Raw genomic sequence first — 144,179 nt, forward strand, 5'->3', positions numbered from 1 at the left:
CGGAAATTCCGTCGCTGTGAAATACGAGTACTATGTGTTCTAAGACATTTCCTTCTAAATCGAGTAACGTTTCTATGGAAACGACAGGATTTTCTTTTGGGATACGACAATCACATTTCCGATCCACTAATCCTTCTTTACTGCATCCCTCACTCCCAAACATTGAAGAATTCACACGGATATTGCGTCGCTGTGAAATACGAGTACTATGTGTTCTAAGACATTTCCTTCTAAATCGAGTAACGTTTCTATGGAAACGACAGGATTTTCTTTTGGGATACGACAATCTTATTTCCGATCCGCTAATCCTTCTTTACTGCATCCCTCACTCCCAAACATTGACGAATTCACACGGAAATTCCGTCGCTGTGAAATACGAGTACTACGTGATCTAAGACATTTCCTTCTAAATCGAGTAACGTTTCTATGGAAACAACAGGATTTTCTTTTGGGATACGACAATCACATTTCCGATCCACTAATCCTTCTTTACTGCATCCCTTACTCCCAAACATTGACGAATTCACACGGATATTCCGTCGCTGTGAAATACGAGTACTATGTGCTCTAAGACATTTCCTTCTAAATCGAGTAACGTTTCTATGGAAACAACAGGATTTTCTTTTGGGATACGGCAATCACATTTCCGATCCACTAATCCTTCTTTACTGCATCCCTCACTCCCACACATTGAAGAACTCACACGGAAATTGCGTCGCTGTGAAATACGAGTACTATGTGTTCTAAGACATTTCCTTCTAAATCGAGTAACGTTTCTATGGAAACGACAGGATTTTCTTTTGGGATACGACAATCACATTTCCGATCCACTAATCCTTCTCTACTGCATCCCTCACTCCCAAACATTGACGAATTCACACGGAAATTCCGTCGCTGTGAAATACGAGTACTATGTGTTCTAAGACATTTCCTTCTAAATCGAGTAACGTTTCTATGGAAACGACAGGATTTTCTTTTGGGATACGACAATCACATTTCCGATCCACTAATCCTTCTTTACTGCATCCCTCACTCCCACACATTGAAGAATTCACACGGAAATTGCGTCGCTGTGAAATACGAGTACTATGTGTTCTAAGACATTTCCTTCTAAATCGAGTAACGTTTCTATGGAAACGACAGGATTTTCTTTTGGGATACGACAATCACATTTCCGATCCACTAATCCTTCTTTACTGCATCCCTCACTCACAAACATTGACGAATTCACACGGAAATTCCGTCGCTGTGAAATACGAGTACTATGTGTTCTAAGACATTTCCTTCTAAATCGAGTAACGTCTCTATGGAAACGACAGGATTTTCTTTTGGGATACGACAATCACATTTCCGATCCACTAAACCTTCTATGCTGGATCCCTCACTCCCAAACATTGACGAATTCACACGGAAATTGCGTCGCTGTGAAATACGAGTACTATGTGTTCTAAGACATTTCCATCTAAATCGAGTAACGTTTCTATGGAAACGACAGGATTTTCTTTTGGGATACGACAATCTCATTTCCGATCCACTAATCCTTCTTTACTGCATCCCTCACTCACAAACATTGACGAATTCACACGGAAATTCCGTCGCTGTGAAATACGAGTACTATGTGTTCTAAGACATTTCCATCTAAATCGAGTAACGTTTCTATGGAAACGACAGGATTTTCTTTTGGGATACGACAATCTCATTTCCGATCCACTAATCCTTCTTTACTGCATCCCTCACTCCCACACATTGAAGAATTCACACGGAAATTGCGTCGCTGTGAAATACGAGTACTATGTGTTCTAAGACATTTCCTTCTAAATCGAGTAACGTTTCTATGGAAACGACAGGATTTTCTTTTGGGATACGACAATCTCATTTCCGATCCACTAATCCTTCTTTACTGCATCCCTCACTCACAAACATTGACGAATTCACACGGAAATTCCGTCGCTGTGAAATACGAGTACTATGTGTTCTAAGACATTTCCTTCTAAATCGAGTAACGTTTCTATGGAAACGACAGGATTTTCTTTTGGGATACGACAATCACATTTCTGATCCACTAATCCTGCTTTACTGCATCCCTCGCTGCCAAACATTGACGAATTCACACGGAAATTCCGTCGCTATGAAATACGAATACTATGTGTTCTAAGACATTTCCTTCTAAATCGAGTATCGTTTCTATGGAAATGACAGGATTTTCTTTTGGGATACGACAATCACATTTCCGATCCACTAATCCTTCTTTACTGCATCCCACACTCCCAAACATTGACGAATTCACACGGAAATTCCGTCGCTGTGAAATACGAGTACTATGTGTTCTAAGACATTTCCTTCTGAATCGAGTAACGTTTCAATGGAAACGACAGGATTTTCTTTTAGGATACGACAATCACATTTCCGATCCACTAATCCTTCTATACTGCATCCCTCACTCCCACACATTGAAGAATTCACACGGAAATTGCGTCGCTGTGAAATACGAGTACTATGTGTTCTAAGACATTTCCTTCTAAATCGAGTAACGTTTCTATGGAAACGACAGGATTTTCTTTTGGGATACGAATATCACATTTCCGATCCACTAATCCTTCTTTACTGCATCCCTCACTCCCAAACATTGACGAATTCACACGGAAATTCCCTCGCTGTGAAATACGAGTACTATGTGTTCTAAGACATTTCCTTCTAAATCGAGTAACGTTTCTATGGAAACGACAGGATTTTCTTTTGGGATACGACAATCACATTTCCGATCCACTAATCCTTCTTTACTGCATCCCTCACTCCCACACATTGAAGAATTCACACTGAAATTCCGTCGCTGTGATATACGAGTACTATGTGTTCTAAGACATTTCCTTCTAAATCGAGTAACGTTTCTATGGAAACGACAGGATTTTCTTTTGGGATACGACAATCTCATTTCCGATCCACTAATCCTTCTTTACTGCATCCCTCACTCACAAACATTGACGAATTCACACGGAAATTCCGTCGCTGTGAAATACGAGTACTATGTGTTCTAAGACATTTCCTTCTAAATCGAGTAACGTTTCTATGGAAACGACAGGATTTTCTTTTGGGATACGACAATCACATTTCCGATCCACTAATCCTTCTTTACTGCATCCCTCACTCCCAAACATTGAAGAATTCACACGGATATTGCGTCGCTGTGAAATACGAGTACTATGTGTTCTAAGACATTTCCTTCTAAATCGAGTAACGTTTCTATGGAAACGACAGGATTTTCTTTTGGGATACGACAATCTTATTTCCGATCCGCTAATCCTTCTTTACTGCATCCCTCACTCCCAAACATTGACGAATTCACACGGAAATTCCGTCGCTGTGAAATACGAGTACTACGTGATCTAAGACATTTCCTTCTAAATCGAGTAACGTTTCTATGGAAACAACAGGATTTTCTTTTGGGATACGACAATCACATTTCCGATCCACTAATCCTTCTTTACTGCATCCCTTACTCCCTAACATTGACGAATTCACACGGATATTCCGTCGCTGTGAAATACGAGTACTATGTGCTCTAAGACATTTCCTTCTAAATCGAGTAACGTTTCTATGGAAACAACAGGATTTTCTTTTGGGATACGGCAATCACATTTCCGATCCACTAATCCTTCTTTACTGCATCCCTCACTCCCACACATTGAAGAATTCACACGGAAATTGCGTCGCTGTGAAATACGAGTACTATGTGTTCTAAGACATTTCCTTCTAAATCGAGTAACGTTTCTATGGAAACGACAGGATTTTCTTTTGGGATACGACAATCACATTTCCGATCCACTAATCCTTCTTTACTGCATCCCTCACTCCCAAACATTGACGAATTCACACGGAAATTCCGTCGCTGTGAAATACGAGTACTATGTGTTCTAAGACATTTCCTTCTAAATCGAGTAACGTTTCTATGGAAACGACAGGATTTTCTTTTGGGATACGACAATCACATTTCCGATCCACTAATCCTTCTTTACTGCATCCCTCACTCCCACACATTGAAGAATTCACACGGAAATTGCGTCGCTGTGAAATACGAGTACTATGTGTTCTAAGACATTTCCTTCTAAATCGAGTAACGTTTCTATGGAAACGACAGGATTTTCTTTTGGGATACGACAATCACATTTCCGATCCACTAATCCTTCTTTACTGCATCCCTCACTCACAAACATTGACGAATTCACACGGAAATTCCGTCGCTGTGAAATACGAGTACTATGTGTTCTAAGACATTTCCTTCTAAATCGAGTAACGTTTCTATGGAAACGACAGGATTTTCTTTTGGGATACGACAATCACATTTCCGATCCACTAAACCTTCTTTGCTGGATCCCTCACTCCCAAACATTGACGAATTCACACGGAAATTGCGTCGCTGTGAAGTACGAGTACTATGTGTTCTAAGACATTTCCATCTAAATCGAGTAACGTTTCTATGGAAACGACAGGATTTTCTTTTGGGATACGACAATCTCATTTCCGATCCACTAATCCTTCTTTACTGCATCCCTCACTCACAAACATTGACGAATTCACACGGAAATTCCGTCGCTGTGAAATACGAGTACTATGTGTTCTAAGACATTTCCTTCTAAATCGAGTAACGTTTCTATGGAAACAACAGGATTTTCTTTTGGGATACGGCAATCACATTTCCGATCCACTAATCCTTCTTTACTGCATCAATCACTCACAAACATTGACGAATTCACACGGAAATTCCGTCGCTGTGAAATACGAGTACTATGTGTTCTAAGACATTTCCTTCTAAATCGAGTAACGTTTCTATGGAAACGACAGGATTTTCTTTTGGGATACGACAATCACATTTCCGATCCACTAAACCTTCTTTGCTGGATCCCTCACTCCCAAACATTGACGAATTCACACGGAAATTGCGTCGCTGTGAAATACGAGTACTATGTGTTCTAAGACATTTCCATCTAAATCGAGTAACGTTTCTATGGAAACGACAGGATTTTCTTTTGGGATACGACAATCTCATTTCCGATCCACTAATCCTTCTTTACTGCATCCCTCACTCACAAACATTGACGAATTCACACGGAAATTCCGTCGCTGTGAAATACGAGTACTATGTGTTCTAAGACATTTCCTTCTAAATCGAGTAACGTTTCTATGGAAACAACAGGATTTTCTTTTGGGATACGGCAATCACATTTCCGATCCACTAATCCTTCTTTACTGCATCCCTCACTCCCACACATTGAAGAATTCACACGGAAATTCCGTCGCTGTGAAATACGAGTACTATGTGTTCTAAGACATTTCCTTCTAAATCGAGTAACATTTCTATGGAAACGACAGGATTTTCTTTTGGGATACGACAATCACATTTCCGATCCACTAATCCTCCTTTACTGCATCCCTCACTCCCAAACATTGACGAATTCACACGGAAATTCCGTCGCTGTGAAATACGAGTACTATGTGTTCTAAGACATTTCCTTCTAAATCGAGTAACGTTTCTATGGAAACGACAGGATTTTCTTTTGGGATACGGCAATCTCATTTCCGATCCACTAATCCTTCTTTACTGCCTCCCTCACTCCCAAACATTGAACAATTCACACGGAAATTGCGTCGCTGTGAAATACGAGTACTATGTGTTCTAAGACATTTCCTTCTAAATCGAGTAACGTTTCTATGGAAACGACAGGATTTTCTTTTGGGATACGACAATCTCATTTCCGATCCACTAATCCTTCCGTACTGCATCCCTCACTCCCAAACACTGACGAATTCACACGGAAATTCCGTCGCTGTGAAATACGAGTACTATGTGTTCTAAGACATTTCCTTCTAAATCGAGTAACGTTTCTATGGAAACAACAGGATTTTCTTCTGGGATACGACAATCACATTTCCGATCCACTAATCCTTCTTTACTGCATCCCTCACTCCCAAACATTGACGAATTCACACGGAAATTCCGTCGCTATGAAATACGAGTACTATGTGTTCTAAGACATTTCCTTCTAAATCGAGTAACGTTTCTATGGAAACGACAGGATTTTCTTTTGGGATACGACAATCACATTTCCGATCCACTAATCCTTCTTTACTGCATCCCTCACTCCCACACATTGAAGAATTCACACGGAAATTGCGTCGCTGTGAAATACGAGTACTATGTGTTCTAAGACATTTCCTTCTAAATCGAGTAACGTTTCTATGGAAACGACAGGATTTTCTTTTGGGATACGATAATCACATTTCCGATCCACTAATCCTTCTTTACTGCATCCCTCACTCCCACACATTGAAGAATTCACACGGAAATTCCGTCGCTGTGAAATACGAGTACTATGTGTTCTAAGACATTTCCTTCTAAATCGAGTAACATTTCTATGGAAACGACAGGATTTTCTTTTGGGATACGACAATCACATTTCCGATCCACTAATCCTTCTATACTGCATCCCTCACTCCCAAACATTGACGAATTCACACGGACATTCCGTCGCTATGAAATACGAGTACTATGTGTTCTAAGACATTTCCTTCTAAATCGAGTAACGTTTCTATGGAAACGACAGTATTTTCTTTTGGGATACGACAATCACATTTCCGATCCACTAATCGTTCTTTACTGCATCCCTCACTCCCAAACATTGACGAATTCACACGGAAATTCCGTCACTGTGAAATACGAGTACTATGTGTTCTAAGACATTTCCTTCTAAATCGAGTAACGTTTCTATGGAAACGACAGGATTTTCTTTTGGGATACGACAATCTCATTTCCGATCCACTAATCCTTCTTTACTGCATCCCTCACTCCCAAACATTGACGAATTCACACGGAAATTCCGTCGCTATGAAATAGGAGTACTATGTGATCTGAGACATTTCCTTCTAAATCGAGTAACGTTTCTATGGAACCGACAGGATTTTCTTTTGGGATACGACAATCTCATTTCCGATCCACTAATCGTTCTTTACTGCATCCCTCACTCCCAAACATTGACGAATTCACACGGAAATTCCGTCGCTATGAAATACGAGTACTATGTGTTCTAAGACATTTCCTTCTATATCGAGTAACGTTTCTATGGAAACGACAGGATTTTCTTTTGGGATACGACAATGTCATTTCCGTTCCACTAATCCTTCTTTACTGCATCCCTCACTCCCAAACATTGACGAATTCACACGGAAATTCCGTCGCTGTGAAATACGAGTACTATCTGTTCTAAGACATTTCCTTCTAAATCGAGTAACGTTTCTATGGAAACGACAGGACTTTCTTTTGGGATACGACAATCTCATTTCCGATCCACTAATCCTTCTTTACTGCATCCCTCACTCCCAAACATTGACGAATTCACACTGAAATTCCGTCACTATGAAATACGAGTACTATGTGATCTAAGACATTTCCTTCTAAATCGAGTAACGTTTCTATGGACACGACAGGATTTTCTTTTGGGATACGACAATCTCATTTCCGATCCACTAATCCTTCTTTACTGCATCCCTCACTCCCAAACATTGACGAATTCACACGGAAATTGCGTCGCTGTGAAATACGAGTACTATGTGTTCTAAGACATTTCCTTCTAAATCGAGTAACGTTTCGATTAAAACGACAGGATTTTCTTTTCGGGATACGAGAATCTTATTTCCGATCCACTAATCCTTCTTTACTGCATCATTCAATCCCAAACATTGACGAATTCACACGGAAATTCCGTCGCTATGAAATACGAGTACTATGTGATCTAAGACATTTCCTTCTAAATAGAGTAACGTTTCTATGGAAACGACAGGATTTTCTTTTGGGATACGACAATCTCATTTCCGATCCACTAATCCTTCTTTACTGCATCCCTCACTCACAAACATTGACGAATTCACACGGAAATTCCATCGCTGTGAAATACGAGTACTATGTGTTCTAAGACATTTCCTTCTAAATCGAGTAACGTTTCTATGGAAACGACAGGATTTTCTTTTGGGATACGACAATCACATTTCCGATCCACTAATCCTTCTTTACTGCATCCCTCACTCCCAAACATTGAAGAATTCACACGGAAATTGCGTCGCTGTGAAATACGAGTACTATGTGTTCTAAGACATTTCCTTCTAAATCGAGTAACGTTGCTATGGAAACGACAGGATTTTCTTTTGGGATACGACAATCTCATTTCCGATCCACTAATCCTTCTTTACTGCATCCCTCACTCCTAAACACTGACGAATTCACACGGAAATTCCGTCGCTGTGAAATACGAATACTATGTGCTCTAAGACATTTCCTTCTAAATCGAGTAACGTTTCTATGGAAACAACAGGATTTTCTTTTGGGATACGACAATCACATTTCCGATCCACTAATCCTTCTTTACTGCATCGCTCACTCCAAAACATTGACGAATTCAAACGAAAATTCCGTCGCTATGAAATACGAGTACTATGTGTTCTAAGACATTTCCTTCTAAATCGAGTAACGTTTCTATGGAAACGACAGGATTTTCTTTTGGGATACGACAGTCACATTTCCGATCCACTAATCCTTCTTTACTGCATCCCTCACTCCCAAACATTGACGAATTCACACGGAAGTTCCGTCGCTGTGAAATACGATTACTATGTGTTCTAAGACATTTCCTTCTAAATCGAGTAACGTTTCTATGGAAACGACAGGATTTTCTTTTGGGATACGACAATCACATTTCCGATCCACTAATCGTTCTTTACTGCATCCCTCACTCCCAAACATTGACGAATTCACACGGAAATTCCGTCACTGTGAAATACGAGTACTATGTGTTCTAAGACATTTCCTTCTAAATCGAGTAACGTTTCTATGGAAACGACAGGATTTTCTTTTGGGATACGACAATCTCATTTCCGATCCACTAATCCTTCTTTACTGCATCCCTCACTCCCAAACATTGACGAATTCACACGGAAATTCCGTCGCTATGAAATAGGAGTACCATGTGATCTGAGACATTTCCTTCTAAATCGAGTAACGTTTCTATGGAAACGACAGGATTTTCTTTTGGGATACGATAATCTCATTTCCGATCCACTAATCGTTCTTTACTGCATCCCTCACTCCCAAACATTGACGAATTCACACGGAAATTCCGTCGCTATGAAATACGAGTACTATGTGTTCTAAGACATTTCCTTCTATATCGAGTAACGTTTCTATGGAAACGACAGGATTTTCTTTTGGGATACGACAATGTCATTTCCGATCCACTAATCCTTCTTTACTGCATCCCTCACTCCCAAACATTGACGAATTCACACAGAAAGTCCGTCCCTATGAAATACGAGTACTATGTGATCTAAGACATTTCCTTCTAAATCGAGTAACGTTTCTATGGACACGACAGGATTTTCTTTTGGGATACGACAATCTCATTTCCGATCCACTAATCCTTCTTTACTGCATCCCTCACTAACAAACATTGACGAATTCACACGGAAATTCCGTCGCTGTGAAATACGAGTACTATGTGTTCTAAGACATTTCCTTCTATATCGAGTAACGTTTCTATGGAAACGACAGGATTTTCTTTTGGGATACGACAATGTCATTTCCGATCCACTAATCCTTCTTTACTGCATCCCTCACTCCCAAACATTGACGAATTCACACGGAAATTCCGTCGCTCTGAAATCCGAGTACTATCTGTTCTAAGACATTTCCTTCTAAATCGAATAACGTTTCTATGGAAACGACAGGACTTTCTTTTGGGATACGACAATCTCATTTCCGATCCACTAATCCTTCTTTACTGCATCCCTCACTCCCAAACATTGACGAATTCACACAGAAATTCCGTCCCTATGAAATACGAGTACTATGTGATCTAAGACATTTCCTTCTAAATCGAGTAACGTTTCTATGGACACGACAGGATTTTCTTTTGGGATACGACAATCTCATTTCCGATCCACTAATCCTTCTTTACTGCATCCCTCACTCCCAAACATTGACGAATTCACACGGAAATTCCGTCGCTGTGAAATACGAGTACAATGTGTTCTAAGACATTTCCTTCTAAATCGAGTAACGTTTCTATGGAAACGACAGGATTTTCTTTTCGGGATACGAGAAACTCATTTCTGATTCACTAATCCTTCTTTACTGCAAATTCACTCCCAAACATTGACGAATTCCACGGAAATTCCGTCGCTATGAAATACGAGTACTATGTGATCTAAGACATTTCCTTCTAAATAGAGTAACGTTTCTATGGAAACGACAGGATTTTCTTTTGGGATACGACAATCTCATTTCCGATCCACTAATCCTTCTTTACTGCATCCCTCACTCACAAACATTGACGAATTCACACGGAAATTCCGTCGCTGTGAAATACGAGTACTATGTGTTCTAAGACATTTCCTTCTAAATCGAGTAACGTTTCTATGGAAACGACAGGATTTTCTTTTGGGATACGACAATCACATTTCCGATCCACTAATCCTTCTTTACTGCATCCCTCACTCCCAAACATTGAAGAATTCACACGGAAATTGCGCCGCTGTGAAATACGAGTACTATGTTTCTAAGACATTTCCTTCTAAATCGAGTAACGTTTCTATGGAAACGACAGGATTTTCTTTTGGGATACGACAATCTCATTTACGATCCACTAATCCTTCTTTACTGCATCCCTCACTCCCAAACATTGACGAATTCACACGGATATTCCGTCGCTATGAAATACGAGTACTATGTGATCTAAGACATTTCCTTCTAAATCGAGTAACGTTTCAATGGAAACGACAGGATTTTCTTTTGGGATACGACAATCACATTTCCGATCCACTAATACTTCTTTACTGCATCCCTCACTCCCCCACACATAGAAGAATTCACACGGAAATTGCGTCGCTGTGAAATACGAGTACCATGTGTTCTAAGACATTTCCTTCTAAATCGAGTAACGTTTCTATGGAAACGACAGGATTTTCTTTTGGGATACGACAATCTCATTTCCGATCCACTAATCCTTCTTTACTGCATCCCTCACTCCCAGACATTGTAGAATTCTCACGGAAATTGCGTCGCTGTGAAATACGAGTACTATGTGTTCTAAGACATTTCCTTCTAAATCGAGTAACGTTTCTATGGAAACGACAGGATTTTCTTTTGGGATGCGACAATCACATTTCCGATCCACTAATCCTTCTTTACTGCATCCCTCACTCCCACACATTGAAGAATTCACACGGAAATTGCGTCGCTGTGAAATACGAGTACTATGTGTTCTAAGACATTGCCTTCTAAATCGAGTAACGTTTCTATGGAAACGACAGGATTTTCTTTTGGGATACGACAATCACATTTCCGATCCACTAATCCAACTTTACTGCATCCCTCACTCCCAAACATTGACGAATTCACACGGAAATTGCGTCGCTGTGAAATACGAGTACTATGTGTTCTAAGACATTTTATTCTAAATCGAGTATCGTTTCTATGGAAACGACTGGATTTTCTTTATGATACGACAATCACATTTCCGATCCACTAATCCAACTTTACTGCATCCCTCACTCCCAAACATTGACGAATTCACACGGAAATTGCGTCGCTGTGAAATACGAGTACTATGTGTTCTAAGACATTTCCTTCTAAATCGAGTAACGTTTCTATGGAAACGACAGGATTTTCTTTTGGGATACGACCATCTCATTTCCGATCCACTAATCCTTCTTTACTGCATCCCTCACTCCCAAACATTGACGAATTCACACGGAAATTCCGTCGCTATGAAATACGAGTACTTTGTGTTCTAAGACATTTCCTTCTAAATCGAGTAACGTTTCTATGGAAACGACAGGATTTTCTTTTGGGATACGACAATCACATTTACGATCCACTAATCCTTCTTTATTGCGTCCCTCACTCCCACACACTGAAGAATTCACACGGAAATTGCGTCGCTGTGAAATACGAGTACTATGTGTTCTAAGACATTTCCTTCTAAATCGAGTAACGTTTCTATGGAAACGACAGGATTTTCTTTTGGGATACGACAATCACATTTCCGATCCACTAATCCTTCTTTACTGCATCCCTCACTCCCACACATTGAAGAATTCACACGGAAATTGCGTCGCTGTAAAATACGAGTACTATGTGTTCTAAGACATTTCCTTCTAAATGGAGTAACGTTTCTATGGAAACGACAGGATTTTCTTTTGGGATACGACAATCACATTTCCGATCCACTAATCCTTCTTTACTGCATCCCTCACTTCCAAACATTGACGAATTCACACGGAAATTCCGTCGCTATGAAATACGAGTACTATGTGTTCTAAGACATTTCCTTCTAAATCGAGTAAAGTTTCTATGTAAACGACAGGATTTTCTTTTGGGATACAACAATCACATTTCCGATCCACTAATCCTTCTTTACTGCATACCTCACTCCCAAACATTGACGAATTCACACGGAAATTCCGTCGCTATGAAATACGAGTACTATGTGTTCTAAGACATTTCCTTCCAAATCGAGTAACGTTTCTATGGAAACGACAGGTTTTCTTTTGGGATACGAAAATCACATTTCCGATCCACTAATCCTTCTTTACTGCATCCCTCACTCCCACACATTGAAGAATTCACACGGAAATTGCGTCGCTGTGAAATACGAGTACTATGTGTTCTAAGACATTTCCTTCTAAATCGAGTAACGTTTCTATGGAAACGACAGGATTTTCTTTTGGGATACGACAATCACATTACCGATCCACTAATCCTTCTTTACTGCATCCCTCACTCCCACACATTGAAGAATTCACACGGAAATTGCGTCGCTGTGAAATACGAGTACTATGTGTTCTAAGACATTTCCTTCTAAATCGAGTAACGTTTCTATGGAAACGACAGGATTTTCTTTTGGGATACGACAATCACATTTCCGATAAACTAATCCTTCTTTACTGCATCCCTCACTCACAAACATTGACGAATTCACACGGAAATTGCGTCGCTGTGAAATACGAGTACTATGTGTTCTAAGACATTTCCTTCTAAATCGAGTAACGTTTCTATGGAAACGACAGGATTTTCTTTTGGGATACGACAATCTCATTTCCGTTCCACTAATCCTTCTTTACTGCATCCCTCACTCCCAAACATTGACGAATTCACACGGAAACTCCGTCGCTGTGAAATACGAATACTATGTGTTCTAAGACATTTCCTTCTAAATCGAGTAACGTTTCTATGGAAACGACAGGATTTTCTTTTGGGATACGACAATCACATTTCCGATCCACTAATCCTTCTTTACTGCATCCCTCACTCCCACACATTGAAGAATTCACACGGAAATTGCGTCGCTGTGAAATACGAGTACTATGTGTTCTAAGACATTTCCTTCTAAATCGAGTAACGTTTCTATGGAAACGACAGGATTTTCTTTTGGGATACGACAATCACATTTCCGATCCACTAATCCTTCTTTACTGCATCCCTCACTTCCAAACATTGACGAATTCACACGGAAATTCCGTCGCTATGAAATACGAGTACTATGTGTTCTGAGACATTTCCTTCTAAATCGAGTAAAGTTTCTATGTAAACGACAGGATTTTCTTTTGGGATACGACAATCACATTTCCGATCCACTAATCCTTCTTTACTGCATACCTCACTCCCAAACATTGACGAATTCACACGGAAATTCCGTCGCTATGAAATACGAGTACTATGTGTTCTAAGACATTTCCTTCTAAATCGAGTATCGTTTCTATGGAAACGACAGGATTTTCTTTTGGGATACGACAATCACATTTCCGATCCACTAATCCTTCTTTACTGCATCCCTCACTCCCAAACATTGACGAATTCACACGGAAATTCCGTCGCTGTGAAATACGAGTACTATGTGTTCTAAGACATTTCCTTCTAAATCGAGTAACGTTTCTATGGAAACGACAGGATTTTCTTTTGGGATACGACAATCACATTTCCGATCCACTAATCCTTCTTTACTGCATCCCTCACTCCCAAACATTGACGAATTCACACGGATATTGCGTCGCTGTGAATTACGAGTACTATGTGTTCTAAGACATTTCCTTCTAAATCGAGTAACGTTTCTATGGAAACGACAGGATTTTCTTTTGGGATACGACAATGTCATTTCCGACCCACTAATCCTTCTTTACTGCATCCCTCACTCCCAAACATTGACGAATTCACACGGAAATTCCGTCGCTGTGACATACGAGTACTATGTGTTCTAAGACATTTCCTTCTAAATAGAGTAACGTTTCTATGGAAACAACAGGATTTTCTTATGGGATACGACAATCACATTTACGATCCACTAATCCTTCTTTACTGCATCCCTCACCCCCACACATTGAAGAATTCACACGGAAATTGCGTCGCTGTGAAATACGAGTACTATGTGTTCTAAGACATTTCCTTCTAAATCGAGTAACGTTCCTATGGATACGACAGGATTTTCTTTTGGGATACGACAATCACATTTCCGATCCACTAATCCTTCTTTACTGCATCCCTTACTCCTACACATTGAAGAATTCACACGGAAATTGCGTCGCTGTGAAATACGAGTACTATGTGTTCTAAGACATTTCCTTCTAAATCGAGTAACGTTTCTATGGAAACGACAGGATTTTCTTTTGGGATACGACAATCACATTTCCGATCCACTAATCCTTCTTTACTGCATCCCTCACATCCAAACATTGACGAATTCACACGGAAATTCCGTCGCTATGAAATACGAGTACTATGTGTTCTAAGACATTTCCTTCTAAATCGAGTAAAGTTTCTATGGAAACGACAGGATTTTCTTTTGGGATACGACAATCACATTTCCGATCCATTAATTCTTCTTTACTGCATACCTCACTCCCAAACATTGACGAATTCACACGGAAATTCCGTCGCTATGAAATACGAGTACTATGTGTTCTAAGACATTTCCTTCTAAATCGAGTAACGTTTCTATGGAAACGACAGGATTTTCTTTTGGGATACGACAATCACATTTCCGATCCACTAATCGTTCTTTACTGCATCCCTCACTCCCAAACATTGAAGAATTCACACGGATATTGCGTCGCTGTGAATTACGAGTACTATGTGTTCTAAGACATTTCCTGCTAAATCGAGTAACGTTTCTATGGAAACGACAGGATTTTCTTTTGGGATACGACAATGTCATTTCCGATCCACTAATCCTTCTTTACTGCATCCCTCACTCCCAAACATTGACGAATTCACACGGAAATTCCGTCGCTGTGAAATACGAGTACTATGTGTTCTAAGACATTTCCTTCTAAATCGAGTAACGTTTCTATGGAAACGACAGGATTTTCTTTTGGGATACGACAATCACATTTCCGATCCACTAATCCTTCTTTACTGCATACTTCACTCCCAAACATTGACGAATTCACACGGAAATTGCGTCGCTGTGAAATACGAGTACTATGTGTTCTAAGACATTTCCTTCTAAATCGAGTAACGTTTCTATGGAAACGACAGGATTTTCTTTTGGGATACGACAATCTCATTTCCGTTCCACTAATCCTTCTTTACTGCATCCCTCACTCCCAAACATTGACGAATTCACACGGAAATTCCGTCGCTGTGAAATACGAGTACTATGTGTTCTAAGACATTTCCTTCTAAATCGAGTAACGTTTCTATGGAAACGACAGGATTTTCTTTTGGGATACGACAATCACATTTCCGATCCACTAATCCTTCTTTACTGCATCCCTTACTCCTACACATTGAAGAATTCACACGGAAATTGCGTCGCTGTGAAATACGAGTACTATGTGTTCTAAGACATTTCCTTATAAATCGAGTAACGTTTCTATGGAAATGACAGGATTTTCTTTTGGGATACGACAATCACATTTCCGATCCACTAATCCTTCTTTACTGCATCCCTCACTTCCAAACATTGACGAATTCACACGGAAATTCCGTCGCTATGAAATACGAGTACTATGTGTTCTAAGACTTTTCCTTCTAAATCGAGTAAAGTTTCTATGGATACGACAGGATTTTCTTTTGGGATACGACAATCACATTTCCGATCCATTAATTCTTCTTTACTGCATACCTCACTCCCAAACATTGACGGTTTCACACGGAAATTCCGTCGCTATGAAATACGAGTACTATGTGTTCTAAGACATTTCCTTCAAAATCGAGTAACGTTTCTATGGAAACGACAGGATTTTCTTTTGGGATACGACAATCACATTTCCGATCCACTAATCGTTCTTTACTGCATCCCTCACTCCCAAACATTGAAGAATTCACACGGATATTGCGTCGCTGTGAATTACGAGTACTATGTGTTCTAAGACATTACCTTCTAAATCGAGTAACGTTTCTATGGAAACGACAGGATTTTCTTTTGGGATACGACAATGTCATTTCCGATCCACTAATCCTTCTTTACTGCATCCCTCACTCCCACACATTGAAGAATTCACACGGAAATTCCGTCGCTGTGAAATACGAGTACTATGTGTTCTAAGACATTTCCTTCTAAATCGAGGAACATTTCTATGGAAACGACAGGATTTTCTTTTGGGATACGACAATCTCATTTCCGATCCACTAATCCTTCTTTCCTGCATCCCTCACTCCCAAACATTGACGAATACACACGGAAATTCCGTCGCTGTGAAATACGAGTACTATGTGTTCTAAGACATTTCCTTCTAAATCGAGTAACGTTTCTATGGAAACGACAGGATTTTCTTTTGGGATACGACAATCATATTTACGATCCACTAATCCTTCTTTACTGCATCCCTCACTCCCACACATTGAAGAATTCACACGGAAATTGCGTCGCTGTGAAATACGAGTACTATGTGTTCTAAGACATTTCCTTCTAAATCGAGTAACGTTTCTATGGAGACGACAGGATTTTCTTTTGGGATACGACAATCACATTTCCGATCCACTAATCCTTCTTTACTGCATCCTTCACTCCCAAACATTGACTAATTCACACGGAAATTGCGTCGCTGTGAAATACGAGTACTATGTGTTCTAAGACATTTCCTTCTACATCGAGTAACGTTTCTATGGAAACGACAGGATTTTCTTTTGGGATATGACAATCTCATTTCCGTTCCACTAATCCTTCTTTACTGCATCCCTCACTCCCAAACATTGACGAATTCACACTGAAATTCAGTCGCTGTGAAATACGAGTACTATGTGCTCTAAGACATTTCCTTCTAAATCGAGTAACGTTTCAATGGAAACGACAGGATTTTCTTTTGGGATACGACAATCACATTTCCGATCCATTAATCTTTCTTTACTGCATCCCTCACTCCCACACATTGAAGAATTCACACGGAAATTGCGTCGCTGTGAAATACGAGTACTATGTGTTCTAAGACATTTCCTTCTAAATCGAGTAACGTTTCTATGGAAACGACAGGATTTTCTTTTGGGATACGACAATCACATTTCCGATCCACTAATCCTTCTTTACTGCATCCCTCACTCCCAAACATTGACGAATTCACACGGAAATTCCGTCGCTGTGAAATACGAGTACTATGTGTTCTAAGACATTTCCTTCTAAATCGAGTAACGTTTCTATGGAAACGACAGGATTTTCTTTTGGGATACGACAATCACATTTCCGATCCACTAATCCTTCTTTACTGCATCCCTCACTCCCACACATTGAAGAATTCACACGGAAATTGCGTCGCTGTGAAATACGAGTACTATGTGTTCTAAGACATTTCCTTCTAAATCGAGTAACGTTTCTATGGAAACGACTGGATTTTCTTTTCGGATACGACAATCTCATTTCCGATCCACTAATCCTTCTTTACTGCATCCCTCACTCCCACACATTGAAGAATTCACACGGAAATTGCGTCGCTGTGAAATACGAGTACTATGTGTTCTAAGACATTTCCTTCTAAATCGAGTAACGTTTCTATGGAAACGACAGGATTTTCTTTTGGGATACGACAATCACATTTCCGATCCACTAATCCTTCTTTACTGCATCCTTCACTCCCAAACATTGACTAATTCACACGGAAATTGCGTCGCTGTGAAATACGAGTACTATGTGTTCTAAGACATTTCCTTCTAAATCGAGTAACGTTTCTATGGAAACGACAGGATTTTCTTTTGGGATACGACAATCTCATTTCCGTTCCACTAATCCTTCTTTACTGCATCCCTCACTCCCAAACATTGACGAATTCACACGGAAATTCCGTCGCTGTGAAATACGAGTACTATGTGCTCTAAGACATTTCCTTCTAAATCGAGTAACGTTTCAATGGACACGACAGGATTTTCTTTTGGGATACGACAATCACATTTCCGATCCACTAATCCTTCTTTACTGCATCCCCATCTCCCACACATTGAAGAATTCACACGGAAATTGCGTCGCTGTGAAATACGAGTACTATGTGTTCTAAGACATTTCCTTCTAAATCGAGTAACGTTTCTATGGAAACGACAGGATTTTCTTTTGGGATACGATAATCACATTTCCGATCCACTAATCCTTCTTTACTGCATCCCTCACTCCCAAACATTGACGAATTCACACGGAAATTCCGTCGCTGTGAAATACGAGTACTATGTGTTCTAAGACATTTCCTTCTAAATCGAGTAACGTTTCTATGGAAACGACAGGATTTTCTTTTGGGATACGACAATCACATTTCCGATCCACTAATCCTTCTTTACTGCATCCCTCACTCCCACACATTGAAGAATTCACACGGAAATTGCGTCGCTGTGAAATACGAGTACTATGTGTTCTAAGACATTTCCTTCTAAATCGAGTAACGTTTCTATGGAAACGACTGGATTTTCTTTTGGGATACGACAATCTCATTTCCGATCCACTAATCCTTCTTTACTGCATCCCTCACTCACAAACATTGACGAATTCACACGGAAATTCCGTCGCTGTGAAATACGAGTACTATGTGTTCTAAGACATTTCCTTCTAAATCGAGTAACGTTTCTATGGAAACGACAGGATTTTCTTTTGGGATACGACAATCACATTTCCGATCCACTAAACCTTCTTTACTGCATCCCTCACTCCCAAACATTGACGAATTCACACGGAAATTGCGTCGTTGTGAAATACGAGTACTATGTGTTCTAAGACATTTCCTTCTAAATCGAGTAACGTTTCTATGGAAACGACAGGATTTTCTTTTGGGATACGACAATCTCATTTCCGATCCACTAATCCTTCTTTACTGCATCCCTCACTCCCAAACATTGACGAATTCACACGGAAATTCCGTCGCTGTGAAATACGAGTACTATGTGTTCAAAGACATTTCCTTCTAAATCGAGTAACGTTTCTATGGAAACAACAGGATTTTCTTTTGGGATACGACAATCACATTTCCGATCCGCTAATCCTTCTTTACTGCATCCCTCACTCCCACACATTGAAGAATTCACACGGAAATTCCGTCGCTGTGAAAGACGAGTACTATGTGTTCTAAGACATTTCCTTCTAAATCGAGTAACATTTCTATGGAAACGACAGGATTTTCTTTTGGGATACGACAATCACATTTCCGATCCACTAATCCATCTTTACTGCATCCCTCACTCCCAAACATTGACGAATTCACACGGAAATTCCGTCGCTATGAAATTCGAGTACTATGTGTTCTAAGACATTTCCATCTAAATCGAGTAACGTTTCTATGGAAACGACAGGATTTTCTTTTGGGATACGACAATCTCATTTCCGATACACTACTCCTTCTTTACTGCATCCCTCACACCCAAACATTGACGAATTCACACGGAAATTCCGTCGCTATGAAATACGAGTATTATGTGATCTATGACATTTCCTTCTAAATCGAGTAACGTTTCTATGGAAACGACAGGATTTTCTTTTGGGATACGACAATGTCATTTCCGATCCACTAATCCTTCTTTACTGCATCCCTCACTCCCGAACATTGACGAATTCACACGGAAATTCCGTCGCTGTGAAATACGAGTACTATGTGTTCTAAGACATTTCCTTCTAAATCGAGTAACGTTTCTATGGAAACGACAGGATTTTCTTTTGGGATACGACAATCTCATTTCTGTTCCACTAATCCTTCTTTACTGCATCCCTCACTCCCAAACATTGACGAATTCACACTGAAATTCCGTCGCTGTGAAATACGAGTACTATGTGCTCTAAGACATTTCCTTCTAAATCGAGTAACGTTTCAATGGAAACGACAGGATATTCTTTTGGGATACGACAATCACATTTCCGATCCACTAATCCTTCTTTACTGCATCCCTCACTCCCACACATTGAAGAATTCACACGGAAATTGCGTCGCTGTGAAATACGAGTACTATGTGTTCTAAGACATTTCCTTCTAAATCGAGTAACGTTTCTATGGAAACGACAGGATTTTCTTTTGGGATACGACAATCACATTTCCGATCCACTAATCCTTCTTTACTGCATCCCTCACTCCCAAACATTGACGAATTCACACGGAAATTCCGTCGCTGTGAAATACGAGTACTATGTGTTCTAAGACATTTCCTTCTAAATCGAGTAACGTTTCTATGGAAACGACAGGATTTTCTTTTGGGATACGACAATCACATTTCCGATCCACTAATCCTTCTTTACTGCATCCCTCACTCCCACACATTGAAGAATTCACACGGAAATTGCGTCGCTGTGAAATACGAGTACTATGTGTTCTAAGACATTTCCTTCTAAATCGAGTAACGTTTCTATGGAAACGACTGGATTTTCTTTTCGGATACGACAATCTCATTTCCGATCCACTAATCCTTCTTTACTGCATCCCTCACTCCCACACATTGAAGAATTCACACGGAAATTGCGTCGCTGTGAAATACGAGTACTATGTGTTCTAAGACATTTCCTTCTAAATCGAGTAACGTTTCTATGGAAACGACAGGATTTTCTTTTGGGATACGACAATCACATTTCCGATCCACTAATCCTTCTTTACTGCATCCTTCACTCCCAAACATTGACTAATTCACACGGAAATTGCGTCGCTGTGAAATACGAGTACTATGTGTTCTAAGACATTTCCTTCTAAATCGAGTAACGCTTCTATGGAAACGACAGGATTTTCTTTTGGGATACGACAATCTCATTTCCGTTCCACTAATCCTTCTTTACTGCATCCCTCACTCCCAAACATTGACGAATTCACACTGAAATTCCGTCGCTGTGAAATATGAGTACTATGTGCTCTAAGACATTTCCTTCTAAATCGAGTAACGTTTCAATGGAAACGACAGGATTTTCTTTTGGGATACGACAATCACATTTCCGATCCACTAATCCTTCTTTACTGCATCCCTATCTCCCACACATTGAAGAATTCACACGGAAATTGCGTCGCTGTGAAATACGAGTACTATGTGTTCTAAGACATTTCCTTCTAAATCGAGTAACGTTTCTATGGAAACGACAGGATTTTCTTTTGGGATACGATAATCACATTTCCGATCCACTAATCCTTCTTTACTGCATCCCTCACTCCCAAACATTGACGAATTCACACGCAAATTCCGTCGCTGTGAAATACGAGTACTATGTGTTCTAAGACATTTCCTTCTAAATCGAGTAACGTTTCTATGGAAACGACAGGATTTTCTTTTGGGATACGACAATCACATTTCCGATCCACTAATCCTTCTTTACTGCATCCCTCACTCCCACACATTGAAGAATTCACACGGAAATTGCGTCGCTGTGAAATACGAGTACTATGTGTTCTAAGACATTTCCTTCTAAATCGAGTAACGTTTCTATGGAAACGACTGGATTTTCTTTTGGGATACGACAATCTCATTTCCTATCCACTAATCCTTCTTTACTGCATCCCTCACTCACAAACATTGACGAATTCACACGGAAATTCCGTCGCTGTGAAATACGAGTACTATGTGTTCTAAGACATTTCCTTCTAAATCGAGTAACGTTTCTATGGAAACGACAGGATTTTCTTTTGGGATACGACAATCACATTTCCGATCCACTAAACCTTCTTTACTGCATCCCTCACTCCCAAACATTAACGAATTCACACGGAAATTGCGTCGTTGTGAAATACGAGTACTATGTGTTCTAAGACATTTCCTTCTAAATCGAGTAACGTTTCTATGGAAACGACAGGATTTTCTTTTGGGATACGACAATCTCATTTCCGATCCACTAATCCTTCTTTACTGCATCCCTCACTCCCAAACATTGACGAATTCACTCGGAAATTCCGTCGCTGTGAAATACGAGTACTATGTGTTCAAAGACATTTCCTTCTAAATCGAGTAACGTTTCTATGGAAACAACAGGATTTTCTTTTGGGATACGACAATCACATTTCCGATCCGCTAATCCTTCTTTACTGCATCCCTCACTCCCACACATTGAAGAATTCACACGGAAATTCCGTCGCTGTGAAAGACGAGTACTATGTGTTCTAAGACATTTCCTTCTAAATCGAGTAACATTTCTATGGAAACGACTGGATTTTCTTTTGGGATACGACAATCTCATTTCCGATCCACTAATCCTTCTTTACTGCATCCCTCACTCACAAACATTGACGAACTCACACGGAAATTCCGTCGCTGTGAAATACGAGTACTATGTGTTCTAAGACATTTCCTTCTAAATCGAGTAACGTTTCTATGGAAACGACAGGATTTTCTTTTGGGATACGACAATCACATTTCCGATCCACTAAACCTTCTTTACTGCATCCCTCACTCCCAAACATTGACGAATTCACACGGAAATTGCGTCGTTGTGAAATACGAGTACTATGTGTTCTAAGACATTTCCTTCTAAATCGAGTAACGTTTCTATGGAAACGACAGGATTTTCTTTTGGGATACGACAATCTCATTTCCGATCCACTAATCCTTCTTTACTGCATCCCTCACTCCCAAACATTGACGAATTCACACGGAAATTCCGTCGCTGTGAAATACGAGTACTATGTGTTCAAAGACATTTCCTTCTAAATCGAGTAACGTTTCTATGGAAACAACAGGATTTTCTTTTGGGATACGACAATCACATTTCCGATCCGCTAATCCTTCTTTACTGCATCCCTCACTCCCACACATTGAAGAATTCACACGGAAATTCCGTCGCTGTGAAAGACGAGTACTATGTGTTCTAAGACATTTCCTTCTAAATCGAGTAACATTTCTATGGAAACGACAGGATTTTCTTTTGGGATACGACAATCACATTTCCGATCCACTAATCCTTCTTTACTGCATCCCTCACTCCCAAACATTGACGAATTCACACGGAAATTCCGTCGCTATGAAATTCGAGTACTATGTGTTCTAAGACATTTCCATCTAAATCGAGTAACGTTTCTATGGAAACGACAGGATTTTCTTTTGGGATACGACAATCTCATTTCCGATACACTAATCCTTCTTTACTGCATCCCTCACACCCAAACATTGACGAATTCACACGGAAATTCCGTCGCTATGAAATACGAGTATTATGTGATCTATGACATTTCCTTCTAAATCGAGTAACGTTTCTATGGAAACGACAGGATTTTCTTTTGGGATACGACAATGTCATTTCCGATCCACTAATCCTTCTTTACTGCATCCCTCACTCCCGAACATTGACGAATTCACACGGAAATTGCGTCGCTGTGAAATACGAGTACTATGTGTTCTAAGACATTTCCTTCTAAATCGAGTAACGTTTCTATGGAAACGACAGGATTTTCTTTTGGGATACGACAATCTCATTTCTGTTCCACTAATCCTTCTTTACTGCATCCCTCACTCCCAAACATTGACGAATTCACACTGAAATTCAGTCGCTGTGAAATACGAGTACTATGTGCTCTAAGACATTTCCTTCTAAATCGAGTAACGTTTCAATGGAAACGACAGGATATTCTTTTGGGATACGACAATCACATTTCCGATCCACTAATCCTTCTTTACTGCATCCCTCACTCCCACACATTGAAGAATTCACACGGAAATTGCGTCGCTGTGAAATACGAGTACTATGTGTTCTAAGACATTTCCTTCTAAATCGAGTAACGTTTCTATGGAAACGACAGGATTTTCTTTTGGGATACGACAATCACATTTCCGATCCACTAATCCTTCTTTACTGCATCCCTCACTCCCAAACATTGACGAATTCACACGGAAATTCCGTCGCTGTGAAATACGAGTACTATGTGTTCTAAGACATTTCCTTCTAAATCGAGTAACGTTTCTATGGAAACGACAGGATTTTCTTTTGGGATACGACAATCACATTTCCGATCCACTAATCCTTCTTTACTGCATCCCTCACTCCCACACATTGAAGAATTCACACGGAAATTGCGTCGCTGTGAAATACGAGTACCATGTGTTCTAAGACATTTCCTTCTAAATCGAGTAACGTTTCTATGGAAACGACTGGATTTTCTTTTCGGATACGACAATCTCATTTCCGATCCACTAATCCTTCTTTACTGCATCCCTCACTCCCACACATTGAAGAATTCACACGGAAATTGCGTCGCTGTGAAATACGAGTACTATGTGTTCTAAGACATTTCCTTCTAAATCGAGTAACGTTTCTATGGAAACGACAGGATTTTCTTTTGGGATACGACAATCACATTTCCGATCCACTAATCCTTCTTTACTGCATCCTTCACTCCCAAACATTGACTAATTCACACGGAAATTGCGTCGCTGTGAAATACGAGTACTATGTGTTCTAAGACATTTCCTTCTAAATCGAGTAACGTTTCTATGGAAACGACAGGATTTTCTTTTGGGATACGACAATCTCATTTCCGTTCCACTAATCCTTCTTTACTGCATCCCTCACTCCCAAACATTGACGAATTCACACTGAAATTCCGTCGCTGTGAAATATGAGTACTATGTGCTCTAAGACATTTCCTTCTAAATCGAGTAACGTTTCAATGGAAACGACAGGATTTTCTTTTGGGATACGACAATCACATTTCCGATCCACTAATCCTTCTTTACTGCATCCCTATCTCCCACACATTGAAGAATTCACACGGAAATTGCGTCGCTGTGAAATACGAGTACTATGTGTTCTAAGACATTTCCTTCTAAATCGAGTAACGTTTCTATGGAAACGACAGGATTTTCTTTTGGGATACGATAATCACATTTCCGATCCACTAATCCTTCTTTACTGCATCCCTCACTCCCAAACATTGACGAATTCACACGCAAATTCCGTCGCTGTGAAATACGAGTACTATGTGTTCTAAGACATTTCCTTCTAAATCGAGTAACGTTTCTATGGAAACGACAGGATTTTCTTTTGGGATACGACAATCACATTTCCGATCCACTAATCCTTCTTTACTGCATCCCTCACTCCCACACATTGAAGAATTCACACGGAAACTGCGTCGCTGTGAAATACGAGTACTATGTGTTCTAAGACATTTCCTTCTAAATCGAGTAACGTTTCTATGGAAACGACTGGATTTTCTTTTGGGATACGACAATCTCATTTCCTATCCACTAATCCTTCTTTACTGCATCCCTCACTCACAAACATTGACGAATTCACACGGAAATTCCGTCGCTGTGAAATACGAGTACTATGTGTTCTAAGACATTTCCTTCTAAATCGAGTAACGTTTCTATGGAAACGACAGGATTTTCTTTTGGGATACGACAATCACATTTCCGATCCACTAAACCTTCTTTACTGCATCCCTCACTCCCAAACATTAACGAATTCACACGGAAATTGCGTCGTTGTGAAATACGAGTACTATGTGTTCTAAGACATTTCCTTCTAAATCGAGTAACGTTTCTATGGAAACGACAGGATTTTCTTTTGGGATACGACAATCTCATTTCCGATCCACTAATCCTTCTTTACTGCATCCCTCACTCCCAAACATTGACGAATTCACACGGAAATTCCGTCGCTGTGAAATACGAGTACTATGTGTTCAAAGACATTTCCTTCTAAATCGAGTAACGTTTCTATGGAAACAACAGGATTTTCTTTTGGGATACGACAATCACATTTCCGATCCGCTAATCCTTCTTTACTGCATCCCTCACTCCCACACATTGAAGAATTCACACGGAAATTCCGTCGCTGTGAAAGACGAGTACTATGTGTTCTAAGACATTTCCTTCTAAATCGAGTAACATTTCTATGGAAACGACAGGATTTTCTTTTGGGATACGACAATCACATTTCCGATCCACTAATCCTTCTTTACTGCATCCCTCACTCCCAAACATTGACGAATTCACACGGAAATTCCGTCGCTATGAAATACGAGTACTATGTGTTCTAAGACATTTCCTTCTAAATCGAGTAACGTTTCTATGGAAACGACAGGATTTTCTTTTGGGATACGACAATCTCATTTCCGATACACTAATCCTTCTTTACTGCATCCCTCACACCCAAACATTGACGAATTCACACGGAAATTCCGTCGCTATGAAATACGAGTATTATGTGATCTATGACATTTCCTTCTAAATCGAGTAACGTTTCTATGGAAACGACAGGATTTTCTTTTGGGATACGACAATCTCATTTCCGATCCACTAATCCTTCTTTACTGCATCCCTCACTCCCGAACATTGACGAATTCACACGGAAATTCCGTCGCTATGAAATACGAGTACTATGTGCTCTAAGACATTTCCTTCTAAATCGAGTAACGTTTCAATGGAAACGACAGGATTTTCTTTTGGGATACGACAATCACATTTCCGATCCTCTAATCCTTCTTTACTGCATCCCTCACTCCCACACATTGAAGAATTCACACGGAAATTGCGTCGCTGTGAAATACGAGTACTATGTGTTCTAAGACATTTCCTTCTAAATCGAGTAACGTTTCTATGGAAACGACAGGATTTTCTTTTGGGATACGACAATCACATTTCCGATCCACTAATCCTTCTTTACTGCATCCCTCACTCCCAAACATTGACGAATTCACACGGAAATTCCGTCGCTGTGAAATACGAGTACTATGTGTTCTAAGACATTTCCTTCTAAATCGAGTAACGTTTCTATGGAAACGACAGGATTTTCCTTTGGGATACGACAATCTCATTTCCGATCCACTAATCCTTCTTTACTGCATCCCGCACCCACGAACATTGACGAATTCACACGGAAATTCCGTCGCTGTGAAATACGAGTACTATGTGTTCTAAGACATTTCCTTTATAAATCGAGTAACGTTTCTATGGAAACGACAGGATTTTCTTTTGGGATACGACAATCACATTTCCGATCCACTAATCCTTCTTTACTGCATCCCTCACTCCCAAACATTGAAGAATTCACACGGAAATTGCGTCGCTGTAAAATACGAGTACTATGTGTTCTAAGACATTTACTTCTAAATCGAGTAACGTTTCTATGGAAACGACAGGATTTTCTTTTGGATTACGACAATCTCATTTCCGATCCACTAATCCTTCTTTACTGCATCCCTCACTCCCAAACATTGACGAATTCACACGGAAATTCCGTCGCTGTGAAATACGAGTACTATGTGTTCTAAGACATTTCCTTCTAAATCGAGTAACGTTTCTATGGAAACAACAGGATTTTCTTTTGGGATACGACAATCACCTTTCCGGTCCACTAATCCTTCTTTACTGCATCCCTCACTCCCACACATTGAAGAATTCACACGGAAATTCCGTCGCTGTGAAATACGAGTACTATGTGTTCTAAGACATTTCCTTCTAAATCGAGTAACATTTCTATGGAAACGACAGGATTTTCTTATGGGATACCACAATCACATTTCCGATCCACTAATCCTTCTTTACTGCATCCCTCACTCCCAAACATTGACGAATTCACACGGAAATTCCGTCGCTATGAAATACGAGTACTATGTGTTCTAAGACATTTCCTTCTAAATCGAGTAACGTTTCTATGGAAACGACAGGATTTTCTTTTGGGATACGACAATCACAATTCCGATCCACTAATCGTTCTTTACTGCATCCCACACTCCCAATCATTGACGAATTCACACGGAAATTCCGTCGCTGTGAAATACGAGTACTATGTGTTCTAAGACATTTCCTTCTAAATCGAGTAACGTTTCTGTGGAAACGACAGGATTTTCTTTTGGGATACGACAATCACATTTCCGATCCACTAATCCTTCTTTACTGCATCCCTCACTCCGAAACATTGAGGTATTCACACGGAAATTGCGTCGCTGTGAAATACGAGTACTATGTGTTCTAAGACATTTACTTCTAAATCGAGTAACGTTTCTATGGAAACGACAGGATTTTCTTTTGGGATACGACAATCTCATTTCCGATCCACTAATCCTTCTTTACTGCATCCCTCACTCCCAAACATTGACGAATTCACACGGAAATTCCGTCGCTGCGAAATACGAGTACTATGTGTTCTAAGACATTTCCTTCTAAATCGAGTAACGTTTCTATGGAAACAACAGGATTTTCTTTTGGGATACGACAATCACCTTTCCGATCCACTAATCCTTCTTTACTGCATCCCTCACTCCCACACATTGAAGAATTCACACGGAAATTCCGTCGCTGTGAAATACGAGTACCATGTGTTCTAAGACATTTCCTTCTAAATCGAGTAACATTTCTATGGAAACGACAGGATTTTCTTATGGGATACGACAATCACATTTCCGATCCACTCATCCTTCTTTACTGCATCCCTCACTCCCAAACATTGACGAATTCACACGGAAATTCCGTCGCTGTGAAATACGAGTACTATGTGTTCTAAGACATTTCCTTCTAAATCGAGTAACGTTTCTATGGAAACGACAGGATTTTCCTTTGGGATACGACAATCTCATTTCCGATCCACTAATCCTTCTTTACTGCATCCCGCACCCACAAACATTGACGAATTCACACGGAAATTCCGTCGCTGTGAAATACGAGTACTATGTGTTCTAAGACATTTCCTTTATAAATCGAGTAACGTTTCTATGGAAACGACAGGATTTTCTTTTGGGATACGACAATCACATTTCCGATCCACTAATCCTTCTTTACTGCATCCCTCACTCCCAAACATTGAAGAATTCACTCGGAAATTGCGTCGCTGTGAAATACGAGTACTATGTGTTCTAAGACATTTACTTCTAAATCGAGTAACGTTTCTATGGAAACGACAGGATTTTCTTTTGGGATACGACAATCTCATTTCCGATCCACTAATCCTTCTTTACTGCATCCCACACTCCCAAACATTGACGAATTCACACGGAAATTCCGTCGCTGTGAAATACGAGTACTATGTGTTCTAAGACATATCCTTCTAAATCGAGTAACGTTTCTATGGAAACAACAGGATTTTCTTTTGGGATACGACAATCACCTTTCCGATCCACTAATCCTTCTTTACTGCATCCCTCACTCCCACACATTGAAGAATTCACACGGATATTCCGTCGCTGTGAAATACGAGTACTATGTGTTCTAAGACATTTCCTTCTAAATCGAGTTACATTTCTATGGAAACGACAGGATTTTCTTATGGGATACGACAATCACATTTCCGATCCACTAATCCTTCTTTACTGCATCCCTCACTCCCAAACATTGACGAATTCACACGGAAATTCCGTCGCTATGAAATACGAGTACTATGTGTTCTAAGACATTTCCTTCTAAATCGAGTAACGTTTCTATGGAAACGACAGGATTTTCTTTTGGGATACGACAATCTCATTTCCGATCCACTAATCCTTCTTTACTGCATCCCTCACTCCCAAACATTGACGAATTCACACGGAAATTCCGTCGCTCTGAAATACGAGTACTATGTGCTCTAAGACATTTCCTTCTAAATCGAGTAACGTTTCAATGGAAACGACAGGATTTTCTTTTGGGATACGACAATCACATTTCCGATCCACTAATCCTTTTTTACTGCATCCCTCACTCCCACACATTGAAGAATTCACACGGAAATTGCGTCGCTGTGAAATACGAGTACTATGTGTTCTAAGACATTTCCTTCTAAATCGAGTAACGTTTCTATGGAAACAACAGGATTTTCTTTTGGGATACGACAATCACAATTCCGATCCACTAATCGTTCTTTACTGCATCCCTCACTCCCAATCATTGACGAATTCACACGGAAATTCCGTCGCTGTGAAATACGAGTACTATGTGTTCTAAGACATTTCCTTCTAAATCGAGTAACGTTTCTGTGGAAACGACAGGATTTTCTTTTGGGATACGACAATCACATTTCCGATCCACTAATCCTTCTTTACTGCATCCCTCACTCCGAAACATTGAAGAATTCACACGGAAATTGCGTCGCTGTGAAATACGAGTACTATGTGTTCTAAGACATTTACTTCTAAATCGAGTAACGTTTCTATGGAAACAACAGGATTTTCTTTTGGGATACGACAATCACCTTTCCGATCCACTAATCCTTCTTTACTGCATCCCTCACTCCCAAACATTGAAGAATTCACACGGAAATTGCGTCGCTGTAAAATACGAGTACTATGTGTTCTAAGACATTTACTTCTAAATCGAGTAACGTTTCTATGGAAACGACAGGATTTTCTTTTGGGATACGACAATCTCATTTCCGATCCACTAATCCTTCTTTACTGCATCCCTCACTCCCAAACATTGACGAATTCACACGGAAATTCCGTCGCTGTGAAATACGAGTACTATGTGTTCTAAGACATTTCCTTCTAAATCGAGTAACGTTTCTATGGAAACAACAGGATTTTCTTTTGGGATACGACAATCACCTTTCCGGTCCACTAATCCTTCTTTACTGCATCCCTCACTCCCACACATTGAAGAATTCACACGGAAATTCCGTCGCTGTGAAATACGAGTACTATGTGTTCTAAGACATTTCCTTCTAAATCGAGTAACATTTCTATGGAAACGACAGGATTTTCTTATGGGATACGACAATCACATTTCCGATCCACTAATCCTTCTTTACTGCATCCCTCACTCCCAAACATTGACGAATTCACACGGAAATTCCGTCGCTATGAAATACGAGTACTATGTGTTCTAAGACATTTCCTTCTAAATCGAGTAACGTTTCTATGGAAACGACAGGATTTTCTTTTGGGATACGACAATCACAATTCCGATCCACTAATCGTTCTTTACTGCATCCCTCACTCCCAATCATTGACGAATTCACACGGAAATTCCGTCGCTGTGAAATACGAGTACTATGTGTTCTAAGACATTTCCTTCTAAATCGAGTAACGTTTCTGTGGAAACGACAGGATTTTCTTTTGGGATACGACAATCACATTTCCGATCCACTAATCCTTCTTTACTGCATCCCTCACTCCGAAACATTGAAGAATTCACACGGAAATTGCGTCGCTGTGAAATACGAGTACTATGTGTTCTAAGACATTTACTTCTAAATCGAGTAACGTTTCTATGGAAACGACAGGATTTTCTTTTGGGATACGACAATCTCATTTCCGATCCACTAATCCTTCTTTACTGCATCCCTCACTCCCAAACATTGACGAATTCACACGGAAATTCCGTCGCTGCGAAATACGAGTACTATGTGTTCTAAGACATTTCCTTCTAAATCGAGTAACGTTTCTATGGAAACAACAGGATTTTCTTTTGGGATACGACAATCACCTTTCCGATCCACTAATCCTTCTTTACTGCATCCCTCACTCCCACACATTGAAGAATTCACACGGAAATTCCGTCGCTGTGAAATACGAGTACCATGTGTTCTAAGACATTTCCTTCTAAATCGAGTAACATTTCTGTGGAAACGACAGGATTTTCTTATGGGATACGACAATCACATTTCCGATCCACTCATCCTTCTTTACTGCATCCCTCACTCCCAAACATTGACGAATTCACACGGAAATTCCGTCGCTGTGAAATACGAGTACTATGTGTTCTAAGACATTTCCTTCTAAATCGAGTAACGTTTCTATGGAAACGACAGGATTTTCCTTTGGGATACGACAATCTCATTTCCGATCCACTAATCCTTCTTTACTGCATCCCGCACCCACAAACATTGACGAATTCACACGGATATTCCGTCGCTGTGAAATACGAGTACTATGTGTTCTAAGACATTTCCTTTATAAATCGAGTAACGTTTCTATGGAAACGACAGGATTTTCTTTTGGGATACGACAATCACATTTCCGATCCACTAATCCTTCTTTACTGCATCCCTCACTCCCAAACATTGAAGAATTCACTCGGAAATTGCGTCGCTGTGAAATACGAGTACTATGTGTTCTAAGACATTTACTTCTAAATCGAGTAACGTTTCTATGGAAACGACAGGATTTTCTTTTGGGATACGACAATCTCATTTCCGATCCACTAATCCTTCTTTACTGCATCCCACACTCCCAAACATTGACGAATTCACACGGAAATTCCGTCGCTGTGAAATACGAGTACTATGTGTTCTAAGACATATCCTTCTAAATCGAGTAACGTTTCTATGGAAACAACAGGATTTTCTTTTGGGATACGACAATCACCTTTCCGATCCACTAATCCTTCTTTACTGCATCCCTCACTCCCACACATTGAAGAATTCACACGGATATTCCGTCGCTGTGAAATACGAGTACTATGTGTTCTAAGACATTTCCTTCTAAATCGAGTTACATTTCTATGGAAACGACAGGATTTTCTTATGGGATACGACAATCACATTTCCGATCCACTAATCCTTCTTTACTGCATCCCTCACTCCCAAACATTGACGAATTCACACGGAAATTCCGTCGCTATGAAATACGAGTACTATGTGTTCTAAGACATTTCCTTCTAAATCGAGTAACGTTTCTATGGAAACGACAGGATTTTCTTTTGGGATACGACAATCTCATTTCCGATCCACTAATCCTTCTTTACTGCATCCCACACTCCCAAACATTGACGAATTCACACGGAAATTCCGTCGCTCTGAAATACGAGTACTATGTGCTCTAAGACATTTCCTTCTAAATCGAGTAACGTTTCAATGGAAACGACAGGATTTTCTTTTGGGATACGACAATCACATTTCCGATCCACTAATCCTTTTTTACTGCATCCCTCACTCCCACACATTGAAGAATTCACACGGAAATTGCGTCGCTGTGAAATACGAGTACTATGTGTTCTAAGACATTTCCTTCTAAATCGAGTAACGTTTCTATGAAAACGACAGGATTTTCTTTTGGGATACGACAATCTCATTTCCGATCCACTAATCCTTCTTTACTGCATCCCTCACTCCCAAACATTGACGAATTCACACGGAAATTGCGTCGCTGTGAAATACGAGTACCATGTGTTCTAAGACATTTCCTTCTAAATCGAGTAACGTTTCTATGGAAACGACAGGATTTTCTTTTGGGATACGACAATCACATTTCCGATCCACTAATCCTTCTTTACTGCATCCATCACTCCCACACATTGAAGAATTCACACGGAAATTGCGTCGCTGTGAAATACGAGTACTATGTGTTCTAAGACATTTCCTTCTAAATCGAGTAACGTTTCTATGGAAACGACAGGATTTTCCTTTGGGATACGACAATCTCATTTCCGATCCACTAATCCGTCTTTACTGCATCCCGCACCCACAAACATTGACGAATTCACACGGAAATTCCGTCGCTGTGAAATACGAGTACTATGTGTTCTAAGACATTTCGTTCTAAATCGAGTAACGTTTCTTTGGAAACAACAGGATTTTCTTTTGGGATACGACAATCACCTTTCCGGTCCACTAATCCTTCTTTACTGCATCCCTCACTCCCACACATTGAAGAATTCACACGGAAATTCCGTCGCTGTGAAATACGAGTACTATGTGTTCTAAGACATTTCCTTCTAAATCGAGTAACATTTCTATGGAAACGACAGGATTTTCTTATGGGATACGACAATCACATTTCCGATCCACTAATCCTTCTTTACTGCATCCCTCACTCCCAAACATTGACGAATTCACACGGAAATTCCGTCGCTATGAAATACGAGTACTATGTGTTCTAAGACATTTCCTTCTAAATCGAGTAACGTTTCTGTGGAAACGACAGGATTTTCTTTTGGGATACGACAATCACATTTCCGATCCACTAATCCTTCTTTACTGCATCCCTCACTCCCAAACATTGTAGAATTCACACGGAAATTGCGTCGCTGTGAAATACGAGTACTATGTGTTCTAAGACATTTACTTCTAAATCGAGTAACGTTTCTATGGAAACGACAGGATTTTCTTTTGGGATACGACAATCTCATTTCCGATCCACTAATCCTTCTTTACTGCATCCCTCACTCCCAAACATTGACGAATTCACACGGAAATTCCGTCGCTGCGAAATACGAGTACTATGTGTTCTAAGACATTTCCTTCTAAATCGAGTAACGTTTCTATGGAAACAACAGGATTTTCTTTTGGGATACGACAATCACCTTTCCGATCCACTAATCCTTCTTTACTGCATCCCTCACTCCCACACATTGAAGAATTCACACGGAAATTCCGTCGCTGTGAAATACGAGTACTATGTGTTCTAAGACATTTCCTTCTAAATCGAGTAACATTTCTATGGAAACGACAGGATTTTCTTATGGGATACGACAATCACATATCCTATCCACTAATCCTTCTTTACTGCATCCCTCACTCCCAAACATTGACGAATTCACACGGAAATTCCGTCGCTGTGAAATACGAGTACTATGTGTTCTAAGACATTTCCTTCTAAATCGAGTAACGTTTCTGTGGAAACAACAGGATTTTCTTTTGGGATACGACAATCTCATTTCCGATCCACTAATCCTTCTTTACTGCATCCCTCACTCCCAAACATTGACGAATTCACACGGAAATTCCGTCGCTATGAAATACGAGTACTATGTGATCTAAGACATTTCCTTCTAAATCGAGTAACGTTTCTATGGAAACGACAGGATTTTCTTTTGGGATACGACAATCTCATTTCCGATCCACTGATCGTTCTTTACTGCATCCTTCACTCCCAAACATTGACGAATTCACACGGAAATTCCGTCGCTATGAAATACGAGTACTATGTGTTCTAAGACATTTCCTTCTAAATCGAGTAACGTTTCTATGGAAACGACAGGATTTTCTTTTGGGATACGACAATGTCATTTCCGATCCACTAATCCTTCTTTACTGCATCCCTCACTCCCAAACATTGACGAATTCACACGGAAATTCCGTCGCTGTGAAATACGAGTACTATGTGTTCTAAGACATTTCCTTCTAAGTCGAATAACGTTTCTATGGAAACGACAGGATTTTCTTTTGGGATACGACAATCTCATTTCCGATCCACTAATCCTTCTTTACTGCATCCCTCACTCCCAAACATTGACGAATTCACACGGAAATTCCGTCGCTGTGAAATACGAGTACTATGTGTTCTAAGAGATTTCCTTCTAAATCGAGTAACGTTTCTATGGAAACAACAGGATTTTCTTTTGGGATACGACAATCACATTTCCGATCCACTAATCCTTCTTCACTGCATCCCTCACTCCCACACATTGAAGAATTCACACGGAAATTCCGTCGCTGTGAAATACGAGTACTATGTGTTCTAAGACATATCCTTCAAAATCGAGTAACATTTCTATGGAAACGACAGGATTTTCTTATGGGATACGACAATCACATTTCCGATCCACTAATCCTTCTTTACTGCATCCCTCACTCCCAAACATTGACGAATTCACACGGAAATTTCGTCGCTGTGAAATACGAGTACTATGTGTTCAAAGACATTTCCTTCTAAATCGAGTAACGTTTCTATGGAAACAACAGGATTTTCTCTTGGGATACGACAATCACATTTCCGATCCGCTAATCCTTCTTTACTGCATCCCTCACTCCCACACATTGGAGAATTCACACGGAAATTCCGTCGCTGTGAAATACGAGTACTATGTGTTCTAAGACATCTCCTTCTAAATCGAGTAACATTTCTATGGAAACGACAGGATTTTCTTTTGGGATACGACAATCACATTTCCGATCCACTAATCCTTCTTTACTGCATCCCTCACTCCCAAACATTGACGAATTCACACGGAAATTCCGTCGCTATGAAATACGAGTACTATGTGTTCTAAGACATTTCCTTCTAAATCGAGTAACGTTTCTATGGAAACGACAGGATTTTCTTTTGGGATACGACTATCACATTTCCGATCCACTAATCGTTCTTTACTGCATCCCTCACTCCCAAACATTGACGAATTGACACGGAAATTCCGTCGCTGTGAAATACGAGTACTATGTGTTCTAAGACATTCCCTTCTAAATCGAGTAACGTTTCTATGGAAACGACAGGATTTTCTTTTGGGATACGACAATCTCATTTCCGATACACTAATCCTTCTTTACTGCATCCCTCACTCCCAAACATTGACGAATTCACACGGAAATTCCGTCGCTATGAAATACGAGTATTATGTGATCTAAGACATTTCCTTCTAAATCGAGTAACGTTTCTATGGAAACGACAGGAATTTCTTTTGGGATACGACAATCTCATTTCCGATCCACTAATCCTTCTTTACTGCATCCCTCACTCCCAAACATTGACGAATTCACACGGAAATTCCGTCGCTCTGAAATACGAGTACTATGTGCTCTAAGACATTTCCTTCTAAATCGAGTAACGTTTCAATGGAAACGACAGGATTTTCTTTTGGGATACGACAATCACATTTCCGATCCACTAATCCTTCTTTACTGCATCCATCACTCCCACACATTGAAGAATTCACACGGAAATTGCGTCGCTGTGAAATACGAGTACTATGTGTTCTAAGACATTTCCTTCTAAATCGAGTAACGTTTCTATGGAAACGACAGGATTTTCCTTTGGGATACGACAATCTCATTTCCGATCCACTAATCCTTCTTTACTGCATCCCGCACCCACAAACATTGACGAATTCACACGGAAATTCCGTCGCTGTGAAATACGAGTACTATGTGTTCTAAGACATTTCCTTTATAAATCGAGTAACGTTTCTATGGAAACGACAGGATTTTCTTTTGGGATACGACAATCACATTTCCGATCCACTAATCCTTCTTTACTGCATCCCTCACTCCCAAACATTGAAGAATTCACACGGAAATTGCGTCGCTGTGAAATACGAGTACTATGTGTTCTAAGACATTTCCTTCTAAATCGAGTAACGTTTCTATGGAAACGACAGGATTTTCTTTTGGGATACGACAATCTCATTTCCGATCCACTAATCCTTCTTTACTGCATCCCTCACTCCCAAACATTGACGAATTCACACGGAAATTCCGTCGCTGTGAAATACGAGTACTATGTGTTCTAAGACATCTCCTTCTAAATCGAGTAACGTTTCTATGGAAACAACAGGATTTTCTTTTGTGATACGACAGTCACCTTTCCGATCCACTAATCCTTTTTTACTGCATCCCTCACTCCCACACATTGAAGAATTCACACGGAGATTCCGTCGCTGTGAAATACGAGTACTATGTGTTCTAACACATTTCCTTCTAAATCGAGTAACATTTCTATGGAAACGACAGGATTTTCTTATGGGATACGACAATCACATTTCCGATCCACTAATCCTTCTTTACTGCATCCCTCACTCCCAAACATTGACGAATTCACACGGAAATTCCGTCGCTATGAAATACGAGTACTATGTGTTCTAAGACATTTCCTTCTAAATCGAGTAACGTTTCTATGGAAACGACAGGATTTTCTTTTGGGATACGACAATCACAATTCCGATCCACTAATCGTTCTTTACTGCATCCCTCACTCCCAAACATTGACGAATTCACACGGAAATTCCGTCGCTGTGAAATACGAGTACTATGTGTTCTAAGACATTTCCTTCTAAATCGAGTAACGTTTCTGTGGAAACGACAGGATTTTCTTTTGGGATACGACAATCACATTTCCGATCCACTAATCCTTCTTTACTGCATCCCTCACTCCCAAACATTGAAGAATTCACACGGAAATTGCGTCGCTGTGAAAAACGAGTACTATGTGTTCTAAGACATTTACTTCTAAATCGAGTAACGTTTCTATGGAAACGACAGGATTTTCTTTTGGGATACGACAATCTCATTTCCGATCCACTAATCCTTCTTTACTGCATCCCTCACTCCCAAACATTGACAAACTCACAAGGAAATTCCGTCGCTGTGAAATACGAGTACTATGTGTTCTAAGACATTTCCTTCTAAATCGAGTAACGTTTCTTTGGAAACAACAGGATTTTCTTTTGGGATACGACAATCACCTTTCCGATCCACTAATCCTTCTTTACTGCATCCCTCACTCCCACACATTGAAGAATTCACACGGAAATTCCGTCGCTGTGAAATACGAGTACTATGTGTTCTAAGACATTTCCTTCTAAATCGAGTAACATTTCTATGGAAACGACAGGATTTTCTTATGGGATACGACAATCACATTTCCGATCCACTAATCCTTCTTTACTGCATCCCTCACTCCCAAACATTGACGAATTCACACGGAAATTCCTTCGCTGTGAAATACGAGTACTATGTGTTCTAAGACATTTCCTTCTAAATCGAGTAACGTTTCTGTGGAAACGACAGGATTTTCTTTTGGGATACGACAATCTCATTTCCGATCCACTAATCCTTCTTTACTGCATCCCTCACTCCCAAACATTGACGAATTCACACGGAAATTCCGTCGCTATGAAATACGAGTACTATGTGATCTAAGACATTTCCTTCTAAATCGAGTAACGTTTCTATGGAAACGACAGGATTTTCTTTTGGGATACGACAATCTCATTTCCGATCCACTAATCGTTCTTTACTGCATCCTTCACTCCCAAACATTGACGAATTCACACGGAAATTCTGTCGCTATGAAATACGAGTACTGTGTGTTCTAAGACATTTCCTTCTAAATCGAGTAACGTTTCTATGGAAACGACAGGATTTTCTTTTGGGATACGACAATGTCATTTCCGATCCACTAATCCTTCTTTACTGCATCCCTCACTCCCAAACATTGACGAATTCACACGGAAATTGCGTCGCTGTGAAATACGAGTACTATGTGTTCTAAGACATTTCCTTCTAAGTCGAGTAACGTTTCTATGGAAACGACAGGATTTTCTTTTGGGATACGACAATCTCATTTCCGATCCACTAATCCTTCTTTACTGCATCCCTCACTCCCAAACATTGACGAATTCACACGGAAATTCCGTCGCTGTGAAATACGAGTACTATGTGTTCTAAGACATTTCCTTCTAAATCGTGTAACGTTTCTATGGAAACAACACGATTTTCTTTTGGGATACGACAATCACATTTCCGATCCACTAATCCTTCTTTACTGCATCCCTCACTCCCACACATTGAAGAATTCACACGGAAATTCCGTCGCTGTGAAATACGAGTACTATGTGTTCTATGACATTTCCTTCTAAATCGAGTAACATTTCTATGGAAACGACAGGATTTTCTTATGGGATACGACAATCACATTTCCGATCCACTAATCCTTCTTTACTGCATCCCTCACTCCCAAACATTGACGAATTCACACGGAAATTCCGTCGCTATGAAATACGAGTACTATGTGTTCTAAGACATTTCCTTCTAAATCGAGTAACGTTTCTATGGAAACGACAGGATTTTCTTTTGGGATACAACAACCACAATTCCGATCCACTAATCGTTCTTTACTGCATCCCTCACTCCCAAACATTGACGAATTCACACGGAAATTCCGTCGCTGTGAAATACGAGTACTATGTGTTCTAAGACATTTCCTTCTAAATCGAGTAACGTTTCTATGGAAACGACAGGATTTTCTTTTGGGATACGACAATCTCATTTCCGATCCACTAATCCTTCTTTACTGCATCCCTCACTCCCAAACATTGAAGAATTCACACGGAAATTCCGTCGCTGTGAAATACGAGTACTATGTGTTCTAAGACATTTCCTTCTAAGTCGAGTAACGTTTCTATGGAAACGAAAGGATTTTCTTTTGGGATACGACAATCTCATTTCCGATCCACTAATCCTTCTTTACTGCATCCCTCACTCCCAAACATTGACGAATTCACACGGAAATTCCGTCGCTGTGAAATACGAGTACTATGTGTTCTAAGAGATTTCCTTCTAAATCGAGTAACGTTTCTATGGAAACAACAGGATTTTCTTTTGGGATACGACAATCGCATTTCCAATCCACTAATCCTTCTTTACTGCGTCCCTCACTCCCACACATTGAAGAATTCACACGGAAATTGCGTCGCTGTGAAATACGAGTACTATGTGTTCTAAGACATATCCTTCTAAATCGAGTAACATTTCTATGGAAACGACAGGATTTTCTTTTGGGATACGACAATCTCATTTCCGATACACAAATCCTCCTTTACTGCATCCCTCACTCCCAAACATTGACGAATTCACACGGAAATTCCGTCGCTATGAAATACGAGTATTATGTGATCTAAGACATTTCCTTCTAAATCGAGTAACGTTTCTATGGAAACGACAGGATTTTCTTTTGGGATACGACAATCTCGTTTCCGATCCACTAATCCTTCTTTACTGCATCCCTCACTCCCAAACATTGACGAATTCACACGGAAATTCCGTCGCTCTGAAATACGAGTACTATGTGCTCTAAGACATTTCCTTCTAAATCGAGTAATGTTTCAATGGAAACGACAGGATTTTCTTTTGGGATACGACAATCACATTTCCGATCCACTAATCCTTCTTTACTGCATCCCTCACTCCCACACATTGAAGAATTCACACGGAAATTGCGTCGCTGTGAAATACGAGTACTATGTGTTCTAAGACATTTCCTTCTAAATCGAGTAACGTTTCTATGGAAACGACAGGATTTTCTTTTGGGATACGACAATCACATTTCCGATCCACTAATCCTTCTTTACTGCATCCCTCACTCCCAAACATTGACGAATTCACACGGAAATTCCGTCGCTGTGAAATACGAGTACTATGTGTTCTAAGACATTTCCTTCTAAATCGAGTAACGTTTCTATGGAAACGACAGGATTTTCTTTTGGGATACGACAATCACATTTCCGATCCACTAATCCTTCTTTACTGCATCCATCACTCCCACACATTGAAGAATTCACACGGAAATTGCGTCGCTGTGAAATACGAGTACTATGTGTTCTAAGACATTTCCTTCTAAATCGAGTAACGTTTCTATGGAAACGACAGGATTTTCCTTTGGGATACGACAATCTCATTTCCGATCCACTAATCCTTCTTTACTGCATCCCGCACCCACAAACATTGACGAATTCACACGGAAATTCCGTCGCTGTGAAATACGAGTACTATGTGTTCTAAGACATTTCCTTCTAAATCGAGTAACATTTCTATGGAAACGACAGGATTTTCTTATGGGATACGACAATCACATTTCCGATCCACTAATCCTTCTTTACTGCATCCCTCACTCCCAAACATTGACGAATTCACACGGAAATTCCTTCGCTGTGAAATACGAGTACTATGTGTTCTAAGACATTTCCTTCTAAATCGAGTAACGTTTCTGTGGAAACGACAGGATTTTCTTTTGGGATACGACAATCTCATTTCCGATCCACTAATCCTTCTTTACTGCATCCCTCACTCCCAAACATTGACGAATTCACACGGAAATTCCGTCGCTATGAAATACGAGTACTATGTGATCTAAGACATTTCCTTCTAAATCGAGTAACGTTTCTATGGAAACGACAGGATTTTCTTTTGGGATACGACAATCTCATTTCCGATCCACTAATCGTTCTTTACTGCATCTTTCACTCCCAAACATTGACGAATTCACACGGAAATTCCGTCGCTATGAAATACGAGTACTATGTGTTCTAAGACATTTCCTTCTAAATCGAGTAACGTTTCTATGGAAACAACAGGATTTTCTTTTGGGATACGACAATGTCATTTCCGATCCACTAATCCTTCTTTACTGCATCCCTCACTCCCAAACATTGACGAATTCACACGGAAATTGCGTCGCTGTGAAACACGAGTACTATGTGTTCTAAGACATTTCCTTCTAAGTCGAGTAACGTTTCTATGGAAACGACAGGATTTTCTTTTGGGATACGACAATCTCATTTCCGATCCACTAATCCTTCTTTACTGCATCCCTCACTCCCAAACATTGACGAATTCACACGGAAATTCCGTCGCTGTGAAATACGAGTACTATGAGTTCTAAGACATTTCCTTCTAAATCGTGTAACGTTTCTATGGAAACAACAGGATTTTCTTTTGGGATACGACAATCACATTTCCGATCCACTAATCCTTCTTTACTGCATCCCTCACTCCCAAACATTGACGAATTCACACGGAAATTCCGTCGCTGTGAAATACGAGTACTATGTGTTCTAAGACATTTCCTTCTCAATCGAGTAACGTTTCTATGGAAACGACAGAATTTTCTTTTGGGATACGACAATCTCATTTCCGATCCACTAATCCTTCTTTACTGCATCCCTCACTCCCAAACATTGACGAATTCACACGGAAATTCCGTCGCTGTGAAATACGAGTACTATGTGTTCTAAGACATTTCCTTCTAAGTCGAGTAACGTTTCTATGGAAACGACAGGATTTTCTTTTGGGATACGACAATCTCATTTCCGATCCACTAATCCTTCTTTACTGCATCCCTCACTCCCAAACATTGACGAATTCACACGGAAATTCCGTCGCTGTGAAATACGAGTACTATGTGTTCTAAGAGATTTCCTTCTAAATCGAAAAACGTTTCTATGGAAACAACAGGATTTTCTTTTGGGATACGACAATCACATTTCCAATCCACTAATCCTTCTTTACTGCATCCCTCACTCCCACACATTGAAGAATTCACACGGGAATTCCGTCGCTGTGAAATACGAGTACTATGTGTTCTAAGACATATCCTTCTAAATCGAGTAACATTTCTATGGAAACGACAGGATTTTCTTATGGGATACGACAATCACATTTCCGATCCACTAATCCTTCTTTACTGCATCCCTCACTCCCAAACATTGACGAATTCACACGGAAATTTCGTCGCTGTGAAATACGAGTACTATGTGTTCAAAGACATTTCCTTCTAAATCGAGTAACGTTTCTGTGGAAACAACAGGATTTTCTTTTGGGATACGACAATCACATTTCCGATCCGCTAATCCTTCTTTACTGCATCCCTCACTCCCACACATTGAAGAATTCACACGGAAATTCCGTCGCTGTGAAATACGAGTACTATGTGTTCTAAGACATCTCCTTCTAAATCGAGTAACATTTCTATGGAAACGACAGGATTTTCTTTTGGGATACGACAATCACATTTCCGATCCACTAATCCTTCTTTACTGCATCCCTCACTCCCAAACATTGACGAATTCACACGGAAATTCCGTCGCTATGAAATACGAGTACTATGTGTTCTAAGACATTTCCTTCTAAATCGAGTAACGTTTCTATGGAAACGACAGGATTTTCTTTTGGGATACGACAATCACATTTCCGATCCACTCATCGTTCTTTACTGCATCCCTCACTCCCAAACATTGACGAATTGACACGGAAATTCCGTCGCTGTGAAATACGAGTACTATGTGTTCTAAGACATTCCCTTCTAAATCGAGTAACGTTTCTATGGAAACGACAGGATTTTCTTTTGGGATACGACAATCTCATTTCCGATACACTAATCCTTCTTTACTGCATCCCTCACTCCCAAACATTGACGAATTCACACGGAAATTCCGTCGCTATGAAATACGAGTATTATGTGATCTAAGACATTTCCTTCTAAATCGAGTAACGTTTCTATGGAAACGACAGGATTTTCTTTTGGGATACGACAATCTCATTTCCGATCCACTAATCCTTCTTTACTGCATCCCTCACTCCCAAACATTGACGAATTCACACGGAAATTCCGTCGCTCTGAAATACGAGTACTATGTGCTCTAAGACATTTCCTTCTAAATCGAGTAACGTTTCAATGGAAACGACAGGATTTTCTTTTGGGATACGACAATCACATTTCCGATCCACTAATCCTTCTTTACTGCATCCCTCACTCCCACACATTGAAGAATTCACACGGAAATTGCGTCGCTGTGAAATACGAGTACTATGTGTTCTAAGACATTTCCTTCTAAATCGAGTAACGTTTCTATGGAAACGACAGGATTTTCTTTTGGGATACGACAATGACATTTCCGATCCACTAATCCTTCTTTACTGCATCCCTCACTCCCAAACATTGACGAATTCACACGGAAATTCCGTCGCTGTGAAATACGAGTACTATGTGTTCTAAGACATTTCCTTCTCAATCGAGTAACGTTTCTATGGAAACGACAGGATTTCCTTTTGGGATACGACAATCTCATTTCCGATCCACTAATCCTTCTTTACTGCATCCATCACTCCCACACATTGAAGAATTCACACGGAAATTGCGTCGCTGTGAAATACGAGTACTATGTGTTCTAAGACATTTCCTTCTAAATCGAGTAACGTTTCTATGGAAACGACAGGATTTTCTTTTGGGATACGACAATCTCATTTCCGATCCACTAATCCTTCTTTACTGCATCCCTCACTCCCAAACATTGACGAATTCACACGGAAATTCCGTCGCTATGAAATACGAGTACTATGTGTTCTAAGACATTTCCTTCTAAATCGAGTAACGTTTCTATGGAAACGACAGGATTTTCTTTTGGGATACGACAATCACCTTTCCGATCCACTAATCCTTCTTTACTGCATCCCTCACTCCCACACATTGAAGAATTCACACGGAAATTCCGTCGCTGTGAAATACGAGTACTATGTGTTCTAAGACATTTCCTTCTAAATCGAGTAACATTTCTATGGAAACGACAGGATTTTCTTATGGGATATGACAATCACATTTCCGATCCACTAATCCTTCTTTACTGCATCCCTCACTCCCAAACATTGACGAATTCACACGGAAATTCCTTCGCTGTGAAATACGAGTACTATGTGTTCTAAGACATTTCCTTCTAAATCGAGTAACGTTTCTGTGGAAACGACAGGATTTTCTTTTGGGATACGACAATCTCATTTCCGATCCACTAATCCTTCTTTACTGCATCCCTCACTCCCAAACATTGACGAATTCACACGGAAATTCCGTCGCTATGAAATACGAGTACTATGTGATCTAAGACATTTCCTTCTAAATCGAGTAACGTTTCTATGGAAACGACAGGATTTTCTTTTGGGATACGACAATCTCATTTCCGATCCACTAATCGTTCTTTACTGCATCCTTCACTCCCAAACATTGACGAATTCACACGGAAATTCCGTCGCTATGAAATACGAGTACTATGTGTTCTAAGACATTTCCTTCTAAATCGAGTAACGTTTCTATGGAAACGACAGGATTTTCTTTTGGGATACGACAATGTCATTTCCGATCCACTAATCCTTCTTTACTGCATCCCTCACTCCCAAACATTGACGAATTCACACGGAAATTGCGTCGCTGTGAAATACGAGTACTATGTGTTCTAAGACATTTCCTTCTAAGTCGAGTAACGTTTCTATGGAAACGACAGGATTTTCTTTTGGGATACGACAATCTCATTTCCGATCCACTAATCCTTCTTTACTGCATCCCTCACTCCCAAACATTGACGAATTCACACGGGAATTCCGTCGCTGTGAAATACGAGTACTATGTGTTCTAAGACATTTCCTTCTAAATCGAGTAACGTTTCTATGGAAACAACAGGATTTTCTTTTGGGATACGACAATCACATTTCCGATCCACTAATCCTTCTTTACTGCATCCCTCACTCCCACACATTGAAGAATTCACACGGAAATTCCGTCGCTGTGAAATACGAGTACTATGTGTTCTAAGACATTTCCTTCTAAATCGAGTAACATTTCTATGGAAACGACAGGATTTTCTTATGGGATACGACAATCACATTTCCGATCCACTAATCCTTCTTTACTGCATCCCTCACTCCCAATCATTGACGAATTCACACGGAAATTCCGTCGCTATGAAATACGAGCACTATGTGTTCTAAGACATTTCCTTCTAAATCGAGTAACGTTTCTATGGAAACGACAGGATTTTCTTTTGGGATACAACAACCACAATTCCGATCCACTAATCGTTCTTTACTGCATCCCTCACTCCCAAACATTGACGAATTCACACGGAAATTCCGTCGCTGTGAAATACGAGTACTATGTGTTCTAAGACATTTCCTTCTAAATCGAGTAACGTTTCTATGGAAACGACAGGATTTTCTTTTGGGATACGACAATCTCATTTCCGATCCACTAATCCTTCTTTACTGCATCCCTCACTCCCAAACATTGACAATTCACACGGAAATTCCGTCGCTATGAAATACGAGTACTATGTGATCTAAGACATTTCCTTCTAAATCGAGTAACGTTTCTATGGAAACGACAGGATTTTCTTTTGGGATACGACAATCTCATTTCCGATCCACTAATCGTTCTTCACTGCATCCCTCACTCCCAAACATTGACGAATTCACACGGAAATTCCGTCGCTATGAAATACGAGTACTATGTGTTCTAAGACATTTCCTTCTAAATCGAGTAACGTTTCTATGGAAACGACAGGATTTTCTTTTGGGATACGACAATGTCATTTCCGATCCACTAATCCTTCTTTACTGCATCCCTCACTCCCAAACATTGACGAAATCACACGGAAATTCCGTCGCTGTGAAATACGAGTACTATGTGTTCTAAGACATTTACTTCTAAATCGAGTAACGTTTCTATGGAAACGACAGGATTTTCTTTTGGGATACGACGATCTCATTTCCGATCCACTAATCCTTCTTTACTGCATCCCTCACTCCCAAACATTGACGAATTCACACGGAAATTCCGTCGCTGTGAAAGACGAGTACTATGTGTTCTAAGACATTTCCTTCTAAATCGAGTAACGTTTCTATGGAAACAACAGGATTTTCTTTTGGGATACGACAATCACCTTTCCAATCCACTAATCCTTCTTATCTGCATCCCTCACTCCCACACATTGAAGAATTCACACGCAAATTCCGTCGCTGTGAAATACGAGTACTATGTATTCTTAGACATTTCCTTCTAAATCGAGTAACATTTCTATGGAAACGACAGGATTTTCTTATGGGATACGACAATCACATTTCCGATCCACTAATCCTTCTTTACTGCATCCCTCACTCCCAAACATTGACGAATTCACACGGAAATTCCGTCGCTATGAAATACGAGTACTATGTGTTCTAAGACATTTCCTTCTAAATCGAGTAACGTTTCTATGGAAACGACAGGATTTTCTTTTGGGATACGACAATCACAATTCCGATCCAATAATCGTTCTTTACTGCATCCCTCACTCCCAAACATTGACGAATTCACACGGAAATTCCGTCGCTGTGAAATACGAGTACTATGTGTTCTAAGACATTTCCTTCTAAATCGAGTAACGTTTCTGTGGAAACGACAGGATTTTCTTTTGGGATACGACAATCACATTTCCGATCCACTAATCCTTCTTTACTGCATCCCTCACTCCCAAACATTGAAGAATTCTCACGGAAATTGCGTCGCTGTGAAATACGAGTACTATGTGTTCTAAGACATTTACTTCTAAATCGAGTAACGTTTCTATGGAAACGACAGGATTTTCTTTTGGGATACGACAATCTCATTTCCGATCCACTAATCCTTCTTTACTGCATCCCTCACTCCCAAACATTGACGAATTCACAAGGAAATTCCGTCGCTGTGAAATACGAGTACTATGTGTTCTAAGACATTTCCTTCTAAATCGAGTAACGTTTCTATGGAAACAACAGGATTTTCTTTTGGGATACGACAATCACCTTTCCGATCCACTAATCCTTCTTTACTGCATCCCTCACTCCCACACATTGAAGAATTCACACGGAAATTCCGTCGCTGTGAAATACGAGTACTATGTGTTCTAAGACATTTCCTTCTAAATCGAGTAACATTTCTATGGAAACGACAGGATTTTCTTATGGGATACGACAATCACATTTCCGATCCACTAATCCTTCTTTACTGCATCCCTCACTCCCAAACATTGACGAATTCACAAGGAAATTCCGTCGCTGTGAAATACGAGTACTATGTGTTCTAAGACATTTCCTTCTAAATCGAGTAACGTTTCTGTGGAAACGACAGGATTTTGTTTTGGGATACGACAATCTCATTTCCGATCCACTAATCCTTCTTTACTGCATCCCTCACTCCCAAACATTGACGAATTCACACGGAAATTCCGTCGCTATGAAATACGAGTACTATGTGATCTAAGACATTTCCTTCTAAATCGAGTAACGTTTCTATGGAAACGACAGGATTTTCTTTTGGGATACGACAATCTCATTTCCGATCCACTAATCGTTCTTTACTGCATCCTTCACTCCCAAACATTGACGAATTCACACGGAAATTCCGTCGCTATGAAATACGAGTACTATGTGTTCTAAGACATTTCCTTCTAAATCGAGTAACGTTTCTATGGAAACGACAGGATTTTCTTTTGGGATACGACAATGTCATTTCCGATCCACTAATCCTTCTTTACTGCATCCCTCACTCCCAAACATTGACGAATTCACTCGGAAATTGCGTCGCTGTGAAATACGAGTACTATGTGTTCTAAGACATTTCCTTCTAAGTCGAGTAACGTTTCTATGGAAACGACAGGATTTTCTTTTGGGATACGACAATCTCATTTCCGATCCACTAATCCTTCTTTACTGCATCCCTCACTCCCAAACATTGACGAATTCACACGGAAATTCCGTCGCTATGAAATACGAGTACTATGTGTTCTAAGACATTTCCTTCTAAATCGAGTAACGTTTCTATGGAAACGACAGGATTTTCTTTTGGGATACAACAACCACAATTCCGATCCACTAATCGTTCTTTACTGCATCCCTCACTCCCAAACATTGACGAATTCACACGGAAATTCCGTCGCTGTGAAATACGAGTACTATGTGTTCTAAGACATTTCCTTCTAAATCGAGTAACGTTTCTATGGAAACGACAGGATTTTCTTTTGGGATACGACAATGTCATTTCCGATCCACTAATCCTTCTTTACTGCATCCCTCACTCCCAAACATTGACGAAATCACACGGAAATTCCGTCGCTGTGAAATACGAGTACTATTTGTTCTAAGACATTTACTTCTAAATCGAGTAACGTTTCTATGGAAACGACAGGATTTTCTTTTGGGATACGACAATCTCATTTCCGATCCACTAATCCTTCTTTACTGCATCCCTCACTCCCAAACATTGACGAATTCACACGGAAATTCCGTCGCTGTGAAATACGAGTACTATGTGTTCTAAGACATTTCCTTCTAAATCGAGTAACGTTTCTATGGAAACGACAGGATTTTCTTTTGGGATACAACAACCACAATTCCGATCCACTAATCGTTCTTTACTGCATCCCTCACTCCCAAACATTGTCGAATTCACACGGAAATTCCGTCGCTGTGAAATACGAGTACTATGTGTTCTAAGACATTTCCTTCTAAATCGAGTAACGTTTCTATGGAAACGACAGGATTTTCTTTTGGGATACGACAATCTCATTTCCGATCCACTAATCGTTCTTTACTGCATCCTTCACTCCCAAACATTGACGAATTCACACGGAAATTCCGTCGCTATGAAATACGAGTACTATGTGTTCTAAGACATTTCCTTCTAAATCGAGTAACGTTTCTATGGAAACGACAGGATTTTCTTTTGGGATACGACAATGTCATTTCCGATCCACTAATCCTTCTTTACTGCATCCCTCACTCCCAAACATTGACGAATTCACACGAAAATTGCGTCGCTGTGAAATACGAGTACTATGTGTTCTAAGACATTTCCTTCTAAGTCGAGTAACGTTTCTATGGAAACGACAGGATTTTCTTTTGGGATACGACAATCTCATTTCCGATCCACTAATCCTTCTTTACTGCATCCCTCACTCCCAAACATTGACGAATTCACACGGAAATTCCGTCGCTATGAAATACGAGTACTATGTGTTCTAAGACATTTCCTTCTAAATCGAGTAACGTTTCTATGGAAGCGACAGGATTTTCTTTTGGGATACAACAACCACAATTCCGATCCACTAATCGTTCTTTACTGCATCCCTCACTCCCAAACATTGACGAATTCACACGGAAATTCCGTCGCTGTGAAATACGAGTACTATGTGTTCTAAGACATTTCCTTCTAAATCGAGTAACGTTTCTATGGAAACGACAGGATTTTCTTTTGGGATACGACAATCTCATTTCTGATCCACTAATCCTTCTTTACTGCATCCCTCACTCCCAAACATTGACGAATTCACACGGAAATTCCGTCGCTATGAAATACGAGTACTATGTGATCTAAGACATTTCCTTCTAAATCGAGTAACGTTTCTATGGAAACGACAGGATTTTCTTTTGGGATACGACAATCTCATTTCTGATCCACTAATCGTTCTTCACTGCATCCCTCACTCCCAAACATTGACGAATTCACACGGAAATTCCGTCGCTATGAAATACGAGTACTATGTGTTCTAAGACATTTCCTTCTAAATCGAGTAACGTTTCTATGGAAACGACAGGATTTTCTTTTGGGATACGACAATGTCATTTCCGATCCACTAATCCTTCTTTACTGCATCCCTCACTCCCAAACATTGACGAAATCACACGGAAATTCCGTCGCTGTGAAATACGAGTACTATGTGTTCTAAGACATTTACTTCTAAATCGAGTAACGTTTCTATGGAAACGACAGGATTTTCTTTTGGGATACGACAATCTCATTTCCGATCCACTAATCCTTCTTTACTGCATCCCTCACTCCCAAACATTGACGAATTCGCACGGAAATTCCGTCGCTATGAAATACGAGTACTATGTGTTCTAAGACATTTCCTTCTAAATCGAGTAACGTTTCTATGGAAACGACAGTATTTTCTTTTGGGATACAACAACCACAATTCCGATCCACTAATCGTTCTTTACTGCATCCCTCACTCCCAAACATTGTCGAATTCACACGGAAATTCCGTCGCTGTGAAATACGAGTACTATGTGTTCTAAGACATTTCCTTCTAAATCGAGTAACGTTTCTATGGAAACGACAGGATTTTCTTTTGGGATACGACAATCTCATTTCCGATCCACTAATCCTTCTTTACTGCATCCCTCACTCCCAAACATTGACGAATTCACACGGAAATTCCGTCGCTATGAAATACGAGTACTATGTGATCTAAGACATTTCCTTCTAAATCGAGTAACGTTTCTATGGAAACGACAGGATTTTCTTTTGGGATACGACAATCTCATTTCCGATCCACTAATCGTTCTTCACTGCATCCCTCACTCCCAAACATTGACGAATTCACACGGAAATTCCGTCGCTATGAAATACGAGTACTATGTGTTCTAAGACATTTCCTTCTAAATCGAGTAACGTTTCTATGGAAACGACAGGATTTTCTTTTGGGATACGACAATGTCATTTCCGATCCACTAATCCTTCTTTACTGCATCCCTCACTCCCAAACATTGACGAAATCACACGGAAATTCCGTCGCTGTGAAATACGAGTACTATGTGTTCTAAGACATATACTTCTAAATCGAGTAACGTTTCTATGGAAACGACAGGATTTTCTTTTGGGATACGACAATCTCATTTCCGATCCACTAATCCTTCTTTACTGCATCCCTCACTCCCAAACATTGACGAATTCACACGGAAATTGCGTCGCTGTGAAATACGAGTACTATGTGTTCTAAGACATTTCCTTCTAAATCGAGTAACGTTTCTATGTAAACAACAGGATTTTCTTTTGGGATACGACAATCACCTTTCCGATCCACTAATCCTTCTTATCTGCATCCCTCACTCCCACACATTGATGAATTCACACGGAAATTCCGTCGCTGTGAAATACGAGTACTATGTGTTCTAAGACATTTCCTTCTAAATCGAGTAACATTTCTATGGAAACGACAGGATTTTCTTATGGGATACGACAATCACATTTCCGATCCACTAATCCTTCTTTACTGCATCCCTCACTCCCAAACATTGACGAATTCACACGGAAATTCCGTCGCTATGAAATACGAGTACTATGTGTTCTAAGACATTTCCTTCTAAATCGAGTAACGTTTCTATGGAAACGACAGGATTTTCTTTTGGGATACAACAACCACAATTCCGATCCACTAATCGTTCTTTACTGCATCCCTCACTCCCAAACATTGACGAATTCACACGGAAATTCCGTCGCTGTGAAATACGAGTACTATGTGTTCTAAGACATTTCCTTCTAAATCGAGTAACGTTTCTATGGAAACGACAGGATTTTCTTTTGGGATACGACAATCTCATTTCCGATCCACTAATCCTTCTTTACTGCATCCCTCACTCCCAAACATTGACGAATTCACACGGAAATTCCGTCGCTATGAAATACGAGTACTATGTGATCTAAGACATTTCCTTCTAAATCGAGTAACGTTTCTATGGAAACGACAGGATTTTCTTTTGGGATACGACAATCTCATTTCCGATCCACTAATCGTTCTTCACTGCATCCCTCACTCCCAAACATTGACGAATGCACACGGAAATTCCGTCGCTATGAAATACGAGTACTATGTGTTCTAAGACATTTCCTTCTAAATCGAGTAACGTTTCTATGGAAACGACAGGATTTTCTTTTGGGATACGACAATGTCATTTCCGATCCACTAATCCTTCTTTACTGCATCCCTCACTCCCAAACATTGACGAAATCACACGGAAATTCCGTCGCTGTGAAATACGAGTACTATGTGTTCTAAGACATTTACTTCTAAATCGAGTAACGTTTCTATGGAAACGACAGGATTTTCTTTTGGGATACGACAATCTCATTTCCGATCCACTAATCCTTCTTTACTGCATCCCTCACTCCCAAACATTGACGAATTCACACGGAAATTCCGTCGCTGTGAAATACGAGTACTATGTGTTCTAAGACATTTCCTTCTAAAACGAGTAACGTTTCTATGGAAACAACAGGATTTTCTTTTGGGATACGACAATCACCTTTCCGATCCACTAATCCTTCTTACCTGCATCCCTCACTCCCACACATTGAAGAATTCACACGGAAATTCCGTCGCTGTGAAATACGAGTACTATGTGTTCTAAGACATTTCCTTCTAAATCGAGTAACATTTCTATGGAAACGACAGGATTTTCTTATGGGATACGACAATCACATTTCCGATCCACTAATCCTTCTTTACTGCATCCCTCACTCCCAAACATTGACGAATTCACACGGAAATTCCGTCGCTATAAAATACGAGTACTATGTGTTCTAAGACATTTCCTTCTAAATCGAGTAACGTTTCTATGGAAACGACAGGATTTTCTTTTGGGATACGACAATCACAATTCCGATCCACTAATCGTTCTTTACTGCATCCCTCACTCCCAAACATTGACGAATTCACACGGAAATTCCGTCGCTGTGAAATACGAGTACTATGTGTTCTAAGACATTTCCTTCTAAATCGAGTAACGTTTCTGTGGAAACGACAGGATTTTCTTTTGGGATACGACAATCACATTTCCGATCCACTAATCCTTCTTTACTGCATCCCTCACTCCCAAACATTGAAGAATTCTCACGGAAATTGCGTCGCTGTGAAATACGAGTACTATGTGTTCTAAGACATTTGCTTCTAAATCGAGTAACGTTTCTATGGAAACGACAGGATTTTCTTTTGGGATACGACAATCTCATTTCCGATCCACTAATCCTTCTTTACTGCATCCCTCACTCCCAAACATTGACGAATTCACAAGGAAATTCCGTCGCTGTGAAATACGAGTACTATGTGTTCTAAGACATTTCCTTCTAAATCGAGTAACGTTTCTATGGAAACAACAGGATTTTCTTTTGGGATACGACAATCACCTTTCCGATCCACTAATCCTTCTATACTGCATCCCTCACTCCCACACATTGAAGAATTCACACGGAAATTCCGTCGCTGTGAAATACGAGTACTATGTGTTCTAAGACATTTCCTTCTAAATCGAGTAACATTTCTATGGAAACGACAGGATTTTCTTATGGGATACGACAATCACATTTCCGATCCACTAATCCTTCTTTACTGCATCCCTCACTCCCAAACATTGACGAATTCACAAGGAAATTCCGTCGCTGTGAAATACGAGTACTATGTGTTCTAAGACATTTCCTTCTAAATCGAGTAACGTTTCTGTGGAAACGACAGGATTTTCTTTTGGGATACGACAATCTCATTTCCGAACCACTAATCCTTCTTTACTGCATCCCTCACTCCCAAACATTGACGAATTCACACGGAAATTCCGTCGCTATGAAATACGAGTACTATGTGTTCTAAGACATTTCCTTCTAAATCGAGTAACGTTTCTATGGAAACGACAGGATTTTCTTTTGGGATACAACAACCACAATTCCGATCCACTAATCGTTCTTTACTGCATCCCTCACTCCCAAACATTGACGAATTCACACGGAAATTCCGTCGGTGTGAAATACGAGTACTATGTGTTCTAAGACATTTCCTTCTAAATCGAGTAACGTTTCTGTGGAAACGACAGGATTTTCTTTTGGGATACGACAATCTCATTTCCGATCCACTAATCCTTCTTTACTGCATCCCTCACTCCCAAACATTGACGAATTCACACGGAAATTCCGTCGCTATGAAATACGAGTACTATGTGTTCTAAGACATTTCCTTCTAAATCGAGTAACGTTTCTATGGAAACGACAGGATTTTCTTTTGGGATACGACAATGTCATTTCCGATCCACTAATCCTTCTTTACTGCATCCCTCACTCCCAAACATTGACGAATTCACACGGAAATTGCGTCGCTGTGAAATACGAGTACTATGTGTTCTAAGACATTTCCTTCTAAGTCGAGTAACGTTTCTATGGAAACGACAGGATTTTCTTTTGGGATACGACAATCTCATTTCCGATCCACTAATCCTTCTTTACTGCATCCCTCACTCCCAAACATTGACGAATTCACACGGAAATTCCGTCGCTATGAAATACGAGTACTATGTGTTCTTAGACATTTCTTTCTAAATCGAGTAACGTTTCAATGGAAACGACAGGATTTTCTTTTGGGATACAACAACCACAATTCCGATCCACTAATCGTTCTTTACTGCATCCCTCACTCCCAAACATTGACGAATTCACACGGAAATTCCGTCGCTGTGAAATACGAGTACTATGTGTTCTAAGACATTTCCTTCTAAATCGAGTAACGTTTCTATGGAAACGACAGGATTTTCTTTTGGGATACGACAATCTCATTTCCGATCCACTAATCCTTCTTTACTGCATCCCTCACTCCCAAACATTGACGAATTCACACGGAAATTGCGTCGCTGTGAAATACGAGTACTATGTGTTCTAAGACATTTCCTTCTAAGTCGAGTAACGTTTCTATGGAAACGACAGGATTTTCTTTTGGGATACGACAATCTCATTTCCGATCCACTAATCCTTCTTTACTGCATCCCTCACTCCCAAACATTGACGAATTCACACGGAAATTCCGTCGCTATGAAATACGAGTACTATGTGTTCTAAGACATTTCCTTCTAAATCGAGTAACGTTTCTATGGAAACGACAGGATTTTCTTTTGGGATACAACAACCACAATTCCGATCCACTAATCGTTCTTTACTGCATCCCTCACTCCCAAACATTGACGAATTCACACGGAAATTCCGTCGGTGTGAAATACGAGTACTATGTGTTCTAAGACATTTCCTTCTAAATCGAGTAACGTTTCTATGGAAACGACAGGATTTTCTTTTGGGATACGACAATCTCATTTCCGATCCACTAATCCTTCTTTACTGCATCCCTCACTCCCAAACATTGACGAATTCACACGGAAATTCCGTCGCTATGAAATACGAGTACTATGTGATCTAAGACATTTCCTTCTAAATCGAGTAACGTTTCTATGGAAACGACAGGATTTTCTTTTGGGATACGACAATCTCATTTCCGATCCACTAATCGTTCTTCACTGCATCCCTCACTCCCAAACATTGACGAATTCACACGGAAATTCCGTCGCTATGAAATACGAGTACTATGTGTTCTAAGACATTTCCTTCTAAATCGAGTAACGTTTCTATGGAAACGACAGGATTTTCTTTTGGGATACGACAATGTCATTTCCGATCCACTAATCCTTCTTTACTGCATCCTTCACTCCCAAACATTGACGAAATCACACGGAAATTCCGTCGCTGTGAAATACGAGTACTATGTGTTCTAAGACATTTACTTCTAAATCGAGTAACGTTTCTATGGAAACGACAGGATTTTCTTTTGGGATACGACAATCTCATTTCCGATCCACTAATCCTTCTTTACTGCATCCCTCACTCCCAAACATTGACGAATTCACACGGAAATTCCGTCGCTGTGAAATACGAGTACTATGTGTTCTAAGACATTTCCTTCTAAATCGAGTAACGTTTCTATGGAAACAACAGGATTTTCTTTTGGGATACGACAATCACCTTTCCGATCCACTAATCCTTCTTATCTGCATCCCTCACTCCCACACATTGATGACTTCACACGGAAATTCCGTCGCTGTGAAATACGAGTACTATGTGTTCTAAGACATTTCCTTCTAAATCGAGTAACATTTCTATGGAAACGACAGGATTTTCTTATGGGATACGACAATCACATTTATGATCCACTAATCCTTCTTTACTGCATCCCTCACTCCCAAACATTGACGAATTCACACGGAAATTCCGTCGCTATGAAATACGAGTACTATGTGTTCTAAGACATTTCCTTCTAAATCGAGTAACGTTTCTATGGAAACGACAGGATTTTCTTTTGGGATACGACAATCACAATTCCGATCCACTAATCGTTCTTTACTGCATCCCTCACTCCCAAACATTGACGAATTTACACGGAAATTCCGTCGCTGTGAAATACGAGTACTATGTGTTCTAAGACATTTCCTTCTAAATCGAGTAACGTTTCTATGGAAACGACAGGATTTTCTTTTGGGATACGACAATGTCATTTCCGATCCACTAATCCTTCTTTACTGCATCCCTCACTCCCAAACATTGACGAATTCACACGGAAATTGCGTCGCTGTGAAATACGAGTACTATGTGTTCTAAGACATTTCCTTCTAAGTCGAGTAACGTTTCTATGGAAACGACAGGATTTTCTTTTGGGATACGACAATCTCATTTCCGATCCACTAATCCTTCTTTACTGCATCCCTCACTCCCAAACATTGACGAATTCACACGGAAATTCCGTCGCTGTGAAATACGAGTACTATGTGTTCTAAGACATTTCCTTCTAAAACGAGTAACGTTTCTATGGAAACAACAGGATTTTCTTTTGGGATACGACAATCACCTTTCCGATCCACTAATCCTTCTTATCTGCATCCCTCACTCCCACACATTGAAGAATTCACACGGAAATTCCGTCGCTGTGAAATACGAGTACTATGTGTTCTAAGACATTTCCTTCTAAATCGAGTAACATTTCTATGGAAACGACAGGATTTTCTTATGGGATACGACAATCACATTTCCGATCCACTAATCCTTCTTTACTGCATCCCTCACTCCCAAACATTGACGAATTTACACGGAAATTCCGTCGCTGTGAAATACGAGTACTATGTGTTCTAAGACATTTCCTTCTAAATCGAGTAACGTTTCTATGGAAACGACAGGATTTTCTTTTGGAATACGACAATGTCATTTCCGATCCACTAATCCTTCTTTACTGCATCCCTCACTCCCAAACATTGACGAATTCACACGGAAATTGCGTCGCTGTGAAATACGAGTACTATGTGTTCTAAGACATTTCCTTCTAAGTCGAGTAACGTTTCTATGGAAACGACAGGATTTTCTTTTGGGATACGACAATCTCATTTCCGATCCACTAATCCTTCTTTACTGCATCCCTCACTCCCAAACATTGACGAATTCACACGGAAATTCCGTCGCTATGAAATACGAGTACTATGTGTTCTAAGACATTTCCTTCTAAATCGAGTAACGTTTCTATGGAAACGACAGGATTTTCTTTTGGGATACAACAACCACAATTCCGATCCACTAATCGTTCTTTACTGCATCCCTCACTCCCAAACATTGACGAATTCACACGGAAATTCCGTCGCTGTGAAATACGAGTACTATGTGTTCTAAGACATTTCCTTCTAAATCGAGTAACGTTTCTATGGAAACGACAGGATTTTCTTTTGGGATACGACAATCTCATTTCCGATCCACTAATCCTTCTTTACTGCATCCCTCACTCCCAAACATTGACGAATTCACACGGAAATTCCGTCGCTATGAAATACGAGTACTATGTGATCTAAGACATTTCCTTCTAAATCGAGTAACGTTTCTATGGAAACGACAGGATTTTCTTTTGGGATACGACAATCTCATTTCCGATCCACTAATCGTTCTTCACTGCATCCCTCACTCCCAAACATTGACGAATTCACACGGAAATTCCGTCGCTATGAAATACGAGTACTATGTGTTCTAAGACATTTCCTTCTAAATCGAGTAACGTTTCTATGGAAACGACAGGATTTTCTTTTGGGATACGACAATGTCATTTCCGATCCACTAATCGTTCTTCACTGCATCCCTCACTCCCAAACATTGACGAATTTACACGGAAATTCCGTCGCTGTGAAATACGAGTACTATGTGATCTAAGACATTTCCTTCTAAATCGAGTAACGTTTCTATGGCAACGACAGGATTTTCTTTTGGGATACGACAATGTCATTTCCGATCCACTAATCCTTCTTTACTGCATCCCTCACTCCCAAACATTGACGAATTCACACGGAAATTGCGTCGCTGTGAAATACAAGTACTATGTGTTCTAAGACATTTCCTTCTAAGTCGAGTAACGTTTCTATGGAAACGACAGGATTTTCTTTTGGGATACGACAATCTCATTTCCGATCCACTAATCCTTCTTTACTGCATCCCTCACTCCCAAACATTGACGAATTCACACGGAAATTCCGTCGCTATGAAATACGAGTACTATGTGTTCTAAGACATTTCCTTCTAAATCGAGTAACGTTTCTATGGAAACGACAGGATTTTCTTTTGGGATACAACAACCACAATTCCGATCCACTAATCGTTCTTTACTGCATCCCTCACTCCCAAACATTGACGAATTCACACGGAAATTCCGTCGCTGTGAAATACGAGTACTATGTGTTCTAAGACATTTCCTTCTAAATCGAGTAACGTTTCTATGGAAACGACAGGATTTTCTTTTGGGATACGACAATCTCATTTCCGATCCACTAATCCTTCTTTACTGCATCCCTCACTCCCAAACATTGACGAATTCACACGGAAATTCCGTCGCTATGAAATACGAGTACTATGTGATCTAAGACATTTCCTTCTAAATCGAGTAACGTTTCTATGGAAACGACAGGATTTTCTTTTCGGATACGACAATCTCATTTCCGATCCACTAATCGTTCTTCACTGCATCCCTCACTCCCAAACATTGACGAATTCACACGGAAATTCCGTCGCTATGAAATACGAGTACTATGTGTTCTAAGACATTTCCTTCTAAATCGAGTAACGTTTCTATGGAAACGACAGGATTTTCTTTTGGGATACGACAATGTCATTTCCGATCCACTAATCCTTCTTTACTGCATCCCTCACTCCCAAACATTGACGAATTCACACGGAAATTCCGTCGCTATGAAATACGAGTACTATGTGTTCTAAGACATTTCCTTCTAAATCGAGTAACGTTTCTATGGAAACGACAGGATTTTCTTTTGGGATACAACAACCACAATTCCGATCCACTAATCGTTCTTTACTGCATCCCTCACTCCCAAACATTGACGAATTCACACGGAAATTCCGTCGGTGTGAAATACGAGTACTATGTGTTCTAAGACATTTCCTTTAAATCGAGTAACGTTTCTATGGAAACGACAGGATTTTCTTTTGGGATACGACAATCTCATTTCCGATCCACTAATCCTTCTTTACTGCATCCCTCACTCCCAAACATTGACGAATTCACACGGAAATTCCGTCGCTATGAAATACGAGTACTATGTGATCTAAGACATTTCCTTCTAAATCGAGTAACGTTTCTATGGAAACGACAGGATTTTCTTTTGGGATACGACAATCTCATTTCCGATCCACTAATCGTTCTTCACTGCATCCCTCACTCCCAAACATTGACGAATTCACACGGAAATTCCGTCGCTATGAAATACGAGTACTATGTGTTCTAAGACATTTCCTTCTAAATCGAGTAACGTTTCTATGGAAACGACAGGATTTTCTTTTGGGATACGACAATGTCATTTCCGATCCACTAATCCTTCTTTACTGCATCCTTCACTTCCAAACATTGACGAAATCACACGGAAATTCCGTCGCTGTGAAATACGAGTACTATGTGTTCTAAGACATTTACTTCTAAATCGAGTAACGTTTCTATGGAAACGGCAGGATTTTCTTTTGGGATACGACAATCTCATTTCCGATCCACTAATCCTTCTTTACTGCATCCCTCACTCCCAAACATTGACGAATTCACACGGAAATTCCGTCGCTGTGAAATACGAGTACTATGTGTTCTAAGACATTTCCTTCTAAATCGAGTAACGTTTCTATGGAAACAACAGGATTTTCTTTTGGGATACGACAATCACCTTTCCGATCCACTAATCCTTCTTATCTGCATCCCTCACTCCCACACATTGATGAATTCACACGGAAATTCCGTCGCTGTGAAATACGAGTACTATGTGTTCTAAGACATTTCCTTCTAAATCGAGTAACATTTCTATGGAAACGACAGGATTTTCTTATGGGATACGACAATCACATTTCCGATCCACTAATCTTTCTTTACTGCATCCCTCACTCCCAAACATTGACGAATTCACACGGAAATTCCGTCGCTATGAAATACGAGTACTATGTGTTCTAAGACATTTCCTTCTAAATCGAGTAACGTTTCTATGGAAACGACAGGATTTTCTTTTGGGATACGACAATCACAATTCCGATCCACTAATCGTTCTTTACTGCATCCCTCACTCCCAAACATTGACGAATTTACACGGAAATTCCGTCGCTGTGAAATACGAGTACTATGTGTTCTAAGACATTTCCTTCTAAATCGAGTAACGTTTCTATGGAAACGACAGGATTTTCTTTTGGGATACGACAATGTCATTTCCGATCCACTAATCCTTCTTTACTGCATCCCTCACTCCCAAACATTGACGAAGTCACACGGAAATTGCGTCGCTGTGAAATACGAGTACTATGTTTTCTAAGACATTTCCTTCTAAGTCGAGTAACGTTTCTATGGAAACGACAGGATTTTCTTTTGGGATACGACAATCTCATTTCCGATCCACTAATCCTTCTTTACTGCATCCCTCACTCCCAAACATTGACGAATTCACACGGAAATTCCGTCGCTATGAAATACGAGTACTATGTGTTCTAAGACATTTCCTTCTAAATCGAGTAACGTTTCTATGGAAACGACAGGATTTTCTTTTGGGATACAACAACCACAATTCCGATCCACTAATCGTTCTTTACTGCATCCCTCACTCCCAAACATTGACGAATTCACACGGAAATTCCGTCGCTGTGAAATACGAGTACTATGTGTTCTAAGACATTTCCTTCTAAATCGAGTAACGTTTCTATGGAAACGACAGGATTTTCTTTTGGGATACGACAATCTCATTTCCGATCCACTAATCCTTCTTTACTGCATCCCTCACTCCCAAACATTGACGAATTCACACGGAAATTCCGTCGCTATGAAATACGAGTACTATGTGATCTAAGACATTTCCTTCTAAATCGAGTAACGTTTCTATGGAAACGACAGGATTTTCTTTTGGGATACGACAATCTCATTTCCGATCCACTAATCGTTCTTCACTGCATCCCTCACTCCCAAACATTGACGAATTCACACGGAAATTCCGTCGCTATGAAATACGAGTACTATGTGTTCTAAGACATTTCCTTCTAAATCGAGTAACGTTTCTATGGGAACGACAGGATTTTCTTTTGGGATACGACAATGTCATTTCCGATCCACTAATCCTTCTTTACTGCATCCCTCACTCCCAAACATTGACGAAATCACACGGAAATTTCGTCGCTGTGAAATACGAGTACTATGTGTTCTAAGACATTTACTTCTAAATCGAGTAACGTTTCTATGGAAACGACAGGATTTTCTTTTGGGATACGACAATCTCATTTCCGATCCACTAATCCTTCTTTACTGCATCCCTCACTCCCAAACATTGACGAATTCACACGGAAATTCCGTCACTGTGAAATACGAGTACTATGTGTTCTAAGACATTTCCTTCTAAATCGAGTAACGTTTCAATGGAAACAACAGGATTTTCTTTTGGGATACGACAATCACCTTTCCGATCCACTAATCCTTCTTATCTGCATCCCTCACTCCCACACATTGATGAATTCACACGGAAATTCCGTCGCTGTGAAATACGAGTACTATGTGTTCTAAGACATTTCCTTCTAAATCGAGTAACATTTCTATGGAAACGACAGGATTTTCTTATGGGATACGACAATCACATTTCCGATCCACTAATCCTTCTTTACTGCATCCCTCACTCCCAAACATTGACGAATTCACACGGAAATTCCGTCGCTATGAAATACGAGTACTATGTGTTCTAAGACATTTCCTTCTAAATCGAGTAACGTTTCTATGGAAACGACAGGATTTTCTTTTGGGATACGACAATCACAATTCCGATCCACTAATCGTTCTTTACTGCATCCCTCACTCCCAAACATTGACGAATTTACACGGAAATTCCGTCGCTGTGAAATACGAGTACTATGTGTTCTAGGACATTTCCTTCTAAATCGAGTAACGTTTCTGTGGAAACGACAGGATTTTCTTTTGGGATACGACAATCACATTTCCGATCCACTAATCCTTCTTTACTGCATCCCTCACTCCCAAACATTGAAGAATTCTCACGGAAATTGCGTCGCTGTGAAATACGAGTACTATGTGTTCTAAGACATTTACTTCTAAATCGAGTAACGTTTCTATGGAAACGACAGGATTTTCTTTTGGGATACGACAATCTCATTTCCGATCCACTAGTCCTTCTTTACTGCATCCCTCACTCCCAAACATTGACGAATTCACAAGGAAATTCCGTCGCTGTGAAATACGAGTACTATGTGTTCTAAGACATTTCCTTCTAAATCGAGTAACGTTTCTATGGAAACAACAGGATTTTCTTTTGGGATACGACAATCACCTTTCCGATCCACTACTCCTTCTTTACTGCATCCCTCACTCCCACACATTGAAGAATTCACACGGAAATTCCGTCGCTGTGAAATACGAGTACTATGTGATCTAAGACATTTCCTTCTAAATCGAGTAACATTTCTATGGAAACGACAGGATTTTCTTATGGGATACGACAATCACATTTCCGATCCACTAATCCTTCTTTACTGCATCCCTCACTCCCAAACATTGTCGAATTCACACGGAAATTCCGTCGCTGTGAAATACGAGTACTATGTGTTCTAAGACATTTCCTTCTAAATCGAGTAACGTTTCTGTGGAAACGACAGGATTTTCTTTTGGGATACGACAATCTCATTTCCGATCCACTAATCCTTCTTTACTGCATCCCTCACTCCCAAACATTGACGAATTCACACGGAAATTCCGTCGCTATGAAATACGAGTACTATGTGATCTAAGACATTTCCTTCTAAATCGAGTAACGTTTCTATGGAAACGACAGGATTTTCTTTTGGGATACGACAATCTCATTTCCGATCCACTAATCGTTCTTTACTGCATCCTTCACTCCCAAACATTGACCAATTCACACGGAAATTCCGTCGCTATGAAATACGAGTACTATGTGTTCTAAGACATTTCCTTCTAAATCGAGTAACGTTTCTATGGAAACGACAGGATTTTCTTTTGGGATACGACAACGTCATTTCCGATCCACTAATCCTTCTTTACTGCATCCCTCACTCCAAACATTGACGAATTCACACGGATATTGCGTCGCTGTGAAATACGAGTACTATGTGTTCTACGACATTTCCTTCTAAGTCGAGTAACGTTTCTATGGAAACGACAGGATTTTCTTTTGGGATACGACAATCTCATTTCCGATCCACTAATCCCTCTTTACTGCATCCCTCACTCCCAAACATTGACGAATTCACACGGAAATTCCGTCGCTGTGAAATACGAGTACTATGTGTTCTAAGACATTTCCTTCTAAATCGAGTAACGTTTCTATGGAAACAACAGGATTTTCTTTTGGGATACGACAATCACATTTCCGATCCACTAATCCTTCTTTACTGCATCCCTCACTCCCACACATTGAAGAATTCACACGGAAATTCCGTCGCTGTGAAATACGAGTACTATGTGTTCTAAGACATTTCCTTCTAAATCGAGTAACATTTCTATGGAAACGACAGGATTTTCTTATGGGATACGACAATCACATTTCCGATCCACTAATTCTTCTTTACTGCATCCCTCACTCCCAAACATTGACGAATTCACACGGAAATTCCGTCGCTATGAAATACGAGTACTATGTGTTCTAAGACATTTCCTTCTAAATCGAGTAACGTTTCTATGGAAACGACAGGATTTTCTTTTGGGATACAACAACCACAATTCCGATCCACTAATCGTTCTTTACTGCATCCCTCACTCCCAAACATTGACGAATTCACACGGAAATTCCGTCGCTGTGAAATACGAGTACTATGTGTTCTAAGACATTTCCTTCTAAATCGAGTAACGTTTCTATGGAAACGACAGGATTTTCTTTTGGGATACGACAATCTCATTTCCGATCCACCTATCCTTCTTTACTGCATCCCTCACTCCCAAACATTGACGAATTCACACGGAAATTCCGTCGCTATGAAATACGAGTACTATGTGATCTAAGACATTTCCTTCTAAATCGAGTAACGTTTCTATGGAAACGACAGGATTTTCTTTTGGGATACGACAATCTCATTTCCGATCCACTAATCCTTCTTTACTGCATCCCTCACTCCCAAACATTGACGAATTCACACGGAAATTCCGTCGCTATGAAATACGAGTACTATGTGATCTAAGACATTTCCTTCTAAATCGAGTAACGTTTCTATGGAAACGAACGGATTTTCTTTTGGGATACGACAATCTCATTTCCGATCCACTAATCCTTCTTTACTGCATCCCTCACTCCCAAACTTTGACGAATTCACACGGAAATTCCGTCGCTGTGAAATACGAGTACTATGTGTTCTAAGACATTTCCTTCTAAATCGAGTAACGTTTCTATGGAAACGACAGGATTTTCTTTTGGGATACGACAATCTCATTTCCGATCAACTAATCCTTCTTTACTTCATCCCTCACTCCCAAACATTGACGAATTCACACGGAAATTCCGTCGCTATGAAATACGAGTACTATGTGATCTAAGACATTTCCTTCTAAATCGAGTAACGTTTCTATGGAAACGACAGGATTTTCTTTTGGGATACGACAATCTCATTTCCGATCCACTAATCGTTCTTTACTGCATCCCTCACTCCGAAACATTGACGAATTCACACGGAAATTCCGTCGCTGTGAAATACGAGTACTATGTGTTCTAAGACATTTCCTTCTAAATCGAGTAACGTTTCTATGGAAACGACAGGATTTTCTTTTGGGATACGACAATCACATTTCCGATCCACTAATCCTTCTTTACTGCATCCCTCACTCCCAAACATTGAAGAATTCACACGGAAATTGCGTCGCTGTGAAATACGAGTACTATGTGTTCTAAGACATTTCCTTCTAAATCGAGTAACGTTTCTATGGGAACGACAGGATTTTCTTTTGGGATACGACAATCTCACTTCCGATCCACTAACCCTTCTTTACTGCATCCCTCACTCCCAAACATTGACGAATTCACACGGAAATTGCGTCGCTATGAAATACGAGTACTATGTGTTCTAAGACATTTCCTTCTAAATCGAGTAACGTTTCTATGGAAACGACAGGATTTTCTTTTGGGATACGACATTCACATTTCCGATCCACTAATCCTTCTTTACTGCATCCCTCACTCCCAAACATTGACGAATTCACACGGAAATTCCGTCGCTATGAAATACGAGTACTATGTGTTCTAAGACATTTCCTTCTAAATCGAGTAACGTTTCTATGGAAACGACAGGATTTTCTTTTGGGATACGACAATTACAATTCCGATCCACTAATCGTTCTTTACTGCATCCCTCACTCCCAAACATTGACGAATTTACACGGAAATTCCGTCGCTGTGAAATACGAGTACTATGTGTTCTAAGACATTTCCTTCTAAATCGAGTAACGTTTCTATGGAAACGACAGGATTTTCTTTTGGGATACGACAATGTCATTTCCGATCCACTAATCCTTCTTTACTGCATCCCTCACTCCCAAACATTGACGAATTCACACGGAAATTGCGTCGCTGTGAAATACGAGTACTATGTGTTCTAAGACATTTCCTTCTAAGTCGAGTAACGTATCTATGGAAACGACAGGATTTTCTTTTGGGATACGACAATCTCATTTCCGATCCACTAATCCTTCTTTACTGCATCCCTCACTCCCAAACATTGACGAATTCACACGGAAATTCCGTCGCTATGAAATACGAGTACTATGTGTTCTAAGACATTTCCTTCTAAATCGAGTAACGTTTCTATGGAAACGACAGGATTTTCTTTTGGGATACAACAACCACAATTCCGATCCACTAATCGTTCTTTACTGCATCCCTCACTCCCAAACATTGACGAATTCACACGGAAATTCCGTCGCTGTGAAATACGAGTACTATGTGTTCTAAGACATTTCCTTCTAAATCGAGTAACGTTTCTATGGAAACGACAGGATTTTCTTTTGGGGTACGACAATCTCATTTCCGATCCACTAATCCTTCTTTACTGCATCCCTCACTCCCAAACATTGACGAATTCACACGGAAATTCCGTCGCTATGAAATACGAGTACTATGTGATCTAAGACATTTCCTTCTAAATCGAGTAACGTTTCTATGGAAACGACAGGATTTTCTTTTGGGATACGACAATCTCATTTCCGATCCACTAATCGTTCTTCACTGCATCCCTCACTCCCAAACATTGACGAATTCACACGGAAATTCCGTCGCTATGAAATACGAGTACTATGTGTTCTAAGACATTTCCTTCTAAATCGAGTAACGTTTCTATGGAAACGACAGGATTTTCTTTTGGGATACGACAATGTCATTTCCGATCCACTAATCCTTCTTTACTGCATCCCTCACTCCCAAACATTGACGAAATCACACGGAAATTCCGTCGCTGTGAAATACGAGTACTATGTGTTCTAAGACATTTACTTCTAAATCGAGTAACGTTTCTATGGAAACGACAGGATTTTCTTTTGGGATACGACAATCTCATTTCCGATCCACTAATCCTTCTTTACTGCATCCCTCACTCCCAAACTTTGACGAATTCACACGGAAATTCCGTCACTGTGAAATACGAGTACTATGTGTTCTAAGACATTTCCTTCTAAATCGAGTAACGTTTCTATGGAAACAACAGGATTTTCTTTTGGGATACGACAATCACCTTTCCGATCCACTAATCCTTCTTATCTGCATCCCTCACTCCCACACATTGATGAATTCACACGGAAATTCCGTCGCTGTGAAATACGAGTACTATGTGTTCTAAGACATTTCCTTCTAAATCGAGTAACATTTCTATGGAAACGACAGGATTTTCTTATGGGATACGACAATCACATTTCCGATCCACTAATCCTTCTTTACTGCATCCCTCACTCCCAAACATTGACGAATTCACACGGAAATTCCGTCGCTATGAAATACGAGTACTATGTGTTCTAAGACATTTCCTTCTAAATCGAGTAACGTTTCTATGGAAACGACAGGATTTTCTTTTGGGATACGACAATCACAATTCCGATCCACTAATCGTTCTTTACTGCATCCCTCACTCCCAAACATTGACGAATTTACACGGAAATTCCGTCGCTGTGAAATACGAGTACTATGTGTTCTAGGACATTTCCTTCTAAATCGAGTAACGTTTCTGTGGAAACGACAGGATTTTCTTTTGGGATACGACAATCACATTTCCGATCCACTAATCCTTCTTTACTGCATCCCTCACTCCCAAACATTGAAGAATTCTCACGGAAATTGCGTCGCTGTGAAATACGAGTACTATGTGTTCTAAGACATTTACTTCTAAATCGAGTAACGTTTCTATGGAAACGACAGGATTTTCTTTTGGGATACGACAATCTCATTTCCGATCCACTAATCCTTCTTTACTGCATCCCTCACTCCCAAACATTGACGAATTCACAAGGAAATTCCGTCGCTGTGAAATACGAGTACTATGTGTTCTAAGACATTTCCTTCTAAATCGAGTAACGTTTCTATGGAAACAACAGGATTTTCTTTTGGGATACGACAATCACCTTTCCGATCCACTACTCCTTCTTTACTGCATCCCTCACTCCCACACATTGAAGAATTCACACGGAAATTCCGTCGCTGTGAAATACGAGTACTATGTGTTCTAAGACATTTCCATCTAAATCGAGTAACATTTCTATGGAAACGACAGGATTTTCTTATCGGATACGACAATCACATTTCCGATCCACTAATCCTTCTTTACTGCATCCCTCACTCCCAAACATTGTCGAATTCACACGGAAATTCCGTCGCTGTGAAATACGAGTACTATGTGTTCTAAGACATTTCCTTCTAAATCGAGTAACGTTTCTGTGGAAACGACAGGATTTTCTTTTGGGATACGACAATCTCATTTCCGATCCACTAATCCCTCTTTACTGCATCCCTCACTCCCAAACATTGACGAATTCACACGGAAATTCCGTCGCTATGAAATACGAGTACTATGTGATCTAAGACATTTCCTTCTAAATCGAGTAACGTTTCTATGGAAACGACAGGATTTTCTTTTGGGATACGACAATCTCATTTCCGATCCACTAATCGTTCTTTACTGCATCCTTCACTCCCAAACATTGACCAATTCACACGGAAATTCCGTCGCTATGAAATACGAGTACTATGTGTTCTAAGACATTTCCTTCTAAATCGAGTAACGTTTCTATGGAAACGACAGGATTTTCTTTTGGGATACGACAATGTCATTTCCGATCCACTAATCCTTCTTTACTGCATCCCTCACTCCCAAACATTGACGAATTCACACGGATATTGCGTCGCTGTGAAATACGAGTACTATGTGTTCTAAGACATTTCCTTCTAAGTCGAGTAACGTTTCTATGGAAACGACAGGATTTTCTTTTGGGATACGACAATCTCATTTCCGATCCACTAATCCTTCTTTACTGCATCCCTCACTCCCAAACATTGACGAATTCACACGGAAATTCCGTCGCTGTGAAATACGAGTACTATGTGTTCTAAGACATTTCCTTCTAAATCGAGTAACGTTTCTATGGAAACAACAGGATTTTCTTTTGGGATACGACAATCACATTTCCGATCCACTAATCCTTCTTTACTGCATCCCTCACTCCCACACATTGAAGAATTCACACGGAAATTCCGTCGCTGTGAAATACGAGTACTATGTGTTCTAAGACACTTCCTTCTAAATCGAGTAACATTTCTATGGAAACGACAGGATTTTCTTATGGGATACGACAATCACATTTCCGATCCACTAATTCTTCTTTACTGCATCCCTCACTCCCAAACATTGACGAATTCACACGGAAATTCCGTCGCTATGAAATACGAGTACTATGTGTTCTAAGACATTTCCTTCTAAATCGAGTAACGTTTCTATGGAAACGACAGGATTTTCTTTTGGGATACAACAACCACAATTCCGATCCACTAATCGTTCTTTACTGCATCCCTCACTCCCAAACATTGACGAATTCACACGGAAATTCCGTCGCTGTGAAATACGAGTACTATGTGTTCTAAGACATTTCCTTCTAAATCGAGTAACGTTTCTATGGAAACGACAGGATTTTCTTTTGGGATACGACAATCTCATTTCCGATCCACCTATCCTTCTTTACTGCATCCCTCACTCCCAAACATTGACGAATTCACACGGAAATTCCGTCGCTATGAAATACGAGTACTATGTGATCTAAGACATTTCCTTCTAAATCGAGTAACGTTTCTATGGAAACGACAGGATTTTCTTTTGGGATACGACAATCTCATTTCCGATCCACTAATCCTTCTTTACTGCATCCCTCACTCCCAAACATTGACGAATTCACACGGAAATTCCGTCGCTATGAAATACGAGTACTATGTGATCTAAGACATTTCCTTCTAAATCGAGTAACGTTTCTATGGAAACGACCGGATTTTCTTTTGGGATACGACAATCTCATTTCCGATCCACTAATCCTTCTTTACTGCATCCCTCACTCCCAAACATTGACGAATTTACACGGAAATTCCGTCGCTGTGAAATACGAGTACTATGTGTTCTAGGACATTTCCTTCTAAATCGAGTAACGTTTCTGTGGAAACGACAGGATTTTCTTTTGGGATACGACAATCACATTTCCGATCCACTAATCCTTCTTTACTGCATCCCTCACTCCCAAACATTGAAGAATTCTCACGGAAATTGCGTCGCTGTGAAATACGAGTACTATGTGTTCTAAGACATTTACTTCTAAATCGAGTAACGTTTCTATGGAAACGACAGGATTTTCTTTTGGGATACGACAATCTCATTTCCGATCCACTAATCCTTCTTTACTGCATCCCTCACTCCCAAACATTGACGAATTCACAAGGAAATTCCGTCGCTGTGAAATACGAGTACTATGTGTTCTAAGACATTTCCTTCTAAATCGAGTAACGTTTCTATGGAAACAACAGGATTTTCTTTTGGGATACGACAATCACCTTTCCGATCCACTACTCCTTCTTTACTGCATCCCTCACTCCCACACATTGAAGAATTCACACGGAAATTCCGTCGCTGTGAAATACGAGTACTATGTGTTCTAAGACATTTCCATCTAAATCGAGTAACATTTCTATGGAAACGACAGGATTTTCTTATGGGATACGACAATCACATTTCCGATCCACTAATCCTTCTTTACTGCATCCCTCACTCCCAAACATTGTCGAATTCACACGGAAATTCCGTCGCTGTGAAATACGAGTACTATGTGTTCTAAGACATTTCCTTCTAAATCGAGTAACGTTTCTGTGGAAACGACAGGATTTTCTTTTGGGATACGACAATCTCATTTCCGATCCACTAATCCCTCTTTACTGCATCCCTCACTCCCAAACATTGACGAATTCACACGGAAATTCCGTCGCTATGAAATACGAGTACTATGTGATCTAAGACATTTCCTTCTAAATCGAGTAACGTTTCTATGGAAACGACAGGATTTTCTTTTGGGATACGACAATCTCATTTCCGATCCACTAATCGTTCTTTACTGAATCCTTCACTCCCAAACATTGACCAATTCACACGGAAATTCCGTCGCTATGAAATACGAGTACTATGTGTTCTAAGACATTTCCTTCTAAATCGAGTAACGTTTCTATGGAAACGACAGGATTTTCTTTTGGGATACGACAATGTCATTTCCGATCCACTAATCCTTCTTTACTGCATCCCTCACTCCCAAACATTGACGAATTCACACGGATATTGCGTCGCTGTGAAATACGAGTACTATGTGTTCTAAGACATTTCCTTCTAAGTCGAGTAACGTTTCTATGGAAACGACAGGATTTTCTTTTGGGATACGACAATCTCATTTCCGATCCACTAATCCTTCTTTACTGCATCCCTCACTCCCAAACATTGACGAATTCACACGGAAATTCCGTCGCTGTGAAATACGAGTACTATGTGTTCTAAGACATTTCCTTCTAAATCGAGTAACGTTTCTATGGAAACAACAGGATTTTCTTTTGGGATACGACAATCACATTTCCGATCCACTAATCCTTCTTTACTGCATCCCTCACTCCCACACATTGAAGAATTCACACGGAAATTCCGTCGCTGTGAAATACGAGTACTATGTGTTCTAAGACACTTCCTTCTAAATCGAGTAACATTTCTATGGAAACGACAGGATTTTCTTATGGGATACGACAATCACATTTCCGATCCACTAATTCTTCTTTACTGCATCCCTCACTCCCAAACATTGACGAATTCACACGGAAATTCCGTCGCTATGAAATACGAGTACTATGTGTTCTAAGACATTTACTTCTAAATCGAGTAACGTTTCTATGGAAACGACAGGATTTTCTTTTGGGATACAACAACCACAATTCCGATCCACTAATCGTTCTTTACTGCATCCCTCACTCCCAAACATTGACGAATTCACACGGAAATTCCGTCGCTGTGAAATACGAGTACTATGTGTTCTAAGACATTTCCTTCTAAATCGAGTAACGTTTCTATGGAAACGACAGGATTTTCTTTTGGGATACGACAATCTCATTTCCGATCCACCTATCCTTCTTTACTGCATCCCTCACTCCCAAACATTGACGAATTCACACGGAAATTCCGTCGCTATGAAATACGAGTACTATGTGATCTAAGACATTTCCTTCTAAATCGAGTAACGTTTCTATGGAAACGACAGGATTTTCTTTTGGGATACGACAATCTCATTTCCGATCCACTAATCCTTCTTTACTGCATCCCTCACTCCCAAACATTGACGAATTCACACGGAAATTCCGTCGCTATGAAATACGAGTACTATGTGATCTAAGACATTTCCTTCTAAATCGAGTAACGTTTCTATGGAAACGACCGGATTTTCTTTTGGGATACGACAATCTCATTTCCGATCCACTAATCCTTCTTTACTGCATCCCTCACTCCCAAACATTGACGAATTTACACGGAAATTCCGTCGCTGTGAAATACGAGTACTATGTGTTCTAGGACATTTCCTTCTAAATCGAGTAACGTTTCTGTGGAAACGACAGGATTTTCTTTTGGGATACGACAATCACATTTCCGATCCACTAATCCTTCTTTACTGCATCCCTCACTCCCAAACATTGAAGAATTCTCACGGAAATTGCGTCGCTGTGAAATACGAGTACTATGTGTTCTAAGACATTTACTTCTAAATCGAGTAACGTTTCTATGGAAACGACAGGATTTTCTTTTGGGATACGACAATCTCATTTCCGATCCACTAATCCTTCTTTACTGCATCCCTCACTCCCAAACATTGACGAATTCACAAGGAAATTCCGTCGCTGTGAAATACGAGTACTATGTGTTCTAAGACATTTCCTTCTAAATCGAGTAACGTTTCTATGGAAACAACAGGATTTTCTTTTGGGATACGACAATCACCTTTCCGATCCACTACTCCTTCTTTACTGCATCCCTCACTCCCACACATTGAAGAATTCACACGGAAATTCCGTCGCTGTGAAATACGAGTACTATGTGTTCTAAGACATTTCCATCTAAATCGAGTAACATTTCTATGGAAACGACAGGATTTTCTTATGGGATACGACAATCACATTTCCGATCCACTAATCCTTCTTTACTGCATCCCTCACTCCCAAACATTGTCGAATTCACACGGAAATTCCGTCGCTGTGAAATACGAGTACTATGTGTTCTAAGACATTTCCTTCTAAATCGAGTAACGTTTCTGTGGAAACGACAGGATTTTCTTTTGGGATACGACAATCTCATTTCCGATCCACTAATCCCTCTTTACTGCATCCCTCACTCCCAAACATTGACGAATTCACACGGAAATTCCGTCGCTATGAAATACGAGTACTATGTGATCTAAGACATTTCCTTCTAAATCGAGTAACGTTTCTATGGAAACGACAGGATTTTCTTTTGGGATACGACAATCTCATTTCCGATCCACTAATCGTTCTTTACTGCATCCTTCACTCCCAAACATTGACCAATTCACACGGAAATTCCGTCGCTATGAAATACGAGTACTATGTGTTCTAAGACATTTCCTTCTAAATCGAGTAACGTTTCTATGGAAACGACAGGATTTTCTTTTGGGATACGACAATGTCATTTCCGATCCACTAATCCTTCTTTACTGCATCCCTCACTCCCAAACATTGACGAATTCACACGGATATTGCGTCGCTGTGAAATACGAGTACTATGTGTTCTAAGACATTTCCTTCTAAGTCGAGTAACGTTTCTATGGAAACGACAGGATTTTCTTTTGGGATACGACAATCTCATTTCCGATCCACTAATCCTTCTTTACTGCATCCCTCACTCCCAAACATTGACGAATTCACACGGAAATTCCGTCGCTGTGAAATACGAGTACTATGTGTTCTAAGACATTTCCTTCTAAATCGAGTAACGTTTCTATGGAAACAACAGGATTTTCTTTTGGGATACGACAATCACATTTCCGATCCACTAATCCTTCTTTACTGCATCCCTCACTCCCACACATTGAAGAATTCACACGGAAATTCCGTCGCTGTGAAATACGAGTACTATGTGTTCTAAGACACTTCCTTCTAAATCGAGTAACATTTCTATGGAAACGACAGGATTTTCTTATGGGATACGACAATCACATTTCCGATCCACTAATTCTTCTTTACTGCATCCCTCACTCCCAAACATTGACGAATTCACACGGAAATTCCGTCGCTATGAAATACGAGTACTATGTGTTCTAAGACATTTCCTTCTAAATCGAGTAACGTTTCTATGGAAACGACAGGATTTTCTTTTGGGATACAACAACCACAATTCCGATCCACTAATCGTTCTTTACTGCATCCCTCACTCCCAAACATTGACGAATTCACACGGAAATTCCGTCGCTGTGAAATACGAGTACTATGTGTTCTAAGACATTTCCTTCTAAATCGAGTAACGTTTCTATGGAAACGACAGGATTTTCTTTTGGGATACGACAATCTCATTTCCGATCCACCTATCCTTCTTTACTGCATCCCTCACTCCCAAACATTGACGAATTCACACGGAAATTCCGTCGCTATGAAATACGAGTACTATGTGATCTAAGACATTTCCTTCTAAATCGAGTAACGTTTCTATGGAAACGACAGGATTTTCTTTTGGGATACGACAATCTCATTTCCGATCCACTAATCCTTCTTTACTGCATCCCTCACTCCCAAACATTGACGAATTCACACGGAAATTCCGTCGCTATGAAATACGAGTACTATGTGATCTAAGACATTTCCTTCTAAATTGAGTAACGTTTCTATGGAAACGACCGGATTTTCTTTTGGGATACGACAATCTCATTTCCGATCCACTAATCCTTCTTTACTGCATCCCTCACTCCCAAACATTGACGAATTCACACGGAAATTCCGTCGCTGTGAAATACGAGTACTATGTGTTCTAAGACATTTCCTTCTAAATCGAGTAACGTTTCTATGGAAACGATAGGATTTTCTTTTGGGATACGACAATCTCATTTCCGATCCACTAATCCTTCTTTACTTCATCCCTCACTCCCAAACATTGACGAATTCACACGGAAATTCCGTCGCTATGAAATACGAGTACTATGTGATCTAAGATATTTCCTTCTAAATCGAGTAACGTTTCTATGGAAACGACAGGATTTTCTTTTGGGATACGACAATCTCATTTCCGATCCACTAATCGTTCTTTACTGCATCCCTCACTCCGAAACATTGACGAATTCACACGGAAATTCCGTCGCTGTGAAATACGAGTACTATGTGTTCTAAGACATTTCCTTCTAAATCGAGAACGTTTCTATGGAAACGACAGGATTTTCTTTTGGGATACGACAATCACATTTCCGATCCACTAATCCTTCTTTACTGCATCCCTCACTCCCAAACATTGAAGAATTCACACGGAAATTGCGTCGCTGTGAAATACGAGTACTATGTGTTCTAAGACATTTCCTTCTAAATCGAGTAACGTTTCTATGGGAACGACAGGATTTTCTTTTGGGATACGACAATCTCATTTCCGATCCACTAATCCTTCTTTACTGCATCCCTCACTCCCAAACACTGACGTATTCACACGGAAATTCCGTCGCTGTGAAATACGAGTACTATGTGTTCTAAGACATTTCCTTCTAATTCGAGTAACGTTTCTATGAAAACAACAGGATTTTCTTTTGGGATACGACAATCACATTTCCGATCCACTAATCCTTCTTTACTGCATCCCCCACTCCCAAACATTGACGAATTCACACGGAAATTCCGTCGCTATGAATTACGAGTACTATGTGTTCTAAGACATTTCCTTCTAAATCGAGTATCGTTTCTATGGAAATGACAGGATTTTCTTTTGGGATACGACAATCACATTTCCGATCCACTAATCCTTCTTTACTGCATCCCTCACTCCCAAATATTGACGAATTCACACGGAAATTCCGTCGCTGTGAAATACGAGTACCATGTGCTCTAAGACATTTCCTTCTAAATCGAGTAACGTTTCAATGGAAACGACAGGATTTTCTTTTGGGATACGACAATCACATTTCCGATCCACTAATCCTTCTTTACTGCATCCCTCACTCCCACACTTTGAAGAATTCACACGGAAATTGCGTCGCTGTGAAATACGAGTACTATGTGTTCTAAGACATTTCCTTCTAAATCGAGTAACGTTTCTATGGAAACGACAAGATTTTCTTTTGGGATACGGCAATCACATTTCCGATCCACTAATCCTTCTCTACTGCATCCCTCACTCCCAAACATTGACGAATTCACACGGAAATTCCGTCGCTGTGAAATACGAGTACTATGTGTTCTAAGACATTTCCTTCTAAATCGAGTAACGTTTCTATGGAAACGACAGGATTTTCTTTTGGGATACGACAATCACATTTCCGATCCACTAATCCTTCTTTACTGCATCCCTTACTCCCACACATTGAAGAATTCACACGGAAATTGCGTCGCTGTGAAATACGAGTACTATGTGTTCTAAGACATTTCCTTCTAAATCGAGTAACGTTTCTATGAAAACGACAGGATTTTCTTTTGGGATACGACAATCTCATTTCCGATCCACTAATCCTTCTTTACTGCATCCCTCACTCACAAACATTGACGATTTCACACGGAAATTCCGTCGCTGTGAAATACGAGTACTATGTGTTCTAAGACATTTCCTTCTAAATCGAGTAACGTTTCTATGGAAACGACAGGATTTTCTTTTGGGATACGACAATCACATTTCCCATCCACTAATCCTTCTTTACTGCATCCCTCACTCCCAAACATTGAAGAATTCACACGGAAATTGCGTCGCTGTGAAATACGAGTACTATGTGTTCTAAGACATTTCCTTCTAAATCGAGTAACGTTTCTATGGAAACGACAGGATTTTCTTTTGGGATACGACAATCTCATTTCCGATCCACTAATCGTTCTTTACTGCATCCCTCACTCCCAAACATTGACGAATTCACACGGAAAATCCGTCGCTATGAAATACGAGTACTATGTGTTCTAAGACATTTCCTTCTAAATCGAGTAACGTTACTATGGAAACGACAGGATTTTCATTTGGGAGACGACAATGTCATTTCTGATCCACTAATCCTTCTTTACTGCATCCCTCACTCCCAAACATTGACGAATTCACACGGAAATTCCGTCGCTGTGAAATACGAGTACTATGTGTTCTAAGACATTTCCATCTAAATCGAGTAACGTTTCTATGGAAACGACAGGATTTTCTTTTGGGATACGACAATCTCATTTCCGATCCACTAATCCTTCTTTACTGCATACCTCACTCCCAAACATTGACGAATTCACACGGAAATTCCGTCGCTGTGAAATACGAGTACTATCTGTTCTAAGACATTTCCTTCTAAATCGAGTAACGTTTCTATGGAAACGACAGGATTTTCGTTTGGGATACGACAATCTCATTTCCGATCCACTAATCCTTCTTTACTGCATCCCTCACTCCCAAACATTGACGAATTCACACAGAAATTCCGTCGCTATGAAATACGAGTACTATGTGATCTAAGACATTTCCTTCTAAATCGAGTAACGTTTCTATGGAAACGACAGGATTTTCTTTTGGGATACGACAATCTCATTTCCGATCCACTAATCCTTCTTTACTGCATCCCTCACTCCCAAACATTGACGAATTCACACGGAAATTCCGTCGCTGTGAAATACGAGTACTAAGTGTTCTAAGACATTTCCTTCTAAATCGAGTAACGTTTCTATGGAAACGACAGGATTTTCTTTTGGGATACGACAATCTCATTTCCGATCCACTAATCCTTCTTTACTGCATCCCTCACTCCCAAACATTGACGAATTCACACGGAAATTCCGTCGCTGTGAAATACGAGTACTATGTGTTCTAAGACATTTCCTTCTAAATCGACTAACGTTTCTATGGAAACGACAGGATTTTCTTTTGGGATACGACAATCTCATTTCCGATCCACTAATCGTTCTTTACTGCATCCCTCACTCCCAAACATTGACGAATTCACACGGAAAATCCGTCGCTATGAAATACGAGTACTATGTGTTCTAAGACATTTCCTTCTAAATCGAGTAACGTTACTATGGAAACGACAGGATTTTCATTTGGGAGACGACAATGTCATTTCTGATCCACTAATCCTTCTTTACTGCATCCCTCACTCCCAAACATTGACGAATTCACACGGAAATTCCGTCGCTGTGAAATACGAGTACTATGTGTTCTAAGACATTTCCATCTAAATCGAGTAACGTTTCTATGGAAACGACAGGATTTTCTTTTGGGATACGACAATCTCATTTCCGATCCACTAATCCTTCTTTACTGCATACCTCACTCCCAAACATTGACGAATTCACACGGAAATTCCGTCGCTGTGAAATACGAGTACTATCTGTTCTAAGACATTTCCTTCTAAATCGAGTAACGTTTCTATGGAAACGACAGGATTTTCGTTTGGGATACGACAATCTCATTTCCGATCCACTAATCCTTCTTTACTGCATCCCTCACTCCCAAACATTGACGAATTCACACAGAAATTCCGTCGCTATGAAATACGAGTACTATGTGATCTAAGACATTTCCTTCTAAATCGAGTAACGTTTCTATGGAAACGACAGGATTTTCTTTTGGGATACGACAATCTCATTTCCGATCCACTAATCCTTCTTTACTGCATCCCTCACTCCCAAACATTGACGAATTCACACGGAAATTCCGTCGCTGTGAAATACGAGTACTAAGTGTTCTAAGACATTTCCTTCTAAATCGAGTAACGTTTCTATGGAAACGACAGGATTTTCTTTTGGGATACGACAATCTCATTTCCGATCCACTAATCCTTCTTTACTGCATCCCTCACTCCCAAACATTGACGAATTCACACGGAAATTCCGTCGCTGTGAAATACGAGTACTATGTGTTCTAAGACATTTCCTTCTAAATCGACTAACGTTTCTATGGAAACGACAGGATTTTCTTTTGGGATACGACAATCTCATTACGATCCACTAATCCTTCTTTACTGCATCCCTCACTCCCAAACATTGACGAATTCACACGGAAATTCCGTCGCTATGAAATACGAGTACTATGTTATCTAAGACATTTCCTTCTAAATCGAGTAACGATTCTATGGAAACGACAGGATTTTCTTTTGGGATACGACAATCTCATTTCCGATCCACTAATCGTTCTTTACTGCATCCCTCACTCCCAAACATTGACGAATTCACACGGAAATTCCGTCGCTATGAAATACGAGTACTATGTGTTCTAAGACATTTCCTTCTAAATCGAGTAACGTTTCTATGGAAACGACAGGATTTTCATTTGGGAGGCGACAATCACATTTCCGATCCACTAATCCTTCTTTACTGCATCCCTCACTCCCAAATTTTGACGAATTCACACGGAAATTCCGTCGCTGTGAAATACGAGTACCATGTGCTCTAAGACATTTCCTTCTAAATCGAGTAACGTTTCAATGGAAACGACAGGATTTTCTTTTGGGATACGACAATCACATTTCCGATCCACTAATCCTTCTTTACTGCATCCCTCACTCCCACACATTGAAGAATTCACACGGAAATTGCGTCGCTGTGAAATACGAGTACTATGTGTTCTAAGACATTTCCTTCTAAATCGAGTAACGTTTCTATGGAAACGACAAGATTTTCTTTTGGGATACGGCAATCACATTTCCGATCCACTAATCCTTCTCTACTGCATCCCTCACTCCCAAACATTGACGAATTCACACGGAAATTCCGTCGCTGTGAAATACGAGTACTATGTGTTCTAAGACATTTCCTTCTAAATCGAGTAACGTTTCTATGGAAACGACAGGATTTTCTTTTGGGATACGACAATCACATTTCCGATCCACTAATCCTTCTTTACTGCATCCCTTACTCCCACACATTGAAGAATTCACACGGAAATTGCGTCGCTGTGAAATACGAGTACTATGTGTTCTAAGACATTTCCTTCTAAATCGAGTAACGTTTCTATGAAAACGACAGGATTTTCTTTTGGGATACGACAATCTCATTTCCGATCCACTAATCCTTCTTTACTGCATCCCTCACTCACAAACATTGACGATTTCACACGGAAATTCCGTCGCTGTGAAATACGAGTACTGTGTGTTCTAAGACATTTCCTTCTAAATCGAGTAACGTTTCTATGGAAACGACAGGATTTTCTTTTGGGATACGACAATCACATTTCCCATCCACTAATCCTTCTTTACTGCATCCCTCACTCCCAAACATTGAAGAATTCACACGGAAATTGCGTCGCTGTGAAATACGAGTACTATGTGTTCTAAGACATTTCCTTCTAAATCGAGTAACGTTTCTATGGAAACGACAGGATTTTCTTTTGGGATACGACAATCTCATTTCCGATCCACTAATCGTTCTTTACTGCATCCCTCACTCCCAAACATTGACGAATTCACACGGAAATTCCGTCGCTATGAAATACGAGTACTATGTGTTCTAAGACATTTCCTTCTAAATCGAGTAACGTTACTATGGAAACGACAGGATTTTCATTTGGGAGACGACAATGTCATTTCTGATCCACTAATCCTTCTTTACTGCATCCCTCACTCCCAAACATTGACGAATTCACACGGAAATTCCGTCGCTGTGAAATACGAGTACTATGTGTTCTAAGACATTTCCATCTAAATCGAGTAACGTTTCTATGGAAACGACAGGATTTTCTTTTGGGATACGACAATCACATTTCCGATCCACTAATCCTTCTTTACTGCATCCCTCACTCCCAAACATTGACGAATTCACACGGAAATTCCGTCGCTGTGAAATACGAGTACTATCTGTTCTAAGACATTTCCTTCTAAATCGAGTAACGTTTCTATGGAAACGACAGGATTTTCTTTTGGGATAAGACAATCTCATTTCCGATCCACTACCCTTCTTTACTGCATCCCTCACTCCCAAACATTGACGAATTCACACAGAAATTCCGTCGCTATGAAATACGAGTACTATGTGATCAAAGACATTTCCTTCTAAATCGAGTAACGTTTCTATGGAAACGACAGGATTTTCTTTTGGGATACGACAATCTCATTTCCGATCCACTAATCCTTCTTTACTGCATCCCTCACTCCCAAACATTGACGAATTCACACGGAAATTCCGTCGCTGTGAAATACGAGTACTATGTGTTCTAAGACATTTCCTTCGAAATCGAGTAACGTTTCTATGGAAACGACAGGATTTTCTTTTGGGATACGACAATCTCATTTCCGATCCACTAATCCTTCTTTACTGCATCCCTCACTCCCAAACATTGACGAATTCACACGGAAATTCCGTCGCTGTGAAATACGAGTACTATGTGTCCTAAGACATTTCCTTCTAAATCGAGTAACGTTTCTATGGAAACGACAGGATTTTCTTTTGGGATACGACAATCTCATTTCCGATCCACTAATCCTTCTTTACTGCATCCCTCACTCCCAAACATTGACGAATTCACACGGAAATTCCGTCGCTATGAAATACGAGTACTATGTGATCTAAGACATTTCCTTCTAAATCGAGTAACGTTTCTATGGAAACGACAGGATTTTCTTTTGGGATACGACAATCTCATTTCCGATCCACTAATCGTTCTTTACTGCATCCCTCACTCCCAAACATTGACGAATTCACACGGAAATTCCGTCGCTATGAAATACGAGTACTATGTGTTCTGAGACATTTCCTTCTAAATCGAGTAACGTTTCTATGGAAACGACAGGATTTTCATTTGGGAGACGACAATGTCATTTCTGATCCACTAATCCTTCTTTACTGCATCCCTCACTCCCAAACATTGACGAATTCACACGGAAATTCCGTCGCTGTGAAATACGAGTACTATGTGTTCTAAGACATTTCCATCTAAATCGAGTAACGTTTCTATGGAAACGACAGGATTTTCTTTTGGGATACGACAATCTCATTTCCGATCCACTAATCCTTCTTTACTGCATCCCTCACTCACAAACATTGACGAATTCACACGGAAATTCCGTCGCTGTGAAATACGAGTACTATGTGTTCCAAGACATTTCCTTCTAAATCGAGTAACGTTTCTATGGAAACGACAGGATATTCTTTTGGGATACGACAATCACATTTCCGATCCACTAATCCTTCTTTACTGCATCCCTCACTCCCACACCTTGAAGAATTCACACGGAAATTGCGTCGCTGTGAAATACGAGTACTATGTGTTCTAAGACATTTCCTTCTAAATCGAGTAACGTTACTATGGAAACGACAGGACTTTCTTTTGGGATACGACAATCTCATTTCCGAACCACTAATCCTTCTTTACTGCATCCCTCACTCCCAAACATTGAAGAATTCACACGGAAATTGCGTCGCTGTGAAATACGAGTACTATGTGTTCTAAGACATTTCCTTCTAAATCGAGTAACGTTTCTATGGAAACGACAGGATTTTCTTTTGGGATACGACAATCACATTTCCGATCCACTAATCCTTCTTTACTGCATCCCTTACTCCCACACATTGAAGAATTCACACGGAAATTCCGTCGCTGTGAAATACGAGTACTATGTGTTCTAAGACATTTCCTTCTAAATCGAGTAACATTTCTATGGAAACGACAGGATTTTTTTTATGATACGACAATCACATTTTCAATCCACTAATCCTTCTTTACTGCATCCCTCACTCCCAAACATTGACGAATTCACACGGAAATTCCGTCGCTCAGAAATACGAGTACTATGTGTTCTAAGACATTTCCTTCTAAATCGAGTAACGTTTCTATGGAAACGACAGGATTTTCTTTTGGGATACGACAATCTCATTTCCGATCCACTAATCCTTCTTTACTGCATCCCTCACTCCCAAACATTGACGAATTCACACGGATATTCCGTCGCTATGAACTACGAGTACTATGTGATCTAAGACATTTCCTTCTAAATCGAGTAACGTTTCAATGGAAACGACAGGATTTTCTTTTGGGATACGACAATCACATTTCCGATCCACTATTCCTTCTTTACTGCATCCCTCACTCCCACACAATGAAGAATTCACACGGAAATTGCGTCGCTGTGAAATACGAGTACTATGTGTTCTAAGACATTTCCTTCTAAATCGAGTAACGTTTCTATGGAAACGACAGGATTTTCTTTTGGGATACGACAATCTCATTTCCGATCCACTAATCCTTCTTTACTGCATCCCTCACTCCCAGACATTGTAGAATTCACACGGAAATTGCGTCGCTGTGAAATACGAGTACTATGTGTTCTAAGTCATTTCCTTCTAAATCGAGTAACGTTTCTATGGAAACGACAGGATTTTCTTTTGGGATACGACAATCACATTTCCGATCCACTAATCCTTCTTTACTGCATCCCTCACTCCCAAACATTGAAGAATTCACACGGAAATTGCGTCGTTGTGAAATAGGAGTACTATGTGTTCTAAGACATTGCCTTCTAAATCGAGTAACGTTTCTATGGAAATGACAATATTTTCTTTTGGGATACGACAATCACATTTCCGATCCACTAATCCTTCTTTACTGCATCCCTCACTCCCACACATTGAAGAATTCACACGGAAATTGCGTCGCTGTGAAATACGAGTACTATGTGTTCAAAGACATTTCCTTCTAAATTGAGTAACGTTTCTATGGAAACGACAGGATTTTCTTTTGGGATACGACAATCACATTTCCGATCCACTAATCCTTCTTTACTGCATCCCTCACTCCCAAACATTGACGAATTCACACAGAAACTCCGTCGCTATGAAATACGAGTACTATGTGATCTAAGACATTTCCTTCTAAATCGAGTAACGTTTCTATGCAAACGACAGGATTTTCTTTTGGGATACGACAATCTCATTTCCGATCCACTAATCCTTCTTTACTGCATCCCTCACTCCCAAACATTGATGAATTCACACGGAAATTCCGTCGCTGTGAAATATGAGTACTATGTGTTCTAAGACATTTCCTTCTAAATCGAGTAACGTTTCTGTGGAAACGACAGGATTTCCTTTTGGGATACGACAATCTCATTTCCGATCCACTAATCCTTCTTTACTGCATCCCTCACACACAAACATTGACGAATTCACACGGAAATTCCGTCGCTGTGAAATACGAGTACTATGTGTTCCAAGACATTTCCTTCTAAATCGAGTAACGTTTCTATGGAAACGACAGGATATTCTTTTGGGATACGACAATCACATTTCCGATCCACTAATCCTTCTTTACTGCATCCCTCACTCCCAAACATTGAAGAATTCACACGGAAATTGCGTCGCTGTGAAATACGAGTACTATGTGTTCTAAGACATTTCCTTCTAAATCGAGTAACGTTTCTATGGAAACGACAGGACTTTCTTTTGGGATACGACAATCTCATTTCCGAACCACTAATCCTTCTTTACTGCATCCCTCACTCCCAAACATTGAAGAATTCACACGGAAATTCCGTCGCTGTGAAATACGAGTACTATGTGTTCTAAGACATTTCCTTCTAAATCGAGTAACGTTTCTATGGAAACGACAGGATTTTCTTTTGGGATACGACAATCTCATTTCCGATCCACTAATCCTTCTTTACTGCATCCCTCACTCCCAAACATTGACGAATTCACACGGATATTCCTTCGCTATGAACTACGAGTACTATGTGATCTAAGACATTTCCTTCTAAATCGAGTAACGTTTCAATGGAAACGACAGGATTTTCTTTTGGGATACGACAATCACATTTCCGATCCACTAATCCTTCTTTACTGCATCCCTTACTCCCACACATTGAAGAATTCACACGGAAATTCCGTCGCTGTGAAATACGAGTACTATGTATCCTAAGACATTTCCTTCTAAATCGAGTAACATTTCTATGGAAACGACAGGATTTTTTTTTGGGATACGACAATCACATTTCCAATCCACTAATCCTTCTTTACTGCATCCCTCACTCCCAAACATTGACGAATTCACACGGAAATTCCGTCGCTCTGAAATACGAGTACTATGTGTTCTAAGACATTTCCTTCTAAATCGAGTAACGTTTCAATGGAAACGACAGGATTTTCTTTTGGGATACGACAATCTCATTTCCGATCCACTAATCCTTCTTTACTGCATCCCTCACTCCCAAACATTGACGAATTCACACGGATATTCCGTCGCTATGAACTACGAGTACTATGTGATCTAAGACATTTCCTTCTAAATCGAGTAACGTTTCAATGGAAACGACAGGATTTTCTTTTGGGATACGACAATCACATTTCCGATCCACTAATCCTTCTTTACTGCATCCCTCACTCCCACACATTGAAGAATTCACACGGAAATTGCGTCGCTGTGAAATACGAGTACTATGTGTTCTAAGACATTTCCTTCTAAATCGAGTAACGTTTCTATGGAAACGACAGGATTTTCTTTTGGGATACGACAATCTCATTTCCGATCCACTAATCCTTCTTTACTGCATCCCTCACTCCCAGACATTGTAGAATTCACACGGAAATTGCGTCGCTGTGAAATACGAGTGCTATGTGTTCTAAGTCATTTCCTTCTAAATCGAGTAACGTTTCTATGGAAACGACAGGATTTTCTTTTGGGATACGACAATCACATTTCCGATCCACTAATCCTTCTTTACTGCATCCCTCACTCCTAAACATTGAAGAATTCACACGGAAATTGCGTCGTTGTGAAATACGAGTACTATGTGTTCTAAGACATTGCCTTCTAAATCGAGTAACGTTTCTATGGAAATGACAATATTTTCTTTTGGGATACGACAATCACATTTCCGATCCACTAATCCTTCTTTACTGCATCCCTCACTCCCAAACATTGACGAATTCACGCGGAAATTGCGTCGCTGTGAAATAAGAGTACTATGTGCTCTAAGACATTTCCTTCTAAATCGAGTAACGTTTCTATGGAAACGACAGGATTTTCTTTTGGGATACGACAATCACATTTCCGATCCACTAATCCTTCTTTACTGCATCCCTCACTCCCACACATTGAAGAATTCACACGGAAATTGCGTCGCTGTGAAATACGAGTACTATGTGTTCTAAGACATTTCCTTCTAAATCGAGTAACGTTTCTATGGAAACGACAGGATTTTCTTTTGGGATACGACAATCACATTTCCGATCCACTAATCCTTCTTTACTGCATCCCTCACTCCCACACATTGAAGAATTCACACGGAAATTGCGTCGCTGTGAAATACGAGTACTATGTGTTCTAAGACATTTCCTTCTAAATCGAGTAACGTTTCTATGGAAACGACAGGATTTTCTTTTGGGATACGAAAATCACATTTCCGATCCACTAATCCTTCTTTACTGCATCCCTCACTCCCACACATTGAAGAATTCACACGGAAATTGCGTCGCTGTGAAATACGAGTACTATGTGTTCTAAGACATTTCCTTCTAAATCGAGTAACGTTTCTATGGAAACGACAGGATTTTCTTTTGGGATACGACAATCACATTTCCGATCCACTAATCCTTCCTTACTGCATCCCTCACTCCCAAACATTGACGAATTCACACGGAAATTGCGTCGCTGTGATATACGAGTACTATGTGTTCTAAGACATTTCCTTCTAAATCGAGTAACATTTCTATGGAAACAACAGGATTTTCTTTTGGGATACGACAATCTCATTTCCGTTCCACTAATCCTTCTTTACTGCATCCCTCACTCCCAAACATTGACGAATTCACACGGAAATTCCGTCGCTGTAAAATACGAGTACTATGTGTTCTAAGACATTTCCTTCTAAATCGAGTAACGTTTCTATGGAAACGACAGGATTTTCTTTTGGGATACGACAATCACATTTCCGATCCACTAATCCTTCTTTACTGCATCCCTCACTCCCACACATTGAAGAATTCACACGGAAATTGCGTCGCTGTGAAATACGAGTACTATGTGTTCAAAGACATTTCCTTCTAAATTGAGTAACGTTTCTATGGAAACGACAGGATTTTCTTTTGGGATACGACAATCACATTTCCGATCCACTAATCCTTCTTTACTGCATCCCTCACTCCCAAACATTGACGAATTCACACAGAAATTCCGTCGCTATGAAATACGAGTACTATGTGATCTAAGACATTTCCTTCTAAATCGAGTAACGTTTCTATGCAAACGACAGGATTTTCTTTTGGGATACGACAATCTCATTTCCGATCCACTAATCCTTCTTTACTGCATCCCTCACTCCCAAACATTGATGAATTCACACGGAAATTCCGTCGCTGTGAAATATGAGTACTATGTGTTCTAAGACATTTCCTTCTAAATCGAGTAACGTTTCTGTGGAAACGACAGGATTTCCTTTTGGGATACGACAATCTCATTTCCGATCCACTAATCCTTCTTTACTGCATCCCTCACACACAAACATTGACGAATTCACACGGAAATTCCGTCGCTGTGAAATACGAGTACTATGTGTTCCAAGACATTTCCTTCTAAATCGAGTAACGTTTCTATGGAAACGACAGGATATTCTTTTGGGATACGACAATCACATTTCCGATCCACTAATCCTTCTTTACTGCATCCCTCACTCCCAAACATTGAAGAATTCACACGGAAATTGCGTCGCTGTGAAATACGAGTACTATGTGTTCTAAGACATTTCCTTCTAAATCGAGTAACGTTTCTATGGAAACGACAGGACTTTCTTTTGGGATACGACAGTCTCATTTCCGAACCACTAATCCTTCTTTACTGCATCCCTCACTCCCAAACATTGAAGAATTCACACGGAAATTCCGTCGCTGTGAAATATGAGTACTATGTGTTCTAAGACATTTCCTTCTAAATCGAGTAACGTTTCTGTGGAAACGACAGGATTTCCTTTTGGGATACGACAATCTCATTTCCGATCCACTAATCCTTCTTTACTGCATCCCTCACACACAAACATTGACGAATTCACACGGAAATTCCGTCGCTGTGAAATACGAGTACTATGTGTTCCAAGACATTTCCTTCTAAATCGAGTAACGTTTCTATGGAAACGACAGGATATTCTTTTGGGATACGACAATCTCATTTCCGATCCACTAATCCTTCTTTACTGCATCCCTCTTTCCCAAACATTGACGAATTCACACGGATATTCCTTCGCTATGAACTACGAGTACTATGTGATCTAAGACATTTCCTTCTAAATCGAGTAACGTTTCAATGGAAACGACAGGATTTTCTTTTGGGATACAACAATCACATTTCCGATCCACTAATCCTTCTTTACTGCATCCCTTGCTCCCACACATTGAAGAATTCACACGGAAATTCCGTCGCTGTGAAATACGAGTACTATGTATCCTAAGACATTTCCTTCTAAATCGAGTAACATTTCTATGGAAACGACAGGATTTTTTTTTGGGATACGACAATCACATTTCCAATCCACTAATCCTTCTTTACTGCATCCCTCACTCCCAAACATTGACGAATTCACACGGAAATTCCGTCGCTCTGAAATACGAGTACTATGTGTTCTAAGACATTTCCTTCTAAATCGAGTAACGTTTCAATGGAAACGACAGGATTTTCTTTTGGGATACGACAATCTCATTTCCGATCCACTAATCCTTCTTTACTGCATCCCTCACTCCCAAACATTGACGAATTCACACGGATATTCCGTCGCTATGAACTACGAGTACTATGTGATCTAAGACATTTCCTTCTAAATCGAGTAACGTTTCAATGGAAACGACAGGATTTTCTTTTGGGATACGACAATCACATTTCCGATCCACTAATCCTTCTTTACTGCATCCCTCACTCCCACACATTGAAGAATTCACACGGAAATTGCGTCGCTGTGAAATACGAGTACTATGTGTTCTAAGACATTTCCTTCTAAATCGAGTAACGTTTCTATGGAAACGACAGGATTTTCTTTTGGGATACGACAATCTCATTTCCGATCCACTAATCCTTCTTTACTGCATCCCTCACTCCCAGACATTGTAGAATTCACACGGAAATTGCGTCGCTGTGAAATACGAGTGCTATGTGTTCTAAGTCATTTCCTTCTAAATCGAGTAACGTTTCTATGGAAACGACAGGATTTTCTTTTGGGATACGACAATCACATTTCCGATCCACTAATCCTTCTTTACTGCATCCCTCACTCCTAAACATTGAAGAATTCACACGGAAATTGCGTCGTTGTGAAATACGAGTACTATGTGTTCTAAGACATTGCCTTCTAAATCGAGTAACGTTTCTATGGAAATGACAATATTTTCTTTTGGGATACGACAATCACATTTCCGATCCACTAATCCTTCTTTACTGCATCCCTCACTCCCAAACATTGACGAATTCACGCGGAAATTGCGTCGCTGTGAAATAAGAGTACTATGTGCTCTAAGACATTTCCTTCTAAATCGAGTAACGTTTCTATGGAAACGAAAGGATTTTCTTTTGGGATACGACAATCACATTTCCGATCCACTAATCCTTCTTTACTGCATCCCTCACTCCCACACATTGAAGAATTCACACGGAAATTGCGTCGCTGTGAAATACGAGTACTATGTGTTCTAAGACATTTCCTTCTAAATCGAGTAACGTTTCTATGGAAACGACAGGATTTTCTTTTGGGATACGACAATCACATTTCCGATCCACTAATCCTTCTTTACTGCATCCCTCACTCCCACACATTGAAGAATTCACACGGAAATTGCGTCGCTGTGAAATACGAGTACTATGTGTTCTAAGACATTTCCTTCTAAATCGAGTAACGTTTCTATGGAAACGACAGGATTTTCTTTTGGGATACGAAAATCACATTTCCGATCCACTAATCCTTCTTTACTGCATCCCTCACTCCCACACATTGAAGAATTCACACGGAAATTGCGTCGCTGTGAAATACGAGTACTATGTGTTCTAAGACATTTCCTTCTAAATCGAGTAACGTTTCTATGGAAACGACAGGATTTTCTTTTGGGATACGACAATCACATTTCCGATCCACTAATCCTTCCTTACTGCATCCCTCACTCCCAAACATTGACGAATTCACACGGAAATTGCGTCGCTGTGATATACGAGTACTATGTGTTCTAAGACATTTCCTTCTAAATCGAGTAACATTTCTATGGAAACAACAGGATTTTCTTTTGGGATACGACAATCTCATTTCCGTTCCACTAATCCTTCTTTACTGCATCCCTCACTCCCAAACATTGACGAATTCACACGGAAATTCCGTCGCTGTAAAATACGAGTACTATGTGTTCTAAGACATTTCCTTCTAAATCGAGTAACGTTTCTATGGAAACGACAGGATTTTCTTTTGGGATACGACAATCACATTTCCGATCCACTAATCCTTCTTTACTGCATCCCTCACTCCCACACATTGAAGAATTCACACGGAAATTGCGTCGCTGTGAAATACGAGTACTATGTGTTCTAAGACATTTCCTTCTAAATCGAGTAACGTTTCTATGGAAACGACAGGATTTTCTTTTGGGATACGACAATCACATTTCCGATCCACTAATCCTTCTTTACTGCATCCCTCACTTCCAAACATTGACGAATTCACACGGAAATTCCGTCGCTATGAAATACGAGTACTATGTGTTCTAAGACATTTCCTTCTAAATCGAGTAAAGTTTCTATGGAAACGACAGGATTTTCTTTTTGGATACGACAATCACATTTCCGATCCACTAATCCTTCTTTACTGCATACCTCACTCCCAAACATTGACGAATTCACACGGAAATTCCGTCGCTATGAAATACGAGTACTATGTGTTCTAAGACATTTCCTTCTAAATCGAGTAACGTTTCTATGGAAACGACTGGAATATTCTTTTGGGATACGACAATCACATTTCCGATCCACTAATCCTTCTTTACTGCATCCCTCACTCCCACACATTGAAGAATTCACACGGAAATTGCGTCGCTGTGAAATACGAGTACTATGTGTTCTAAGACATTTCCTTCTAAATCGAGTAACGTTTCTATGGAAACGACAGGATTTTCTTTTGGGATACGACAATCACATTCCCGATCCACTAATCCTTCTTTACTGCATCCCTCACTCCCACACATTGAAGAATTCACACGGAAATTGCGTCGCTGTGAAATACGAGTACTATGTGTTCTAAGACATTTCCTTCTAAATCGAGTAACGTTTCTATGGAAACGACAGGATTTTCTTTTGGGATACGAAAATCACATTTCCGATCCACTAATCCTTCTTTACTGCATCCCTCACTCCCACACATTAAAGAATTCTCACGGAAATTGCGTCGCTGTGAAATACGAGTACTATGTGTTCTAAGACATTTCCTTCTAAATCGAGTAACGTTTCTATTGAAACGACAGGATTTTCTTTTGGGATACGACAATCACATTTCCGATCCACTAATCGTTCTTTACTGCATCCCTCACTCCCAAACATTGACGAATTCACACGGAAATTGCGTCGCTGTGATATACGAGTACTATGTGTTCTAAGACATTTCCTTCTAAATCGAGTAACATTTCTATGGAAACGACAGGATTTTCTTTTGGGATACGACAATCTCATTTCCGTTCCACTAATCCTTCTTTACTGCATCCCTCACTCCCAAACATTGACGAATTCACACGGAAATTCCGTCGCTGTGAAATACGAGTACTATGTGTTCTAAGACATTTCCTTCTAAATCGAGTAACGTTTCTATGGAAACGACAGGATTTTCTTTTGGGATACGACAATCACATTTCCGATCCACTAATCCTTCTTTACTGCATCCCTCACTCCCACACATTGAAGAATTCACACGGAAATTGCGTCGCCGTGAAATACGAGTACTATGTGTTCTAAGACATTTCCTTCTAAATCGAGTAACGTTTCTATGGAAACGACAGGATTTTCTTTTGGGATACGACAATCACGTTTCCGATCCACTAATCCTTCTTTACTGCATCCCTCACTTCCAAACATTGACGAATTCACACGGAAATTCCGTCGCTATGAAATACGAGTACTATGTGTTCTAAGACATTTCCTTCTAAATCGAGTAACGTTTCTATGGAAACGACAGGATTTTCTTTTGGGATACGACAATCACATTTCCGATCCACTAATCCTTCTTTACTGCATCCCTCACTCCCAAACATTGACGAATTCACACGGAAATTCCGTCGCTGTGAAATACGAGTACTATGTGTTCTAAGACATTTCCTTCTAAATCGAGTAACGTTTCTATGGAAACGACAGGATTTTCTTTTGGGATACGACAATCTCATTTCCGATCCACTAATCCTTCTTTACTGCATCCCTCACTCACAAACATTGACGAATTCACACGGAAATTCCGTCGCTGTGAAATACGAGTACTATGTGTTCCAAGACATTTCCTTCTAAATCGAGTAACGTTTCTATGGAAACGACAGGATATTCTTTTGGGATACGACAATCACATTTCCGATCCACTAATCCTTCTTTACTGCATCCCTCACTCCCAAACATTGAAGAATTCACACGGAAATTGCGTCGCTGTGAAATACGAGTACTATGTGTTCTAAGACATTTCCTTCTAAATCGAGTAACGTTTCTATGGAAACGACAGGACTTTCTTTTGGGATACGACAATCTCATTTCCGAACCACTAATCCTTCTTTACTGCATCCCTCACTCCCAAACATTGAAGAATTCACACGGAAATTCCGTCGCTGTGAAATACGAGTACTATGTGTTCTAAGACATTTCCTTCTAAATCGAGTAACGTTTCTATGGAAACGACAGGATTTTCTTTTAGGATACGACAATCTCATTTCCGATCCACTAATCCTTCTTTACTGCAACCCTCACTCCCAAACATTGACGAATTCACACGGATATTCCGTCGCTATGAACTACGAGTACTATGTGATCTAAGACATTTCCTTCTAAATCGAGTAACGTTTCAATGGAAACGACAGGATTTTCTTTTGGGATACGACAATCACATTTCCGATCCACTAATCCTTCTTTACTGCATCCCTTACTCCCACACATTGAAGAATTCACACGGAAATTCCGTCGCTGTGAAATACGAGTACTATGTATTCCAAGACATTTCCTTCTAAATCGAGTAACATTTCTATGGAAACGACAGGATTTTTTTTTGGGATACGACAATCACATTTCCAATCCACTAATCCTTCTTTACTGCATCCCTCACTACCAAACATTGACGAATTCACACGGAAATTCCGTCGCTCTGAAATACGAGTACTATGTGTTCTAAGACATTTCCTTCTAAATCGAGTAACGTTTCTATGGAAACGACAGGATTTTCTTTTGGGATACGACAATCTCATTTCCGATCCACTAATCCTTCTTTACTGCATCCCTCACTCCCAAACATTGACGAATTCACACGGATATTCCGTCGCTATGAACTACGAGTACTATGTGATCTAAGACATTTCCTTCTAAATCGAGTAACGTTTCAATGGAAACGACAGGATTTTCTTTTGGGATACGACAATCACATTTCCGATCCACTAATCCTTCTTTACTGCATCCCTCACTCCCACACATTGAAGAATTCACACGGAAATTGCGTCGCTGTGAAATACGAGTACTATGTGTTCTAAGACATTTCCTTCTAAATCGAGTAACGTTTCTATGGAAACGACAGGATTTTCTTTTGGGATACGACAATCTCATTTCCGATCCACTAATCCTTCTTTACTGCATCCCTCACTCCCAGACATTGTAGAATTCACACGGAAATTGCGTCGCTGTGAAATACGAGTACTATGTGTTCTAAGTCATTTCCTTCTAAATCGAGTAACGTTTCTATGGAAACGACAGGATTTTCTTTTGGGATACGACAATCACATTTCCGATCCACTAATCCTTCTTTACTGCATCCCTCACTCCCAAACATTGAAGAATTCACACGGAAATTGCGTCGTTGTGAAATACGAGTACTATGTGTTCTAAGACATTGCCTTCTAAATCGAGTAACGTTTCTATGGAAATGACAATATTTTCTTTTGGGATACAACAATCACATTTCCGATCCACTAATCCTTCTTTACTGCATCCCTCACTCCCAAACATTGACGAATTCACGCGGAAATTGCGTCGCTGTGAAATAAGAGTACTATGTGTTCTAAGACATTTCCTTCTAAATCGAGTAACGTTTCTATGGAAACGACAGGATTTTCTTTTGGGATACGACAATCACATTTCCGATCCACTAATCCTTCTTTACTGCATCCCTCACTCCCACACATTGAAGAATTCACACGGAAATTGCGTCGCTGTGAAATACGAGTACTATGTGTTCTAAGACATTTCCTTCTAAATCGAGTAACGTTTCTATGGAAACGACAGGATTTTCTTTTGGGATACGACAATCACATTTCCGATCCACTAATCCTTCTTTACTGCATCCCTCACTCCCACACATTGAAGAATTCACACGGAAATTGCGTCGCTGTGAAATACGAGTACTATGTGTTCTAAGACATTTCCTTCTAAATCGAGTAACGTTTCTATGGAAACGACAGGATTTTCTTTTGGGATACGAAAATCACATTTCCGATCCACTAATCCTTCTTTACTGCATCCCTCACTCCCACACATTGAAGAATTCACACGGAAATTGCGTCGCTGTGAAATACGAGTACTATGTGTTCTAAGACATTTCCTTCTAAATCGAGTAACGTTTCTATGGAAACGACAGGATTTTCTTTTGGGATACGACAATCACATTTCCGATCCACTAATCCTTCCTTACTGCATCCCTCACTCCCAAACATTGACGAATTCACACGGAAATTGCGTCGCTGTGATATACGAGTACTATGTGTTCTAAGACATTTCCTTCTAAATCGAGTAACGTTTCTATGGAAACGACAGGATTTTCTTTTGGGATACGACAATCACATTTCCGATCCACTAATCCTTCTTTACTGCATCCCTCACTCCCACACATTGAAGAATTCACACGGAAATTGCGTCGCTGTGAAATACGAGTACTATGTGTTCTAAGACATTTCCTTCTAAATCGAGTAACGTTTCTATGGAAACGACAGGATTTTCTTTTGGGATACGAAAATCACATTTCCGATCCACTAATCCTTCTTTACTGCATCCCTCACTCCCACACATTGAAGAATTCACACGGAAATTGCGTCGCTGTGAAATACGAGTACTATGTGTTCTAAGACATTTCCTTCTAAATCGAGTAACGTTTCTATGGAAACGACAGGATTTTCTTTTGGGATACGACAATCACATTTCCGATCCACTAATCCTTCCTTACTGCATCCCTCACTCCCAAACATTGACGAATTCACACGGAAATTGCGTCGCTGTGATATACGAGTACTATGTGTTCTAAGACATTTCCTTCTAAATCGAGTAACATTTCTATGGAAACAACAGGATTTTCTTTTGGGATACGACAATCTCATTTCCGTTCCACTAATCCTTCTTTACTGCATCCCTCACTCCCAAACATTGACGAATTCACACGGAAATTCCGTCGCTGTAAAATACGAGTACTATGTGTTCTAAGACATTTCCTTCTAAATCGAGTAACGTTTCTATGGAAACGACAGGATTTTCTTTTGGGATACGACAATCACATTTCCGATCCACTAATCCTTCTTTACTGCATCCCTCACTCCCACACATTGAAGAATTCACACGGAAATTGCGTCGCTGTGAAATACGAGTACTATGTGTTCTAAGACATTTCCTTCTAAATCGAGTAACGTTTCTATGGAAACGACAGGATTTTCTTTTGGGATACGACAATCACATTTCCGATCCACTAATCCTTCTTTACTGCATCCCTCACTTCCAAACATTGACGAATTCACACGGAAATTCCGTCGCTATGAAATACGAGTACTATGTGTTCTAAGACATTTCCTTCTAAATCGAGTAAAGTTTCTATGGAAACGACAGGATTTTCTTTTTGGATACGACAATCACATTTCCGATCCACTAATCCTTCTTTACTGCATACCTCACTCCCAAACATTGACGAATTCACACGGAAATTCCGTCGCTATGAAATACGAGTACTATGTGTTCTAAGACATTTCCTTCTAAATCGAGTAACGTTTCTATGGAAACGACTGGAATATTCTTTTGGGATACGACAATCACATTTCCGATCCACTAATCCTTCTTTACTGCATCCCTCACTCCCACACATTGAAGAATTCACACGGAAATTGCGTCGCTGTGAAATACGAGTACTATGTGTTCTAAGACATTTCCTTCTAAATCGAGTAACGTTTCTATGGAAACGACAGGATTTTCTTTTGGGATACGACAATCACATTCCCGATCCACTAATCCTTCTTTACTGCATCCCTCACTCCCACACATTGAAGAATTCACACGGAAATTGCGTCGCTGTGAAATACGAGTACTATGTGTTCTAAGACATTTCCTTCTAAATCGAGTAACGTTTCTATGGAAACGACAGGATTTTCTTTTGGGATACGAAAATCACATTTCCGATCCACTAATCCTTCTTTACTGCATCCCTCACTCCCACACATTAAAGAATTCTCACGGAAATTGCGTCGCTGTGAAATACGAGTACTATGTGTTCTAAGACATTTCCTTCTAAATCGAGTAACGTTTCTATTGAAACGACAGGATTTTCTTTTGGGATACGACAATCACATTTCCGATCCACTAATCGTTCTTTACTGCATCCCTCACTCCCAAACATTGACGAATTCACACGGAAATTGCGTCGCTGTGATATACGAGTACTATGTGTTCTAAGACATTTCCTTCTAAATCGAGTAACATTTCTATGGAAACGACAGGATTTTCTTTTGGGATACGACAATCTCATTTCCGTTCCACTAATCCTTCTTTACTGCATCCCTCACTCCCAAACATTGACGAATTCACACGGAAATTCCGTCGCTGTGAAATACGAGTACTATGTGTTCTAAGACATTTCCTTCTAAATCGAGTAACGTTTCTATGGAAACGACAGGATTTTCTTTTGGGATACGACAATCACATTTCCGATCCACTAATCCTTCTTTACTGCATCCCTCACTCCCACACATTGAAGAATTCACACGGAAATTGCGTCGCCGTGAAATACGAGTACTATGTGTTCTAAGACATTTCCTTCTAAATCGAGTAACGTTTCTATGGAAACGACAGGATTTTCTTTTGGGATACGACAATCACGTTTCCGATCCACTAATCCTTCTTTACTGCATCCCTCACTTCCAAACATTGACGAATTCACACGGAAATTCCGTCGCTATGAAATACGAGTACTATGTGTTCTAAGACATTTCCTTCTAAATCGAGTAACGTTTCTATGGAAACGACAGGATTTTCTTTTGGGATACGACAATCACATTTCCGATCCACTAATCCTTCTTTACTGCATCCCTCACTCCCAAACATTGACGAATTCACACGGAAATTCCGTCGCTGTGAAATACGAGTACTATGTGTTCTAAGACATTTCCTTCTAAATCGAGTAACGTTTCTATGGAAACGACAGGATTTTCTTTTGGGATACGACAATCTCATTTCCGATCCACTCATCCTTCTTTACTGCATCCCTCACTCACAAACATTGACGAATTCACACGGAAATTCCGTCGCTGTGAAATACGAGTACTATGTGTTCCAAGACATTTCCTTCTAAATCGAGTAACGTTTCTATGGAAACGACAGGATATTCTTTTGGGATACGACAATCACATTTCCGATCCACTAATCCTTCTTTACTGCATCCCTCACTCCCAAACATTGAAGAATTCACACGGAAATTGCGTCGCTGTGAAATACGAGTACTATGTGTTCTAAGACATTTCCTTCTAAATCGAGTAACGTTTCTATGGAAACGACAGGACTTTCTTTTGGGATACGACAATCTCATTTCCGAACCACTAATCCTTCTTTACTGCATCCCTCACTCCCAAACATTGAAGAATTCACACGGAAATTCCGTCGCTGTGAAATACGAGTACTATGTGTTCTAAGACATTTCCTTCTAAATCGAGTAACGTTTCTATGGAAACGACAGGATTTTCTTTTAGGATACGACAATCTCATTTCCGATCCACTAATCCTTCTTTACTGCAACCCTCACTCCCAAACATTGACGAATTCACACGGATATTCCGTCGCTATGAACTACGAGTACTATGTGATCTAAGACATTTCCTTCTAAATCGAGTAACGTTTCAATGGAAACGACAGGATTTTCTTTTGGGATACGACAATCACATTTCCGATCCACTAATCCTTCTTTACTGCATCCCTTACTCCCACACATTGAAGAATTCACACGGAAATTCCGTCGCTGTGAAATACGAGTACTATGTATTCCAAGACATTTCCTTCTAAATCGAGTAACATTTCTATGGAAACGACAGGATTTTTTTTTGGGATACGACAATCACATTTCCAATCCACTAATCCTTCTTTACTGCATCCCTCACTACCAAACATTGACGAATTCACACGGAAATTCCGTCGCTCTGAAATACGAGTACTATGTGTTCTAAGACATTTCCTTCTAAATCGAGTAACGTTTCTATGGAAACGACAGGATTTTCTTTTGGGATACGACAATCTCATTTCCGATCCACTAATCCTTCTTTACTGCATCCCTCACTCCCAAACATTGACGAATTCACACGGATATTCCGTCGCTATGAACTACGAGTACTATGTGATCTAAGACATTTCCTTCTAAATCGAGTAACGTTTCAATGGAAACGACAGGATTTTCTTTTGGGATACGACAATCACATTTCCGATCCACTAATCCTTCTTTACTGCATCCCTCACTCCCACACATTGAAGAATTCACACGGAAATTGCGTCGCTGTGAAATACGAGTACTATGTGTTCTAAGACATTTCCTTCTAAATCGAGTAACGTTTCTATGGAAACGACAGGATTTTCTTTTGGGATACGACAATCTCATTTCCGATCCACTAATCCTTCTTTACTGCATCCCTCACTCCCAGACATTGTAGAATTCACACGGAAATTGCGTCGCTGTGAAATACGAGTACTATGTGTTCTAAGTCATTTCCTTCTAAATCGAGTAACGTTTCTATGGAAACGACAGGATTTTCTTTTGGGATACGACAATCACATTTCCGATCCACTAATCCTTCTTTACTGCATCCCTCACTCCCAAACATTGAAGAATTCACACGGAAATTGCGTCGTTGTGAAATACGAGTACTATGTGTTCTAAGACATTGCCTTCTAAATCGAGTAACGTTTCTATGGAAATGACAATATTTTCTTTTGGGATACAACAATCACATTTCCGATCCACTAATCCTTCTTTACTGCATCCCTCACTCCCAAACATTGACGAATTCACGCGGAAATTGCGTCGCTGTGAAATAAGAGTACTATGTGTTCTAAGACATTTCCTTCTAAATCGAGTAACGTTTCTATGGAAACGACAGGATTTTCTTTTGGGATACGACAATCACATTTCCGATCCACTAATCCTTCTTTACTGCATCCCTCACTCCCACACATTGAAGAATTCACACGGAAATTGCGTCGCTGTGAAATACGAGTACTATGTGTTCTAAGACATTTCCTTCTAAATCGAGTAACGTTTCTATGGAAACGACAGGATTTTCTTTTGGGATACGACAATCACATTTCCGATCCACTAATCCTTCTTTACTGCATCCCTCACTCCCACACATTGAAGAATTCACACGGAAATTGCGTCGCTGTGAAATACGAGTACTATGTGTTCTAAGGCATTTCCTTCTAAATCGAGTAACGTTTCTATGGAAACGACAGGATTTTCTTTTGGGATACGAAAATCACATTTCCGATCCACTAATCCTTCTTTACTGCATCCCTCACTCCCACACATTGAAGAATTCACACGGAAATTGCGTCGCTGTGAAATACGAGTACTATGTGTTCTAAGACATTTCCTTCTAAATCGAGTAACGTTTCTATGGAAACGACAGGATTTTCTTTTGGGATACGACAATCACATTTCCGATCCACTAATCCTTCCTTACTGCATCCCTCACTCCCAAACATTGACGAATTCACACGGAAATTGCGTCGCTGTGATATACGAGTACTATGTGTTCTAAGACATTTCCTTCTAAATCGAGTAACATTTCTATGGAAACGACAGGATTTTCTTTTGGGATACGACAATCTCATTTCCGTTCCACTAATCCTTCTTTACTGCATCCCTCACTCCCAAACATTGACGAATTCACACGGAAATTCCGTCGCTGTGAAATACGAGTACTATGTGTTCTAAGACATTTCCTTCTAAATCGAGTAACGTTTCTATGGAAACGACAGGATTTTCTTTTGGGATACGACAATCACATTTCCGATCCACTAATCCTTCTTTACTGCATCCCTCACTCCCACACATTGAAGAATTCACACGGAAATTGCGTCGCTGTGAAATACGAGTACTATGTGTTCTAAGACATTTCCTTCTAAATCGAGTAACGTTTCTATGGAAACGACAGGATTTTCTTTTGGGATACGACAATCACATTTCCGATCCACTAATCCTTCTTTACTGCATACCTCACTCCCAAACATTGACGAATTCACACGGAAATTCCGTCGCTATGAAATACGAGTACTATGTGTTCTAAGACATTTCCTTCTAAATCGAGTAACGTTTCTATGGAAACGACTGGATTTTCTTTTGGGATACGACAATCACATTTCCGATCCACTAATCCTTCTTTACTGCATCCCTCACACCCACACATTGAAGAATTCACACGGAAATTGCGTCGCTGTGAAATACGAGTACTATGTGTTCTAAGACATTTCCTTCTAAATCGAGTAACGTTTCTATGGAAACGACAGGATTTTCTTTTGCGATACGACAATCACATTTCCGATCCACTAATCCTTCTTTACTGCATCCCTCACTCCCACACATTGAAGAATTCACACGGAAATTGCGTCGCTGTGAAATACGAGTACTATGTGTTCTAAGACATTTCCTTCTAAATCGAGTAACGTTTCTATGGAAACGACAGGATTTTCTTTTGGGATACGAAAATCACATTTCCGATCCACTAATCCTTCTTTACTGCATCCCTCACTCCCACACATTGAAGAATTCACACGGAAATTGCGTCGCTGTGAAATACGAGTACTATGTGTTCTAAGACATTTCCTTCTAAATCGAGTAACGTTTCTATTGAAACGACAGGATTTTCTTTTGGGATACGACAATCACATTTCCGATCCACTAATCCTTCTTTACTGCATCCCTCACTCCCAAACATTGACGAATTCACACGGAAATTGCGTCGCTGTGATATACGAGTACTATGTGATCTAAGACATTTCCTTCTAAATCGAGTAACATTTCTATGGAAACGACAGGATTTTCTTTTGGGTTACGACAATCTCATTTCCGTTCCACTAATCCTTCTTTACTGCATCCCTCACTCCCAAACATTGACGAATTCACACGGAAATTCCGTCGCTGTGAAATACGAGTACTATGTGTTCTAAGACATTTCCTTCTAAATCGAGTAACGTTTCTATGGAAACGACAGGATTTTCTTTTGGGATACGACAATCACATTTCCGATCCACTAATCCTTCTTTACTGCATCCCTCACTCCCACACATTGAAGAATTCACACGGAAATTGCGTCGCCGTGAAATACGAGTACTATGTGTTCTAAGACATTTCCTTCTAAATCGAGTAACGTTTCTATGGAAACGACAGGATTTTCTTTTGGGATACGACAATCACGTTTCCGATCCACTAATCCTTCTTTACTGCATCCCTCACTTCCAAACATTGACGAATTCACACGGAAATTCCGTCGCTATGAAATACGAGTACTATGTGTTCTAAGACATTTCCTTCTAAATCGAGTAAAGTTTCTATGGAAACGACAGGATTTTCTTTTGGGATACGACAATCACATTTCCGATCCACTAATCCTTCTTTACTGCATACCTCACTCCCAAACATTGACGAATTCACACGGAAATTCCGTCGCTATGAAATACGAGTACTGTGTGTTCTAAGACATTTCCTTCTGAATCGAGTATCGTTTCTATGGAAACGACAGGATTTTCTTTTGGGATACGACAATCACATTTCCGATCCACTAATCCTTCTTTACTGCATCCCTTACTCCCAAACATTGACGAATTCACACGGAAATTCCGTCGCTGCGAAATACGAGTACTATGTGTTCTAAGACATTTCCTTCTAAATCGAGTAACGTTTCTATGGAAACGACAGGATTTTCTTTTGGGATACGACAATCACATTTCCGATCCACTAATCCTTCTTTAATGCATCCCTCACTCCCAAACATTGAAGAATTCACACGGATATTGCGTCGCTGTGAATTACGAGTACTATGTGTTCTAAGACATTCCTTCTAAATCGAGTAACGTTTCTATGGAAACGACAGGACTTTCTTTTGGGATACGACAATGTCATTTCCGATCCACTAATCCTTCTTTACTGCATCCCTCACTCCCAAACATTGACGAATTCACACGGAAATTCCGTCGCTGTGAAATACGAGTACTATGTGTTCTAAGACATTTCCTTCTAAATCGAGTAACGTTTCTATGGAAACGACAGGATTTTCTTTTGGGATACGACAATCACATTTCCGATCCACTAATCATTCTTTGCTGCATCCCGCACTCCCAAACATTGACGAATTCACACGGAAATTGCGTCGCTGTGAAATACGAGTACTATGTGTTCTAAGACATTTCCTTCTAAATGGAGTAACGTTTCTATGGAAACCACAGGATTTTCTTTTGGGATACGACAATCACATTTCCGATCCACTAATCCTTCTTTACTGCATCCCTCACTAACACACATTGAAGAATTCACACGGAAATTGCGTCGCTGTGAAATACGAGTACTATGTGTTCTAAGACATTTCCTTCTAAATCGAGTAACTTTTCTATGGAAACGACAGGATTTTCTTTTGGGATACGAAAATCACATTTCCGATCCACTAATCCTTCTTTACTGCATCCCTCACTCCCACACATTGAAGAATTCACACGGAAATTGCGTCGCTGTGAAATACGAGTACTATGTGTTCTAAGACATTTCCTTCTAAATCGAGTAACGTTTCTATGGAAACAACAGGATTTTCTTTTGGGATACGACAATCACATTTCCGATCCACTAATCCTTCTTTACTGCATCCCTCACTCCCAAACATTGACGAATTCACATGGAAATTGCGTCGCTGTGATATACGAGTACTATGTGTTCTAAGACATTTCCTTATAAATCGAGTAACATTTCTATGGAAACGACAGGATTTTCTTTTGGGATACGAAAATCTCATTTCCGTTCCACTAATCCTTCTTTACTGCATCCCTCACTCCCAAACATTGACGAATTCACACGGAAATTCCGTCGCTGTGAAATACGAGTACTATGTGTTCTAAGACATTTCCTTCTAAATCGAGTAACGTTTCTATGGAAACGACAGGATTTTCTTTTGGGATACGACAATCACATTTCCGATCCACTAATCCTTCTTTACTGCATCCCTCACTCCCACACATTGAAGAATACACACGGAAATTGCGTCGCTGTGAAATACGAGTACTATGTGTTCTAAGACATTTCCTTCTAAATCGAGTAACGTTTCTATGGAAACGACAGGATTTTCTTTCGGGATACGACAATCACATTTCCGATCCACTAATCCTTCTTTACTGCATCCCTCACTTCCAAACATTGACGAATTCACACGGAAATTCCGTCGCTATGAAATACGAGTACTATGTGTTCTAAGACATTTCCTTCTAAATCGAGTAAAGTTTCTATGGAAACGACAGGATATTCTTTTGGGATACGACAATCACATTTCCGATCCACTAATCCTTCTTTACTGCATACCTCACTCCCAAACATTGACGAATTCACACGGAAATTCCGTCGCTATGAAATACGAGTACTATGTGTTCTAAGACATTTCCTTCTCAATCGAGTATCGTTTCTATGGAAAAGACAGGATTTTCTTTTGGGATACGACAATCACATTTCCGATCCACTAATCCTTCTTTACTGCATCCCTCACTCCCAAACATTGACGAATTCACACGGAAATTCCGTCGCTGTGAAATACGAGTACTATGTGTTCTAAGACATTTCCTTCTAAATCGAGTAACGTTTCTATGGAAACGACAGGATTTTCTTTTGGGATACGACAATCACATTTACGATCCACTAATCCTTCTTTATTGCATCCCTCACTCCCACACATTGAAGAATTCACACGGAAATTGCGTCGCTGTGAAATACGAGTACTATGGTTTCTAAGACATTTCATTCTAAATCGAGTAACGTTTCTATGGAAACGACAGGATTTTCTTTTGGGATACGACAATCACATTTCCGATCCACTAATCCTTCTTTACTGCATCCCTCACTCCCAAACATTGAAGAATTCACACGGATATTGCGTCGCTGTGAATTACGAGTACTATGTGTTCTAAGACATTCCTTCTAAATCGAGTAACGTTTCTATGGAAACGACAGGATTTTCTTTTGGGATACGACAATGTCATTTCCGATCCACTAATCCTTCTTTACTGCATCCCTCACTCCCAAACATTGACGAAATCACACGGAAATTCCGTCGCTGTGAAATACGAGTACTATGTGTTCTAAGACATTTCCTTCTAAATCGAGTAACGTTTCTATGGAAACGACAGGATTTTCTTTTGGGATACGACAATCACATTTCCGATCCACTAATCTTTCTTTGCTGCATCCCGCACTCCCAAACATTGACGAATTCACACGGAAATTGCGTCGCTGTGAAATACGAGTACTATGTGTTCTAAGACATTTCCTTCTAAATCGAGTAACGTTTCTATGGAAACGACAGGATTTTCTTTTGGGATACGACAATCTCATTTCCGATCCACTAATCCTTCTTTACTGCATCCCTCACTCCCAAACATTGACGAATTCACACGGAAATTCCGTCACTATGAAATACGAGTACTATGTGTTCTAAGACATTTCCTTCTAAATCGAGTAACGTTTCTATGGAAACGACAGGATTTTCTTTTGGGATACGACAATCACATTTACGATCCACTAATCCTTCCTTATTGCATCCCTCACTCCCACACATTGAAGAATTCACACGGAAATTGCGTCGCTGTGAAATACGAGTACTATGTGTTCTAAGACATTTCCTACTAAATCGAGTAACGTTTCTATGGAAACGACAGGATTTTCTTTTGGGATACGACAATCACATTTCCGATCCACTAATCCTTCTTTACTGCATCCCTCACTCCCACACATTGAAGAATTCACACTGAAATTGCGTCGCTGTGAAATACGAGTACTATGTGTTCTAAGACATTTCCTTCTAAATGGAGTAACGTTTCTATGGAAACGACAGGATTTTCTTTTGGGATACGACAATCACATTTCCGATCCACTAATCCTTCTTTACTGCATCCCTCACTCCCACACATTGAAGAATTCACACGGAAATTGCGTCGCTGTGAAATACGAGTACTATGTGTTCTAAGACAATGCCTTCTAAATCGAGTAACGTTTCTATGGAAACGACACGATTTTCTTTTGGGATACGACAATCACATTTCCGATCCACTAATCCTTCTTTACTGCATCCCTCACTCCCACACATTGAAGAATTCACACGGAAATTGCGTCGCTGTGAAATACGAGTACTATGTGTTCTAAGACATTTCCTTCTAAATCGAGTAACGTTTCTATGGAAACGACAGGATTTTCTTTTGGGATACGAAAATCACATTTCCGATCCACTAATCCTTCTTTACTGCATCCCTCACTCCCCCACATTGAAGAATTCACACGGAAATTGCGTCGCTGTGAAATACGAGTACTATGTGTTCTAAGACATTTCCTTCTAAATCGAGTAACGTTTCTATGGAAACGACAGGATTTTCTTTTGGGATACGACAATCACATTTCCGATCCACTAATCCTTCTTTACTGCATCCCTCACTCCCAAACATTGACGAATTCACACGGAAATTGCGTCGCTGTGATATACGAGTACTATGTGTTCTAAGACATTTCCTTCTAAATCGAGTAACATTTCTATGGAAACGACAGGATTTTCTTTTGGGATACGTAAATCTCATTTCCGTTCCACTAATCCCTCTTTACTGCATCCCTCAATCCCAAACATTGACGAATTCACACGGAAATTCCGTCGCTGTGAAATACGAGTACTATGTGTTCTAAGACATTTCCTTCTAAATCGAGTAACGTTTCTATGGAAACGACAAGATTTTCTTTTGGGATACGACAATCACATTTCCGATCCACTAATCCTTCTTTACTGCATCCCTCACTCCCAAACATTGAAGAATTCACACGGATATTGCGTCGCTGTGAATTACGAGTACTATGTGTTCTAAGACATTTCCTTCTAAATGGAGTAACGTTTCTATGGAGACGACAGGATTTTCTTTTGGGATACGACAATGTCATTTCCGATCCACTAATCCTTCTTTACTGCATCCCTCACTCCCAAACATTGACGAATTCACACGGAAATTCCGTCGTTGTGAAATACGAGTACAATGTGTTCTAAGACATTTCCTTCTAAATCGAGTAACGTTTCTATGGAAACGACAGGATTTTCTTTTGGGATACGACGATCTCATTTCCGATCCACTAATCCTTCATTACTGCATCCCTCACTCCCAAACATTGACGAATTCACACGGAAATTCCGTCGCTATGAAATACGAGTACTATGTGTTCTAAGACATTTCCTTCTAAATCGAGTAACGTTTCTATGGAAACGACAGGATTTTCTTTTGGGATACGACAATCACATTTACGATCCACTAATCCTTCTTTATTGCATCCCTCACTCCCACACATTGAAGAATTCACACGGAAATTGCGTCGCTGTGAAATACGAGTACTATGTGTTCTAAGACATTTCATTCTAAATCGAGTAACGTTTCTATGGAAACGACAGGATTTTCTTTTGGGATACGACAATCACATTTCCGATCCACTAATCCTTCTTTACTGCATCCCTCACTCCCACACATTGAAGAATTCACACGGAAATTGCGTCGCTGTGAAATACGAGTACTATGTGTTCTAAGACATTTCATTCTAAATCGAGTAACGTTTCTTTGGAAACGACAGGATTTTCTTTTGGGATACGACAATCACATTTCCGATCCACTAATCCTTCTTAACTGCATCCCTCACTCCCACACATTGAAGAATTCACACGGAAATTGCGTCGCTGTGAAATACGAGTACTATGTGTTCTAAGACATTTCCTTCTAAATGGAGTAACGTTTCTATGGAAACGACAGGATTTTCTTTTGGGATACGACAATCACATTTCCGATCCACTTATCCTTCTTTACTGCATCCCTCACTCCCACACATTGAAGAATTCACACGGAAATTGCGTCGCTGTGAAATACGAGTACTATGTGTTCTAAGACATTTCCTTCTAAATCGAGTAACGTTTCTATGGAAACGACAGGATTTTCTTTTGGGATACGACAATCACATTTCCGATCCACTAATCCTTCTTTACTGCATCCCTCACTCCCACACATTGAAGAATTCACACGGAAATTGCGTCGCTGTGAAATACGAGTACTATGTGTTCTAAGACATTTCCTTCTAAATCGAGTAACGTTTCTATGGAAACGACAGGATTTTCTTTTGGGATACGAAAATCACATTTCCGATCCACTAATCCTTCTTTACTGCATCCCTCACTCCCACACATTGAAGAATTCACACGGAAATTGCGTCGCTGTGAAATACGAGTACTATGTGTTCTAAGACATTTCCTCCTAAATCGAGTAACGTTTCTATGGAAACGACAGGATTTTCTTTTGGGATACAACAATCACATTTCCGATCCACTAATTCTTCTTTACTGCATCCCTCACTCCCACACATTGAAGAATTCACACGGAAATTGCGTCACTGTGAAATACGAGTACTATGTGTTCTAAGACATTTCCTTCTAAATCGAGTAACGTTTCTATGGAAACGACATAATTTTCTTTTGGGACACGATAATCACATTTCCGATCCACTAATCCTTCTTTACTGCATCCCTCACTTGCAAACATTGATGAATTCACACGGAAATTCCGTCGCTATGAAATACGAGTACTATGTGTTCTAAGACATTTCCTTCTAAATCGAGTAAAGTTTCTATGGAAACGACAGGATTTTCTTTTGGGATACGACAATCACATTTCCGATCCACTAATCCTTCTTTACTGCATACCTCACTCCCAAACATCGACGAATTCACACGGAAATTCCGTCGCTATGAAATACGAGTACTATGTGTTCTAAGACATTTCCTTCTAAATCGAGTATCGTTTCTATGAAAACGACAGGATTTTCTTTTGGGATACGACAATCACATTTCCGATCCACTAATCCTTTACTGCATCCCTCACTCCCAAACATTGACGAATTCGCACGGAAATTCCGTCGCTGTGAAATACGAGTACTATGTGTTCGAAGACATTTCCTTCTAAATCGAGTTACGTTTCTATGGAAACGACAAAATTTTCTTTTGGGATACGACAATCACATTTCCGATCCACTAATCCTTCTTTACTGCATCCCTCACTCCCAAACATTGAAGAATTCACACGGATTTTGCGTCGCTGTGAAATATGAGTACTATGTGTTCTAAGACATTTCCTTCTAAATCGAGTAACGTTTCTATGGAAACGACAGGATTTTCTTTTGGGATACGACAATCTCATTTCCGATCCACTAATCCTTCTTTACTGCATCCCTCACTCCCAAACATTGAAGAATTCACACGGATATTGCGTCGCTGTGAATTACGAGTACTATGTGTTCTAAGACATTTCCTTCTAAATGGAGTAACGTTTCTATGGAAACGACAGGATTTTCTTTTGGGATACGACAATGTCATTTCCGATCCACTAATCCTTCTTTACTGCATCCCTCACTCCCAAACATTGACGAATTCACACGGAAATTCCGTCGTTGTGAAATACGAGTACTATGTGTTCTAAGACATTTCCTTCTAAATCGAGTAACGTTTCTATGGAAACGACAGGATTTTCTTTTGGGATACGACAATCTCATTTCCGATCCACTAATCCTTCTTTACTGCATCCCTCACTCCAAAACATTGACGAATTCACACGGAAATTCCGTCGCTATGACATACGAGTACTATGTGTTCTAAGACATTTCCTTCTAAATCGAGTAACGTTTCTATGGAAACGACAGGATTTTCTTTTGGGATACGACAATCACATTTACGATCCACTAATCCTTCTTTATTGCATCCCTCACTCCCACACATTGAAGAATTCACACGGAAATTGCGTCGCTGTGAAATACGAGTACTATGTGTTCTAAGACATTTCATTCTAAATCGAGTAACGTTTCTATGGAAACGACAGGATTTTCTTTTGGGATACGACAATCACATTTCCGATCCACTAATCCTTCTTTACTGCATCCCTCACTCCCACACATTGAAGAATTCACACGGAAATTGCGTCGCTGTGAAATACGAGTACTATGTGTTCTAAGACATTTCATTCTAAATCGAGTAACGTTTCTATGGAAAAGACAGGATTTTCTTTTGGGATACGACAATCACATTTCCGATCCACTAATCCTTCTTTACTGCATCCCTCACTCCCACACATTGAAGAATTCACACGGAAATTGCGTCGCTGTGAAATACGAGTACTATGTGTTCTAAGACATTTCCTTCTAAATCGAGTAACGTTTCTACGGAAACGACAGGATTTTCTTTTGGGATACGAAAATCACATTTCCGATCCACTAATCCTTCTTTACTGCATCCCTCACTCCCACACATTGAAGAATTCACACGGAAATTGCGTCGCTGTGAAATACGAGTACTATGTGTTCTAAGACATTTCCTTCTAAATCGAGTAACGTTTCTATGGAAACGACAGGATTTTCTTTTGGGATACGACAATCACATTTCCGATCCACTAATTCTTCTTTAGTGCATCCCTCACTCCCACACATTGAAGAATTCACACGGAAATTGCGTCGCTGTGAAATACGAGTACTATGTGTTCTAAGACATTTCCTTCTAAATCGAGTAACGTTTCTATGGAAACGACAGGATTTTCTTTTGGGATACGACAATCACATTTCCGATCCACTAATCCTTCTTTACTGCATCCCTCACTTCCAAACATTGACGAATTCACACGGAAATTCCGTCGCTATGAAATACGAGTACTATGTGTTCTAAGACATTTCCTTCTAAATCGAGTAAAGTTTCTATGGAAACGACAGGATTTTCTTTTGGGATACGACAATCACATTTCCGATCCACTAATCCTTATTTACTGCATACCTCACTCCCAAACATTGACGAATTCACACAGAAATTCCGTCGCTATGAAATACGAGTACTATGTGTTCTAAGACATTTCCTTCTAAATCGAGTATCGTTTCTATGAAAACGACAGGATTTTCTTTTGGGATACGACAATCACATTTCCGATCCACTAATCCTTCTTTACTGCATCCCTCACTCCCAAACATTGACGAATTCACACGGAAATTCCGTCGCTGTGAAATACGAGTACTATGTGTTCGAAGACATTTCCTTCTAAATCGAGTAACGTTTCTTTGGAAACGACAGCATTTTCTTTTGGGATACGACAATCACATTTCCGATCCACTAATCCTTCTTTACTGCATCCCTCACTCCCACACATTGAAGAATTCACACGGAAATTCCGTCGCTGTGAAATACGAGTACTATGTGTTCTAAGACATTTCCTTCTAAATCGAGTAACGTTTCTATGGAAACAACAGGATTTTCTTTTGGGATACGACAATCACATTTCCGATCCACTAATCCTTCTTTACTGCATCCCTCACTCCCACACATTGAAGAATTCACACGGAAATTCCGTCGCTGTGAAATACGAGTACTATGTGTTCTAAGACATTTCCTTCTAAATCGAGTAACGTTTCTATGGAAACGACAGGATTTTCTTTTGGGATACGACAATCTCATTTCCGAACCACTAATCCTTCTTTACTGCATCCCTCACTCCCAAACATTGAAGAATTCACACGGAAATTCCGTCGCTATGAAATACGAGTACTATGTGATCTAAGACATTTCCTTGTAAATCGAGTAACGTTTCTATGGAAACGACAGGATTTTCTTTTGGGATACGACAATCTCATTTCCGATCCACTAATCGTTCTCTACTGCATCCCTCACTCCCAAACATTGACGAATTCACACGGAAATTCCGTCACTGTGAAATACGAGTACTATGTGTTCTAAGACATTTCCTTCTAAATCGAGTAACGTTTCTATGGAAACGACAGGATTTTCTTTTGGGATACGACAATCACATTTCCGATCCACTAATCCTTCTTTACTGCATCCCTCACTCCCAAACATTGACGAATTCACACGGAAATTCCGTCGCTATGAAATACGAGTACTATGTGTTCTAAGACATTTCCTTCTAAATCGAGTAACGTTTCTATGGAAACGACAGGATTTTCTTTTGGGATACGACAATCACATTTCCGATCCACTAATCCTTCTTTACTGCATCCATCACTCCCAAACATTGACGAATTCACACGGAAATTCCGTCGCTGTGAAATACGAGTACTATGTGTTCTAAGACATTTCCTTCTAAATCGAGTAACGTTTCTATGGAAACGACAGGATTTTCTTTTGGGATACGACAATGTCATTTCCGATCCACTAATCCTTCTTTACTGAATCCCTCACTCCCAAACATTGACGAATTCACACGGAAATTCCGTCGCTGTGAAATACGAGTACTATGTGTTCTAAGACATTTCCATCTAAATCGAGTAACGTTTCTATGGAAACGACAGGATTTTCTTTTGGGATACGACAATCTCATTTCCGATCCACTAATCCTTCTTTACTGCATCCCACACACCCAAACATTGACGAATTCACACGGAAATTCCGTCGCTGTGAAATACGAGTACTATCTGTTCTAAGACATTTCCTTCTAAATCGAGTAACGTTTCTATGGAAACGACAGGATTTTCTTTTGGGATACGACAATCTCATTTCCGATCCACTAATCCTTCTTCACTGCATCCCTCACTCCCAAACATTGACGAATTCACACGGAAATTCCGTCGCTATGAAATACGAGTACTATGTGATCTAAGACATTTCCTTCTAAATCGAGTAACGTTTCTATGGAAACGACAGGATTTTCTTTTGGGATACGACAATCTCATTTCCGATCCACTAATCGTTCTTTACTGCATCCCTCACTCCCAAACATTGACGAATTCACACGGAAATTCCGTCGCTGTGAAATACGAGTACTATGTGTTCTAAGACATTTCCTTCTAAATCGAGTAACGTTTCTATGGAAACGACAGGATTTTCTTTTGGGATACGACAATCTCATTTCCGTTCCACTAATCCTTCTTTACTGCATCCCTCACTCCCAAACATTGACGAATTCACACGGAAATTCCGTCGCTGTGAAATACGAGTACTATGTGTTCTAAGACATTTCCTTCTAAATCGAGTAACGTTTCTATGGAAACGACAGGATTTTCTTTTCGGATACGAAAATCACATTTCCGATCCACTAATCTTTCTTTACTGCATCCCTCACTCCCACACATTGAAGAATTCACACGGAAATTGCGTCGCTGTGAAATACGAGTACTATGTGTTCTAAGACATTTCCTTCTAAATCGAGTAACGTTTCTATGGAAACGACAGGATTTTCTTTTGGGATACGACAATCAAATATCCGATCCACTAATCCTTCTTTACAGCATCCCTCACTTCCAAACATTGACGAATTCACACGGAAATTGCGTCGCTGTGATATACGAGTACTATGTGTTCTAAGACATTTCCTTCTAAATCGAGTAACATTTCTATGGAAACGACAGGATTTTCTTTTGGGATACGACAATCTCATTTCCGTTCCACTAATCCTTCTTTACTGCATCCCTCACTCCCAAACATTGACTAATTCACACGGAAATTCCGTCGCTGTGAAATACGAGTACTATGTGTTCTAAGACATTTCCTTCTAAATCGAGTAACGTTTCTATGGAAACGACAGGATTTTCTTTTGGGATACGACAATCACATTTCCGATCCACTAATCCTTCTTTACTGCATACCTCACTCCCAAACATTGACGAATTCACACGGAAATTCCGTCGCTATGAAATACGAGTACTATGTGTTCTAAGACATTTCCTTCTAAATCGAGTAACGTTTCTATGGAAACGACAGGATTTTCTTTTGGGATACGACAATCACATTTCCGATCCACTAATCCTTCTTTACTGCATCCCTCACTCCCACACATTGAAGAATTCACACGGAAATTGCGTCGCTGTGAAATACGAGTACTATGTGTTCTAAGACATTTCCTTCTAAATCGAGTAACGTTTCTATTGAAACGACAGGATTTTCTTTTGGGATACGACAATCACATTTCCGATCCACTAATCCTTCTTTACTGCATCCCTCACTCCCAAACATTGACGAATTCACACGGAAATTGCGTCGCTGTGATATACGAGTACTATGTGTTCTAAGACATTTCCTTCTAAATCGAGTAACATTTCTATGGAAACGACAGGATTTTCTTTTGGGATACGACAATCTCATTTCCGTTCCACTAATCCTTCTTTACTGCATCCCTCACTCGCAAACATTGACGAATTAACACGGAAATTCCGTCGCTGTGAAATACGAGTACTATGTGTTCTAAGACATTTCCTTCTAAATCGAGTAACGTTTCTATGGAAACGACAGGATTTTCTTTTCGGATACGACAATCACATTTCCGATCCACTAATCGTTCTTTACTGCATCCCTCACTCCCACACATTGAAGAATTCACACGGAAATTGCGTCGCCGTGAAATACGAGTACTATGTGTTCTAAGACATTTCCTTCTAAATCGAGTAACGTTTCTATGGAAACGACAGGATTTTCTTTTGGGATACGACAATCACGTTTCCGATCCACTAATCCTTCTTTACTGCATCCCTCACTTCCAAACATTGACGAATTCACACGGAAATTCCGTCGCTATGAAATACGAGTACTATGTGTTCTAAGACATTTCCTTCTAAATCGAGTAAAGTTTCTATGGAAACGACAGGATTTTCTTTTGGGATACGACAATCACATTTCCGATCCACTAATCCTTCTTTACTGCATACCTCACTCCCAAACATTGACGAATTCACACGGAAATTCCGTCGCTATGAAATACGAGTACTATGTGTTCTAAGACATTTCCTTCTAAATCGAGTATCGTTTCTATGAAAACGACAGGATTTTCTTTTGGGATACGACAATCACATTTCCGATCCACTAATCCTTCTTTACTGCATCCCTCACTCCCAAACATTGACGAATTCACACGGAAATTCCGTCGCTGTGAAATACGAGTACTATGTGTTCGAAGACATTTCCTTCTAAATCGAGTAACGTTTCTATGGAAACGACAGCATTTTCTTTTGGGATACGACAATCACATTTCCGATCCACTAATCCTTCTTTACTGCATCCCTCACTCCCACACATGGAAGAATTCACACGGAAATTCCGTCGCTGTGAAATACGAGTACTATGTGTTCTAAGACATTTCCTTCTAAATCAGGTAACGTTTCTATGGAAACAACAGGATTTTCTTTTGGGATACGACAATCACATTTCCGATCCACTAATCCTTCTTTACTGCATCCCTCACTCCCACACATTGAAGAATTCACACGGAAATTCCGTCGCTGTGAAATACGAGTACTATGTGTTCTAAGACATTTCCTTCTAAATCGAGTAACGTTTCTATGGAAACGACAGGATTTTCTTTTGGGATACGACAATCTCATTTCCGAACCACTAATCCTTCTTTACTGCATCCCTCACTCCCAAACATTGAAGAATTCACACGGAAATTCCGTCGCTATGAAATACGAGTACTATGTGATCTAAGACATTTCCTTGTAAATCGAGTAACGTTTCTATGGAAACGACAGGATTTTCTTTTGGGATACGACAATCTCATTTCCGATCCACTAATCGTTCTCTACTGCATCCCTCACTCCCAAACATTGACGAATTCACACGGAAATTCCGTCACTATGAAATACGAGTACTATGTGTTCTAAGACATTTCCTTCTAAATCGAGTAACGTTTCTATGGAAACGACAGGATTTTCTTTTGGGATACGACAATCACATTTCCGATCCACTAATCCTTCTTTACTGCATCCCTCACTCCCAAACATTGACGAATTCACACGGAAATTCCGTCGCTATGAAATACGAGTACTATGTGTTCTAAGACATTTCCTTCTAAATCGAGTAACGTTTCTATGGAAACGACAGGATTTTCTTTTGGGATACGACAATCACATTTCCGATCCACTAATCCTTCTTTACTGCATCCATCACTCCCAAACATTGACGAATTCACACGGAAATTCCGTCGCTGTGAAATACGAGTACTATGTGTTCTAAGACATTTCCTTCTAAATCGAGTAACGTTTCTATGGAAACGACAGGATTTTCTTTTGGGATACCACAATCTCATTTCCGATCCACTAATCCTTCTTTACTGCATCCCTCACTCCCAAACATTGGCGAATTCACACGGAAATTCCGTCGCTATGAAATACGAGTACTATGTGATCTAAGACATTTCCTTCTAAATCGAGTAACGTTTCTATGGAAACAACAGGATTTTCTTTTGGGATACGACAATCTCATTTCCGATCCACTAATCCTTCTTTACTGCATCCCTCACTCCCAAACATTGACGAATTCACACGGAAATTCCGTCGCTATGAAATACGAGTACTATGTGTTCTAAGACATTTCCTTCTAAATCGAGTAACGTTTCTATGGAAACGACAGGATTTTCTTTTGGGATACGACAATGTCATTTCCGATCCACTAATCCCTCTTTACTGAATCCCTCACTTACAAACATTGACGAATTCACACGGAAATTCCGTCGCTGTGAAATACGAGTACTATGTGTTCTAAGACATTTCCATCTAAATCGAGTAACGTTTCTATGGAAACGACAGGATTTTCTTTTGGGATACGACAATCTCATTTCCGATCCACTAATCCTTCTTTACTGCATCCCTCACACCCAAACATTGACGAATTCACACGGAAATTCCGTCGCTGTGAAATACGAGTACTATCTGTTCTAAGACATTTCCTTCTAAATCGAGTAACGTTTCTATGGAAACGACAGGATTTTCTTTTGGGATACGACAATCTCATTTCCGATCCACTAATCCTTCTTCACTGCATCCCTCACTCCCAAACATTGACGAATTCACACGGAAATTCCGTCGCTATGAAATACGAGTACTATGTGATCTAAGACATTTCCTTCTAAATCGAGTAACGTTTCTATGGAAACGACAGGATTTTCTTTTGGGATACGACAATCTCATTTCCGATCCACTAAACCTTCTTTACTGCATCCCTCACTCCCAAACATTGACGAATTCACACGGAAATTCCGTCGCTGTGAAATACGAGTACTATGTGTTCTAAGACATTTCCTTCTAAATCGAGTAACGTTTCTATGGAAACGACAGGATTTTCTTTTGGGATACGACAATCTCATTTCCGTTCCACTAATCCTTCTTTACTGCATCCCTCACTCCCAAACATTGACGAATTCACACGGAAATTCCGTCGCTGTGAAATACGAGTACTATGTGTTCTAAGACATTTCCTTCTAAATCGAGTAACGTTTCTATGGAAACGACAGGATTTTCTTTTCGGATACGAAAATCACATTTCCGATCCACTAATCTTTCTTTACTGCATCCCTCACTCCCACACATTGAAGAATTCACACGGAAATTGCGTCGCTGTGAAATACGAGCACTATGTGTTCTAAGACATTTCCTTCTAAATCGAGTAACGTTTCTATGGAAACGACAGGATTTTCTTTTGGGATACGACAATCAAATATCCGATCCACTAATCCTTCTTTACAGCATCCCTCACTCCCAAACATTGACGAATTCACACGGAAATTGCGTCGCTGTGATATACGAGTACTATGTGTTCTAAGACATTTCCTTCTAAATCGAGTAACATTTCTATGGAAACGACAGGATTTTCTTTTGGGATACGACAATCTCATTTCCGTTCCACTAATCCTTCTTTACTGCATCCCTCACTCCCAAACATTGACGAATTCACACGGAAATTCCGTCGCTGTGAAATACGAGTACTATGTGTTCTAAGACATTTCCTTCTAAATCGAGTAACGTTTCTATGGAAACGACAGGATTTTCTTTTGGGATACGACAATCACATTTCCGATCCACTAATCCTTCTTTACTGCATCCCTCACTCCCACACATTGAAGAATTCACACGGAAATTGCGTCGCTGTGAAATACGAGTACTATGTGTTCTAAGACATTTCCTTCTAAATCGAGTAACGTTTCTATGGAAACGACAGGATTTTCTTTTGGGATACGACAATCACATTACCGATCCACTAATCCTTCTTTACTGCATCCCTCACTTCCAAACATTGACGAATTCACACGGAAATTCCGTCGCTATGAAATACGAGTACTATGTGTTCTAAGACATTTCCTTCTAAATCGAGTAAAGTTTCTATGGAAACGACAGGATTTTCTTTTGGGATACGACAATCTCATTTCCGTTCCACTAATCCTTCTTTACTGCATCCCTCACTCCCAAACATTGACGAATTCACACGGAAATTCCGTCGCTGTGAAATACGAGTACTATGTGTTCTAAGACATTTCCTTCTAAATCGAGTAACGTTTCTATGGAAACGACAGGATTTTCTTTTCGGATACGACAATCACATTTCCGATCCACTAATCGTTCTTTACTGCATCCCTCACTCCCACACATTGAAGAATTCACACGGAAATTGCGTCGCCGTGAAATACGAGTACTATGTGTTCTAAGACATTTCCTTCTAAATCGAGTAACGTTTCTATGGAAACGACAGGATTTTCTTTTGGGATACGACAATCACGTTTCCGATCCACTAATCCTTCTTTACTGCATCCCTCACTTCCAAACATTGACGAATTCACACGGAAATTCCGTCGCTATGAAATACGAGTACTATGTGTTCTAAGACATTTCCTTCTAAATCGAGTAAAGTTTCTATGGAAACGACAGGATTTTCTTTTGGGATACGACAATCACATTTCCGATCCACTAATCCTTCTTTACTGCATACCTCACTCCCAAACATTGACGAATTCACACGGAAATTCCGTCGCTATGAAATACGAGTACTATGTGTTCTAAGACATTTCCTTCTAACTCGAGTATCGTTTCTATGGAAACGACAGGATTTTCTTTTGGGATACGACAATCACATTTCCGATCCACTAATCCTTCTTTACTGCATCCCTTACTCCCAAACATTGACGAATTTACACGGAAATTCCGTCGCTGTGAAATACGAGTACTATGTGTTCTAAGACATTTCCTTCTAAATCGAGTAACGTTTCTATGGAAACGACAGGATTTTCTTTTGGGATACGACAATCACATTTCCGATCCACTAATCCTTCTTTACTGCATCCCTCACTCCCAAACATTGACGAATTCACACGGAAATTCCGTCGCTATGAAATACGAGTACTATGTGTTCTAAGACATTTCCTTCTAAATCGAGTAACGTTTCTATGGAAACGACAGGATTTACTTTTTGGATACGACAATCACATTTCCGATCCACTAATCCTTCTTTACTGCATCCCTCACTCCCACACATTGAAGAATTCACACGGAAATTCCGTCGCTGTGAAATACGAGTACTATGTGTTCTAAGACATTTCCTTCTAAATCGAGTAATGTTTCTATGGAAACGACAGGATTTTCTTTTGGGATACGACAATCTCATTTCCGAACCACTAATCCTTCTTTACTGCATCCCTCACTCCCAAACATTGAAGAATTCACACGGAAATTCCGTCGCTATGAAATACGAGTACTATGTGATCTAAGACATTTCCTTGTAAATCGAGTAACGTTTCTATGGAAACGACAGGAATTTCTTTTGGGATACGACAATCTCATTTCCGATCCACTAATCGTTCTCTACTGCATCCCTCACTCCCAAACATTGACGAATTTACACGGAAATTCCGTCACTATGAAATACGAGTACTATGCGTTCTAAGACATTTCCTTCTAAATCGAGTAACGTTTCTATGGAAACGACAGGATTTTCTTTTGGGATACGACAATCACATTTCCGATCCACTAATCCTTCTTTACTGCATCCCTCACTCCCAAACATTGACGAATTCACACGGAAATTCCGTCGCTATGAAATACGAGTACTATGTGTTCTAAGACATTTCCATCTAAATCGAGTAACGTTTCTATGGAAACGACAGGATTTTCTTTTGGGATACGACAATCACATTTCCGATCCACTAATCCTTCTTTACTGCATCCATCACTCCCAAACATTGACGAATTCACACGGAAATTCCGTCGCTGTGAAATACGAGTACTATGTGTTCTAAGACATTTCCTTATAAATCGAGTAACGTTTCTATGGAAACGACAGGATTTTCTTTTGGGATACGAATATCTCAATTCCGATCCACTAATCCTTCTTTACTGCATCCCTCACTCCCAAACATTGGCGAATTCACACGGAAATTCCGTCGCTATGAAATACGAGTACTATGTGATCTAAGACATTTCCTTCTAAATCGAGTAACGTTTCTATGGAAACAACAGGATTTTCTTTTGGGATACGACAATCTCATTTCCGATCCACTAATCCTTCTTTACTGCATCCCTCACTCCCAAACATTGACGAATTCACACGGAAATTCCGTCGCTATGAAATACGAGTACTATGTGTTCTAAGACATTTCCTTCTAAATCGAGTAACGTTTCTATGGAAACGACAGGATTTTCTTTTGGGATACGACAATGTCATTTCCGATCCACTAATCCTTCTTTACTGAATCCCTCACTCCCAAACATTGACGAATTCACACGGAAATTCCGTCGCTGTGAAATACGAGTACTATGTGTTCTAAGACATTTCCATCTAAATCGAGTAACGTTTCTATGGAAACGACAGGATTTTCTTTTGGGATACGACAATCTCATTTCCGATCCACTAATCCTTCTTTACTGCATCCCTCACACCCAAACATTGACGAATTCACACGGAAATTGCGTCGCTGTGAAATACGAGTACTATCTGTTCTAAGACATTTCCTTCTAAATCGAGTAACGTTTCTATGGAAACGACAGGATTTTCTTTTGGGATACGACAATCTCATTTCCGATCCACTAATCCTTCTTTACTGCATCCCTCACTCCCAAACATTGACGAATTCACACGGAAATTCCGTCGCTATGAAATACGAGTACTATGTGATCTAAGACATTTCCTTCTAAATCGAGTAACGTTTCTATGGAAACGACAGGATTTTCTTTTGGGATACGACAATCTCATTTCCGATCCACTAAACCTTCTTTACTGCATCCCTCACTCCCAAACATTGACGAATTCACACGGAAATTCCGTCGCTGTGAAATACGAGTACTATGTGTTCTAAGACATTTCCTTCTAAATCGAGTAACGTTTCTATGGAAACGACAGGATTTTCTTTTGGGATACGACAATCTCATTTCCGTTCCACTAATCCTTCTTTACTGCATCCCTCACTCCCAAACATTGACGAATTCACACGGAAATTCCGTCGCTGTGAAATACGAGTACTATGTGTTCTAAGACATTTCCTTCTAAATCGAGTAACGTTTCTATGGAAACGACAGGATTTTCTTTTCGGATACGAAAATCACATTTCCGATCCACTAATCTTTCTTTACTGCATCCCTCACTCCCACACATTGAAGAATTCACACGGAAATTGCGTCGCTGTGAAATACGAGTACTATGTGTTCTAAGACATTTCCTTCTAAATCGAGTAACGTTTCTATGGAAACGACAGGATTTTCTTTTGGGATACGACAATCAAATTTCCGATCCACTAATCCTTCTTTACAGCATCCCTCACTCCCAAACATTGACGAATTCACACGGAAATTGCGTCGCTGTGATATACGAGTACTATGTGTTCTAAGACATTTCCTTCTAAATCGAGTAACATTTCTATGGAAACGACAGGATTTTCTTTTGGGATACGACAATCTCATTTCCGTTCCACTAATCCTTCTTTACTGCATCCCTCACTCCCAAACATTGACGAATTCACACGGAAATTCCGTCGCTGTGAAATACGAGTACTATGTGTTTAAGACATTTCCTTCTAAATCGAGTAACGTTTCTATGGAAACGACAGGATTTTCTTTTGGGATACGACAATCACATTTCCGATCCACTAATCCTTCTTTACTGCATCCCTCACTCCCACACATTGAAGAATTCACACGGAAATTGCGTCGCTGTGAAATACGAGTACTATGTGTTCTAAGACATTTCCTTCTAAATCGAGTAACGTTTCTATGGAAACGACAGGATTTTCTTTTGGGATACGACAATCACATTACCGATCCACTAATCCTTCTTTACTGCATCCCTCACTTCCAAACATTGACGAATTCACACGGAAATTCCGTCGCTATGAAATACGAGTACTATGTGTTCTAAGACATTTCCTTCTAAATCGAGTAAAGTTTCTATGGAAACGACAGGATTTTCTTTTGGGATACGACAATCACATTTCCGATCCACTAACCCTTCTTTACTGCATACCTCACTCCCAAACATTGACGAATTCACACGGAAATTCCGTCGCTATGAAATACGAGTACTATGTGTTCTAAGACATTTCCTTCTAAATCGAGTAACGTTTCTATGGAAACGACAGGATTTTCTTTTGGGATACGACAATCACATTTCCGATCCACTAATCCTTCTTTACAGCATCCCTCACTCCCACACATTGAAGAATTCACACGGAAATTGCGTCGCTGTGAAATACGAGTACTATGTGTTCTAAGACATTTCCTTCTAAATCGAGTAACGTTTCTATTGAAACGACAGGATTTTCTTTTTGGATACGACAATCACATTTCCGATCCACTAATCCTTCTTTACTGCATCCCTCACTCCCAAACATTGACGAATTCACACGGAAATTGCGTCGCTGTGATATACGAGTACTATGTGTTCTAAGACATTTCCTTCTAAATCGAGTAACATTTCTATGGAAACGACAGGATTTTCTTTTGGGATACGACAATCTCATTTCCGTTCCACTAATCCTTCTTTACTGCATCCCTCACTCCCACACATTGACGAATTCACACGGAAATTCCGTCGCTGTGAAATACGAGTACTATGTGTTCTAAGACATTTCCTTCTAAATCGAGTAACGTTTCTATGGAAACGACAGGATTTTCTTTTCGGATACGACAATCTCATTTCCGATCCACTAATCCTTCTTTACTGCATCCCTCACTCCCACACATTGAAGAATTCACACGGAAATTGCGTCGCCGTGAAATACGAGTACTATGTGTTCTAAGACATTTCCTTCTAAATCGAGTAACGTTTCTATGGAAACGACAGGATTTTCTTTTGGGATACGACAATCACGTTTCCGATCCACTAATCCTTCTTTACTGCATCCCTCACTTCCAAACATTGACGAATTCACACGGAAATTCCGTCGCTATGAAATACGAGTACTATGTGTTCTAAGACATTTCCTTCTAAATCGAGTAAAGTTTCTATGGAAACGACAGGATTTTCTTTTGGGATACGACAATCACATTTCCGATCCACTAATCCTTCTTTACTGCATACCTCACTCCCAAACATTGACGAATTCACACGGAAATTCCGTCGCTATGAAATACGAGTACTATGTGTTCTAAGACATTTCCTTCTAAATCGAGTATCGTTTCTATGGAAACGACAGGATTTTCTTTTGGGATACGACAATCACATTTCCGATCCACTAATCCTTCTTTACTGCATCCCTTACTCCCAAACATTGACGAATTTACACGGAAATTCCGTCGCTGTGAAATACGAGTACTATGTGTTCTAAGACATTTCCTTCTAAATCGAGTAACGTTTCTATGGAAACGACAGGATTTTCTTTTGGGATACGACAATCACATTTCCGATCCACTAATCCTTCTTTACTGCATCCCTCACTCCCAAACATTGAAGAATTCACACGGATATTGCGTCGCTGTGAAATACGAGTACTATGTGTTCTAAGACATTTCCTTCTAAATCGAGTAACGTTTCTATGGAAACGACAGGATTTTCTTTTGGGATACGACAATCACATTTCCGATCCACTAATACTTCTTTGCTGCATCCCGCACTCCCAAACATTGACGAATTCACACGGAAATTGCGTCGCTGTGAAATACGAGTACTATGTGTTCTAAGACATTTCCTTCTAAATCGAGTAACGTTTCTATGGAAACGACAGGATTTTCTTTTGGGATACGACAATCTCATTTCCGATCCACTGATCCTTCTTTACTGCATCCCTCACTCCCAAACATTGACGAATTCACACGGAAATTCCGTCGCTATGAAATACGAGTACTATGTGTTCTAAGACATTTCCTTCTAAATCGAGTAACGTTTCTATGGAAACGACAGGATTTTCTTTTGGGATACGACAATCACATTTACGATCCACTAATCCTTCTTTATTGCATCCCTCACTCCCACACATTGAAGAATTCACACGGAAATTGCGTCGCTGTGAAATACGAGTACTATGTGTTCTAAGACATTTCCTTCTAAATCGAGTAACGTTTCTATGGAAACGACAGGATATTCTTTTGGGATACGACAATCACATTTCCGATCCACTAATCCTTCTTTACTGCATCCCTCACTCCCACACATTGAAGAATTCACACGGAAATTGCGTCGCTGTGAAATACGAGTACTATGTGTTCTAAGACATTTCCTTCTAAATCGAGTAACGTTTCTATGGAAACGACAGGATTTTCTTTTGGGATACGACAATCACATTTCCGATCCACTAATCCTTCTTTACTGCATCCCTCACTCCCACACATTGAAGAATTCACACGGAAATTGCGTCGCTGTGAAATACGAGTACTATGTGTTCTAAGACATTTCCTTCTAAATCGAGTAACGTTTCTATGGAAACGACAGGATTTTCTTTTGAGATACGACAATCACATTTCCGATCCACTAATCCTTCTTTACTGCATCCCTCACTCCCACACATTGAAGAATTCACACGGAAATTGCGTCGCTGTGAAATACGAGTACTATGTGTTCTAAGACATTTCCTTCTAAATCGAGTAACGTTTCTATGGAAACGACAGGATTTTCTTTTGGGATACGACAATCACATTTCCGATCCACTAATCCTTCTTTACTGCATCCCTCACTCCCACACATTGAAGAATTCACACGGAAATTGCGTCGCTGTGATATACGAGTACTATGTATTCTAAGACATTTCCTTCTAAATCGAGTAACGTTTCTATGGAAACGACAGGATTTTCTTTTGGGATACGAAAATCTCATTTCCGTTCCACTAATCCTTCTTTACTGCATCCCTCACTCCCAAACATTGACGAATTCACACGGAAATTCCGTCGCTATGAAATACGAGTACTATGTGTTCTAAGACATTTCCTTCTAAATCGAGTAACGTTTCTATGGAAACGACAGGATTTTCTTTTGGGATACGACAATGTCATTTCCGATCCACTAATCCTTCTTTACTGAATCCCTCACTCCCAAACATTGAAGAATTCACACGGAAATTCCGTCGCTATGAAATACGAGTACTATGTGATCTAAGACATTTCCTTCTAAATCGAGTAACGTTTCGATGGAAACGACAGGATTTTCTTTTGGGATACGACAATCTCATTTCCGATCCACTAATCGTTCTTTACTGCATCCCTCACTCCCAAACATTGACGAATTCACACGGAAATTCCGTCACTATGAAATACGAGTACTATGTGTTCTAAGACATTTCCTTCTAAATCGAGTAACGTTTCTATGGAAACGACAGGATTTTCTTTTGGGATACGACAATCACATTTCCGATCCACTAATCCTTCTTTACTGCATCCCTCACTCCCAAACATTGACGAATTCACACGGAAATTCCGTCGCTATGAAATACGAGTACTATGTGTTCTAAGACATTTCCTTCTAAATCGAGTAACGTTTCTATGGAAACGACAGGATTTTCTTTTGGGATACGACAATCACATTTCCGATCCACTAATCCTTCTTTACTGCATCCATCACACCCAAACATTGACGAATTCACACGGAAATTCCGTCGCTGTGAAATACGAGTACTATGTGTTCTAAGAAATTTCCTTCTAAATCGAGTAACGTTTCTATGGAAACGACAGGATTTTCTTTTGGGATACGACAATCTCATTTCCGATCCACTAATCCTTCTTTACTGCATCCCTCACTCCCAAACATTGGCGAATTCACACGGAAATTCCGTCGCTATGAAATACGAGTACTATGTGATCTAAGAAATTTCCTTCTAAATCGAGTAACGTTTCTATGGAAACAACAGGATTTTCTTTTGGGATACGACAATCTCATTTCCGATCCACCAATCCTTCTTTACTGCATCCCTCACTCCCAAACATTGACGAATTCACACGGAAATTCCGTCGCTATGAAATACTAGTACTATGTGTTCTAAGACGTTTCCTTCTAAATCGAGTAACGTTTCTATGGAAACGACAGGATTTTCTTTTGGGATACGACAATGTCATTTCCGATCCACTAATCCTTCTTTACTGCATCCCTCACTCCCAAACATTGAAGAATTCACACGGAAATTCCGTCGCTATGAAATACGAGTACTATGTGATCTAAGACATTTCCTTCTAAATCGAGTAACGTTTCTATGGAAACGACAGGATTTTCTTTTGGGATACGACAATCTCATTTCCGATCCACTAATCGTTCTTTTACTGCATCCCTCACTCCCAAACATTGACGAATTCACACGGAAATTCCGTCACTATGAAATACGAGTACTATGTGTTCTAAGACATTTCCTTCTAAATCGAGTAACGTTTCTATGGAAACGACAGGATTTTCTTTTGGGATACGACAATCACATTTCCGATCCACTAATCCTTCTTTACTGCATCCCTCACTCCCAAACATTGACGAATTCACACGGAAACTCCGTCGCTATGAAATACGAGTACTATGTGTTCTAAGACATTTCCTTCTAAATCGAGTAACGTTTCTATGGAAACGACAGGATTTTCTTTTGGGATACGACAATCACATTTCCGATCCACTAATCCTTCTTTACTGCATCCATCACTCCCAAACATTGACGAATTCACACGGAAATTCCGTCGCTGTGAAATACGAGTACTATGTGTTCTAAGACATTTCCTTCTAAATCGAGTAACGTTTCTATGGAAACGACAGGATTTTCTTTTGGGATACGACAATCTCATTTCCGATCCACTAATCCTTCTTTACTGCATCCCTCACCCCCAAACATTGGCGAATTCACACGGAACTTTCGTCGCTATGAAATACGAGTACTATGTGATCTAAGACATTTCCTTCTAAATCGAGTAACGTTTCTATGGAAACAACAGGATTTTCTTTTGGGATACGACAATCTCATTTCCGATCCACTAATCCTTCTTTACTGCATCCCTCACTCCCAAACATTGACGAATTCACACGGAAATTCCGTCGCTATGAAATACGAGTACTATGTGTTCTAAGACATTTCCTTCTAAATCGAGTAACGTTTCTATGGAAACGACAGGATTTTCTTTTGGGATACGACAATGTCATTTCCGATCCACTAATCCTTCTTTACTGAATCCCTCACTCCCAAACATTGACGAATTCACACGGAAATTCCGTCGCTGTGAAATACGAGTACTATGTGTTCTAAGACATTTCCATCTAAATCGAGTAACGTTTCTATGGAAACGACAGGATTTTCTTTTGGGATACGACAATCTCATTTCCGATCCACTAATCCTTCTTTACTGCATCCCTCACTCCCAAACATTGACGAATTCACACGGAAATTCCGTCGCTGTGAAATACGAGTACTATCTGTTCTAAGACATTTCCTTCTAAATCGAGTAACGTTTCTATGGAAACGACAGGATTTTCTTTTGGGATACGACAATCTCATTTCCGATCCACTAATCCTTCTTTACTGCATCCCTCACTCCCAAACATTGACGAATTCACACGGAAATTCCGTCGCTATGAAATACGAGTACTATGTGATCTAAGACATTTCCTTCTAAATCGAGTAACGTTTCTATGGAAACGACAGGATTTTCTTTTGGGATACGACAATCTCATTTCCGATCCACTAATCCTTCTTTACTGCATCCCTCACTCCCAAACATTGACGAATTCACACGGAAATTCCGTCGCTGTGAAATACGAGTACTATGTGTTCTAAGACATTTCCTTCTAAATCGAGTAACGTTTCTATGGAGACGACAGGATTTTCTTTTGGGATACGACAATCTCATTTCCGTTCCACTAATCCTTCTTTACTGCATCCCTCACTCCCAAACATTGACGAATTCACACGGAAATTCCGTCGCTGTGAAATACGAGTACTATGTGTTCTAAGACATTTCCTTCTAAATCGAGTAACGTTTCTATGGAAACGACAGGATTTTCTTTTGGGATACGAAAATCACATTTCCGATCCACTAATCTTTCTTTACTGCATCCCTCACTCCCACACATTGAAGAATTCACACGGAAATTGCGTCGCTGTGAAATACGAGTACTATGTGTTCTAAGACATTTCCTTCTAAATCGAGTAACGTTTCTATGGAAACGACAGGATTTTCTTTTGGGATACGACAATCACATTTCCGATCCACTAATCCTTCTTTACTGCATCCCTCACTCCCAAACATTGACGAATTCACACGGAAATTGCGTCGCTGTGATATACGAGTACTATGTGTTCTAAGACATTTCCTTCTAAATCGAGTAACATTTCTATGGAAACGACAGGATTTTCTTTTGGGATACGACAATCTCATTTCCGTTCCACTAATCCTTCTTTACTGCATCCCTCACTCCCAAACATTGACGAATTCACACGGAAATTCCGTCGCTGTGAAATACGATTACTATGTGTTCTAAGACATTTCCTTCTAAATCGAGTAACGTTTCTATGGAAACGACAGGATTTTCTTTTGGGATACGACAATCACATTTCCGATCCACTAATCCTACTTTACTGCATCCCTCACTCCCACACATTGAAGAATTCACACGGAAATTGCGTCACTGTGAAATACGAGTACTATGTGTTCCAAGACATTTCCTTCTAAATCGAGTAACGTTTCTATGGAAACGACAGGATTTTCTTTTGGGATACGACAATCACATTTCCGATCCACTAATCCTTCTTTACTGCATCCCTCACTTCCAAACATTGACGAATTCACACGGAAATTCCGTCGCTATGAAATACGAGTACTATGTGTTCTAAGACATTTCCTTCTAAATCGAGTAAAGTTTCTATGGAAACGACAGGATTTTCTTTTGGGATACGACAATCACATTTCCGATCCACTAATCCTTCTTTACTGCATACCTCACTCCCAAACATTGACGAATTCACACGGAAATTCCGCCGCTATGAAATACGAGTACTATGTGTTCTAAGACATTTTCTTCTAAATCGAGTAACGTTTCTATGGAAACGACAGGTTTTTCTTTTGGGATACGACAATCACATTTCCGATCCACTAATCCTTCTTTACTGCATCCCTCACTCCCACACATTGAAGAATTCACACGGAAATTGCGTCGCTGTGAAATACGAGTACTATGTGTTCTAAGACATTTCCTTCTAAATCGAGTAACGTTTCTATTGAAACGACAGGATTTTCTTTTGGGATACGACAATCACATTTCCGATCCACTAATCCTTCTTTACTGCATCCCTCACTCCCAAACATTGACGAATTCACACGGAAATTGCGTCGCTGTGATATACGAGTACTATGTGTTCTAAGACATTTCCTTCTAAATCGAGTAACATTTCTATGGAAACGACAGGATTTTCTTTTGGGATACGACAATCTCATTTCCGTTCCACTAATCCTTCTTTACTGCATCCCTCACTCCCAAACATTGACGAATTCACACGGAAATTCCGTCGCTGTGAAATACGAGTACTATGTGTTCTAAGACATTTCCTTCTAAATCGAGTAACGTTTCTATGGAAACGACAGGATTTTCTTTTCGGATACGACAATCACATTTCCGATCCACTAATTCCTTCTTTACTGCATCCCTCACTCCCACACATTGAAGAATTCACACGGAAATTGCGTCGCCGTGAAATACGAGTACTATGTGTTCTAAGACATTTCCTTCTAAATCGAGTAACGTTTCTATGGAAACGACAGGATTTTCTTTTGGGATACGACAATCACGTTTCCGATCCACTAATCCTTCTTTACTGCATCCCTCACTTCCAAACATTGACGAATTCACACGGAAATTCCGTCGCTATGAAATACGAGTACTATGTGTTCTAAGACATTTCCTTCTAAATCGAGTAAAGTTTCTATGGAAACGACAGGATTTTCTTTTGGGATACGACAATCACATTTCCGATCCACTAATCCTTCTTTACTGCATACCTCACTCCCAAACATTGACGAATTCACACGGAAATTCCGTCGCTATGAAATACGAGTACTATGTGTTCTAAGACATTTCCTTCTAAATCGAGTATCGTTTCTATGGAAACGACAGGATTTTCTTTTGGGATACGACAATCACATTTCCGATCCACTAATCCTTCTTTACTGCATCCCTTACTCCCAAACATTGACGAATTCACATGGAAATTCCGTCGCTGTGAAATACGAGTACTATGTGTTCTAAGACATTTCCTTCTAAATCGAGTAACGTTTCTATGGAAACGACAGGATTTTCTTTTGGGATACGACAATCACATTTCCGATCCACTAATCCTTCTTTACTGCATCCCTCACTCCCAAACATTGAAGAATTCACACGGATATTGCGTCGCTGTGAATTACGAGTACTATGTGTTCTAAGACATTCCTTCTAAATCGAGTAACGTTTCTATGGAAACGACAGGATTTTCTTTTGGGATACGACAATGTCATTTCCGATCCACTAATCCTTCTTTACTGCATCCCTCACTCCCAAACATTGACGAATTCACACGGAAATTCCGTCGCTGTGAAATACGAGTACTATGTGTTCTAAGACATTTCCTTCTAAATCGAGTAACGTTTCTATGGAAACGACAGGATTTTCTTTTGGGATACGACAATCACATTTCCGATCCACTAATCCTTCTTTGCTGCATCCCGCCCTCCCAAACATTGACGAATTCACACGGAAATCGCGTCGCTGTGAAATACGAGTACTATGTGTTCTAAGACATTTCCTTCTAAATCGAGTAACGTTTCTATGGAAACGACAGGTTTTTCTTTTGGGATACGACAATCTCATTTCCGATCCACTAATCCTTCTTTACTGAATCCCTCACTCCCAAACATTGACGAATTCACACGGAAATTCCGTCGCTATGAAATACGAGTACTATGTGTTCTAAGACATTTCCGTCTAAATCGAGTAACGTTTCTATGGAAACGACAGGATTTTCTTTTGGGATACGACAATCACATTTACGATCCACTAATCCTTCTTTATTGCATCCCTCACTCCCACACATTGAAGAATTCACACGGAAATTGCGTCGCTGTGAAATACGAGTACTATGTGTTCTAAGACATTTCCTTCTAAATCGAGTAACGTTTCTATGGAAACGACAGGATATTCTTTTGGGATACGACAATCACATTTCCGATCCACTAATCCTTCTTTACTGCATCCCTCACTCCCACACATTGAAGAATTCACACGGAAATTGCGTCGCTGTGAAATACGAGTACTATGTGTTCTAAGACATTTCCTTCTAAATCGAGTAACGTTTCTATGGAAACGACAGGATTTTCTTTTGGGATACGACAATCACATTTCCGATCCACTAATCCTTCTTTACTGCATCCCTCACTCCCACACATTGAAGAATTCACACGGAAATTGCGTCGCTGTGAAATACGAGTACTATGTGTTCTAAGACATTTCCTTCTAAATCGAGTAACGTTTCTATGGAAACGACAGGATTTTCTTTTGGGATACGACAATCACATTTCCGATCCACTAATCCTTCTTTACTGCATCCCTCACTCCCACACATTGAAGAATTCACACGGAAATTGCGTCGCTGTGAAATACGAGTACTATGTGTTCTAAGACATTTCCTTCTAAATCGAGTAACGTTTCTATGGAAACGACAGGATTTTCTTTTGGGATACGACAATCACATTTCCGATCCACTAATCCTTCTTTACTGCATCCCTCACTCCCACACATTGAAGAATTCACACGGAAATTGCGTCGCTGTGAAATACGAGTACTATGTGTTCTAAGACATTTCCTTCTAAATCGAGTAACGTTTCTATGGAAACGACAGGATTTTCTTTTGGGATACGAAAATCACATTTCCGATCCACTAATCCTTCTTTACTGCATCCCTCACTCCCACACATTGAAGAATTCACACGGAAATTGCGTCGCTGTGAAATACGAGTACTATGTGTTCTAAGACATTTCCTTCTAAATCGAGTATCGTTTCTATGGAAACGACAGGATTTTCTTTTGGGATACGACAATCACATTTCCGATCCACTAATCCTTCTTTACTGCATCCCTTACTCCCAAACATTGACGAATTCACATGGAAATTCCGTCGCTGTGAAATACGAGTACTATGTGTTCTAAGACATTTCCTTCTAAATCGAGTAACGTTTCTATGGAAACGACAGGATTTTCTTTTGGGATACGACAATCACATTTCCGATCCACTAATCCTTCTTTACTGCATCCCTCACTCCCAAACATTGAAGAATTCACACGGATATTGCGTCGCTGTGAATTACGAGTACTATGTGTTCTAAGACATTCCTTCTAAATCGAGTAACGTTTCTATGGAAACGACAGGATTTTCTTTTGGGATACGACAATGTCATTTCCGATCCACTAATCCTTCTTTACTGCATCCCTCACTCCCAAACATTGACGAATTCACACGGAAATTCCGTCGCTGTGAAATACGAGTACTATGTGTTCTAAGACATTTCCTTCTAAATCGAGTAACGTTTCTATGGAAACGACAGGATTTTCTTTTGGGATACGACAATCACATTTCCGATCCACTAATCCTTCTTTGCTGCATCCCGCCCTCCCAAACATTGACGAATTCACACGGAAATCGCGTCGCTGTGAAATACGAGTACTATGTGTTCTAAGACATTTCCTTCTAAATCGAGTAACGTTTCTATGGAAACGACAGGTTTTTCTTTTGGGATACGACAATCTCATTTCCGATCCACTAATCCTTCTTTACTGAATCCCTCACTCCCAAACATTGACGAATTCACACGGAAATTCCGTCGCTATGAAATACGAGTACTATGTGTTCTAAGACATTTCCGTCTAAATCGAGTAACGTTTCTATGGAAACGACAGGATTTTCTTTTGGGATACGACAATCACATTTACGATCCACTAATCCTTCTTTATTGCATCCCTCACTCCCACACATTGAAGAATTCACACGGAAATTGCGTCGCTGTGAAATACGAGTACTATGTGTTCTAAGACATTTCCTTCTAAATCGAGTAACGTTTCTATGGAAACGACAGGATATTCTTTTGGGATACGACAATCACATTTCCGATCCACTAATCCTTCTTTACTGCATCCCTCACTCCCACACATTGAAGAATTCACACGGAAATTGCGTCGCTGTGAAATACGAGTACTATGTGTTCTAAGACATTTCCTTCTAAATCGAGTAACGTTTCTATGGAAACGACAGGATTTTCTTTTGGGATACGACAATCACATTTCCGATCCACTAATCCTTCTTTACTGCATCCCTCACTCCCACACATTGAAGAATTCACACGGAAATTGCGTCGCTGTGAAATACGAGTACTATGTGTTCTAAGACATTTCCTTCTAAATCGAGTAACGTTTCTATGGAAACGACAGGATTTTCTTTTGGGATACGACAATCACATTTCCGATCCACTAATCCTTCTTTACTGCATCCCTCACTCCCACACATTGAAGAATTCACACGGAAATTGCGTCGCTGTGAAATACGAGTACTATGTGTTCTAAGACATTTCCTTCTAAATCGAGTAACGTTTCTATGGAAACGACAGGATTTTCTTTTGGGATACGACAATCACATTTCCGATCCACTAATCCTTCTTTACTGCATCCCTCACTCCCACACATTGAAGAATTCACACGGAAATTGCGTCGCTGTGAAATACGAGTACTATGTGTTCTAAGACATTTCCTTCTAAATCGAGTAACGTTTCTATGGAAACGACAGGATTTTCTTTTGGGATACGAAAATCACATTTCCGATCCACTAATCCTTCTTTACTGCATCCCTCACTCCCACACATTGAAGAATTCACACGGAAATTGCGTCGCTGTGAAATACGAGTACTATGTGTTCTAAGACATTTCCTTCTAAATCGAGTAACGTTTCTATCGAAACGACAGGATTTTCTTTTGGGATACGACAATCACATTTCCGATCCACTAATCCTTCTTTACTGCATCCCTCACTCCCAAACATTGACGAATTCACACGGAAATTGCGTCGCTGTGATATACGAGTACTATGTGTTCTAAGACATTTCCTTCTAAATCGAGTAACGTTTCTATGGAAACGACAGGATTTTCTTTTGGGATACGAAAATCTCATTTCCGTTCCACTAATCCTTCTTTACTGCATCCCTCACTCCCAAACATTGACGAATTCACACGGAAATTCCGTCGCTGTGAAATACGAGTACTATGTGTTCTAAGACATTTCCTTCTAAATCGAGTAACGTTTCTATGGAAAGGACAGGATTTTCTTTTGGGATACGACAATGTCATTTCCGATCCACTAATCCTTCTTTACTGCATCCCTCACTCCCAAACATTGACGAATTCACACGGAAATTCCGTCGTTGTGAAATACGAGTACTATGTGTTCTAAGACATTTCCTTCTAAATCGAGTAACGTTTCTATGGAAACGACAGGATTTTCTTTTGGGATACGACAATCTCATTTCCGATCCACTAATCCTTCTTTACTGCATCCCTCACTCCCAAACATTGACGAATTCACACGGAAATTCCTTCGCTATGAAATACGAGTACTATGTGTTCTAAGACATTTCCTTCTAAATCGAGTAACGTTTCTATGGAAACGACAGGATTTTCTTTTGGGATACGACAATCACATTTACGATCCACTAATCCTTCTTTATTGCATCCCTCACTCCCACACTTTGAAGAATTCACACGGAAATTGCGTCGCTGTGAAATACGAGTACTATGTGTTCTAAGACATTTCCTTCTAAATCGAGTAACGTTTCTATGGAAACGACAGGATTTTCTTTTGGGATACGACAATCACATTTCCGATCCACTAATCCTTCTTTACTGCATCCCTCACTCCCACACATTGAAGAATTCACACGGAAATTGCGTCGCTGTGAAATACGAGTACTATGTGTTCTAAGACATTTCCTTCTAAATGGAGTAACGTTTCTATGGAAACAACAGGATTTTCTTTTGGGATACGACAATCACATTTCCGATCCACTAATCCTTCTTTACTGCATCCCTCACTCCCACACATTGAAGATTTCACACGGAAATTGCGTCGCTGTGAAATACGAGTACTATGTGTTCTAAGACATTTCCTTCTAAATCGAGTAACGTTTCTATGGAAACGACAGGATTTTCTTTTGGGATACGACAATCACATTTCCGATCCACTAATCCTTCTTTACTGCATCCCTCACTCCCACACATTGAAGAATTCACACGGAAATTGCGTCGCTGTGAAATACGAGTACTATGTGTTCTAAGACATTTCCTTCTAAATGGAGTAACGTTTCTATGGAAACAACAGGATTTTCTTTTGGGATACGACAATCACATTTCCGATCCACTAATTCCTTCTTTACTGCATCCCTCACTCCCACACATTGAAGAATTCACACGGAAATTGCGTCGCCGTGAAATACGAGTACTATGTGTTCTAAGACATTTCCTTCTAAATCGAGTAACGTTTCTATGGAAACGACAGGATTTTCTTTTGGGATACGACAATCACGTTTCCGATCCACTAATCCTTCTTTACTGCATCCCTCACTTCCAAACATTGACGAATTCACACGGAAATTCCGTCGCTATGAAATACGAGTACTATGTGTTCTAAGACATTTCCTTCTAAATCGAGTAAAGTTTCTATGGAAACGACAGGATTTTCTTTTGGGATACGACAATCACATTTCCGATCCACTAATCCTTCTTTACTGCATACCTCACTCCCAAACATTGACGAATTCACACGGAAATTCCGTCGCTATGAAATACGAGTACTATGTGTTCTAAGACATTTCCTTCTAAATCGAGTATCGTTTCTATGGAAACGACAGGATTTTCTTTTGGGATACGACAATCACATTTCCGATCCACTAATCCTTCTTTACTGCATCCCTTACTCCCAAACATTGACGAATTCACATGGAAATTCCGTCGCTGTGAAATACGAGTACTATGTGTTCTAAGACATTTCCTTCTAAATCGAGTAACGTTTCTATGGAAACGACAGGATTTTCTTTTGGGATACGACAATCACATTTCCGATCCACTAATCCTTCTTTACTGCATCCCTCACTCCCAAACATTGAAGAATTCACACGGATATTGCGTCGCTGTGAATTACGAGTACTATGTGTTCTAAGACATTCCTTCTAAATCGAGTAACGTTTCTATGGAAACGACAGGATTTTCTTTTGGGATACGACAATGTCATTTCCGATCCACTAATCCTTCTTTACTGCATCCCTCACTCCCAAACATTGACGAATTCACACGGAAATTCCGTCGCTGTGAAATACGAGTACTATGTGTTCTAAGACATTTCCTTCTAAATCGAGTAACGTTTCTATGGAAACGACAGGATTTTCTTTTGGGATACGACAATCACATTTCCGATCCACTAATCCTTCTTTGCTGCATCCCGCCCTCCCAAACATTGACGAATTCACACGGAAATCGCGTCGCTGTGAAATACGAGTACTATGTGTTCTAAGACATTTCCTTCTAAATCGAGTAACGTTTCTATGGAAACGACAGGTTTTTCTTTTGGGATACGACAATCTCATTTCCGATCCACTAATCCTTCTTTACTGAATCCCTCACTCCCAAACATTGACGAATTCACACGGAAATTCCGTCGCTATGAAATACGAGTACTATGTGTTCTAAGACATTTCCGTCTAAATCGAGTAACGTTTCTATGGAAACGACAGGATTTTCTTTTGGGATACGACAATCACATTTACGATCCACTAATCCTTCTTTATTGCATCCCTCACTCCCACACATTGAAGAATTCACACGGAAATTGCGTCGCTGTGAAATACGAGTACTATGTGTTCTAAGACATTTCCTTCTAAATCGAGTAACGTTTCTATGGAAACGACAGGATATTCTTTTGGGATACGACAATCACATTTCCGATCCACTAATCCTTCTTTACTGCATCCCTCACTCCCACACATTGAAGAATTCACACGGAAATTGCGTCGCTGTGAAATACGAGTACTATGTGTTCTAAGACATTTCCTTCTAAATCGAGTAACGTTTCTATGGAAACGACAGGATTTTCTTTTGGGATACGACAATCACATTTCCGATCCACTAATCCTTCTTTACTGCATCCCTCACTCCCACACATTGAAGAATTCACACGGAAATTGCGTCGCTGTGAAATACGAGTACTATGTGTTCTAAGACATTTCCTTCTAAATCGAGTAACGTTTCTATGGAAACGACAGGATTTTCTTTTGGGATACGACAATCACATTTCCGATCCACTAATCCTTCTTTACTGCATCCCTCACTCCCACACATTGAAGAATTCACACGGAAATTGCGTCGCTGTGAAATACGAGTACTATGTGTTCTAAGACATTTCCTTCTAAATCGAGTAACGTTTCTATGGAAACGACAGGATTTTCTTTTGGGATACGACAATCACATTTCCGATCCACTAATCCTTCTTTACTGCATCCCTCACTCCCACACATTGAAGAATTCACACGGAAATTGCGTCGCTGTGAAATACGAGTACTATGTGTTCTAAGACATTTCCTTCTAAATCGAGTAACGTTTCTATGGAAACGACAGGATTTTCTTTTGGGATACGAAAATCACATTTCCGATCCACTAATCCTTCTTTACTGCATCCCTCACTCCCACACATTGAAGAATTCACACGGAAATTGCGTCGCTGTGAAATACGAGTACTATGTGTTCTAAGACATTTCCTTCTAAATCGAGTAACGTTTCTATCGAAACGACAGGATTTTCTTTTGGGATACGACAATCACATTTCCGATCCACTAATCCTTCTTTACTGCATCCCTCACTCCCAAACATTGACGAATTCACACGGAAATTGCGTCGCTGTGATATACGAGTACTATGTGTTCTAAGACATTTCCTTCTAAATCGAGTAACGTTTCTATGGAAACGACAGGATTTTCTTTTGGGATACGAAAATCTCATTTCCGTTCCACTAATCCTTCTTTACTGCATCCCTCACTCCCAAACATTGACGAATTCACACGGAAATTCCGTCGCTGTGAAATACGAGTACTATGTGTTCTAAGACATTTCCTTCTAAATCGAGTAACGTTTCTATGGAAAGGACAGGATTTTCTTTTGGGATACGACAATGTCATTTCCGATCCACTAATCCTTCTTTACTGCATCCCTCACTCCCAAACATTGACGAATTCACACGGAAATTCCGTCGTTGTGAAATACGAGTACTATGTGTTCTAAGACATTTCCTTCTAAATCGAGTAACGTTTCTATGGAAACGACAGGATTTTCTTTTGGGATACGACAATCTCATTTCCGATCCACTAATCCTTCTTTACTGCATCCCTCACTCCCAAACATTGACGAATTCACACGGAAATTCCTTCGCTATGAAATACGAGTACTATGTGTTCTAAGACATTTCCTTCTAAATCGAGTAACGTTTCTATGGAAACGACAGGATTTTCTTTTGGGATACGACAATCACATTTACGATCCACTAATCCTTCTTTATTGCATCCCTCACTCCCACACATTGAAGAATTCACACGGAAATTGCGTCGCTGTGAAATACGAGTACTATGTGTTCTAAGACATTTCCTTCTAAATCGAGTAACGTTTCTATGGAAACGACAGGATTTTCTTTTGGGATACGACAATCACATTTCCGATCCACTAATCCTTCTTTACTGCATCCCTCACTCCCACACATTGAAGAATTCACACGGAAATTGCGTCGCTGTGAAATACGAGTACTATGTGTTCTAAGACATTTCCTTCTAAATGGAGTAACGTTTCTATGGAAACAACAGGATTTTCTTTTGGGATACGACAATCACATTTCCGATCCACTAATCCTTCTTTACTGCATCCCTCACTCCCACACATTGAAGAATTCACACGGAAATTGCGTCGCTGTGAAATACGAGTACTATGTGTTCTAAGACATTTCCTTCTAAATCGAGTAACGTTTCTATGGAAACGACAGGATTTTCTTTTGGGATACGACAATCACATTTCCGATCCACTAATCCTTCTTTACTGCATCCCTCACTCCCACACATTGAAGAATTCACACGGAAATTGCGTCGCTGTGAAATACGAGTACTATGTGTTCTAAGACATTTCCTTCTAAATCGAGTAACGTTTCTATGGAAACGACAGGATTTTCTTTTGGGATACGAAAATCACATTTCCGATCCACTAATCCTTCTTTACTGCATCCCTCACTCCCACACATTGAAGAATTCACACGGAAATTGCGTCGCTGTGAAATACGAGTACTATGTGTTCTAAGACATTTCCTTCTAAATCGAGTAACGTTTCTATGGAAACGACAGGATTTTCTTTTGGGATACGACAATCACATTTCCGATCCACTAATTCTTCTTTACTGCATCCCTCACTCCCACACATTGAAGAATTCACACGGAAATTGCGTCGCTGTGAAATACGAGTACTATGTGTTCTAAGACATTTCCTTCTAAATCGAGTAACGTTTCTATGGAAACGACAGGATTTTCTTTTGGGATACGACAATCACATTTCCGATCCACTAATCCTTCTTTACTGCATCCCTCACTTCCAAACATTGACGAATTCACACGGAAATTCCGTCGCTATGAAATACGAGTACTATGTGTTCAAATACATTTCCTTCTAAATCGAGTAAAGTTTCTATGGAAACGACAGGATTTTCTTTTGGGATACGACAATCACATTTCCGATCCACTAATCCTTCTTTACTGCATACCTCACTCCCAAGCATTGACGAATTCACACGGAAATTCCGTCGCTATGAAATACGAGTACTATGTGTTCTAAGACATTTCCTTCTAAATCGAGTATCGTTTCTATGAAAACGACAGGATTTTCTTTTGGGATACGACAATCACATTTCCGATCCACTAATCCTTCTTTACTGCATCCCTCACTCCCAAACATTGGCGAATTCACACGGAAATTCCGTCGCTATGAAATACGAGTACTATGTGATCTGAGACATTTCCTTCTAAATCGAGTAACGTTTCTATGGAAACAACAGGATTTTCTTTTGGGATACGACAATCTCATTTCCGATCCACTAATCCTTCTTTACTGCATCCCTCACTCCCAAACATTGACGAATTCACACGGAAATTCCGTCGCTATGAAATACGAGTACTATGTGTTCTAAGACATTTCCTTCTAAATCGAGTAACGTTTCTATGGAAACGACAGGATTTTCTTTTGGGATACGACAATGTCATTTCCGATCCACTAATCCTTCTTTACTGAATCCCTCACTCCCAAACATTGACGAATTCACACGGAAATTCCGTCGCTGTGAAATACGAGTACTATGTGTTCTAAGACATTTCCATCTAAATCGAGTAACGTTTCTATGGAAACGACAGGATTTTCTTTTGGGATACGACAATCTCATTTCCGATCCACTAATCCTTCTTTACTGCATCCCTCACTCCCAAACATTGACGAATTCACACGGAAATTCCGTCGCTGTGAAATACGAGTACTATCTGTTCTAAGACATTTCCTTCTAAATCGAGTAACGTTTCTATGGAAACGACAGGATTTTCTTTTGGGATACGACAATCTCATTTCCGATCCACTAATCCTTCTTTACTGCATCCCTCACTCCCAAACATTGACGAATTCACACGGAAATTCCGTCGCTATGAAATACGAGTACTATGTGATCTAAGACATTTCCTTCTAAATCGAGTAACGTTTCTATGGAAACGACAGGATTTTCTTTTGGGATACGACAATCTCATTTCCGATCCACTAATCCTTCTTTACTGCATCCCTCACTCCCAAACATTGACGAATTCACACGGAAATTCCGTCGCTGTGAAATACGAGTACTATGTGTTCTAAGACATTTCCTTCTAAATCGAGTAACGTTTCTATGGAGACGACAGGATTTTCTTTTGGGATACGACAATCTCATTTCCGTTCCACTAATCCTTCTTTACTGCATCCCTCACTCCCAAACATTGACGAATTCACACGGAAATTCCGTCGCTGTGAAATACGAGTACTATGTGTTCTAAGACATTTCCTTCTAAATCGAGTAACGTTTCTATGGAAACGACAGGATTTTCTTTTGGGATACGAAAATCACATTTCCGATCCACTAATCTTTCTTTACTGCATCCCTCACTCCCACACATTGAAGAATTCACACGGAAATTGCGTCGCTGTGAAATACGAGTACTATGTGTTCTAAGACATTTCCTTCTAAATCGAGTAACGTTTCTCTGGAAACGACAGGATTCTCTTTTGGGATACGACAATCACATTTCCGATCCACTAATCCTTCTTTACTGCATCCCTCACTCCCAAACATTGACGAATTCACACGGAAATTGCGTCGCTGTGATATACGAGTACTATGTGTTCTAAGACATTTCCTTCTAAATCGAGTAACATTTCTATGGAAACGACAGGATTTTCTTTTGGGATACGACAATCTCATTTCCGTTCCACTAATCCTTCTTTACTGCATCCCTCACTCCCAAACATTGACGAATTCACACGGAAATTCCGTCGCTGTGAAATACGATTACTATGTGTTCTAAGACATTTCCTTCTAAATCGAGTAACGTTTCTATGGAAACGACAGGATTTTCTTTTGGGATACGACAATCACATTTCCGATCCACTAATCCTACTTTACTGCATCCCTCACTCCCACACATTGAAGAATTCACACGGAAATTGCGTCGCTGTGAAATACGAGTACTATGTGTTCCAAGACATTTCCTTCTAAATCGAGTAACGTTTCTATGGAAACGACAGGATTTTCTTTTGGGATACGACAATCACATTTCCGATCCACTAATCCTTCTTTACTGCATCCCTCACTTCCAAACATTGACGAATTCACACGGAAATTCCGTCGCTATGAAATACGAGTACTATGTGTTCTAAGACATTTCCTTCTAAATCGAGTAAAGTTTCTATGGAAACGACAGGATTTTCTTTTGGGATACGACAATCACATTTCCGATCCACTAATCCTTCTTTACTGCATACCTCACTCCCAAACATTGACGAATTCACACGGAAATTCCGTCGCTATGAAATACGAGTACTATGTGTTCTAAGACATTTTCTTCTAAATCGAGTAACGTTTCTATGGAAACGACAGGTTTTTCTTTTGGGATACGACAATCACATTTCCGATCCACTAATCCTTCTTTACTGCATCCCTCACTCCCACACATTGAAGAATTCACACGGAAATTGCGTCGCTGTGAAATACGAGTACTATGTGTTCTAAGACATTTCCTTCTAAATCGAGTAACGTTTCTATTGAAACGACAGGATTTTCTTTTGGGATACGACAATCACATTTCCGATCCACTAATCCTTCTTTACTGCATCCCTCACTCCCAAACATTGACGAATTCACACGGAAATTGCGTCGCTGTGATATACGAGTACTATGTGTTCTAAGACATTTCCTTCTAAATCGAGTAACATTTCTATGGAAACGACAGGATTTTCTTTTGGGATACGACAATCTCATTTCCGTTCCACTAATCCTTCTTTACTGCATCCCTCACTCCCAAACATTGACGAATTCACACGGAAATTCCGTCGCTGTGAAATACGAGTACTATGTGTTCTAAGACATTTCCTTCTAAATCGAGTAACGTTTCTATGGAAACGACAGGATTTTCTTTTCGGATACGACAATCACATTTCTGATCCACTAATTCCTTCTTTACTGCATCCCTCACTCCCACACATTGAAGAATTCACACGGAAATTGCGTCGCCGTGAAATACGAGTACTATGTGTTCTAAGACATTTCCTTCTAAATCGAGTAACGTTTCTATGGAAACGACAGGATTTTCTTTTGGGATACGACAATCACGTTTCCGATCCACTAATCCTTCTTTACTGCATCCCTCACTTCCAAACATTGACGAATTCACACGGAAATTCCGTCGCTATGAAATACGAGTACTATGTGTTCTA

The sequence above is a fragment of the Schistocerca serialis genome, chromosome 7, assembly GCF_023864345.2.
Source record: "Schistocerca serialis cubense isolate TAMUIC-IGC-003099 chromosome 7, iqSchSeri2.2, whole genome shotgun sequence".
Taxonomy (NCBI): Eukaryota; Metazoa; Arthropoda; class Insecta; order Orthoptera; family Acrididae; genus Schistocerca; species Schistocerca serialis.